Genomic DNA, 144179 nt, shown 5'->3' on the forward strand with positions numbered 1-144179 from the left:
ATCTGATAAGAGGTTAATATTCAAAAATACCAAAAAAACTGATACAAGAAAAAAAAAATCCAACTAAAAAGTAGGCAAAAGACCACATAGACATTCTTTTCAAGAAAATATACAAATGACCAACAGGCACATGAACAGGTGTTCAACATCGCTAATAATTAGGGGAATGGAAACTAAAACCACAGTGAGGCATTTTAATGCTATTAAAATGGCTACCATCAAAAAGACAAGAAATAACAAATGCTGACATGTAGAGAACAGGGAACCGTTGTGCACTACTGGTGAGACTATAAACTGATACAGCCACTAGAGAAAATATTGAGGTTCCTCAAAAAAAGTAAAAAATAGAATTACCATGTAATCTAGCAATCCCACTTCTGGGAATACATCCAAAGTAAAACAAAACAAAACAAAAAAAACACAACTATATGGAAGAGCTGTCTGCATCTCCATGGAAACAACCTAAGTTTCTATCAACAGAGAAGTGAATAAAAATTGTGGATGGAATGAAATAATATTAACGGAATACTATTCAGCCGTAATAAGGATGAAATCTGCCATTTGAAACATCGATGAACCTTGACAGCATTATGCTAAGTGAAGTATGACAGATAAACAAAGGCAAATTCTATGTGATCTCACTTATATGTGAAACCAAACGAATAAAATCTCAAAGGCAAAGAGATCAGACTTGTATCACAGGCAGGAGTCAGGCAGAGGAAATTGGATGGAGGTGGTCAAAAGGTACAAACTTCCAGTTTCAAGATAAGTAAGTATTGGGATGTAATATACTATAGTTAACACTGCTGTATGGTATATATGAAAGGTATATATGATATATATTAAGAGAGTAAATCTAAGAGTTCTCACCACAAGGAAAAATAATTTGTTTCTATTTTTTTGTATCTATATGAGATGGTGGATATTATCTCTTGTGGTTATTTCATAATATATGTAAGTCAAATCATTATACTGTACACCTTAAACTCATGCTTTATGTCAGTTACATCTCACTAAGACTGGAAAATAAAACAGGCTGATGTATATAGACCACAAAAAAGTAGGTATACTTGGAGATAAGCTTGCACCAGAATTTTCACAAGAAAACTAGTTTTGTGTCATAAGACATTTAATGTTTGAAAAGTTTCTCCTTACTGGCAAAACCACCCCCCCCCACCCCACCCTTCCCAAAAAAAAGAACTGAAACAAAGGCATGTTGAGTTTCCCATGTTCTAAATTACCGTGGGGAGGGGCACCTGGGTGGTTCAGTTGGGTAAGCGTCCAACTCTTGATTTCAGCTCAGGTCATGATCTCAGCGTCAGGCTCTGCGTTGACAGTGCAAAACCTGCTTGGGGTTCTCTCTCTCTCTCTCTCTCTCTCTCTCTCTCTCACCTTCTCCTGCGTGCTCTTTCTCTCTCAAAAATAAAAAAATAAGCTTTTAAATAAACAAGTAAATTACCATGGGGAGCCTTAGTTTTACATCTTCTGGGGCCACGTTTTGGGGCTGGCACGTAAGAAAGACGTAAGCAGTAAGAGGACTATGTAAATGGATGAGAAATAAATAGAAAGGATAAAAACTAAAACAGAAAAAAACCCCTCATCATCTGCACAGAGTACTTGCCACTCTGGGTTTGCCATCACACCTTTTTTGAGAGCACTGAACCTGATTTTTATAATCCACTGCAATTTCAATTTATGATATGCGGACTGTATGGATCAACCCTAAGGACTCCCACACCATGTAACAAGGAGAGGGAAGGAAACAGGTAGTCCGCCACTGAAGGCTGGAACAACCACGCAGACTTCCTATAAATTACCATAACTGTTACGAACCCACGGATTAGATAACGGCTCTCATGAGCTCGGCCAGTGACAGGGAGAGGAGATAGAGGGAGCCTCCCCCCGAAAAACATCACGGTCATATCCGATGAGGAGGATCGGGACAGGGTAAAGGTGATGTTCACGTTGGCCAGAAGACTGGATCCACCTTCGATGGAGATGGCATGAGCCCATGACTTGCAAAATCCAAGAAGCTAAATACTGACTTATGCCAGCTCCGCAATGACAGTGCGGGGCCTGCTTGCGATTCTCTGTCCTTCTCCCTCTGCGCCCCCCCCCCACTCTTACACACGCACGCGTGTTCTCTCTCAAAATAAACTTTAAAAAAAGCAAATAATACTGACTTATGCTCATAAAAGAAAACATTAAAAATCACATGCAGTGTATCTTTATTGTCACATTTGCTAACAAAGGGGACACGGTGTGTTCCAATTGTGAAATCCGTGTGTTCAGCACCACAGCACAGATGACAGCGTCCGACAAGGTCCCAAACAGGCATCCTGTGGGAGTGAAAGGCCGGAGCTGCCGTCTGCCACTGCCAAGAACAGAAAGAATACAAACTGAATCCACGAACATCTTCGAGTTCCTTCTACAGTGATTTTATTATAAATATGTCCTTTCGGAACAAACAAAATTGCATTCAAGACTATCTGCAAACTTTTTCTAAAGGAAGAAAGGAAGAAAGGAAGAAAAATGGAACCAGGAACCACTTAGAAAGAGAGATAAGTAGCAAAGACACTTGCATGCCATGCTAAGCGCCTTTCCCCGGAAGTAACAGAAGGTTAACAGGGAATATCACATTAGCCCATTCAATTAAAATACGCTTGGAGTTTGGTAATTTGCTCTTGTTCTGTAAACTGAACTGCTCCTCTCCTCAGTCCTAAGAAACAGAATGGGAAGACAGTCTTCAGAGCCCAGCATCAACAAGAAAGACCTTGACATGGTACTGAACTCTTTGCTCACAAATAAAACTGTTGGCTATTTGCTAGGAGCAATGTCCGAGTAGTCCTTCAGCACTCCAGCCAGATGTTCATTGTGGGTCTTAAACCGTCGCTTTTTCTGTGAAGCAGGTTTTTTCCTTCTCTGAATAGGGGCCTACAAGAAAAGTAAAAACAGATACAGATATTCAGAGCTGCAGAATGGTGAGGATTTACTAACGACACTCAAACCAGCAGCAAAGAAACCTTTTTCCTGCTCAGTGGCCCAGCCTCCCATACCAATCCCCAGCACAACGGAGCACGTGTTATGGTGCCGTGCACACCCCCATTGAGACTACCTTACCACAACTATTCTCCACACTAAGTGGATTAAAAAAGAGACAGTAAACCTCTTTGTTTTTCAGCTCTATCATTAGGTTTAAAAGTATATCCAATAAAAAAAGGATCTGAAATACGGCAAAACTGGGGAGTGGATGGGCACACAAAGAATTGTCAAATATTATTCTCCATTCTTTTCTGTACATTTGAAATTTAAAATCACATGATTAAAAAAAACCCACAAAGCAATGATAGGAAAAATACCTCATAAAGTGCTGCAACCACACAAATTCACGGAGATCACTGGGCAGTAAATCCTGCCTTTTAAGGAGTCTTAAAAACTCACTGCATAAAACATACACACACACAATCACAAAGAAGGCGAGCTACAAAGACTGACGGTACACCTGGGAAAGGGGAGGAGCAGAGCAGCTACAGTCTAGGGTGTTGGTGAATTATTCCCCCGACTGGGTTTGTCCTTGGACTACAGACAACTGGTTAGCTGGTACAAGGCAATTAGATCACAAGTCATCTTTCAATTACAAATCCCTCCTCTGATCAAGCTTTGAGACTAAGAGATAGTATCTGGTTCCTAAGGAATCTGAAAGTCAGCAAGGACAATTCAATGTGATCAGGGCTAAGGCAGAGCCAGGTGCCAAGACCACAGGGCTCATGGAGCAAGGGGAGGGGAGCACAATTAAGGTCTTAAAGGCCAAGATGATGAAGCAAGCTCCTTTTAGAAACTGGGGGGGCAACACGTGGGCACTAGAAAACATTCAGTATGACTTGACTTACGAGCAGTCACTGCTAGCACAAGGGCTGGAGGCGTAATGAGGAAAGCTCTCACATGCCTGGGTAGCAGCACCAGGGGGCAGATGTGGGGGCACCAGAGGGCAGAGAGCACCTGTGGCCCTCAATACACCAGACATAAATCGGGCTTGCATCTAAGATCACTGATTAGGACACCGAGAAAATACTGGAAGGGAGAACTGATTACCAGTTCTTCGGAGAGAACAGAAAGCAGGCTCACAGTTCAAAGAACAGAGGATTATGTTTTCGGGGTTTTTTTTTTTTTCCCAGGAGACTACTTACCACTTTCTTTGGTCCAGATTCCTGCATGGAAGAAATACCCTGTCGCTTCAGATATTCTTCAATTTTCTCCTCATCCATTGAATCCACGGTGACACTCCTCCAAAGTTTCTGAAACTCTGCCAACAAGATAGTAGTTGTTTTACAGCAGATATTTACAAGCTATAGCATCTGTGATAGAAAGCCAGGCCTAGATAGGATCTCCTCTGGTCTAAATTAGCACATCTAAGATTTCATTATAAAAACAAAGGAAGTGAGGGGGCCTGGGTGGCTCAGTCCGGTTAAGGACTTAATCTCAGGGTCCTGAGTTTGAGCCCCCAAGTCGGGCTCCATGCTGGGTGTGGAGCCTACTTAAAACAACAACAAAGGAAGTAAGACAAAAACACTCAAGTGCTGGACAGTGAGTAGCAGACTGGGAACACAGACTGGCCAGAATAGTAGTGTTCTATTCTTAGTCTAGTAAATGAAGGGCCATGTCATTGAGAATTCCCTGCTTTCCTGAGGAAGAGCAGTTGACACTTAGTCCAAAAATCAGTTCTCTCCAGTGAAATAATTCAAAATTCCTGATCATTCTCTGAGCTCCGTATACTCCATTTCCTTTCCCTCTCAGTAAAAACAAACAAGAAGGGAGATAGGGAACCAAAGTTTTATATGGGGATAAGGAGTTATGAAAGTTTATTAACAGAAGAAATTTTTGAAAGTAAATACCTAGAGATGGGTGACTAAGAGGTCATAAAGACTTAACCAGAGTTTGGGGCAGTTATTTTATAGAATGGCCCTCAATTGGGGGTTGTCTGATTTTTCTTCATGATTAAATTGAGGTAGTGCATTTTTGGCAAGAATATCACAGAAATGATGCTGTGCCCTTCTCAGTGCAAAGCGTCCATGATGTCAGTGTCTATTACTGAGGCTGAAACTGATCGCTGGTTAAGCTGGTATTGTCAGAGTTCTCCACCATGAAGCTATTATTTTTCCTTTTGTAATTAATAAGGACCTTATGGGGAAATCTACTGAGACTAAGCAAATACTCTGTTTCTCATCATAGTTTTTGCTAACTTTAGCATCCACGGACAGCTCCTGCCTACAATTATTACTTGTGGGTTTGCCTAATGGCAAATTATTTCCATCATTCCTTCCAGATGTGTAAATTAGGATTCTACTATAAGGAAGGACTATTTTTTCTCCATTTGTCCAGTTGTTTATTTGATGTAGTATGGACTCATGGATACTTATTTCATGGATTACAATTGATTACTATCATTATTTTGTTGTTCAAACATGCTGGCTTTGGTCATTGAGATCCCCTTCAAATTGTTCCTGTATCTTTTTTACTTCCCTTTTTATTCTTTGGTATTTTTGTTTGTTTTGTTGAGCACTTATTTTCAGGTACCAAAAGATGTTCCAAGCTCATCTTGTATTTCCCCAAACTTGAAATCAACCAATTCATCACGGAGTCCTGACTGCCTTTATTGGAGAATGCTGTTTAGAAAACAAAATCTGGGGGCGGGCCTAGGTGGCTCAGTTGGTTAGGCATCTGACTCTTGATTTTGGTTCAGGTCATGCTCTCACGGTCCATGGGATCAAGCCCCATATCACGCTCTGTACTCAAAGTGCAGAGCCTGGTTGGGATTCTCTGTCTCTTCCTCTCTCTCTGCCACTCCCCCACTCACGTGCACATATGCACTCTCTCTCAAAATAAACATTTTTTTTAAATCCTTAATAAAAAAAAAAAAAGAAAGAAACCAAAATCTGGGCATTGTTTTCTTTTTCGGTCAGGATTTTCTTCTCTTTTTTCCCTCAATAATAGCAAATGATTAGGGGATTCTGAATTTAAAGGCAGATGATGGGTTTCAGCAGAGGACCTCCAAGTATCATGAAAGTCAAGCATGCTCTAACTATAAAGGTAAATAAAACAGGAACAGATTTAGAAATCTTGTAACAAGGAAAAAAAACAGGCTAGAATTTATAAACTCAGATTGGAGCTTCTGAACTGAAAAAATCCCTGTCCCACTCGAACTAAGAATGAAAACTGAGTAACAGAGAGTACGCCAGGGAAGGAAAGGAAATAAGCAAACTCGTTTTACCAAATAATGCATTCACATTTGGGCTATACCCAGACCTTCCCTGTGAAATGCAAACTCAGCAGAATTGTACAGCACACAGCCTGGGAGCCAGACAGCCTGAATGTGAATCCAGTCATTCCATTTACTACGTAACACGGGGCAAGTCACTTAACCTCTCTGCCTCAGTTTCCTGATCTGCAAACAGGGATGATAATAATAGTTGTCTCACAGAGTTGTGCATATTAAATGAGCTAATGTATTGCCTGCAATGAAAAAAGCACTGTGTATACCTGTTACAGTTATCATCATCCAACATCTATCATCTCTTATTTCTAGGTGCTAACACCACTAAATGAAAGTGGTATAAAATACCTAAGAAAAGGACGGGCTAACAGATATAGGATGATCTCATTTACATAAAATAGAAAAAACTAAAATTCTAAAAATTTATTTAAAGACAGAAGTACACACATATGAAATGAATCATAAAGGTCTGGAAAAACACACACCAATGTATATCCCCAGGCAGGAACAAATAGTTTGCTTGGTGGACTTCCACTTTTGTGCTATACTATTCTTGAAAAAAAATTTTAATATGCTGAGGTACTTACATATTACTAGTAAATTTTCTTAAATACGTCACAACCTAAGAATAAGGAGGATTATGCTTACTATAATTAAAACACATTGCTTTTTCTTACATCCAAATTAGACCTCAGGCTCTAAGAGTACTTGAGTTAAGGTGTGCCACTGCCATTAAAAAAAGGAGCAGAGGGGCACCTGAGTAACTCAGTTGGTTGAGTGTCCGACTTCAGCTCAGGTCATGATCTCGTGGTCTGTGAGTTCGAGCCCCATGTCAGGCTCTGTGCTGACAGCCTAGAGCCTGGATCCTGCTTCAGATTCTGTGTCTCCTCCTCTCTCTCTCTCTGCCCCTCTCCTGCTCGCACTCTGTCTCCCTCTCTCTCTCAAAAATAAATACACATTAAAAAAAATAAAAATTAAAAAAAATTTTAAAAGGAACAGATTCTCATATAGCAATGTACTACATCTTCCTGCATTTTCCTTGTATATTAAGATGCTTCCTTTTTCCTCACAAGTATTATTATCCATTTTGCACCTCTAAATACAAGGACATTTCTTAATTCACCTCACCCTCTAAAGTACTAATCCTAAATTTTTGACATTATTAAATTATTTCTCTTGTGTGTGACAGAAAAATGCTTCCCCTCAAAATGTCTACATCTCAAACCCCAGAACCTGTGAATGTATTACCTTATATAGCAAAAGGGACTTTGAAGATAGGATTAAAAATCTGGACATGGGGAGATTACCCGGTATTATCTTGGTGGGCCCAAAGTAATCAAAGGATCCGTATCAGGGAAAGAGAGAAGTAGGAGAGTCAGTGGAGATGTGACAGTAGAAGGAGACACCAGAAGGACTAAGGGCCATGAACCAAGAAATCCAGGCTCCTCTACAAGTTGGAAAAGGGGATGAAACAAATTCTCCCTGAGAATCTCCAGAAGGAAGGCAGCCTTTGCTGACCCAGTTGAGACACCAAACTTCCAGAACAGAAAGTAAATGAATAACTTTGTGTTGTTTTAAGCCACCAAATTCATGGTAATTTGTCACAGCAGCAATAGAAAACTAATATACATGGCTTTAGATTCTTCTTCTTTAAAAAGTATGATTTAAAGGGCGCATGGGTGGCTCAGTCAGTCAGAATCCAACTCTTGATCTCGGCTCAGGTCATGATTTCAGGGTTCGTAAGATGGAGCCCCGAATCGGATGCTGCACTGACAGCGCACAGCCTGCTTGGGATCCTCTTTCTTTCTCTCTGCCTTCCTCCTGCTCTCACACGTGTGCATGCTATCTCTCTCAAAATAAGCATTTTTTAAAGTATAATTTAAGCAGATGAGGTTATACAAACAATTAATATTTCCTTCTCAGCACTCCAACAAATACTTGTTGAGAACTGTCACTAACATGGTGTTACATGCTGGACATTTGTAAAGAATACACACGGTTTGTGTGGCAGTGCGACCGGGCAGAAAAGGCAGACTGTGGTTGGGAAGGATGAAAAAAACTTGGCAGTATTTCATGTTCTTAGTGATCCTACACAAATGCAACCCTGAACCATGGCACTTTTTACTCAGGGTAAAGTGACACCAGCGCAAACAGCAAAGAAAAGAAGCCTTGAGGTAACTCTGAAAACTGCTTTGCGATGAGAGAAACACCACCCTCAAAAGGAAACATACTTTTGAGTAACTACTTTTTAATCTTCCTTTTATTAAGGTATAATTTATATAGAACAAAATTTACACGTTTTGGTGTACAGTTCCTGAAGTTTTAGCAAACATACAAGTCATGTGAACACCATAACAGAAACAATATAGAACAATTAATTCCATGAGTGCAAAAAACATCCCTGTGCTCCAAAGTCAACCCGTCTACCCACCCTAAGCCCCTGGCAACCACGATTATCTGTTCCTATAGTTTTATTTCCCAAGAATATCATAAACGTGTCATATAACTACAATAAGACAATATGTAGCCTTTTGAATTCTGACTTCCTTCCCTAAGCATGACACTGAGATTTATCCACACTACTGGGCATCTCAATACCTTTGTTCCTTTTTGCTGCTGAGCTGTATTCCACTGCAAGCATGTACCACACTTGGAGGCAATTAAGGGACAGTTGAAGGCCATCTGAGCTATTTCCAGGTTTGGGCACTTAAGAATAGAGTTGATATTTATAAATGCATATGGATTTTGAGTGAATGTGGGTAAAAATCTAAGAGTAGGATGGCTGAGTCCCACCATAATATATATTACAACGTAGTAATAAACATTTAACTTTCCAAAGAATATCTTTGGAACCACACTACACATTATGCAAAAATTAATTCAAATCATCCAAGACCTAAATGTAAGAATTAAAACTGTAACCCTTAGAAATAAAAACAGGAGCATACAACTTTGTGATTAGGCAGTGTTTTCTTAGGACGCCAAAAGCACAAGCAACAAAAGACAAACAGATAAACTATACTTCATCCAAATTAAAAACTTTTATACCTCAAAGGACACTATCAAGGAAGTGAAAAGACAACCCACAGAATGGACGAAAATATTCAGAAAGCATGTATCTTATTAGAGACTTGTATCCAGAATAAAGAGCTCTATAAAGAAAAAAATTTTTAAAAACCACCTAACCTTTAAAATGGACAAAGAATTTGAATAAACATTTCTCAAAAAGAAATAAATGACCACTAAGCACATGAAAAGATGCTCAACACCATTAGTCACTAGGGAAATGTAAATCAAAACCACAATAAGATACCACTCATTTCACACCAGAAAGATAGCTAAAATCAAAGTGTTGGCATGGATGTGGGGAAGCTGGAACCCCCAAACATTGGTGGTGTGAATATAAAGTGATGTGGCCAACTCTGCAAAAGCAGCCTGGCAATTCTTCAAAAAGTTAAAGAATTACCACATCCCACTCCTAGGTATAGATTTAAGAGAAATGAAAACAAGTCCACACAAAAACTTGGACACAAATGTTCATAGTAGCATTATTCATAAAAGCCAAAAAGTAGAAACAATTCAACGGTCCATCAGCAGAGGAAAGGATAAATGAATGTGGTATATCCATACAAAGTTGTTTTTTTTTTTTTTTTTTTTTTAGTTTACTTTTAAAGAGACAGAGTGCAAGTAGGGGAGGGACAGAGAGAGAATCCCAAGCAGCCTCTGCACTGCCAGCTGTGAAGACAGACATGGGGCTCAAACCCATGAAACACAAGATCATGACTTGAGCCAAAACCAAGAGTTGGATGCTCGACCGGCTGAGCTATCCAGGTGCCCCAAAGTAATATTCTTTTTTAGCATAAGCATTTAATGCTTTATATTTCCCTTTAACCACTGTGGTAGCTGCAGCCTAGAATTTTGATATTCTTTCATTTATTTCAACATTTTTTTCCGCTTTCCTTGTGATTTCCTCCTTGAACCATGAATTATTTCAACGTGTTATTTAATGTCCAAATAGTTTGGAGAATTTCCAAATATATCCCTAATTTCCAGTATAATTCCATAATGGTCCAAGCACATCCTTTGTATGTTTTCAGTTCTTTTAAGTTCATTGAGGTTTTGTGGCTCAGAATACCATCTGTTTTGGTGACTATCTCAAGTGCACTGGAAAGTGTATGTATTCTACTGTTTATTGGATAGTCTGTTCATAAATGTCAATTAGGTCAAGTTGGTTGATAGTGTTAAGACTTTCATATCCATACTAATTTGCCATTGTTTAATTACTGAGAAGTGTTGTGGACTTCAATCTTAACTGTGAATTTGTCTTTCTCCTTTCAGTTTTATCTATTTGTAGCTTTGGAAGCTCTGTTGTTAGGTATTTATTTAGGACTTATTCTTGGATAATTAAATCCTTAATCGTTACATAATATTCCTCTTTATCCTTGGTAATTCGCTCTCAAGTCTACTTTGATTCTAGCTTTCCTTTGATTAGTATTTGCATGGCCTATCATTTTATATCTTTTACTTTTTTCAAGGAAGAGAGAATTTTATGTGTACAAGTTTTTTGAGTTTTTTTAGTTTATTTTTGAGAGAGTGCGCACATGCGCAATTGGGGGAGAGGCAGAGAGAGAATCCCAAGCAGGCTCCACGCAGCATGGAGCCCAATGGAAGGCTCAATCTCACAACTGTAAGATTATGACCTGCACCAAAATCAAGAGATACTTAACAAGTGAGCCACTCAGGTGCTCCACAAGTTTATTTTTCTTAACATGCAGTGTTATATTAGTTTCAGGTGTACAATACAGTGATTCAACAATTCCATACATCACCTGGTAGTCATCATGACAAGTGCACCCCTTAAGCCCCATCACCTATTTAAGCCATCCCACCACCCTACCTCCCCTCTGGTAAACATCAGTTTGTTGTCAATAACTGTGTTTCTTGTCTCCGCCCCCCCCCCCCAACGCCCTTTGCTCATTTGTCTTGTTTCTTAAATTCCACAAGTGAAATCATACGGTACTTGTCTTCCTTTTACTTATTTAGCTTAGCATTATACTCTCCAGCTCCATCCATGTTGTTAAAAAGATTTCATTCTTTTTTATGGTTGAATAATATTGCATATTACATGTGTGACACACACAAGTATATTACATCTTTGGGGGGGGGGAGGGGGACAGTTCAAGGTTTTGTTTATTTGAGTAGTCTGTAGCCATTGTAGCCATCATCATGTTTGATCCTGAAAGCAGGGAGAGAAAATTTTTGGACACATTTTGGAGTCTGAGACACTAAGGCCAAAGTGGGCTCCTGGCAGGGTCATGGTCACAGCCAGTAGAGAATACAGCTCTGAAGCTCTGTGAGGCTGTGTCCCAGGCAACAGCAAGCCATAGCCTGCCCTAGAGAGTCATATGCACAGAAATGTGTACCGGCCTGGGTGGGGCCACGGCAGACCCCTCCCACCCCACCTGGCCTGCACCCTCTTAAGCTATGCCTTTCCCAGTCTCGAGAGCCCACCACCCAACAGCAGTCGAGATGGTGGCTCACTGTGCACATTCACACAAACACACCTACCCTCCATGCGTACAGCTCCAGGACAGGCAGCCCAGGCAGAGACACACAGCTTCCCTCATGAGCACACAATACACCCACACTCAAGCTCCATATGAAGCTCAGGTCCAAGCAGAAGCACCTGCAGCCTTGCCCATCACAGGCACAGTGGCAGGGGGTGATCCCTGGGTAGGCAAGTAGGGTGGCCATACCCAGTGTCACAGCCTCACCAGTTGGCCTTTGACTCCTTGATCTCATTCACAAGGTTCTGGGCCAGGAAGATACCAGAGATCTGGAGGAGGGCAATGCCCACAAAGACCCTAGCAACAATGATCAGGTTGTCCTGCAGCCACTTCTCAAACTGGCCCATGCAGCCTTTGGTGTGGATGGAGTCCTGCTGCTCCAGCCCTAGTTTGAGCCAGCAATCGTAGTCACACTGGGTGCTGAGGACATCTACTGGGTCCCTGACAAAGCAGAAGGGTACCCCACAGTGCTCCTGGCACAGGTTCAAGTTGGGGCAGTTGAAATAGATACTGAGGTACAACCATTAGGCCCTCAGGCTTCACAGCAAAACCAATATTCCTGAACAAAGTCAATGAGGTTCTGGAGGTCAATGTCATCCTGACAATCCTTGACATTATTGTTGATGGAAGAAATTGAACTGGTCTTAAATCCAGTCATTGAGTATGAAGGCTCGGATCCTTTCTGCAGCTCCAGGAAGAAGACAAGGCTGAGAAACAAGGAGAAAACCTTGAGGGGTTAAGTGTTCTCCCAGAGAGCCCCAATGCAGCCAGCAAAGTCCAGTGCCAACACGACACCTCCAACCACTACAAACAGCCACATGGGGTGGAGGACTCCCAGGTCTGTCAACATGGAGATTGTGGAAAGAACTCCCTTCTCACCCCAGGCCCATAAGCCAATGGCCAGGAACAGAGATCCCAGCGCCCAAAAGACAATGTTGAGCCAAATAGGACATATTTTCTGCAGTAATCAACTTTGGGTTCCTGGAAGTGCTGGTGCTTGCCCAGCATGGTCAGCTGGCCCAGAAACTGGAGCTGTGGCCAGGCTAGCCATCCATAGGCCACCCTGGGCTAGAGCAGCCCGGGTTACACCACATCTTCTTTATCCATTCATCAATCAACAGACACTTGGGATGCTTCCATATCTTGGCTGTTGTAAATAATGCTACTATAAACATAGGGGTGCAGGTTTCCCTTTGAGTTAGTGTTCTTGTACTCTTTGGGTAAACACCCACTAGTGCAACTGAATGGTAGGACAGTTCTAACTTTCTTTTATTTTTTAAAATTTACATCCAAATTAGCATATAGTGCAACAATGATTTCAGGAGTAGATTCCTTAGTGCCCCTTACCCATTTAGCTCATTCCCCCTCCCACAACCCCTTCAGTAACCCTCAGTTTGTTCTCCATATTTATGCATCTCTTCTGTTTTGTCCCCCTCCCTGTTTTTATATTATTTTTGTTTCCCTTCCCTTCTGTTCATCTGTTTTGTCTCTTAAAGTCCTCATATGAGTGAAGTCATATGATTTCCGTCTTTCTCTAATTTCACTGAGCAGAATACTCTCCAGTTCCATCCACATAGTTGCAAATGGCAAGATTTCATTCTGTTTGATTGCCAAGTAATACTCCATTGTATATATACACCACTTCTTCTTTATCCATTCATCCATCGATGGACATTTGGGCTCTTTCCATACTTTGGCTATTGTTGATAGTGCTGCTATAAACATGGGGGTGCTGGTGTCCCTTCGAAAGAGCACACCTGTATCCCTTGGATAAATACCTAGTACTGCAATTGCTGGGTCGTAGGGTAGTTCTATTTCTAGCTTTTTGAGGAACCTCCATACTGTTTTCCAGAGTGGCTGCACCAGCTTGCATTCCCACCAGCAGTGAAAAGATACCCTCTTTCTCTGCATCCTCACCAACATCTGTCCTTGCCTGAGTTGTTAATTTTAGCCATTCTGACAGGTGTGAGGTGGTATCTCATTGTGGTTTTGATTTGTATTTCCCTGATGATGAGTGCTGTGGAGCATTTTTTCATGTGTCTGTTTGCCATGTGGATGTCTTCTTTGGAGAAGTATCTATTTGTGTCTTTTGCCCACTTCTTCACTGGGTTGTTATTTGGCTGTTGAGTTTGATAAGTTCTTTATAGATTTTGGATAGTAACCCTTTATCTGATATGTCATTTGCAAATCTTCTCCCATTCTGTTGGTTGCCTTTTAGTTTTGATGATTGTTTCCTTCATTGTGCAGAAGCTTTTTATTTTGATGAGGTCCCAGTAGTTCATTTTTGCTTTTGCTTCCCTTGCCTCAGGAGACGTGCTGAGTAAGAAGTTGCTGCGGCCAAGATCAAAGAGGTTTTTGCCTGCTTTCTCCTCAAGAATTTTGATGGCTTCCTGTCTCACATTTAGGTCTTTCATCCGTTTTGAGTTTATTTTTGTGTATAGTGTAAGAAAGTGGCCCAGGTTCATTCTTCTGCATGTCGCTGTCCAGTTTTCCCAGCACCACTTACTGAAGAGACTGTCTTTATTCCATTGGATACTCTTTCCTGCTTTGTCAAAGATGAGTTGGCCATACGTTTGTGGGTCCATTTCTGGGTTCTCTATTCTGTTCCATTGATCTGAGTGTCTGTTCTTGTGCCAGTACCACTGTCTTGATGATTACAGCTTTGTAGTATAGCTTGAAGTCTGGGATTGTGATGCCTCCTGCTTTGGTTTTCTTTTTCAAGATTGCTTTGGCTATTTGGGGTCTTTTCTGATTTCTATTTTTAACTTTCTGAGGAACATCCATACTGTTTTCCACAGTGGCTGCACCAGTACATCTTTTTACTTTTAACCCATGTCTTTATATTTAAAGTGAGTTTCTTATAGACAGCATATACCAGGGTCTTGCTTTTGTATCTAATCTCAAAATCTGTCTTAATTATCATCTGTAGACAATTTACATCTGCCTTAATTATGTTTGAACAGTTTAACAGTGAAAAGTATGTTAGATGATTTTGGACGTTTAAACAGATGGAAATCTGTCTTAATTCGTATATTTACATGATTTACATTTAACATAATTATTAATATGGTTGGAATAAAATCTTATCACCTTACTGTTTCTATTTGTTCCGTGTACTCCTTGTTTTTTCCTTCTGTTTCTGTGTTCATGTAGATTAACTGAATGTATTTTTTCTGATTACATTTTATATCTGCTATTAGCACCTTATCCATGCATTTTTTTATTGAGTACTTAACTGACACTTAAAACTGTATTAAGCTTAGGTATAAAACACAATGATTTGTTATGTGCAAAATGACTGCCACAGTAATTAAACACCCATCACCACACAATTTTTTCCCTTGTGATGACAACTTTTAAGATCTACTCTCTTAACTTTCAAATGTACAATACAGTATTTTTAACTGCGGTTACTTATTTTTTGAAAACAATGGTTTTAGTGGTTGTCCTAAGATTTATAATACATGTCTAATTAATCCCAGTGTAGCTACAAGTAAATTATACCAGTTCACATGTAATGTAAAGATGTTATAATAGTCTTCCCTCTGACCTTTGAGCTGTCATAACCTTTACTTTTTTATTTGCTGTAAACATAAAATAGATTTCTATTACTTTTGCTTTATAGTCAGCTATCTTTCAAAGCAATTACTAAAATATTTTTAATTTTTTTTTAAATGTTTATTTTTGAGTGAAAGAGAGCACAAGCAGGGGACCGGCAGAGAGAGAGGGAGACACAGAATCCAAAGTAGGCTCTAGGCTCTGAGCTGTCCACACAGAGCCTAACGCAGGGCTTGAACTCATGAACTGTGAGATTGTGACCTGAGCTGCAGTTGAATGCTTAACTGACTGAGCCACCCAGGCACCCCAAGAATGAATTTTTATTAGACATTTTTAAATGTAATTTAAAAGTAATTTCCTTACCAGAAATCATTATTATATGTTAATGCAGGTCTAATGACAATGACTTATCTCAGTTTCTGTGATACTGACAGAACATTACTCTGAGAGACCAGTTCTCCTTCATTTTTTTTTTTTAAATTTTTTTTTTTTAACACTTTATTTTATTTTTGAGACAGGGAGAGACAGAGCATGAACAGGGGAGGGTCAGAGAGAGGGAGACACAGAATCTGAAACAGGCTCCAGGCTCTGAGCTGGCAGCACAGAGCCCGACGCGGGGCTCGAACTCATGGACCGTGAGATCATGACCTGAGCCGAAGTCGGCCGCTTAACCGACTGAGCCACCCAGGCGCCCCTCTCCTTCATTTTTAAAAGACTGTTTTTGGGTGCCTGGGGGGCTCAGTCGGTTAAGCGTCAGACTTTGGGTCAGGTCATGATCTCACAGCTTGTGAGTTCAAGCCCTGCGTCAGGCTCTGTGCTGACAGCTCAGAGCCTGGAGCTAGCTTCAGACTCTGTGTCTCCTTCTCTCTCTGCTCCCCCACCACCCCCCACACCCCCGCTCGCACTCTTGACACTCTCTCAAAAATAAAACATTTTTAAACAAACAAACAAACAAATACATGGACAGACTTTCTGCTGGGTACAGAATTCTAGGTTGAAATTTTTTTCCCTTTTGATTCTTTAGAGATGTGATTGCATTGTCTTCAGGTTTCCATAGATTCAAATGACAATTCTTTCCTCTGTAAAGAGCTTCCTCCTCTAACTCCCATCAGTATTTTGTCATCATCTTCAACTTTCAGCAGTTTGAATATAAATGTCTGGCTGTTTTTCTGTCATTTGTTTTGGGGGATTATCTTCCTTAAATTCTCTGAGCTTCTTCAATCTTTGGTGTCTATCATTAGTTTTTCAAAATCCTTGGCCATTATTTCTTTTGTCCTATTTTCCTTCTGAGATTTAAATTACATATTCAGACCACTTGATATTATCTCATAGCTAATGGGTGTTCTATTTTTTCAGTTTTCTGTTTGTATTTTAGTTTAGATAATTCATATGGGTCTATGTTCAAGTTTACAGATTCTTCCTTTGGTTATGCCAAATTTACTGATGAGTTCTTTTGTCTGTTACTGTGTTTTTCACTTCTAAACTTTTCATTTGATTTTCTTATCATGCCTCTTTGAAATATCCTACTTCATCTTTTTTTATTTTTTTTTAACGTTTATTCATTTTTGAGAGATGGAGAGAGAGAGATCATGAGTGGGGAAGGGGCAGAGAAAGGGGGAGACACAGAATCCAAAGCAGGCTCCAGGCTCTCAGCTGTCAGCACAGAGCCTGACACGGGGCTCAAACCCATGGACTGCGAGATCATGACCTGAGCCAAAGTCGGACACATAACCGACCCAGGCGCTCCAATATCCTACCTGACTGTACACATTGCCTGCCTTTTCAACACCAGAGGCCTTAACATATAAATCATAGTTATCTTAAATTCCATGTCTAACAATTTCCAGTACTTGTGTCCTAAGAAGTTTAATTCCCTGTCTCAATACTGTATTCCTCTCCTTCTTTTTATTTTATATGTGTGTGTGTGTGTGTGTGTGTGTGTGTGTGTGTGTGTGTGTGTGTGTGTAATGAAAACAGGGTATCTTCTGTAGGAAATCTGAGACTGAGACAACTAGTTTTTGTGTCTGGATAGGACCATGACCTTGCTTCTGCTAGGCCTTTAATGCGTCAAGGTAGAGTCATTCTATTGTCAGAACATGAGCTTGGTTTGGAATCTGTTGCTGCTATAAATACCCATAACGCACCACAGGCTTCAAACTGCTCTAGTCACACCTTGTGTTTAGGGTAGAGGCTTGTTTGCCAAAGTTTTTCTCAACGTCTACTCAATCTGCAGTTCTAGGTCTTCTGTTTAGGCTGTATCTCATTATGGTCTGTCTGCCTCCAAGCTCTTGCAACTCTCACAGAATTCCACTGTTATCCATTACTCTACAACTCTTAGCCTGGTACGGGGTGGTAGCTCTCTGAAATTCTGATTAAGCCTTGGTCGTAGCCAAGTACTATGTTCTAGGTAGCTGGCCTGTGGCCTTCTCGATGTTCCTGCCCATCCCTCTCTGCTAAAGTTCTGGGCCCAGGACATATTCCTGCCCCTTCCTTAGGGGTGGAAGGTTTTCTTTCTGCTCTATTCAAACCACAGTTTAAGGCTTTGGTCACACAGTAGAGAGGCAGGAAGAACTAAGACAGGGCTTCATGTCTTTTCTGAAGCATCTACGCCCCGCCCCCCACCAGGCTCGATCATTTGTTAGCATCCAGTGAAGTCTGTGGAAAAGAGCCTGCAAGTAGCTGTGAATTCCCATGCGTTCACGGCCCCCAAGGATTCTACATCTTCCCACCAGTCCAATTTAAGCCAGCAGCAATTCATTAAAATGTTTAACTGAATTCTTCTGATTGGTGTTCATTCTGTATCTGTCTCAGGTAAACAAGTGTTTGCATCCCTTCTTTTCTTGGAGGTACCCATCTTTCCTTAGATTTCAGGTTAAGTGGTTGCCCTGGAACCTCAGCTCTCTGATGGATTCGGGTATAAATCTGCAGTTGTCTAGGGCTTATTATTATTGCTATAGGGGTGGAACAGTGCTTTGACCAGCTTTCTCCATTTTAAGTAGAAACCAGAAGTCCCCAACTATCCACTTTTTCTGCAATGAACAATGTGATTAATGCAACTAGCTGTGCTCGCTACAGGATTATGTGAGAGAAAACAGCTTCAGGTCAGACTTCCAAGTCAGCAATAAAAACATCACTCTAATTCCAAGAAAGCACACAATACTGTTTTAAAATCTATACCAAACCAGAATTTTATATGTCTAATTTACCACAACTGCTGAAGGAAGTATGCCACCCACAAAGTAGTTCAGGCATTTTAACCCATAACTTGTTAAATTCTAGCTACCAATGTGTAAAAATTGTATTCATTTATTTAGAGTAAGTATTACAGAATATAAATGGATAACAATTAAACTGTATACTTTTCTCTTGTAGAAGAAAAAAAGATAAAGAGAATAAAAGTGTAGATGAGAAAAACCTCTTTTACTCAATGGTAAATTTCAGTCAATTCACTTTTTACCAAGCATCTATGTTACCAGCATCATAAAGGTTCAGTTCTTTGAAAGACAAACTACTGCGATGTTCTACCTTGATTTGTACAGAGCTCATATACTTCAGGCCTCTTCAGACACAATTACACAGGTAATAATACCTATTAAAAGGAACAGCAATGGTCTAGAAAGCTAATATATATATTAATGTACCACCAAAAAGAATATACAATATAAATTTTAATGGCACAATAGAATTGAAAGTACATTAAAACAAAATTTAACTACTTTCTTTTGCTAGAAAAGTGATGCTTGAGCTATTTTCAGAGGAAAATCCCTGAATAAAAAAACTCTTCAATGTCTTTGTTATTTTTCAATAAAACATTTCTACATTAATCCCTGCCTTTCCTTAGCTTAGTCCTGTTGCAGTATTTAAGTATTACATGTACTATATAAATGTATCACAGCTGCACAAATACTTAAGATGAACACTGGAAAGCAGGGCCAAATTTTAGAGGCAGGATTCCACAGGATCCGAAATTTAATTACATTTTAATGTATGGGGGGGGGGGGGGACAGAAAATGTATAGTTGACAGAGGTACAAAGAGAAATAATCTTGTTTTTCTTAATTTTATAAAGTCATTGCAAGAAAAATACATTCAAGATAATCTTTATTTTCTATGAGCCTGGCAAAGACAACTAAAAACATCTGGTACTGGTGAGGGTAAAGAAATGGATACTTTTCCATATACTGCTGTGAAGGGGTAATTTGGTCCCAAAATATTGGTGCAAACTTTACAAAAGGCATTAGGCAAAGTATTGAAAATTTTTTAGGGGTGTCTGGGTGGCTCAGTCAGTTGAGTGTCTGACTTTGGCTCAGGTCATGATCTCACAGTTGGTGGGTTAGAGTTCTGCATCAGGCTCTGTGCTGTCAGCCTGGAGCCTAGCGCCTGCTTTGGATTCTGCATGTGTGTGTGTCTCTCTCTCTCTCTCTCTCTTAAAAATAAACATTAAAAAAAATTTTTTTAAGGAAAAGAAAATTTTTTAAATATCGCTTACCTTCTGATCTCACAATTCTATTTCAAGAAAACTACAATATGGAAATAATGAGGCAAGTGCACATATATTTATGTGTAAGTATTAAGCATTATTTATAATAGCATATAGGAAAACAAAAATTAAATTTCCATCTGTGGAGCATCGGAAAAACTGTTTTAAAGCACATCCATAAAATGGAATACTATATAGCCATTAAAAAATAATGAACTAAATAAAACAGCACCAGAGCTCTAGGAAGAGAGTTTCTGAGAGAAGTCCTATATTGGAAGGATAAAGTTTAAATTGTTTAAGCTTCCAGGTAGAAAAGAAAATAGCAGCAATGAAAGAAAAATCAGCGTTGTCACTGGACTTGTCACCAGGAACACCAATTAACGTTATGTTTCCGCAAAAGATCAGCACAAATGTGGCTTCAGACTGCTAAACTGGCTCTGGCTCTCTGCTATGTAACAAAACACAAAACTACAGATCCACTTAGTCAATCAGCCAGAGAGCTAAGGAAATGTGAATAAATAATCAGGTAAGATTTAAACACCTAATATTTTGGTACTATTTGGAATTTCTAATTCTACTAATAATAGCTAATATTACTGTTACTACTATTCTTACTATGCGCCAGGCTCTGTTCCAAGCTCTAAGAACTTTCATATTAACTCATTTAATTATCATAAGGACAAGACAGATACCGTTACTCCTATTTTATAGATAAGGAATCTCAGAAGTATCTTGTCTAAGCAAACAAGGAGCAAAACTAAGATATAAACCACCAGTTAACTATTCAAACCATCCTCTTAACCACTGCATTTATACTGCCTCTAAATGAATACGATCCTGATATAAGGAAATGCTTTTGTGAAATAAGACATATACCTAAGTTCAGCTACGCTGCGTTCACTTACCTATTTGATTTTTTTAAATTACTACAAATAAACTCTCTCCTTACTTGTTTGCTACATCTCATTTTAGGACATTTGCTTCTATTTACAGATAAAATGAAGGGTAATCTTAAGCATGACTGAAAGCGTCATCATTCAAGATTTCATCTCTAGCTATGACTGCCACCTACTGGGCTAAAACAAAAATCTTCATCAATACAATCAGGACAAACCATTTTGAGTAAAATATGAAAAAAGAGCAAGGAAGATAAATATTACGATATGCATCAATTTTCAGGGGGCCTTCTGTTTATACCATTAGCAAAGACTCAGTTTTTTTTTAAATTAGTGATTTATGCCATACTGACAATTTCAACTAAAAGAACACTGTCTCACCTCTGAAGTTCCTAGGAAGTTCCCCCAGGGTCTCTACACCACTGTATGAACATCACAATGACAGTATGCAAGAGCTACTATATGAGTTCCTATGTCAATCTTCCCTCTGTCTTAGGTGAGCTCACGAACAGAAACCTTATTCACTTGGACATCCGTTGTATCAGTGAATGTGCTGAATCAAAAAATTCATGAAAAGAAGCTTGAAGACAACGTATCTTAATTAACTGTTGTCTATTTTATAAACATAAATCGTACCTTCAACAGAATTCTCAACCCAAGTAGTTTTGCCTCCTGGGGGAACATTTGGTAATATCTGGGTACATTTTTAGTCGTCGCGCTGTAAGGAAAGGTATGGCAGTGACATCTAAAGCAGCCAGGGATTCTACAAAACATCTACAATACAGAATAACAATCCTAACACCAAAAAAAAAAAAGATCACCCAGCTCCAAATATCAATACTGCCACTGTTGAAAAACCTTTCTTCCTCCAGCCATCCTTCTTTGAAAGTATAAAGATTAATGAAAAACATCAGTTTATGATAACAAACTGAGCCTACAACCAAATTCTATATACATATATAAAGTACTTTTTATAGTGGTTTAATATACACATGATTTCCTAGCAACATACAAGATATATTATACAGAGAATACAGTATGATTAACCTTTGCAAGTCACAGAAAAACTTCACTTTGTATTTTGCAGACCTTTGCCAAGAGTTCTTTACCACTTAAGGAAAACACTGATCATGGTATATAGGTTGCTATTGCATCATGACACTTGTACTGGTCCATCTGTAGCCATCGCATCCCATAGTGACTCTACACATAAAGGTCAACAACTATATTATTTATATTCTTTTTATATTCTAATATGTGCTTGAACAGATTCAATATTAAAAATATTGAAATAAATTTTTTGTAAAATATAAATCAATTCCTTTTATTTCTCCTTTCTGTTACAGTTAGGGTATTATAGTTTTTTGTTTTGTTTTGTTTTGTTTTTTAAAGAAGTTCTATGCCCAATGTGGGGCTCACAACCCTGAGGTTAAGAGTCACATGCTCTACCGACTGAGCCAGCCAGGCATCCCAGTATTATACTGACTTCTAAGAAATTATGTCTAAAAGTAGGTTGTATCATCTTGAAATTTCATTTTATAAGAGCAAAGAAGATGTTACAAAGTATTTGTTACTCAAGGCCCATTGAATCTGATGAATAAAGGATTAAAAACCACTAGTCTGGGAAAAAAATCAAAGTCTTTACTACAACCTTTGCCTTCACTATTCTCTGCTTGAACCCCACTTCCCCCACAACAGCACACACATGGGCACCATTCTGGTACTTTGCAAGGCTGGCTCCACCTCATTCCATGGCTCCTCCATCCATGGCGGTCTTCTCTGAGCTCTATCCCCCATGGCTTTACTGGCTTACACATACTACATTTGTCTCTTTCCTAGAATTTGATACAATCTGTAATCATTTTTATTTTTTGTATTGTCTACTTTATCCTTTAGAATATAAACCCCACAAAGGCAGAGAATGGTCTACCTTGTTCACTACTGTATCCCTATATTTAACAAAATGACTGGGGCATATAATAGGACATCAGTAAATATTTGTTGAATAAATGAATTCATGAATACACTATAATAGACCATTACCAAATCTCAAAAAGTGTCAATCAGAAAATAAAAACAAAAGAACGAAGTTGATAAAATGATACCAATAAGTTTAAGCAAATTACTTAGAGATATAAAGAGAATCACTTTATATACACAAAAGAGCCCCCCCCCAAATTATATAATTTCCAAACAAATAATGGGACGAATATATCACGTATTAAAGATAATAAATATAAAATGACATTTCAAAAGGTTAAAAACGACTGTATGTCAACTACAAAGGAAATATATAAACAAAAGACAGGGTACAAAAAAATGGGCAAAAATATATCAGTCAAAAAAAAGGGCAAGGGATTAAAAGAATAATGAGATAAAGTCAGACTTTAAAGTAAAAAAAAATATGAACTACAACCAAGAGGGGATGCTTTATAATGTTTATGGATACAGTCCTTAAACTAGGATTGTCAAGAATGTTTATAAGCTAAAAACTCTGCAGGAAAACATACAGGAAGTACTGGCAAAATTAACAACCAAAAGGCAATGGCAGATTTTAATGTTTGCTCAGTCACTGCTCATATGAAGTAATCAATCAAAATTTAGTATGTAAAAGGTGATCTGATTATATTTTCCCTTAAAACAAAAACACAACAACAAAAGTAAAATAGATAAACCAACAGCATAATACAGAAATAAGGGAGAATGCCCAAATACAAAAAGTTAGCAATAAAAAGGGAAAATTACACAAAAAAATTAAACACGTTCTAGGGCCACACTCTGCAAAAGCATATGCTATTAAATTTGAAAATTAAAAGTGATTTTAGGAAAGAACACATTGCCAAAAATTCACAAGGTAGGAAACTTTATGAAGGACATAACCAAAGAAGATATGAAGAATGCTATCAAAGCAGCCACAGCCAGACACATGCATGCATGAGTTTTCGTGTTCAAATCTTCAAGGAATTGAATATTCTCACAAGGAAAGAATGGGAAAGGGAAGGAAAAGGACAGGAATGATGGAAGGAAGGAAAAACAGTACTTCTGTTTGGATGTATCCAGCATCACACACAAAACAAATCCTGAGAAAGTAAACAAAAAAGAGAACACTGAATACTGAAGCAAAAATCCTTAATATACAGGAAAAGAATCCAGAAATATAGAACATAAAAAAAGGGTTATTCTAGGAGTGTAAGGACAGTTCACTATTAGGAAATCTAGTAATATATTTCAACATATATTAAGTAAGTCAGAAACAACAAAGATCTTAATAGATGCATAATCTGTCAATTTACCTTCCCAATATCTCCAGATATATACAGCTATTTCATAACATAAAAAATACATACACATATCCAGCATGTAAGGTGTGTAAGAATATTTGCTGCAGCATTATTAAATACTTAAAAATCCATTTATCAGGTACACTTATATAATGGAACACTAAATAACCATATGGCATTATAGAATATCTCCAACAGAGAAAAAGCAAATTAGAAAATTAGAAAAATAAACATCAAACAATTTACACAACTTACTTCTAAATGTGTATGATTTTACAAACAAGCATATAATGGTTACTTTTATAATCTGGGTAAAAAAAGTGAAAATCCTCATCTTGTCCTTATAAACCAAGTAATAAGGAGATGGGAAGAGTTTAAGCCAACAAAGGCCATATAAAACAGCAAATGAAAATAGGGATAATTTTAAAGAATAGAACTTTAGAAAAAGATAACGCAAACAGGAAAAGGCTGAGCAAAGTTAAAACAGTGATATCCACAGAAAAATCGCAACAGGGGACAGAAAATAATGGCTTGGTATAATGTTTAGTGTGAGGATTACAGCGGAAATTAAGTATACTCCTAAAATTTCTCCAATGAAATTTTACCAAGAAAACCTAGAGGTCCATGCTATTCTTAGCGAGCTACTGCAACCTCAACATTTGCCTCAAATTACACATCTACATAACAGAGCAGATATGCTACACCATGCTGCCATCTGCAGAGCAGAATACTAAAAATTCCCAGAGAACGTTCAATTATTTTGATTGATAAAGGTATCAAGAAAAATGGTAGGGGGAACTAAACTAGTGCTATACTATATTAGGAAGTGAAGAAGAGAGACAGCAGGTGGAATCAGCAACATGATAAGAAAACTTCAAGCTGAAAAATCAAGAAATAAAAATATAAGCATATTATAAGGGGAAAACCACACAAAGAATTAAAATAAATCCAGTTAGGGGCGCCTGGGTGGCTCAGTTGGTAAGCGTCCGACTTCAGCTCAGGTCACAATCTCACGGTTTGTGAGTTCGAGCCCCTCACTGGGCTCTGTGCTGATAGCTCAGAGCCTGAAACCTGCTTCAGATTCTGTATCTCCCTCTCTCTCTCTCTCTGCTCCTCCCCAACTCACACTCTGTCTCTCTCTCAAAATAAACAAACACTAAAAACAAAAAAATTTTAAGTAAATCCAGTTAAGTATGGCCACAAATGAAAGGGCCTCCACTTAGTGAAAGGAAAAATGTATCTGCTTTTCATTGTAAGATCTTCCTATTGGAACACGTGATACTTGTGATTTTTTTTAATACTGCAAATTGCTTTCAAATGGATTAGCTATGCCAAAGAATAAAGGAATCAGCTATTTTTTTTAACCTTGTAAATATCTTAAGGATCAAGTCCACCGCTATGTTTTTTCAAAGTGTCAAATCAGTATGACATTTATAAAAGTTTTCAAAAAGCAACTCAAGCAATATGAAAACTGCTAAGCCAAACTTTCTTAAATGAGTATCACTACAGTGTATAGAAGGTCAATACTACCTTATTGACACACAGAAAGCTTACTTTATTTATTAGAAAGTGCAATACAGAATAACTGGAATGCTTTGAAATTTTTTATTTACAGTAAAAAACATTTATTGAGAACCAACTATATATAAGGTACTCTCAATCACGATTTTCCAACAAAACACAACATTCTACTTCCTAAAACAAATCATGGTCATCTGCGTAACTTCAGGTTGACTGAACTCCTATCTACAAGCACCACAAGCCTAACATCTGCAGCCAGATAACAAATAAAAGAAAAACTTAAGAGCTATTGCAAAAATTACAAAATCATAAGACATGTATGGGCTACTAAAGGGACAAGAATTATATGTGCATTTTTATACAAAATTATTCCTTCAATAGAAACTCTTTTATTTAATACAATAAACGAAAGTCACTAGGACTACCAGGCATGCATAACAATAGTTTCACTATTTGGAATTTAATATTACTTTTTTATTTTATGTAATTCTATAATGTTAAGATATTCTGGTGTAAGTTTGTATTACTTTTCAAATTTTATAATTAAAATGGTGTTTAATTCTTTTCTTGCCTTTTTAGTTCAAAATTAATACAAATTTACAGTACAGAGTCACACTTGTTTAAATGAGAATTTTTATTTATTTATTTATTTTTGAGAGAGAAACAGAGCACAAGCAGGGGAGGGTCAAAGAGAGACAGGAGACACAGAATCCGAAGCAGGCTCCGGGTTCTGAGCTGTCAGCACAGAGCCCAACGTGGGGCTCCAAATCACAAACTGCGAGATTATGACCTGAGCTGAAGTTAGTCGCTTAACCGACTGAGACACCCAGTGTCCCTAAGTGAGAATTTCTACTTGTATAGGTATAGATTTCCCATGACTAAACCCTTGTTTAACTATTTTACCTGACAAGTATTAATGAAGTATTTTTAATTAAAATCCAAGCACAGGCACCCACACATTTAGTATAAGATTCACCATAAGCTTATTAGCACCTGACTCTACAAGAGTCAGAGAAAAAAGTCATCTTCCCTATCCAATCTGATAATCAGCTCATAAATTACTTAATATTAGTCACCAACAGAATTTTGTTCTTTTTCCCATCCTGCATCAAGCTTTCCTATCAAGGTATGTAGTATTTGTAAAATAATGGAAATAAAGAAATAAACTGGTACAGCTGACATATAAGCATAAAATATCTAACCTACTATATGATTACAAGTACAAATAACCTAAAATCTTTCAAATTCCATATTTCAAATTGCATTCTCAGAAACAATATGTTAGAAGATTAGTTGTGTTCTAAAAGATAAGACTAAAAAAGCACTACTACAAAATTTGTTAACATAGGATTATAATGTTGCTTTTGAGAAAGAGAGAGAGCAAGGAGCGGGGGAAGGGCAGAGAGAGGAGACACAGAATCACAGGCTCCAGGCTCTGAGCTCTCACAACAGAGACGGACATGGGGCTCGAACTCATGAACAATGAGATCATGACCTGAGCAGAAGTAGGACGCTTAACTGACTGAGCCACCCAGGCACACCTATAATAGGATTATAAATATAAATTTGTCACCCTGTATTTGTAATATTTGAAAACTAAACAGAAAGGCTCACCTTCATCCACAGAAAACTGACAGCTCTTATCATTGAAGAAAAGAATTTTCTTTTTATCAGGACGATTTACAAATAGTATCTGGTCCCCCAAAGCCTTAAAAGACAAAAAAACAAATTTTTTTCAGTTAACTTCCAAATTACCTCCCCCCAACAAAATATTTTTTTTAATAAAAAAAAAAAGTAGTAGTCCTTTTAAGTCTATTTGACAGAGAGAGAGCGCACGAGCACGTGTGCACCAGGGAGGGGCAAAGAGAGAGGAGAGAGAACCCTAAGCAGGCTCAGCGCTGTCAGCATGCACCCCAATGCAATGCTTGAAACCATGACCGTGAGATCATGACCTGAGCCAAAACCAAGAGTTGGACACTTAACTGACTGAGCCACCCAGGTGCCCCAGGACTCCTATTTCTTTTAACCTTCAGTATACCATTAGGGTCTACTACACCCAATTTTAATTCTCAAATTTCTTTCAATGAGCAATTCTCACTACTTTTATGTATTGATATTTCAAGAGTTTTATTCTTAGAGATTTCCAAAGTACAAAAAGAAACCTTATTTTTGAAAATATCCAACCTATGTTGCAATTTAATGTAGGTCCACTGGAGCCTTTTATTAATCTAAGAAAAACTGTGTGATCTTAGTGTTCTTACTTTCCCTCTACTTTAAAATATTTTGCCACTTATTTACCATTAGCAATTTCCAATTATGCTTTAAAAAGCTAAAATAGTGGGGCACCTGACTGGCTCAGTCAGTTTAAGTGTCTGACTCTTGATTTCAGCTCATCATCTCATGGTTCATGGTTTTGAGCCCCACATTGGGCTCTTTGCTGACAGCATGGAGCCTGCTTGGGTTTCTCTCTCCCCGCCCCCCCTCTGCCCTCCCCAGCTTTCTCTCCCCCTCTCAATAAATAAATAAATAAACATTCTAAATAAATAGTTAAAAGTTTTTTTTAAAAAAGGAAAGAAAGGTTATATCACCTACAAGTGTGATATAATAGTGAAACAGTGAAATTCTATCACTTAGAAGTGTGATTCAATTTGTGTTATTGCACTGCCAAACTATTGCATTATCTTTCAGAAGATATAAAGACTACAGAGTGGTCTTTGCTGTCTTTTAGCTTTCATTAAATATTTGACAGTTCAGAATTTTTTATTTTCTGCTCCTTAGAGCAATGACAAGAAAACTGACGGAAGATACTTCACCATTATTAATGAATGAGAACAAGAATACAGAAAGCCTGATAGTAGCACTCACTCTAGACTCTGATGATGGTGAAATTCATTATAGAAATAAAATCTAAACCTGTGAGTCTTTGGACGACAATACCACAGATGAACCACCTCAAGCTTAAGAATCAATGATTGACATATTGCTAAGGGCTTAAATATATAAGGTATTTTCCTTCAGTTAGTTTTTCAACAAGAAGGAATTCACTGTACAATACTATGTGATATGAACCTTTGCCATTTCACTTTCCTAAAAAGACGTATAATAGTATTCTTTCATCTTTCTGATGTGTTTGCCAAAATACACTTGATACAGAAGTTTGCTATGTTAAAATCTTATAAAAATTTCCAATAAAGTTGTTTTACACCATCCCTTCATTCTTATTTATATAAATTATTCATGACATAAAATACTTTGAAAAATAGTTCAGATAAAAAGTTCAAAGTAATGGTCATAAAAATGCTCACTAAACTCAGGAGAAAAACAGGTGAACATGGTGAGAACTTCAACAAAGAGAAAATTTAAAAAGAGAGCTGAAAAATCAGAGCTGAAGAATACAATAACTGAAATGAAAAATATAGTACAGGGAATCAACTGCAGATCAAATGACACAGAAAAAATGGATCAGTGATTTGTAAGACAGGGTAGTGGAAATCACCCAATCAGAACAGCAAAAAGAAAAAAGACAGTTTTTAAAAATGAGGATAGTTTAAGGGACCTCTGGGACAACATCAAGCATACTAATATTCAAATTATAGGGATCCCAGAAGGAGAAGAGAAAAAGGAAAGAAACCTACTTAAAAAAAAAAATGGCTGGAAACTCCTCCGACCTGGCAAAGGAAACAGACATCCAAGTCCAGGAAATACAGAAAGTCCCCAATAAGATGAACAAAAGAGACCTATACCAAAAAAGATCTATGCCAAGATACACTAGAATACAATTATCAACAATTTAAAAAGTTGATTTTTTTTTAGGTTTATTTATTTTGAGAGAGAGAATACAATTATCAACAATTTAAAAAGTTCATTTTTTTTTTTTTTTTTAGGTTTATTTATTTTGAGAGAGAGAGCATAAGCAGGGGAGGGGCAGAGAGAGAGAATCCCAAGCAGGTTCTGCACTGTCAGCATAAAACCCAAAGCGGGGCTCGATCTCACAAACCATGAGATCATGACCTGAGCTGAAATCAAGAGTCAGATGCTTAACCAACTAAGCCACCCAGGCACCCCAAGAGGAAGAGTGATTCTTAAAATCAAAAACAACTATTTACAACCTACAGAACCCCTCTAAGACTAGAAGTTGATTTGTCAGACAAAAATTCAAAGGCCAGAAGAGAATGGTACGACATATTCAAAGCAATGACAGTAAAAAACCTGAAACCAAGAACTTACTCTACCCAGCAAGATTATCACTCAGACGTGAAGGAAAGAGAAGAGTTTCCCGTACAAGCAAAAGTTAAAGGAGTTCAACAACCAACCAACCTTATAAGAAATGTTAAAGGGACTTCTATAAATAAAAAGGCCATAACTAGAAGAAAATTATGAAAGAAGGCATTTTAGTGGTAAAGGTAAACATATAGTGAAGGTAGTAGATCAACCACCTATATAGTGTGATGGCTAAAAGACAAAAGTAATAAAATCATCTACACCTACAATAATTGGTCGAAGAACACAAAAAAATAAGATATAAAATATGACATGAAAAACAAAACGTGGGGGGTGGGGCAGTAAAAATGTAGGGCTTTTAGAACATATCTGAATTTACACGACCATCAACATCGATAGACCACTATATACATAGGATGCTATGTATGAACCTCATGATAAACACAAGCCAAATACCTATAAGAGATACACTAAAAAATAAAGAGAAAGGAAAACAAAACACTAAGGAAAAGTATGATCACAAGGGAAGAAAGCCAAAAAAGAAGAAAAACAGAACAAAAACAAAAAAGAAAACAACAAATTAAATGGCAATGAGTACATACCTACCAATTACTACTTCAAATATAAATGGACTGAATGCTCCAATCAAAAGACATAGGGTGGCTGAAAGGATAAAACAAAACAAGATGAAAACAAGAGCCATGTATATGCTGTCTACAAGAGACTCACTTAAGATCTAAAGACACACAGAGACTCAAAGTGAGATGAAAAAGACATTCTCTGCAAATGGAAACCAAAAGGAAGCTGACTTGGCAATACTTATATCAGACAAAACAGACTACAAAAGTCTGTAACAGAGTCAAAGACAACATTACATCATGACAAAGGGATCAATCCAAAAACAGGATGTCTTTGTACCCAACATAGGGCCACCAAAATACATAAAACAAATATTAACAAAGTAATAAGTTGACAGTGATAAAGTAACAGTAGAGTTTATACCCCAGTTATATCAATGAATAGATCATCCAGACAGAAAATCAGTAAGGAAATACCAGCCTTAATACATCAGGACAGCAGAATTAACAGATACATACCAAACATATCATCCAAACACAGCAAAATACACATTATTTTCTTTTAAAAAAAAATTTTTTTAACATTTATGTATTATTGAGAGACAGAGTATGAGCATGAGAGGGGCAGAGAGAGGGGGAGGAGACACAGAATCTGAAGCAGGCTCCAGGCTCACAGAGCCCGACGCGGGGCTCGAACTCACAAACCGCGAGATCATGACCTGGGCCAAAGTCGGACACTTAACCGACTGAGCCACCCAGGCACCCCCAAAATACACATTCTTTTCAAGTGCACATGGAACATTCTCCAGAATAGATAGCACGTTAGACAGAAAACAAATCTCAATAAATTTAAGAATACCTAAAGCATATCATCTTTTTTTTTAAAGTTTACTTTTGAGAAAGAGAGACAGAGACAGAGTGCGAGCAGGGGAGGGGCAGAGAGGGAGGAAGACACAGAATCCGAAGCAGGCTCCAGGCTCTGTGCTGTCAGTACAGAGCCCAACATGGGGCTCAAACTCACAAACCACGAGATTATGACCTGAGCTGAAGCTGGACACTTAACCTACTGAACCACCCAGGTGCCCCTCAAGTATCTTTTCTGACCACAATAGTATGGAAACAGAAATCAGTTATAAGAAGAAAAATGCAAAAACACATTAAACATGTGGAGGCTAAACAATATACTACTATACAACTAATGGGTCAACAAAGAAATGAAAGGAGAAATTAAAAATACCTTGAGACAAAAGAAAATGGAAATACAGCACACCAAAACTTATGAGATAAAGCAAAAGCAGTTCTAAGATGGAAATTCAAAGCTATAAATGCCTACACCAAAAAATAAGAAAAATCTCGGGGCCCCTGGGTGGCTCAGTTGGCTGAGCACCCGACTTCAGCTCAGGCCATGACCTCGCGGTTTGTGAATTCGAGCCCTGCATTGGGCTCTGTGCTGACAGCTCAGAGCCTGGATGGAGCCTGCTTTGGATTCTGTGTCTCCCTCTCCTGCTCACACACACACTCTCTCTCTCTCAAAATAAATAAACATTGAAAAAAAAATCAGTAATCCAAAAAAAACCAAAAAATCTCCCAACAAAAAAAGTCCAAGACCAGGCAACTTAATTGATGAATTCTACCAAACATTCAAAAAAGAATTAATATCGATCCTTCTCAAACTCTTCCAAAATAGGGGAAGAGAATACTTCCAAACACGTTTTATGAGGCCAGCATTAGCCTGATATCAAAACCAGACACAGATGCCACAAGAAAAAAACTGATAGGCCAACATCTCTGATGAATACAGATACAAAAATCCTAACACAGTATTAGCACATAGAATTCAACAATACACTAAAAGGATTATATACCATGATCAAATGGGATTTATTCCAGGGACGCAAGGTTCAAATGCACAAATCAAACAATGTGATATACCACATTAACAACATGAAACTTGGAAAAATCATATGACCTCTCAATAAATGCAGAAAAAGCATTTGACAAAATTCAACATCCACTCACGATAAAAAAAAAAAAAACAAAAAACAACACCATCAACAAACTGGGTATACAGGGAATACACCTTACCATAATAAAGTCCACTTATGACAATTCCACAGTTAATATCACACTCACTGGTGAAAAACCAAAAACTTTTCCTCTAAAATCAGAAACAAGACAAGAATGCCTGTTCCTGTCACTTTTATTCAACACATTACTGGAGGTGCTAGCCAGAGCAATTAAATAAGAAAAAGAAATTAAGGGCATCCAAATTGGAAAGAACAAAAAGTGTCAGTAATTTCAGATAATACGACATATATAGAAAACCCTAAAGACTCCACCAAACTTTTAGAATAAACAAATACAGTACAGTTGCAGGATACAAAACCTATATACAGAAGTAAGTTACATTTCTCTACACTAATAACGAACTATCTGAAATTAAGAAAATAACCCCATTTGCAAGTGCATCAAAAAGAATAAAATATCTAGGAATAAAGTTAACCAAGGACGTAAGAAACCTCTACACTGCAAAGTGTGAGACATTCATGAGAGAAACTGAAGACAACACAAATAAATGGAAAGATACACCATGCTCATGGATTGGAAGAGGACCATTGTTAAAATGGCCATACTATCCAAAGCAAACTATGGATTCAATGCAATCCCCATCAAAATTCCAATGGCATTTTCCATACAAAAAGAATAAACTAATCCTAAAACTTACATGGAACCACAAAAGATCCTGAATAGCCAAAGTAATCTTGAGAAAGAACAATGCTAGAGGTATCACACTTCTTGATTTCACACTATATTACAAAGCCACAGTAATCAAAATAGTACTGACAAAAAAAAAGTGTTACACAGATCAATGAAACAGAATAGAGAGCCCATATATGGTCAACAGATTTATGACAAATGAGCCAAGAATAACAATGCACAAAGGGCAGTCTCTTTAATAAATGGTGCTGGAAAAACTGGGCAGCTACATGCAAAAGAATGAAATTGGACCACTATCTTACACCATTAACAAAAATTAACTTAAAATGAATTAACAACCTGAATATAAGACCTGAAACCATAAAAGACAAAGAAGAAAACACAGGTGGATAAGTTTCCTGATATCAGCTTTGGAGATGATTTGTCAGACTTGACATCAATCAAATCTGATTTGTCAGACTTGACATCAAAAGCAAAGACAACAAAAGCAAAAAAAAGTGGCACTGCAACAAACTAAAAAGCTTCTGCACAGCAAATGAAACCAATAAAATGGAAAGGCAACTTACTGAATGGGAGAAAATATTTGCAAATCATGTATCTGATTAGGGGTTAGGATCACAAAAATATGCAGGGGCACCTGGGTGGCTCAGTCGGTTGAGCGACTGACTTCTGTTCAGGTCATGATCTCATGGTCTGTGAGTTCGAGCCCCGTGTCGGGCTCTGTGCTGAGAGCCTAGAGCCTAGAGCCTAGAGCCTGGAGCCTGCTTCGGATTCTGTGTCTCCCTCTCTCTCTGCCCCTCCCCACTCATGCTCTGTCTCAGAAATAAATAAACATTAAAAAAAAAAAATTACAAATATGTAAAGAACTCATGGAACCTGACACCAAAAAAACAGTCTAATTTAAAAATTGGAAGAGGATCGAAATACATGTTTCCAAAGAAGATCTACAGATGACCACCAACACAATCAACATCATCATCAGGGAAACGCTAAACCACAATGAGGTATCATCTCACACCTGTTATTAACAGCCATTATTAAAAAGACAAGGTATCACTGTTGGAGAAGATGTGGAAAAAAGGGAACTCTCATGCACTGTTGGTGTGAATGTAAATTGGTGCAATTGAAAATAGAACAACCCTATACTTCAGCAATCCAGTTCTGGTACTTATCCAATGAAACCAAAAACGCTAACTGAAAAGGATATATGCACTCCCTTGCACACAGCACCATTATTCACAATAGCCAAGATACAGAAACAGCCTAAGTATCCATTGATGGATACGTGGATAAAGAAAATCTGATACACACATACACACACACACACACCTGAAATATTATCTAGCCATAAAAGAGTGAAATCTTGCCATATGCAATAAAATAGATGGACCTTGAGGCCATTATGCTAAGTGAAATAAGTCAGAAAAAGACAAATGTATGATCTCACCTTTATGTGGAATCTAAAAAAAAAAAAAAAAAAAGGCTCATCAATAGAAAACAGATTAGTGGTTGTCAGACACAGCAGATGGGAGATGGGAAAAATGCATGAAGGAGTCAAAAAGTATACACTATCAGTTATAAAATAAATAAGTAAATAAGTCATGGGGATGTAATATATAGCACACTAAGTACAGTTAATAAAACCGTATTGTTTATTTAAAAGCTACTAAGAAAGTAAATCTTACAAGTTCTCATCACCAGGGCACCTGGGTGGCTCAGTCCATTAAACATCTGACTCTTAACCCTGGCTCAGGTCATGATCTCATGGTTCGTGAGTTCAAGCCCTGCATCGGACTCTACACTGACAGTGCAGACCCTGCTTGGGATTCTCTCTCCCTCTTCCTCTCTCTCTGCCCCTCCCTGGCTCATGCACACACGTGTACTCTCTCACCCTCTCTCAAAAATAAACATTTAAAAATAAAAATTTTAAAACACTTGCTGTTTTTTAAAACAAGATATTATTAATTCAAATTATACTAAGGCACAAAAAGAAAAGAAATGTTACCTTGATAGCTTTCTGGGAATTGGGCAGTCCTTCCTCTATGTCTTCTAAAAGAATTCCTCCTAAGCCTCGCTGGTCATGCTTATCTAACAGCCTAAGTAGGGCTTTCTTATCTTTCAAGTTGTATTTGGGCTTGAAGGCATACTTCCCATCTATCACTTCAATTTTTGGATTATTGACTAATGCCTGTAACAATGACAGAATTTGGATATATTAACAAAAGGAAACCTCATATATACATTCTTAAATTCTATTAATTATTTTAAAAACATCAAACCCAATATAGTTGTATGTTAAAAGTATCTTGTGAATATCAACTAGCATATCTAAAATACTGGACATCCAGGATCCAAAAACAACAGGTAGAGATCAGCATGTTGCTCACTTTTTATAAAAGAAACTTATTATCTACATCAATTATTTAAATGAGAAAAACCATTTTATCACAACAGATTTGAAGAAACTATACCCAGATTCTCTTGGAAGATAAAAAAAAAAAAAAAAGAATAAACACCAGTTAACATTAATAGACAAAGTGAACTGGGTATTGCCCATCCCACCCTCAAAGTACAGTTTTTTTTGTTGTTTTTTTAATTTTTTTTTTCAACGTTTTTTATTTATTTTTGGGACAGAGAGAGACAGAGCATGAACGGGGGAGGGGCAGAGAGAGAGGGAGACACAGAATCGGAAACAGGCTCCAGGCTCCGAGCCATCAGCCCAGAGCCTGACGCGGGGCTCGAACTCACGGACCGCGAGATCGTGACCTGGCTGAAGTCGGACGCTTAACCGACTGCGCCACCCAGGCGCCCCAAAGTACAGTTTATCGCATACTGGCACTATGTAAGAAACATAACCCTGGGAGGACTTTATCAATAGTCTGCCCCACCTGGTATCAAATGGTACTTATAGGTGTGGAAGGAACTGAAAAGTACCAGACTTGTGCATATAAGAAATCTACCGATAACGGCAGCTTGAGAATGAAACTGAGTAGGAATGCAGGAATTACTGAATATGAATTATATTCCTAGTCAGTTCTGCTATACAGCTACTATCAGAAGGAAAGCTCCTCAAGGAAGAGCTATCCTATTTATTTTCTTCTGCAGCTGCCAGCCTGACCCTGGAAAGGAGAAAGAGAAGAAACAAAGAAGAAAGGAGGGGGAACAGAAAAGTAGTAATAATTTTAAACTAATGTTGGTAGTCCGTGAAATTTCAAGATTGGGTAAAGCAACAGAATTTAAATGTGGATTACAACTATTTGTGCATCACTGATACAATGAGCTATAATGTTACTGATTAACTGTTCGTTTTATAAAAATCAAGTACAGTATCTTGCTTAGTAAAATAAATTATTAAGTTATATTTTAGGAACTTTACATTTGATTTTTAGAATACAGCACTGGTCACACAAAGTATTCTTCCTAATTGTCATTTCATACTTAAGTAGAAATGAGGGAAATGTGTGAATTTTTAAAAAGCTATTAATTTCTAAATTAGCATGGTCACTGATTATTGTGGGGTTTCTTTTCTTCCAATGATGTGTGTACATACACAATGTTAAGGATTAGTTTTTGAAGTAATCTGTTAGAGGCAATAATATCACCATCACGTCATAATAGGAGTAACAGCATAACAAATATCTCATTATCCCTATACTACCTCATGGTATAAATGTCTAAAACATACATAAAAACAATACAATTTGACAAAATACATTCTAAATTTAGCAATTAAAAAAAAGCAATTATTCTGGAAAAACTTAAATGAAGTGGTACAATGACAGACTTCTTTATAATTTTTATGCTAAAGGCTTCGACATTTTGAAATAGATACATAAGATCTTAAGAAAACCAATAAATCAAACCACCTTAAAATGTGTATGTTTAAAAAACATAAACAAAGACCCTATGCCAATTCTTTTAAGTAAAAATTATTATCAGATTTCAGTATATTAAAAATCTTAGTTACAGCAAATATTTCATGGTAACCAACTTTCTTAATGCTATTTTAAGCCTAGTCTTACCTCAGTCATTAGCCATTGTTTCTGCTTGAGTCCTATATCTAAATGTTGTGTTTCATCCAAAATTTCTTCTAAAGTGAGAGGATGTGTATCTCCTCGCTGATGCCGTGTCTATTGAGGGAAAAAATTGTTATTAGGAGACAGTTTTAAAATGCTACATGTATTAAGTAATAGATACAAGTAAGGGAATCTTTCAGGAATGTAGAACATGTATCATTTGAGGCAACACGATTATAGTGATGAACAGAATGGACTATAAAAATCAAACAGAACTGAGTTCAAATTTGCAGCTCTATAAAATCAAATGATAAACTGAGGAAAAATATTTTCAGCTCATTATCACAGAGCTAATCTTCCTAATATTTTAACAGCTCCAAAAACCTAATAGGAAAATGACCCAAAGTCAGGAGCATATAAATCACAGAAAAGGAAATGTAAAAAACCTTAAATATATGAAAAGATACTCAACTTACACCAAAATATTTCATAACCATTACACTGGCAAAAATCCGTATTTTTTATGTTTTTTTTTTTAATGTTTATTTATTTTTGAAAGAGAGACCGAGTGTGAACAGGGGAGGGGCAGAAAGAGAGGGAGACAGAGAGTCTGAAGCAGGGTCCAGGCTCTGAGCTGTCAGCACAGAGCCTGATGTGAGGCTCGAACTCACAAACCACAACATCATGACCTGAGCCGAAGTCAGATGCTTAACCGAGTCACCCAGGTGCCTCATCAAAAATCCGTATTTGATGACTCTATTAATGAGGGTGTAAAGAAACAGGCCTTCCCACACACTGCTGGTAAAAATGCACACTGATACAACTCCTAGGGAACACAATTTGGCAATATAAATGCATTTAAACGCTTTGACACAGCAATCCATTTCTAGGAATTTACCTTACAGCACAACTTAAAATAAGCGACACAGTCACTGCAGCTCTGGTTGCAAAAGGAAAATATTATAAACAATATGTGGCCAGCAATTGATTAAATCACCCAGACTGATTAAACTATAGAACATCTATGCTACTATACAGATGTTTAAAAAGAAAATGCAGATGTTCTCTATGTGCTAATTTGGAAAGCCGTCCAGAATAAATTATTGAATAAAAACATGCAGGGTCACCTGGGTGGCTCAGTCAATTAAGCGTCCAACTTCGGCTCAGGCCATTATCTCACAGTTCATGAGTTTGAGCCCCATGTCAGTTTGTGCTGACAGCTCACAGCCTGGAACCTGCTTCAGATTCTGTGTCTCCCTCTCTGCCCCTCCTCTGCTCGTGCGTGCTCAAAAAAATATATCAACATTAAAAAATAAAAAAAACTTTTTTAAAGTCCTCCAAACAAAACCCTCCTGTGAGTTTAAAATCAGTTCATTACAGGGGCGCCTGAGAGTCTTAGTTAAGCATCTGACTCTTGATTGTGGCTCAGGTCATGATCTTCGCAGTTGTGACATCCCGCCCCATTATCAAGCTCTGTGCTAAGTGTAGAGCCTGCTTAAGATTCTCTCTCTCTCCCCCCTCAGCCCCTCTCCCCTGCTCACACACTCTCTCTCCCCCCACCCAAAAGATCAATTCATTGCAAAAATTAAAAACCCTGTTGATGTTTGCATGAACTGACTGGCATAAGGACAGATGGAAATTTACTAACCAAACTCATAACTGGTGTGATGGATTAAAAAAATTAAAACCATAATTTTGTAATTATGTACTGTTGTCAGTACATTTTGCATCCCCTCTCCCAAATACTGCAACCTCTCCAAAGACTTCCATGCCCAAACCCTGAAACCTGTGACTATGTTACCTTATGTGGCCCAAGGGACTTCACTGGTGTGACTAAATTAAGGATCCTGAAATGGAGAGATTATTGTGAATTATTCAGGTGGGCCCAATATAATCACAAGTGTTTCTAAGGGGAAAAGGGAGACCTCAGAGTCAGTGATGGGATAGTGGAAGAGGTCGGAGTGATGCAAGAAAGGACAGGTATCATCAAATGCAGACAAAATGCAGACAGGCTCTAGAAGCCAAAAAAGAAAACAGGGGCACTTGGATGGCTCAGTGGGTTGAGCATCCGACTTCGGCTCACGTCATGATCTCACAGTTCACGAGTCTGAGCCCAGAGCCTGCTTCATATTCTGTGTGTCTCCCTCTCTCTCTGTCCCTGCCCTGCTCACACCCTCTCAAAAAATAAATACATGTTAAAAAAAAAATTTTTTTTTTAAAGAAAAAAACAGGAAGTTCCCTCAGAGAGCCCCCTGAAAGAACCAGCCCTGCCTACACCCAGACTTCAGCCCAGTGAGATGGATTTTGGACTTCTGACTTCTAAAACTGTAAAATAATAAATTTGTGCTTTTTTAAGCCACTAAGTTTGTGGTCATTTGTTACAGCAGCAATAGAAAAATAATACCTGTACTTTCTTCCCTTTAAATCTATAAATCTTGAAGTATTTATAGCTATACATCAATTAAAACCAAGTATCCAGGGGCGCCTGGATGGCTCAGTTGGTTGAGCATCCTGCTCTTAATTTCAGCTCAGGTCATGATGTCACAGTTTGCAGGACTGAGTCCAGCCATCAGGCTCTGTGCTGACAGCACAAAGGCTGCTTAGGAATCTCTCTCTCCCTCTTTCTCTGCCCCTCCCTGCTCACACAAGAAGATGCTTGCACACGTGTATATAAATAAACTTTAGGGGGGAAAAGTAAAAAATAAACAAAATAGTTATTCTGTATCCTCCATTAACACTGATTAAATCTAACATATTTGCCTTAGTTTTCTTCACGTTAAAAACTTTCCCCCCATTAAGTTAAATATAAAATCAAAGGCCAAGTTAATCTTAAAATCTAAGCAGAAAAGAATGAATACATCTCAAGAAAAATAAAAAAGCACTAGCCCTATCTTTATTATTATATTTAAATTTAAATATGGGATTTTTACAATCAGAACAAGCTCAAAAACGAAAGTAATATTCATTGTATGAAAGCCTAACCATTTTCACTGAACTATGTAAACAGAGAAGCCAAACACAGCTGTCAAATTATCAAGTGAAAACCTGTTATAACAAAATGAGGGGGGAAAAAAAGAGCAAGAGAGATAAACCTGAGAAACTCAAAATTACTTCCTTATTTCTTGCTCTTCGATCAGAAGTTAAGAAAAATGAAAAAAAAAATGAAGGATGCATAGAGAGACTACATAACACTCTAAAGCTAGCTTTTTTTTTTTTTTTTTAATTTTTTTTTCCAACGTTTTTATTTATTTTTGGGACAGAGAGAGACAGAGCATGAACGGGGGAGGGACAGAGAGAGAGGGAGACACAGAATCGGAAACAGGCTCCAGGCTCTGAGCCATCAGCCCAGAGCCTGACGCGGGGCTCGAACTCACGGACCGTGAGATCGTGACCTGGCTGAAGTCGGACGCTCAACCGACTGCGCCACCCAGGCGCCCCTAAAGCTAGTTTTCAGTGAAGAACAATTACACACCTTTGTTAAATTCCTTCCTGATCACTAGATGATTTTTGGTGTATTGCATTTTGTATTTTATTTCGCTATTTTTTTTTTCTTGCAACTTCGTAGAAATTGGCTTTTTTTTATAGTGGCCTTATTTTTATCAACCTTAATTCTAATAGCTTGCACATTCTCTTGGCTTTCCTATGTACTTAATCATGTCATCTACAGTTCTACTTCTTCCTTTACAGTTTTTACATCTGTTACTTCTTTTTTCCTGCTTCACTGCACTAGGGGGGACTTCCAGTGTAATACCCAATAGATGTTGTGACAATCAGTACCTTTTATCTTTTTCTGACCTCAGGAGAAAACCATTCACTGTTTTACCCTAAGTATTTGGGTTTTCACAGATACCATCTCATCACAGGGTGCTTGACCAGTATTCCACAGAATCCTAGGGTTCCATAAGATGTCACTAGGGGAGCATGAGAAACTGTGATTCTAAAAAATAAACATCAATTCTGCAACCGCACATACCATGCAACCTGAGGGCTCACAGCAACAGGCAAACTACTGAGCAGCCATGCCAACGTTTTCATCAGGTCTTTTAACACCACGTGGCAAGTAGGGCTATGTTCACTTGGACAAGCCCGTTACCAGTTTCCAATGAAATAGAGAGAAGCCACTGATAATTGGTAAGCTCTATATTGCACAAACGGGAGCACAGTAGGCTGACAATGTCAGCAATTCCCTTCCAAATTACCTCCCCTAACCTCCCACCATACAGCGCCAACTCACTCACGGGAGTTCACAAGCTCTGCTGGCAAAAAGGAAATCTGAGGGAAATATTCATTCTGAACAAGGAATTTGTACATACCAGGACTCACCTGCCCCAGGCTGCTTTGCTGTTGTAAATGTTGTAAAACACAGATCACATAGTAAAAAGAAGTAAAATACATTGTGAAGTGTTTGTTTTTTGAAATATTCTCATTTAATAAATCCCTGTGGTTTGATAATTTGTTAGCATTTGTTTTATAAACATGTCTGACAGTCCAGTGCAATGATTTTTTAAGATGAGATTAAGTGACAGAGAGGATTCAAAGCCCAGGCCCACAAACAATTCTAATAAGGTTAGTAATCAAAAACTATAATCCCCTGTTGAATCACTTTATTGTACACCTGAAACAAATATAACATTGTATGTTAACTACACTAGGATTAAAATAAAAACTTAAAAATAACTAGGGTCACCCAGCTGACTCAGTCAGCGTGCGACTGGATCTCGGGGTTGTTAGGACCCCATATTAGGTACAGAGTGCTGAAAAATAAAATCTAAAAAAAAAAAAAAAAAAAAAAAAAAAAAAAAGAGGCCTACCATTCTAATGAAAAGCTACTTGCCAATTTTAGATGGGCTGGTAACCCAAGGTGTCTTATTCCATTGTACACTGTCTGTAGCAAACAATATGTAATGGCTCCAGCAAAACTGAAAAGATTCTTAACTATAAGTCGCAGACACTGGACACAGTTGATGTACTTAATATTTTAAATAGCTACTGGAATCTCAAAACGAAACAGAGTTAAGCTTTTGTTTAAAAAAAAAAAAAAAAAAAAGTCACATTCAGTGAAAAAGCTCAGGAAACAAGTTATTGGTAATAGAACTTACTGCCCAGAACAGAGGGGACTTAGAGGAGGGAAATCACAGTTGGTAGGAACCTAATAATGACAACATGTCAAATGATAGTAAAATGCACAGCATGAGAAATTGAAAAGTACCAAAAAGTATAAGGTAAGTCGACAAACTGAGGACACATCACATAATGCTGCACAAATTTAACAAACTAACAACAGCTTGTCTATCCAACTTGACAAATCAACAGGTTTCACTAATAAATGTAGTAATTTACTCACTATTCACTATTCATCATTATTCACTAATAAATGTAGTTTGTGCAGAATCTTTAAATGACAAATTTCAAGAAAAACTCCTCTGCCACAAAGAACTGCCACGACAAAGCAAAGAGCAGGATATACTTGATGTAGTGCCTTCACATCTGGAAACAAAGGTCTCTCTTAGGGTAACTGCTCTGTTATCTTCACTGATGTGCCCCATCAATGGTTGGCTCAATACAAGGTTTTAACTCTCGTGAAAAAACAAATATTCTGATGTCGTCACAAGACACTATTTCTTCAGAGAGGTACTGGAATCAAAAACCCTTGAAATGAAAAATGTCCCAAATGATGCTTTAAAAATGATCTGCTTTATTAAGCAGAGACTAGTGCACTTCAACACATAAATCTACATACAGAAATTCGGTGGCTTAGCAGAGGAGTCCTTGAAAGAATATTTAAGCTGAAAGGTGAATTTCAGCTGAAAGGTCGTACTTTACTGAATGCTTTGAAAATGAAGAATGACTGCAGAAGCCAGTTTTCATAGCAGACATTTTTTTAAACCTATGAACTAGCTGAACAAGTTTCTGCAAGCCTCAAAAACAATGCTTTAAGTGATAAGACTTCAAAGGTAAACAGAATCTCTGGAAAAGTCGTGTGACAAAAGAAAATTCTGTAATGCTGTTTGGTCTGGAGAGTGAGGAAGGATATTAGCAAGTCTCAAGCATTACTGAAAACCACCCAGAAGAAGAAAACAAAATTAAACAATGTTTTTCCTGCCTTTCAACACAAATCTACACCTTGAAGAAGGACCCTTTCTCTGACTCTTCTGTTCATCTGAGAACAAGTAAGTTGCCTACTTAGATAAGGTTTAAAAAAAAAAAAAAAAAAAAATCGTAGATGGGGCCCCTGGCTGGCTCAGTCTGTGGAGCATGCAAATCTTGATCTCAGGGTTGTGACTTCAAGCCCCTCATTGGGTGCAAAGATTACTTAAAACTAAAATCTTTAGGGGAACATGGGTGGTTCAGTTGGTTGAGTGTCTGACTCTTCATTTCAGCTCAGGTCATGATCCCAGGGTCATGGGACTGAGCCCTACGTCAGGACTGGAGCCTGCTTAAGATTCTCTCTCCCCCACTCTGTGCCTCACCCTCTCTCCCTGCTTGCTCACTCTCCCTAAAAATAAAATAAAATGAAATCTTTAAAAAATATCACAGAAAAAACTGAATTTTACCTATACTACTGACTCACATTAAAGGTGATACCCTATCTGGGAAGGAGGAACCACATAAAGGAAAAGAGTAGGCTAAAAAAATAGGACAAAATACAAAGACAGAAAACTGACATTCTCTACTCAACAGAAAACTGACAATTATTATTGGCTTATCATATCCACAATTTACTGATTAGATAATAAACATGAACTATAGATATAACAATTTTTACAAGATTCTCTGAGACCTAAAAATGATAAAATATTTCAAGGGTTCTTTCAGGGTACAATGACTGACAAAATGCTCTTCTACTGGTTTAAGGCAGTTTGCTTCTACTACTAATTTGTTATAAGTTTTCATCATGAATCAGTGTTAAATTTTGTCAGAGGCTTTGTTTTGTATGAGATGACCTGTTAATATGACTTCAACTGTTTTTTAAATATTAACTACCATATTCCTAAAATAAACTTCATCATAACATATTATCCTTCTTATATATATGAGTAGATTCCATTTGTATCTTCTTAAGGATTTTTACATCTGTATTTATGAGATAATGGTGTATAATTTAAATACTTTATTTAAAACTGTAAATAAATTTGCGTTCTTGACCCAACCCTGCTATCAACCAGAACTGTCCCTATAATAAGCTAGCCATTTAATTTCCCTGGACTTCAGAGTTTCTAAATTCAAATATAATTGTTAGAATTAATTCAGACAGGAGCTGAGCCAGTGTTTCTCAAACTTCAGCCTGTATCAATCACCTGAAGGGCTTATTAAACCACAGACTGTTGAACTGCTTTCCCAGAGTTTCAGACTAAACAGATTTAGGAAGTGGCCCCCAATTTTTCACTCCTGGCAAATTCCCAAGTTAAAAAAAAAAAAAACAAAAAAAACTACCTAAGTGATGATGATGATGCAGTGGTTGGAGAATGACACTTTGAGAACCACTGGGCTTGTAAACCAAAATAATCAAATTTTTCAACATGATGGGTTTCTTTTCATGTTTATTTACTTTGAAAGAGAGAGAGCAAGAACTGGGAAGGGGCAAAGAGACAGGGAGAAAGAATCCCAAGGAGGCTCCACACTGCCAGCACAGAGCCCAACACGGAGCTCGATCTCACAGAACCATGAGATCATGACCTGAGCCAAGACCTGAGCCAAAACCAAGAGTCAAACACTTAACCAAATGAGCCACTCAGGCACCCCTCAACATGATGTTTTAAATAACCAAGATATATCCACATAAAACCACAATAAAGGGTAATAGTGAGAACTGAGAGAAAATCATTCTAATAAAAACAAAGTGCACTATAGGGATATGTTGTCTCAGGACTAGTGTCACATTAGGAGAAAGTGGCATCCTTCATAAGGGAATTTTCAAGATAATTTGCTTTTTTTTAGACAACACTTTTAAGCAATGATATTTGTTTTACATTAACTTTTTCTATTAAAACCCTTCTGGGGCGCCAGGGTGACTCAGTTGGGCATCTAACTCTTCATTTCAGCTCAGGTCATGATCCCAGCGTCGTGGGATCAAGCCATGTCGAGCTCTGCACTGAGCATGGAGCCCTATTGAGATTCTTCCTTTCTCTTTCTTTCTCTTTCTCTCTCTCCCCTGCCCGCCCCCCCAACCCTGGCTCAATCTCTCTAAAGCAATTAATTAAGTCCTTCTAAAATGGACCATGAAATTCTTCTATCTTTTCAAACAAGTCCACTAAACATTTAAACATCTCAGGAGCTAGTGAGATGTGTTGGGCAGTTTGTCCGTGTGCCAAATGTTCTCAGTATTATGATTTTGAAGTTCTTGTATCTGCCTTCAATTTTTTTTCCTGTTTAGTACCCCTAAACCCAATTAGCAAATCCCACTGTGCCTATCTTAAACAGTTCTCTTACGGTGCCCCTTGAACTTTCTCCATATAATTTCTATGTAATTTTCACTAAGCAATTAAAAAGTTCCTCTTTAAATAAATAAGTTGTAAGGAGTTTTCTGTTATTAACTTTTTTGCTTCCTAAGCTCTTGGTTTTATCAGATCTTCAAAAATGGGACAGCTGAAAACCTTCAAAGAATCAATCTACAGATCACCTCCCATATGTATTCTTTTCCCTTTTCATAAATAGGCCCTCTCCTGTTTACAGCAACAAAAAAGGTAACACTCTCACTTCCACCTAGAATTTATGATACATTGCCTGGAGATGTAATAAACTCTGGGGACCCCCAAAAAAGGACAAGTCAAAAAATATTGTTTGGAAGAACAACTTATAAACAATGCAGTGTCATGAACTATCCACTATAGGGCTTCTTATCTTTTCTAGTCTTATATATTTTTCTAAGAGTTAAAAACAGGATATTTTAGCTCCTGCTAGGATATTCTGATGTGATATTGTCTGTGAGCAATTCAGAGCAGTTTCCTTTAAACAACTTTATCTCTTCCAACCCCACATACCCCACACTTCCATGCTGCACTGTCCAAAAATGCATTGCTCTTTTGGGAGAGGCTAATAACAGCAAAGTAAATAAAGGGAATATTGGTAAGAAATATCTAACAAGAAAACTAAATTTTTTGAGTACTTAAATATAAGTAATTCTCTTCAGCAATTCTCAAACCTCATTCCATGAACATCTATTAGCTTAAAGAAAAAGCACATTTAAAAAGCTTTAAATATCAATTAAGCAATATCAATTAAGAGGCTGACTTTATAACAAGTACTTTCCAGGAACACCAAATTATTCAACTTATGCTCCATAAAACCCACAAAAACTATATACAAACTATTTTAGATTAAGTGTGCATTATTCGACATAGTAGTTAAAACCTATTTTGTAAATCATATCATGAAACTTTTATTCTAAGTAAATTCTCATATCTTTTGAACACTTTAATATTCTACCTCTAGTAACAAAAAAAAAAAATCAGTCATAGCTCACTGTAAGAATGAATCATTTTTAGCAATAGGTATTCTTCTACTTTATCATTAATTACCCCAAAATAAAATTTATGGCATTATTTCTGAATCATTCCCTTTTATTTATATCTAAAAGCTGAATGCCAGAGATCAGAAGATGTAAGTCCACACATTTAGAAAAGCAGTAACACACTTTTCATATCCCTTCTTCATATTATTAATTTATAATGATACAAATAGGTAAACAGCCTATTTGTTTTTAAAATTATAAAAAGGATAAATTAATTCTATTGGGCTCATCATATAATTTTAACCTCAACTACCTTAATAGTATCTTTCAGTATGCAATTCTATAACTTCTCAGTGGTTTTAATATTACTTAAAATATGCTTAACCTATTTATTTTAACTTAAAAGGAAAAGATATTTTATGATTAAAAACAAGTTTGATGTAGCTGGTTGGTCTGACAATGGAGACGAGCTTTGTTAACTGGAAGATACTTTCTATAAATATAACAAGCTAAACTTTCAACCTACAGGTTTTGACTAAAATATATTTATATACATAATAAGATAAAAGCATCTTATGAAAAAACTCCATTGGCAAAGATGCATTGAAATTAATAATGTTTTTGGGAGGGGTGTTTGGGTGGCTCAGTCGAATGAAGGTCCAACTCTCGGTTTCAGCTTGGGTCATGATCTTGTGGTTTCGGGAGTTCAAGCCCTGCATTGGGCTCCGTACTTATGGTGCAGAGCCTGCTTGGGATTCTCTGTCTCCCTCTCCACCCCTCCTCAACTTACGCTGTCTCTCCAGCTCTCAAAATAAATAAATAAACTTAAAAAAATAATATTTTTATTTTCTCAATGACTTATGATTATATCAGATTAAAGAAAATGCCTATAAGGGGAAGAAGGAACTGATATAATTAGACATTTGTTAAGTCTTGGTAAAGTCTTTATGATATACTTCATAAAAAATTAGGACCAGGTAATAAATCCTTTGACAAATTAGGTGATTCTCATTCTTTTGCTTTCAACAAAACTGAAGGAGAACCTAATAAAACATTCAACTAATGGATGCTTGATGATAAATCTTTAAGTAATTTCTGATATAACTTGGAAGGTTTTACTATCACAAAACTTCCAGAAGAATGAGCTTATTTAAATGAACACTTATTTTTTAATAAATAAACAACCTACAAAATCTAAAAAGAACAGAAATTGGTGCCAAATCTGATTTCATTCTATCAATACATATTACATATCTCCAGATACAAAAACTTCTGGAAGAAGAGAGGAGACAATTCCATTCACTTCATTAAAAAATGAACCCCGAGGGCCGCCTGGATGGCTCAGTCAGTTGGGTGTCCGACTTTGGCTCAAGTCAATGATCTCACAGTTGATGTCTCTCTCTCAAAAATAAATAAAAACGTTAAAAATAAATAAATAATGCCAAGTGCGCCTGGGTGACTCAGCTGGTTAAGCGTTCAACTTCAGCTCAAGTCATGAGTTCGAGCCCCACGTCAGGCTCTGGGCTGACAGTTCAGAGCCGGGAGCCTGCTTCAGATTCTGTATGTTATCTCTCTCTCTCTCTCTCTCTCTCTCTCTCTGCCCCTACCCTACTCATGCCTGTCTCTCTCTCTCTCTCTCTCTCTCTCTCTCTCGAAAGTAAATGAACATTAAGAAAATTTTCTTGAGAAAATGAACCCCTGCTGAATAACTATTACACACAAAGCAAATTTTATCAAAATTTTAATATATGTAAGTTATTCTAATCAACTGTGTGCTAATAATTTTGACAGTAGTTAGAACCTTATGGTCACAAGTTTTTTGTTGTTGTTGTTTTGTTTTGTTTTTTTAATGTTTATTTTTGAGAGAGAGAGTGTGCGCACAAGCCAGGAAGGGGCAGAGAAAGAAGGAGACAGAGGGTCCGGAGTGGGCCCTGCGCTGACAGCAGAGAGCCTGATGTGGGGCTCAAGCTCATGAACCATGAGATCATGATCTGAGCTGAAGTTGGATGCTTAACTGACCAAGCCACCCAGGCACCTCAAGAAAAACATTTCCAATTTGAATTTATATATAGTATTGTAGCAAATAAGTTTGACAGATGATGATTAAAATATTTTCAAGAATAAAAATAGAGAACATTAGGATAAAATGCATTGGAAGTAACAGAACAGACATACAAGTTCAAAAGGAAAATAATTAAAATTTCCAAACATATGTTTGTGTTTATATTTTTAATAAATAATGGGACTTAGAACCCCTTAGAGGTATTTTGTTGAAATGTGACAATATGTCAGAAATTCCATCCTTTTGCTGAAAAACTGTTATTGTCAATTTCAATATGTGCAAAGGGACACACAATCTCTGGAAATTGTTTCAGGAAATAATTGAGCACAAATTTGAAGGTAACAGTCCTAAAGAAAGTGAGAAGTAAGGGTCATACAGATTAAGTGAAGACTGTTATCAACAGAGTAACAAAAATATGACATTTGAATGTCAATCTCCCTCAATAAACTAACAGCCATGAGGGCATATTTTTCTAGGTAGTCCCACCATTAATGCTATAAATAGCATACAGGTTTTAATAACTTGTTTACCACATAGGGGAATAAGTGGATGGAATGAATGAATAGTGAATATGTATCAAAGTGTGTTATTTGATAATGGGAAATTACAAACTAACTGATTTCTACTACAAGTCAAATATAAACTACAAATTTCAGTCAGAGTCAGACATTGACATTAAGTCTCTTAAATTACACAAGAAAAGGCCTAACAAAAAAAAATTTTAATTTCTATTTTAAGCAATACATAGCTGAAATTTCAAATAACAAAAACAGCATTTTGACTTTTTTGAAGAGATACAAATAGTAACTAAAAAGGAATGAGTTTGGCAGAAGGGGGCAAATTTGAAATCATTTAGCCATAAATGAAATTTCATTTTAATAAGTGAAGTTAGGATTCAAAGTCTTTGGTAAAGCCAAAATGTTATATCATCAGAAGTTCAAAACTTACCTCAAAAAAAAAAAAAAAAAACAGTATATCCTCCATCAAATCTTAAATTCTAAGTCTTTTGTGAGACAATGTTTTTCTAAGACCTTCAGTAATTTTCTAGTTTCCTCCTCCAAAGATGCAGAAATGCCATCATCACCATATGCCTGAACTGTAGTTTTTACTTTTCACATCGGTGGAAATAAGAGTATGCAAATAATTCACATCTTTCCACTGGTTTTGCCAGCAAGTATTGAGTAATTGGAAGGTGACTGTATCTACTGCCTGGGCTAATTTATAAGTGAAATGGTGGGCCTAAATTGTATAGTTGAATTAACGTAAATTAAATATGGGGCGCCTGGGTGGCCCAGCTGGTTAAGAATCCGACTTCAGCTCAGGTCATGACCTCATAGTTTCGTGAGTTGTAGCCCAGCGTCAGGCTCTGTGCTGACAGCTCAGAGCCTGGAGCCTGCTTCTGACTCTGTGTCTCCCTCTCTCTCTGCCCCTCCCCTGCTCATGCTGTCTCTCAAAAATAAACGTTTAAAAAAAATTTTTTTAAATATACTTAGGTAACTTGTAGCAGTACTAATCTGATATAATGTAAAAGGCTTAAAATATTTTTTAATTGGATTTTATTTTTTTATTTTATTTTTTATTTTTTTTTAATTACATCCAAATTAGTCATCATAGAGTGCAACAAGATTTCAGGAGTAGATTCCTTAGTGCCTCTTACCCATTTAGTCCATCCCCCCTCCCACAACCCCTCCAGTAACCCTCCATTTGTTCTCCATATTTATGAGTCTCTTATGTTTTGTCCCCCTCCCTGTTTTTATATTATTTTTGTTTCCCTTCCCTTCTGTTCATCTGTTTTGTCTCTTAAAGTCCTCATATGAGTGAAGTCATGATTTTTGTCTTTCTCTAATTTCACTTAGCATAATACCCTCCAGTTCCATCCACGTAGTTGCAAATGGCAAGATTTAATTCTTTTTGATTGAAAAGGCTTAAAATATTAAATATTTTTTAGTTTTACTGAGGTGTAGTAGGGATACAAAAGACCGCACATATTGAAACATGCAATTTGATAAATTTTGACATGTATATACAAATTTACTTATGAAAATCCCAATCCTCTTCCCCTGCCAAAAAGTTAAATAGGATTTGTGTCATTTGAGAAAAGTACTTACCTTCATGTAATTCACAATCTTAGCAAGAACGCCAAACTTATACCCAGAGCTTCCTGACAGAGCTTTCAAGTTAAATGATCCATTGCTATGATCTGGAAATTAAGTTCAAAAAACAATTATAACATGTTCCTATTAGATTTGATTATGACATTTAAGCAGCTAAGATTTTTAACTCTAGTAAAACATTTCTTGTTTCGAGTTTTTCCACCCAGTGTATTCTACCCTGTAAAATTTTGGTGAACAATTCAAATCCTTGACTGTATAATAAATTTATCAATTTTCGCACTAAGAATAGGAACAAAGTATAAATAATTCAAAAGCATTAAAATACATTTCTTCTGTAAGTACCTCTGCCTCACTCTTTCCTTAATTCTGATTAGATTTTCTCCCAAGATTAGAGGCATGGTGTTTTTGTTTGTTTTTATTTTTGTTTCTTTTTTTGAAAGAGAGAGAGAGAGAGAGAGTACCACCCAGGCACTCTAGAGGCATGGCTTTTTTTTCTTTTTTTAAAGTTTATTTAGTTTTAAATTTTTTTAATATTTATTTTTGAGAGAGAGCACACGCACACATGCATGTGCACAAGCGGGGGAGGGGAAAAGAGAGGGAGACACAGAATCCGAAGCAGGCTCCAGGCCCCGAGCTATCAGCATAGGGCCCAATGTGGGGCTCAAGCTCACAAACTGTGAGATCATGACCTGAGCCAAAGTCAGACGTTTAGCCAACTAAGCCACCCAGGCAACCCTATTTATTTATTTTGACAGAGAGAGAAGGTACAAGTGGGAGAGGGTCAGAGAGAGAGGGAGAGAGAATCCCAAGCAGGCTCCGCACTGTCAGTGCAGAGCCCGACATGGGGCTTGAACCCACCAACTGTGAGATGATGACCTGAGCTGAAGCTGGACACTTCGGCACCCCGAGAGGCATAGCTTTTTAAACAAGAGGATAATACAAATCTCAATCTGACACACAGAGCTTTTCTAATAAACTTAAAACCATGAGAAATGAGTAAATTACTTCTGAGGTATAAAAAGTTCCATTTATCACCTATTACATCAATTTCTATCAATGTAAAGCAAATGGGAATAAAAGAAATGATACAATAACTAAACTTGAGAGATAAACTAAGGAAAAATAAATTGTAGGCACTGCCACTGCAAAAACATGGATGCTTAAAAAGGGATGGCAGCATAAGGGGCGTCTGGGTGGCTTAGTTGGTGAAGCACCAGATTTCAGCTATCTGCCCCTTCCCTCCTCATGCTCTCTCTCTCTCAAAAATAAACATTAAAAAAAGAGGGGGGGGGGGATGACAGCAGGAAACAAGGAGCAAATCCTATAGAAGATAATTTGTTTCAGAACTTATCATTTTGTTACATTTTATAGGCAGACAACCTAATCCTACCATGAATCACAAATGCATTCCATTAGTCATAAGGAGGAATAGTTCAAAAAGTAAACTCATCATAAATACTAGAAAAACATTTCAGGGACACCAGTCGGTTGAGCATCCAACTCTTGCTCAGGTCATGATGCCAGGGTTGTGGGTTCAAGCCCCACAACAGGCTGCACACTGAGCATGGAGCCTACTTGAGACTCACTCCCTCTCTCTCCCCCCCTCCCTCTGCTCCTCTCCCGGGCTGGCACTGACTCTCTCTCAAAAAGAAAGAAAGACAGAAAGAAAGACAGAAAGACAGATGGAAAGAAAGAAAGAAAGAAAGAAAGAAAGAAAGAAAGAAAGAAAGAAAGAAAGAAAGAAAGAAAGAAAGACAAAAAAAGCAAAAAAACAACAACAACAACAACACCAGAAAAACATTTCAGAAGTACACATTCTATTAGCAAACCATAAACTGAGATATAAAGTTCTCATGTCGCTGATCCACAAAGGAAGAGGTTAAAAAAAAGCAGAGGTGGGGGGTGTAATCTCTGGCACCAGTTTTGTAACAATTTAAACAAATGAATGCATTAGAACAGTGCAAGTCAAATGTAACAAGTGTCAAAGATCCAAAAAGAATAGCTTTTTTTTTTTCCAGAGAATAGTTTTTAGATGGCAACATAATACTTCTTTGAGATTATTTCACAAGACTGCTTTATTAAACATGCTTTTTTTGAGACTAAAACAAGACTTGATATACAGTTTTCCTTTAAAAATCACTGTTATAATTTTAACAACTTAACTGACACATTAAAGTCTACTATGTTTCCAAAAATAATATTATAAATGCCTTACAGGCATGCTTTCACATTATTTCAATTATGAAATACTACCTACGTGGTTCATTTTCCCAAGGTGTTCGGGACACTTTAACAACAACAGCAATAACATTTACTGAACACTTACTATTTGCCAAATGCATGCTAAATATTTATTTTCTCATTTAATCCCTCCCAAATAACCTGTCTCCCTTTAAACATAAGAAAACAGAGAAGTAGAAGAATACAGATTCAAATGCAGTTGTAAACACTGTGATACTGCCTTGTATAAGAATCATTAATGGGGCACCTGGGTGGCTCAGTTGGCTAAGCATCTGACTCAGGTTTTGGCTCAGGTCATGATCTCACAGTTTCATGAGTTTGAGCCCCGTGTTGGGCTTTGCATGGATAGTGCAGAGTGCAGAGCCTGCTTGGGATTCTCTATCCTTCTCCCTCCCTGAATGCCCCTCCCCTGCTCACATGGTCTCTGTCTCTCTCAAAATAAATAAGCTTAAATTTAGAAAAAGGATCATTAACTAGCCCTTAACACAGACTATTTCATCCGAGATGGGCTATTATTCAGAGTATAAAAATTCATAAGTGCAGATTTAACGTTTTACCTTTAGTAAAATATTAAGTTTATCCTAGTGATGAATCATTACATTCTACTCCTGAAATCATTATTACAGTATATATTAACTTGGACTTAAATTTAAAAAAGAAAAAGAAAAGTTTATCCTATACTCCTCTATAAACAACTAAGTGGGAAAACTATGAAAAGCAGATGACACTATGTTAAGGATATGCATTACACAAATGTTCAATCATGAACTACATGCAGTTTTGTTTATCATGGAGTCTTAAACATTTAGCTAAGTGCCAGGCAGAGTAAACACTGAGTAAATATTAGCTGAATGAATGAATGAAGGTAGTAAGAGTATTTCTATGTACTCCTTTATAGTCCAAGAAAATAATTCACTAATTTATCTATTATTTTATTTATTTTTAAATGTTTGTTTTTGAGATGGTGGAAGGAGGGGCAGAGAGAGAGGGAGACAGGATCTGAAGCAGGCTCTGTGCTGACAGCAATGAGCCCAATGCAGGGCTAGAACTCATGAACCGTGAGATTATGACCTGAGCCAAAGTCGGACGCTTAACCAACTGGGCCACCCAGGTGCTCCTATCTCTTATTTTTTAAAAATAATGTGACCTATAAAATAAAGCCTGCATAGCAAGCATTTGTCTGCTATTGCTATAATAGCCTCTCCATAATGTATAACCTTGATACTGTTATGTTTGGACCCCACACAACTCTAAATAATAGGTCATAAATACAAATATTCTAGCTTCAAAGCACTGAAGTTGTGGATTGTTTTGCCAGTTTTTAAAAAAGTTTTGAGTATAGTTGACACACAATGTCAGTTTCAGGTGTACAACACAGTGATTCAACTTCTCTACAGGTCATACTATGCTCACAAGTATAGCTGCCATCTGTCAGCACATAACACTATTATAGTATCACTCACTATATGCTGTACCTTTTATTCCTTTCTTACCATTTAAATTTCACAGACTGATTTTTAATGTTTTATGTCTTTATTCTGAGAGAGAGAGAGAGAGAGAGAGAGCGCGCACGTGAGCAGGGGAGGGCAGAAAGGAGAGGGAATCCCAAGCAGGCTCTATGTTGTCAGTGCAGAGCCCAATGCAGGGCTCGAACTCGTGAACCGCGAGATCATTACCTGACCTGGGCCAAAATCAAGAGTCAGATGTTTAACTGACTTAGTCACCCAGGCGCCCCGTTTCACAGACTGCTTTTTTTTTTTTTTTTTTTTCAACGTTTTTTATTTATTTTTGGGACAGAGAGAGACAGAGCATGAAGGGGGGAGGGGCAGAGAGAGAGGGAGACACAGAATCGGAAACAGGCTCCAGGCTCCGAGCCATCAGCCCAGAGCCTGACGCGGGGCTCGAACTCACGGACCGCGAGATCGTGACCTGGCTGAAGTCGGACGCTTAACCGACTGCGCCACCCAGGCGCCCCTCACAGACTGCTTTTTAATGTAGGTGGTGTACCTACCAAAACTAACCCTATCCCAACGAGCAGAGCTGAAAACCTTATTTCTTTTCCCTTAGAATTTCTCCTAAATCAAACCACCACATGGAAATAATCATTTCCAGAGGGCAAGATTTATAGAGAACACAAGTACTGAAAGAAAATATCATTTATGAGATTTTATGCCCACTTCCGGGAGGAAATATTAAGCTGGTAAACCTGGACTGTTTGTTTCCTAGGTTACTACCTCTCTCAATAGTACCTTCTAGCCTAGCCGTGAAATACTCACTGAAGGATCCGAAATTTTATGGTTAAACACTAAGGAATCACCAGTTCATTACTAACTCAAATTCCTTTGCAGAAATTTACCTTAAGGACAAAAAATGAGGCAAGAAAAAGAGGGGACAGTTGATATCCCAGACAGCTCTATTCAAGTTTATGAATGATTTACACTTAAGGGTGGCAGGACTTAATGCAAATGAACGAGGAGGAAACTGTCAGCTGCATTGTGGTTCAACCAATAGCAGCACAGCTCCATCTTGGATGTGCACTGGACTGCATTACAAACAGACGATACCATCGCTTCAACAGCAGCCTTCAGACAAGAGGTAGGTTTATGCGATCTTTTGCATTTAGTAATACATGTCCTTATGATGTAATTTAAAAAATATTTTACCATAAAAACCAAGCAGAAAGCTTTGTTCCGACTAAAGACCAAAAAAGGCACTGTATTCATTTCGCTGCTTGGTAGGATTTTATTATGAAAATGTGAAGACTGCCTTGTGCTATTTGATAAGCACCCTCACCATCTGTGCCTTATGGAAAATTCATGAGATTTTCTATGAACCTGATCTATATCCAGACCTTAGAGTAAACCATAAGCATTTAATGTTAAGTGGTTACTTGCTAATTTATTTTCTCTGAGCTATTTCATTTCAGCAATTTGGTCTGCCTTAACAAAGGATTTTTCTTAAAGAAAAATCTAGACTAAAAGCAAATCCTGGACTAAAGCTTTCTGATTATATGTACAAATTATATTGCTGGTAAAAAGCAGTCACTTACAAGAAAGTTTGTTATATTTGTTATATTTTAACAAATATGAGAAAACAGTTCAAAACTGTTTATTTGACTTTGAGTGCAGATGCCGAAAATGCTGAGAAATTGTCATGATTGTGATTTTTACATAAAAATAAAAAGACCATAAAGGTTATCATCATATAGGCTGCATTATACTGTAACCAAAAAGATCAATTTGTGGAGCTTCAGACTTTCCTAACATTTTAATTAAAATGATTCCTTCCAGTTAAATTTTAAAATCTGTATTACTGTAATACACAAGTCATTCTATTATTAAACAACCTTCTTAAATAGCCTTTCATTTTTTATATGGCACAAAAATATCTATTTATAACCATATTTCAATATAATGTTAACATTATTCTTAAACTGATCCTCAAACACATAGCAAGTCTTTTTAATAAACTACATTTTAAAATAAAAAGATGTTTTAAGAAGAACTGGTTAAGGGAGGAATATAAGGTACCTTTCGAGGTAGGTATTAAGATTATTTTCATGGCTGAGAGTAACTATTCATGTCTACTAAAAAATCAGTATCAACTACTAGCCAAATTTCTAATTTTATAATAGTCAAGCATGAAAATATTGTTACTTAGTAAGGCTGGAGTTCCAGGATATTACCTACACATACTGATCTAGAGATTCAACTTCTGCCCTTTGCTGATAAATTTATTTCAATTTTAAGACTATTTTCCTAGTTTTTATTCATTCCATTTCTTACTCAGCATTCAGAAGCATGAGCAAAGCATCCCTTACAAAGCCCAAAGGTTGCTGTAAGAAGATATTATATCTCCCTAGGTTCAGCACAATGGGGTTAATTACCTAGAAAATATTCCTGCTTGCTGTACAAAGTATGGGACCCAAAAAAAGTCTCAAATAAAAAACCTTGTCAAATAAAACAGTTTACAATTTACATGGAATTTCAGTTACAAATACTCTCCCCTATTATTAGCACTATAATCAGCCTACATCTTCCTGGTGATCTAACTATAGTTAGCACAGATGTAGGTTCACTGCTCTTTCACCAAACTGACCAGACGTGTGGCCTGCCTCAGACCGGTCCAGAGCTGGGTGCACTGCTCTATATCTAAAGGCCAATATGATTAATTGATCATATCTCAAAGTGATATGCTTAAAGGCACTAGAGAATTCAACTCAAGGGTTTTAACATAATTAAAGCAAAAGCATAATTTTATTCTTATCTGACAATTCAAGGTTCCAGAACACTTCCAAGTCTTAGCCCCATAAATATTTCACTAGGGCCTTCTGAAACGGGAGGGAAAGAAAGGTGAAGAGAATAGATCAAAAATTAAAACAAAAACAACAAAACACTACTTAATACTCCCCATTCCTGTAATGAAATTTTAAAGGGGAGGAAGATTCAAAAAAGTACACAATTTTTTTTTTTTACCATTTACTCTTCTTTTTCATAAAGCATGTTTATAGCAGGTACTTGATATAAACTTACATTTTAATTTCAAAAGTACAGTCTCAGAGTACAAGAAAATCCTAATAATAATACTTTTCTGCATGTCTAATTATGTCTCCTCCCTCAAAGTAAGTTTCAGATTTTACCCTAAATTTAGCACAAAAAATTGCTAGAGCTCTACTGTACATAAAAATAAACCACATTAAATTTAAGGTAGAAAATGGCCCCATATTTCACAGTGTACTTTTCAGATATGCCCAAAAGCTAACTAAAGAGTGAATGTTTTGAGTTGCTCATCAGTTATCAATACACTCACAGGAGAGGCAAACTGTCATCATTTACAACATAAACTGTCATCATTTACAACATGTGTATACTCTTCCTTAAACTGCTTAGACACTTCTAATCAAAATACTGTTTACTGATTCTAGTTTTAATTTTTTAGAAGTAATCCAGAAAACTCAATAAATATATTAAACAGATAACACAACAGACGTTTAAAACCAAAGGAAAGGAATACTTTTAAAATATATTAGTTTGGGTTTGGATAAGTACTATATTCAAATGGTTCAAAAACTAAAATATAACAAGATATACCTTGAGAAATCTCACACACATCCCTGTTTCTCAGCTCTACCCTCCAACAAACCCACCAAGTAATCACTGTTATTTCTGGTCTATATCTTTCCAAATGTTTGCAGAGATTCAAGCAAATAAAAATATATACTATTTCCCCCTTTCTTACGCATACTGTCCTGCATCTTGCTCTTTTCACTTAACAGTGATTTCACCTAAAAATCTTTCCTTATCACTACAGTTACCTCATTCACACATAATATTGAATTGTATGGATATATTAATTTTAACCAGAATAGTTCATTGATTGGTACAAGCTAACTTCAAATAATTGAATTTAGTTTGTGTCTGCCTGCCTGCCCCTGCCTTCTCCCTTCTCTTCCCTCCCTCCGTTTTTTTTTGGGGGGGAGGGGTCAAGAGGGCTCGAAAAATTTTAAACAGTTCACTTGTACCTCAAAAACAAAATAGAATATAAAGTTCCTTAAACCAACTTTCAAATAATTCTTATTTATTTATTTTTTTCACATTTATTTATTTTTTGAGAGACATAGAGAGAGCACAAGTTGGGGAGGGGCAGAGAGAGAAGGAGACACAGAATCTGAAGCAGGCTCCAGGCTCTGAGCTGTCAGCACAGAGCCTGACACGGGGCTTGAATTCACAAACCGTGAGATCATGACCTGAGCCGAAGTTGGATGCTTAACTGACTGAGCCACCCAGGCACCCCAGAATTCTAACTTTTTTTTTTTTTTAAGTTTATTTGAGAGAGAGCGAGCACAAGCAGGGTAGGGGTAGAGAGAGGAGAAAGAGAGGAGAGAGAGAATCCCAAGCAGACTCCCCGCTGTCAGCACAGAGCCCAACATGGGGCTCGAACTCATGACCTACGAGATCAAGACCTGAGCTGATGGCAGCCGCTTAACCGATTGAGCCACCCAAGCACCCCTCCAATAATTCTAAAATTTCTATTTCATTTTGAAATAGAAACATACATTAGTCTTTACAACTTCTCCTCAGTTTTAAAATCAATACAAATGAGAAACCCCTATTCATAAAAAGTTAAAATACAAAGTAATAACTTCAGTACAATTTCAACCAGGTAGGAGTTATAGATTTATATTGCCAATTTCTAGAAGGAACAAATTAAAAGTTTGATATGTTAGCAAGACAGGATTATTAGCGAAGTTTTTAATTTTTTTAAAAATTAGTATAATGTAAAAATAAAAAAAACTACTATAACACTTCTGAAATCAATAATTAAATAGTATTTAAGTTAATTAATAAGGTACATTAGACTAATCTAAGGGACATAATGTGGGAAAAAATTCCCAGATTTTAAAAAGGTATCAATCTGGGGTACCTGGCTGGCTCAGTTGGTAGAGCATGCAGCTCTTGATCTTGGGATTGTTTGAGTCCCACAATGGATTTAGAGATTACTTAAAAATGTAAATCTTAAGAAATAAAAATAAAAAAGGAATCAACCTGAAAGGCCTTGACAGAAAATCTAAGGAATATTCTCATCAATGCTGGAGAGGTCCTAGGTTTACCCAGGTAAATTAGACAGACCCTCCTGTGTTTCTTCCTGCTTTTTATCTATCCATATAATAAATGGCCCTGTTCTCTATTTCCTCAAGGTCCTATTCTTCTTCTCCTTCTCTTATATTTGCTCTGCTTTTCAAAAAGGACCCAAAACTCATTCACAGTGAAGTAAATATAACAATGTGCACTATCCCTCCCAAAAGGATCTGCATTTTAGTAGTACTAAAAATTTTAAAGGACTTGCAAAGCTGAACATCTTCTAGGCATTTGTGTGTCTGCACACACGTCACTACTCTGTTAGGAAGGCTGGGTCAAAAAGGACTATTATTTGTCTCCAGTTGAGTCCGTTTCTATGGGTTACTTTACTTGGGTGCATGGTGATTAGAATCAGAGGCAGCACCAATGCAGAGGATGGAGGACTGGCCTATCAGGACATCCACATTAGACTCCCAGGGCACCACTTACCATGTATTCTACATGAATGGCACTCACAACACAATATGAATGGTGCCCCCTGGAGGTCTGCAATGTAGCAACCCCACTTTCTATAAGAATGTGCTAAGAAGTGGAGCATCTGAGTAGCTTAGTCAATTAAGCATCCAACTCTTGGTTTCGGCTCAGGTCATGATCTCACGGTTCATGACATTGAGCCTTGAGTCAGGCTCCATGCTGACAGCACAGACAGAATCTTGGGATTCTCCCCCTCCTTCTCTCTCTGCCCTGACCCTGCTCACATTCTCTGTCTCAAAATAAATAAACATTAAAAAAAAAAAAAAAGACAAAAAAAAAAAGGAATATGCTAAGAAGAGAAAAATTTAAGGGATAAAAGAGGGTAACTCTAAAAGGCTGGGTCTCCAAAGTTTGAAAATATTGTAATGTACTGGGAAGTTCATCACATACCTGTGTTCCAGACAATGTATTTTTGTATGTCCCAGAACTAATAAAAGCAACTGATTCAGTTACTGTCCATTAGTCTGCTGTCCCTTGTTTCAAGATGAAGGATCACCACAAACCATGAAACTGAAGGATTCTTATATCCAAAAAAAAAAAAGAAAAAATGAATTTAAGCCTTGACTTCTGGCCTCAGGGTTTTTTTTGTTTTGTTTTGTTTTGTTTTTTGAAAGAGAGAGCACACAGAGAGAACAAAAGCGTATGCATGAGCAAGTGGGATAGAGACAGAGGGAGAGGAATGGAGAGAATCTTTAAAAAAACTTTTTCTATGTTTTTATTTTATTTTTGAGAGGGAGAGACAGAGTGCAAGTGGGAGAGGGGCAGAGAAAGAGGGAGACACAGAATCTGAAGCAGGCTCCAGGCTCTGAGCTATCAGCACAGCCTGATGTAGGACTCGAACTCACAGACCATGAGATCATGACCTAAGTTGAAGTCAGGCGCTTAACTGACTGAGCCACCCAGGTGCCCCAGGAATGCAGAGAATCTTAAACAGAGTCCACACCCAGCACAGAGCCAGAGTCAGGGCTTCATCCAAGGACTGGTGAGATCATGACCTGAGATGAAATCAAGAGTCGGCCACTTAACCAACTGAACCACCAAGGTACCCCTCAGATCATTAATTTCACCTTCAAAATACACAAAGGAAGAACCAAGTCCATCCAGAGAGATGCAGTTACTTGCCAAGCAAATATGATTTAAAGGAAAAAACCTTTCGTGTGCCTGGCTGGCTCAGTCAGTAGAGCATGTGACTCATGACCTCGGGTTGTAAGTTCAAGCCCCATGTTGGGCACAGAGTTTACTTAAAAGTGATAAATTATAAAAAGAAAACAAAAACCTTGGAAAGTATTACTTTATTAAAGTTTTAAGATTACATGTATAAAGAAAAATTTAAGGAATTATACTGTTATGGATTTGTGCTTTAAGTCACTTTTTCATCTTTGTTGGTGTGACAATGCTATGGTGGCTATGTTTACAAACAGAACCCTCATCTTTTAAGAGATATATAACTGAAGATGTCTAGGAGAAGTGATGATGTCTGGGATTTGCTTCAAAATAATCTAGGGGCATGGGGCGCCTAGGTGGCACAGTCAGAAGAGCATGCAACTCTTGATCTCAGGGTTGTGAGTTCAAGCCCCACACTGGGTATAGAGATTACTTAAACAAACTTGAAAAATATAATCTATGAGGTAGAAACAAATGGGTAAAGACAAATTGGTAACTGAAGCTGTATTATGAGAATACAGGGGTTCATTATACTCTTACTCTTCAACTATCTTAAAGTTTTGTCTAATTGAAATATACTCTCACACACAAGTATCTTCAGCATTCAGAATACTATCTGGGACACAGTAGGTAAATATTTGTTTATAACAATGAATGAAAGTCTATTTACAACTATGTAGGAAAGAAAAATCACACAAATTAAGTCATTTCTTTAATAAAATAAAGCTTTCAAACTGACAGCAGTCATTGAATTAATAAAGTGGAACTATTTTTTCCCCTTATTTCCAAAATTTTCACAGTATATAAGCATTTTATAATTTTTTAAAATTAAGTTTCAAGAAGAGGTGCCTGGTGACACAGTCGGCTAAACATCTGGTTCTTGGTTTCGGTTCAGGTCATGATCTCACAGTTTGTACATCAGAGCCCCTTGCTGGGCTCCATACTGACAGTGCAGAGCCTGCTTGTCGTGCGGTCGCGCTCGTGCTCTCTCTTGCTCTCTCTCTCCCTCCCCCCCCCCGCCCCTCCCCCATGCACATGCATGCTCACTCTCTCAAAATAAAAATAAAAGTAAAATATTCATATCCATAGATCATTCAGGTATATGAACAGTTAATACTATCATATACTTAACAAAAAAAAAAAAAAAATCCTAAGATTAAGGTCTCTTCATAGGCAACATGAACCTAAAATTTTATCACCCTTATTCTGAAAACCGTCATTATTTAGCTTTCCTTTCTCTAGTATTTTCACTCAGCCACTATATCTTGATTCAGGTCACCTGTCTTCAAAGTTTAAAGGAGAGGAAATAGGAGACAGAAATACACTGAGCCCACAAGGTGAGAAGGATCCTCAAAGTTAATGAGAAAAGCTTTTCTGGGGGCAGTATGAAGAATACCACCTTAAAACACAAGGATTTTTTTGTATTTAACAGATCATTGACCACTGCTTTAGTTAAATTTTAAAACAATTCAGCTTCTTTTTCCCCCTTCTATTAGCAGTTAGTTTCTGTATATAAACCTTAAGCATATGTATTTGTCTAGCAAATGACACACATGAAAAAAATACATGGTATGGGGGCACCTGGGTGGCTCAGTTAAGTATCCAACTCTTGATTTTGCCTCAGCTCATGATTTCACAGTTCCTGAGTTCAAGCCCCGCATCAGGCTCTGCACTGACAGCATGGAGCCTGCTTCAGATTCTGTGTCTCCCTCTCTCTTTGCCCCTCCCCACCCCTTTCAAAAATAAATAAATAAGCATTTAAAAAATATACATACATATATAGTATGGTTTACAGAGTACACTGCCATAGGATAAAGAAAAAATTCAAAAATACCATTTGGGCATTAATTCTGGCAGAAAATAAAAGAACTCACGTTACCTACATAGATTTACTAACAAGTCTTAGTACTGAGATCAATTGACAGATCCACAGAATTTGATTACATGTATTCATTTTCTACCTTTTTACAGATTCAAAAGAACCAATACAAGAAGTATAATCCCTAAGAATGGCCTCTCTGAGCTCCAGCCTCTGGAATGAAACCACTACATCTGTTTATCAGTACCTTGGTTTTCAAGTTCAAAAAATTTACCCTTTTCATGATAACTGGAACACTGCCTGCTTTGTCATTCTGCTTTTATTCATATTTACAGTGGTATCTTTAGTGGTGTTGGCTTTTCTTTATGAAGTGCTTGACTGTTGCTGCTGTGTAAAAAACAAGACTGTGAAAGACTTGAAAAGTGAACCAAACCCTCTTAGAAGTATGATGGACAACATCAGAAAACGTGAAATTGAAGTCGTCTAGCACTCTACCTAAGATGAACAAAATCTCTGAAAATAGCCTTCAACTACTGAAGAAAAAAGGAAAATTTTCTGAGGCCAACTGTTATTATAAAACTGACTCTTGAGGGGCACCTGATGGCTCAGTCAGCTAAGAGTCTGACTTCAGCTCAGGTCATGATCTCGCGGTTCGTGAGTTTGAGCCCTGCGTTGGGCTCTGTGCTGACAGCACAGCTTTGGATTCTGTGTCTCCCCTTCTCTCTATCCCTCCCCCCGCTCACACTCTTTCTCTCTCTCACAAAAATAAATAAACATTAAAAAAAATTGTTTAACTGACTCCGATTCTGAATTAAAAGATTTCTAATAGAAGGGAAAAACAAGTTAAATATGCACTTTTTGTTTGTGTATCCCTTTCATTAAATACACACAAAATCTTCACGAATGTGAATAAGTTACCAATGTACTTAAAATGACACTTCAAAAACTGGATAAAAGATTCCTAGATTTCAATATTAAGCAGCAAAACGTAAGCTAGAAAACACGAGAAAGATCAAATAACTTTGACCTACACAAACCATGTAGACCAAAACAATAACTACCCTCTGTGTGTTTTGGTAATAAAAATGCTATTTAAAATGCTTACCTAAATCCAAAGTAAAATGATTCCACTTACACATAAAGTCTCTACTTATTAAAAAGCAGTATTTGCTAGTTTACAGAAGACAACTAATACACTTTTTAAAGACCAGTTTTATGTAAAGATTAGAGAGGAAAAAAGTCTCAAAATAGAAAGGTCACAAGTATACATGCATAAAATTTTCATAAAACTGACTTACTGTTTAATAATAAATACATGGTATAAGAAGGATCAGGCTGTTTTCAAACTAAAACTTTCTAGTACACCCCTAAATTGTATTTCTTGAGCTTTTTCTTTTGTTGCTCATATTCATTATTCTCAAGGGCTAAAGATACCTGATGTAGGAAAAGATTGCCAAAAAAAAAAAAAAAAAAAAAAAAGACAAAAGGTAGGACCATGTAACACCTATTAAAAAATACTTCAGTTTCTGGGTGTCTGGGTGCCTCACTCGGTTAAGTGTCCAACTTCAGATCAGGTCATGATCTCACAGTTCGTGAGTTCGAGCCCCAACGTCGGGCTCTGTGCTGACAGCTCAGAGCCTGGAGCCTGCTTCAGATTCTGTGTCTCCCTCTCTCTCTGCCTCTCCCTCGCTCACACTCTGTCTCTCAATAAATATTTAAAAAAAAAAAAAAAAAAAAAAAAAGGAAATACTTCAGTTTTATTTCTTGGAATTACAAGGGCTGTAAAGATATTATATTTTATAACCCTAATCCTTTGCTACCACCCATGAGCAAACCTAAGCATGCTCTTAACCACTACAACTGCCCTTAACCAGAAATATCGCTCCTAGAAATCTACTCTGAGAAATTAGTTCAAAAGAAACAAGCTCAAGATACAAAGATATTTGTAATAGCATTACTCAAAGTAACACCACCACCAACAAAATGGAAATAACAGCCTTTACATATGACACATCAACCTAGATTAAAAAGCTACTGAAAATTAAGGCAAAATAGAAAATATCTGATATATGAAGTGAAAAAATATATATCTAACTTCTCAATTTAGAGAGCCCTCTTGGTTTGAAATCCCTTTTATACAAAATTTTTTTTTCTAACATTAGAAATACACACAAATAATGTAACCAACTTTCAAAGGACTTGTGAAACCTGGTATACTCAATATTTAGGTAAGTAGGAGCTATTCTGAGCACTGTTAAAATCACATTTTCATAAATAGTAAACTCTGGAGTCCTTAACATGGATGGAAAGCATAAAGATCCGTTAATTACTAAATTTCTTGATAACAGACACTTAACTTTTCCCTACCTTATGCTGTAATTTATTTAGCCATTCAACAAACATGTATTTGACAAACATGTATTGAGTGTTTCTCTGTGTGAAAGATTAGGTTACAATGGCAAACAATCATGCAATTGCAATGACACACAATAGCTTTGTCAGAAATAGTGAGTGCTATGGGAATCAAAGGCTAAGCACCAAATTCAAATAGGAAAGTAGAGATAATAGGACTTTTAACCTGCAACCTAAAAGAGGAATAGGATTTACTCAGAAGAGGGAAGGAGCTAAGAAAGAATATTCCACAAAGAGGATACAATATGGGTAAAGGTCATGAGGCAAGAGAGTAAAGCATGTTAAAAGAGCTACATACAGGCCAATATCACTAAGAGAGTACAAGGAAAACAATGATTATGGGTATGAAAGGTAACGGGAGACTAGATCAGGTAAGGCATGGAGATGGCAGGAAAAGATAACCTTCCCCTGAAAAGCAATGATGATTGGCCTTAAACAGAGACTGATGTTATCAGATGATTAGAAAAATCACTGACTTCTGTACAGAGAGTGGACAATAAAGAAGTTAAGCCAGGAAACCTTGTAAGCACCTAATCAAGCAATCCACTCATAGTGACCCCAACTAGGGTGGTATGACAGTCTTCACCGTGTACACTCAGTACTTCCAGCTCTCCTCTGAGCACTTGGAACACCCCATGGCTGGTACAGCCCTGTGACTAGCTCTAGACAATGAGCTGTGAGAGAAAGTGATGTCTCACCTCCAGGCCAGAGGATTTTAACTGCCAAGCAAGATCTTCCAGAGTTCTTTCTCCCTCTGGCACTGAAATCAGTAACACTGGAAATATCAGCTACTCTACCAGCCTGGGTTCTTGAGTGACTGTAAGGAGGTAAGACCCCTGCCAACACATGTTAAACACGTGCTATGAAAGAGAAACAAACCTTTGTTGTCTTTAAGCCACTGAGATTTTGGCTAAAAAAAAAAAAAAAAAAAAAAAAAAAAAAAGAAAACAACAACAAAAACCCAAAAGCCCAAAATTATGTCACTGTGACCAAGTTCCAAACCTTGTGCTTAATACATAATCTAACTGCAGTTTCAAACTCCCTCAGAAATGTAGTCTTAAATCATCAGTCAGGAATTTTTCCATTAACAACAATAAGTATGCCAACATGGACCCTCTCCACCAAAGGAATATGAGGTTATCTGCATAAGACTCCTAGCTTTTCCTCCCTAGAAAGCAGCCTGGCCTAAAACAATCCTTTTCTTTTGCTAATAACTTTCTTGCCTCCACCTTCCTTCTATAAGAACTGTCCATTTGGTACAACTCCTCGGAATGCCTTGCTCAACGGGATGCTACCTGAATCATAAATCGTGTAATAAAGCCAATTAGATCTTCAAATTTACATGAATTTTTGTTATTTAGCAGGAGCAAAGTCATTCTTAAGCAGATCAAAGAGACTAGGTCTATGCTAGACCTAGACTAGATCTGTGCTAATGTTTATTTTTAAGTTTATTTGACAGAGAGCACATGAATGCAATCAGGGGAGGGGCAGAGAGGGGGAGAGGGAGAGGAGAGGGAGAGGAGAGGGAGAGAAGGGGGAGAGAAGGGGGAGAGGGGGGGAGAGGGGGGGGAGAGAGAGGGGGAGAGAGGGGGAGAGAGGGAGAATTCCAAGTAGGTTCAGCGCTCAATCCCATGAACCGTGAAATCATGACCTGCGCCAAAATCAAGAGTGTCGACTGAGGTACCCAGGCGCCCATGCTAATGTTTAATAAAACAGTGTACTGTGAATTAATTCAATGTACATTTCATTGGAATGAGACATAAACTTCATGTATGTTCTAATAACAGCCCTGCTCGATAAAAAGATGACCTCTGCTTTAACATCAGTTAGTAAAACAGCTTGAAAAACATCTAACAAAATGACATCCATAAAGATTACTTACTACATTTTATAAGTAGGTAAATAATTAGTTGTGAATTAAGCTGGACTGACCTTGTTTAAAAGGTAACAGTCTAAGACTAAACTAAACCCAAAATAAGCAGGAAAAAAATGGTGAAATAGAAATAAAATAAAAAACAGAAAAACACAAGAGAAAAATCAATTAAATCAAAAGTTGATTTTTTTGAAAAGATCAACAAAATAAAACATAAATTCCTAAAATCAGAAATGAAAGAGGGAAAGGCTGCCTGGGTAGCTCGGTTGGTTGAGCAGCTAACTCTTGATTCCAGCTGGGGTCATGATCCTAGGGTCCTGGGATCAAGCCCTGCTTTGGGCTCCTCGCTCAGTGTGGAGCTGCTGGGGACTGACTCTCACTCTCTCCCTCTCTCCCCCCGCTCCCCGCCCCCCCCCCCCCCCCCCGTCCTCCCTACCCCACTCCCACACTCTAAGAAAAAAAAAAAAAAAAAACAATGAAAGAGGGGAGGGATATCACTAATGACCTTACAAAAGTCAAAGGCTTGCAAGGAAATACTTCCGAAAAACTTTAGACAATGTAGATAATGAAATGGACAAACTCCTAAAAAGATGCAAGGCACCAAAATTAACTCAAGAAGGTAACAGATAATCTGAATAGATCTATAAGAAGAATTTCTACGAGAGCTTCTCACAAAGGAAAGCTCAGGCCCAAATGCCTTTGCTAGTGAATTCTATCCAACATTTAAAGGGAAAATTATATCAAACCTTCACAAACTCTTCCAGAAACAGTGGAAAAGAGAACACTTCACCAATCTTTTATGAGGCCACAAATACCCTCACAGGCATCCAAGAAAACTACAGACTATACCCTCATGAATATAAACATAAAACTCCAGTACAAAATATTAGCTATCTGAATTCCACAACAAAAAAGATTATATACATCATGACCAATAGGATTTATATATATACATATATATATACATACATATATATACACACACACACACACACACACACACACATATATAGTCAAGTTAACTAACATACAGTGTATACAGGGTACTCTTGGCTTCGGGAGTAGATTCCCATGATTCACTGCTTACATACAATACCCAGTGCTCATCCCAACAAGTGCCCTCCTCAATGCCCTCCACCCATTTTCCCCTCCCCCGTCCCCCATCAGCCTTCAACTTGTTCTCTGTATTTAAGAGAGACTTATGGTTTGCCTCCTTCTGTTTATAACTATTTTCCCCCTTCCCTTCCCCCATGGTTTTAAGTTTCTCAAATTCCACATGAGTGAAAACATGATTATCTGTCTTCTCTGACTGACTTACTTCACTTAGCATAATACCCTCCAGTTCTATCCACATTGTTGCAAATGGCAAGATTTTATTCTTTTTCTTTGCCAAGTAGTATTCTGTTGTATATATACGCCACATCTTCTTTATCCATTCATCAGTTGACAGACATTTGTGCTCTTTCCATAATTTGGCTATTGTTGGCAGCACTGCTATAATATTGGGGTACATGAGTCCCTATGAATCAGCACTCCTGTATCCTCTGGACAATTCCTAGTAGTACTATTGCTGGGTTGTAGGGTAACTCTATTTTTAATTTTTTGAGGAACCCCCACACTGCTTTCCAGAGTGGCTGTACCAGTTTGCATTCCTACCAACAGTAGGATTTTTTCTAAGAATGCCAGGTTGGTTTAACATCTGAAAATCAATTAATGTAATATTAATAAAGAAAAGCATGATCTTCTTAGCAGATGTAGAAAAAGCACTTGATAACATCCAAAACTCATTTAAGATTAAACACTCTCAACAAACTGGGGCACCTGGGTGGCTCAGTCAGTTGAGCGTCCAACTCTTGGTTTCAGCTCAGGTCATGATCTCACGGTTCATGAGATTGAGCCCTGCATCAGGCTCTGGGCTGACAGTGTGCAGTCTGTCTGGGATTCTCTCTCTGCCCTTCCCCCATTCATGCTATCTCTGTCTCTCAAATAAATAAACTTAAAAAATAATAATAATAAAATTAAAAAAAAACCTCTCAACAAGCTAGAAGTAGAGGGAAACTTCAACCTGATAATGGGCATCTACAAAATCCAGGCAGCTAAGATTATACATAATGATGGAAGATTGAATGCTTTTCCCCTAAGATCAGGAACAAGGCAAAGCTGTTCCCTCTCACTACCTGTATTCGACATCCTATTAGCCAGCTCAGAGGGGGTGAGAGGAAAGGAGGGAGGGGGTGAGAGGAAAGGAGGGAGGGGGTGAGAGGAAAGGAGGGAGGGGGTGAGAGGAAAGGAGGGAGGGGGTGAGAGGAAAGGAGGGAGGGGGTGAGAGGAAAGGAGGGAGGGGGTGAGAGGAAAGGAGGGAGGGGGTGAGAGGAAAGGAGGGAGGGGGTGAGAGGAAAGGAGGGAGGGGGAGAGAGGAAAGGAGGGAGGGGGAGAGAGGAAAGGAGGGAGGGGGAGAGAGGAAAGGAGGGAGGGGGAGAGAGGAAAGGAGGGAGGGGGAGAGAGGAAAGGAGGGAGGGGGAGAGAGGAAAGGAGGGAGGGGGAGAGAGGAAAGGAGGGAGGGGGAGAGAGGAAAGGAGGGAGGGGCGGAGAGAGGAAAGGAGGAAAGGAGGAAAGAAGGAAGAAAAGGCATTCACATTGGAAAGGACAAATAAACCTGTCCTTATTTACAGATGACATAATCTTTCAAGTAAAAAAACCTATGGAATTCACACAAAAAAACTATAAATAATGAACAAGTTCAGCAAGGTTGCAGAAGATCAAAGTGCAAAAATCTACTGTACTTCTATTTACTAGGAATGAACAATCTAAAAAATCAAATTAACAATTTCACTCACAGTAATATCAAAAAGAATAAAATACTTAGGAATAAATTTAACAAAATACATATAAGACTTATACATTAAAAGCTACAGGGGCGCCTGGGTGGCTCAGTCGGTTAAGTATCTGACTTTGGCTTAGGTCATGATCTCACGGTTCGTGAGTTTGAGGCCCGCATTAGAATCTGTGCTGACAGTCCAGAGGCTGGAGCCTGCTTAGGATTCTGTGTCTCCCCCTCTCTCTTTCTCTCTCTCTCTGCCCCTCCCCCACTTGCACTCTCTCTCTCAAAAATAAACATGAAAAAAAAATGAAAAAAAAAAAAACCCTACAAAACATAGCCACAAGACATAAAAAACCTATTATTGATGAAAAGATATCCATGTCCATTGACTGGAAGACTTAATATTGTTAAGATACCAATTCTCCCCAAATTGACTTCCAGATTCAATACAATCCCTATAAAAATCACAACTGGCTCTTTTACAGATAGGAATGGACAAGGTGTTCTTAAATTTTATTTGAATGCAAAGAATCCAGGAAAAAACAAAACAATCTTGGAAAAAGAAGAACAAAAGTGAAGACTTCCACTTTCCCTATTCTGATGCTACAGCAATCAAGAGAGTATGGAATTAAGGATAGACATAGAATCAATGGAACCAAACTGAGATTCTAGAAATAAATTCATTCATAGTCAACTGATAACCAACAAGCAGGCCAATGCAAATCAGTGGGAAAAGACAGTCTTTTCAAGAAATGGCATGGGGACAACTGAATAACCACACACAAAAAGATGAAGTTAGACCCTTATGTTAAACCATACACAAAAAAATCAACTCAAACATATCACAGACCTAAATATAAGAGCTAAAACTATAAAACTCTTACAAGAAAACATAAAAGTAAATTTTCACGACCTTGGGTTAGGCAAAGATTTCCTACATATGACACCAAGAATGCAAGTGATACTGGATCAAGAAACTGTATTCAGAATCTATAAGGAACTCTTACAAATCAATAGGAAGAAAACAATGAAAAATGGGCAAAAAAATATGAATAGACATTTGTCCCAAGATGACCCATGAACAGGCCAAAAAGCAAATGAAATGATGCTCAACATCATTAGTCATTAGGGAACTGCATATTAAAACCACAATGATACCATTTTACAACCACTAGAATGGCTATAATAAAAAAGACAAGAAATAAGTCTTAACAAGAATAAAAAAAATAGAACCCTCATGCATTGATGGCTAAGAATGGAAAATGGTACAGCCATTTTAGTAACTTCTTAAAAAGTTAAAGCATAAAATTGCCACATGACTCAGAAGTTCTGCTCTTAGGTCCTCTATCCAAGAAAAAAAACGAAACCAAAAACAAGTCCACACAAAAGCTTGTACATCAACGTTCACAGCAGAACTATTCATAATAGCCAATAAATGGAAATAATCCAAATGTCCATTAACTCATGAATGGATAAACAAACTGTAGTATACCCATACAGTGGATTACTCTTCAGCAATAAAACGGAATGAAGTACTGATACATGCTACAGATAGATGAATCCTGGACAAAATATCAGCAAATTGAATGCCACAACAAATAAAAAAGATTATACACCAACCAAGGATTTATTCCAAGAATGCAAGGCTGATTTTATCTGAAAAATAAATATAATATGCCATGTTAATAGCATAAACAAAAAGAACATGATCATCTCAATAAATGCTAAGTAGAAGAAGCCACACACTACAGGCCACTTACTGTACAATTCCATTTATGTGAAACATCCAGAAAAAGCAAATATATAGAGAAAGAAAGCTATTGGTTATCTGGGGCTAGGGTGGGAACAAGAAGAGAATGGGCACAAAGCATCTTTTCGGGGTGATGGAAATGTTCTAAAATTGAATTATATCAATAGTTGCACAATTCTCTAAATTTACTAAAAATATTTGAATTGTACATTTAAAATGAGTGAACTATATGGTATATAAACTTCAACAAAGTTATTCTCTGAAAAGATAATAACCTAAATTCTAACTACAACACAAGATGATTAACATCTTAAAAGCAATATACTCTCTTATCACTGTATAATGTTGAACTAAAAAATGAACTTGCTGGGGTGCCTGAGTGGCTCAGTCAGTTAAGTGTCCAACTCTTGATTTCGACCCAGGTCATGATCTCATGGTTCATGCTTGGGATTCCCTCTCTCTCTCTCTCTCTCTCTCTCTCCCTCTCCCTCTCTCTCTGCCTCATTGTCCCCAGCAAGCAAGTGCATGCACACACTCCCTCAAAAAAAAAAAAAAAAAAAAAACTTTATAAAAAATGAACTTGCCATGATTAAATAAATGGTTTCCTGAAAAATAAAAACAGTCCTAAACAGTCAATTTTTTACTGACCAGAATTTTGTTTAGAGCCTGATGATCCTCCATGTTCTAGCTTTGCTTTCTTCTTCTTTGATGATGATGATGATGACTCAGAAGATACTGAACGTTTTTCTACTACAGGAGTGGAAAGAGCTCGTTTTTTGAACAGCTCTCGTTCTCTCAACAGGCTTGGATCCATATTTCTGCAAAGATATAAGTAAATATCTTCAATACAGATTCTAATCACTCAAACCTATAGGCCAAATCCATAGGTCCCAAGAAGAATTACTTCCAAACAAAACTACCTTTTATTATAAGTTCTCCAGCACTTGTTTTAATTCACTTAGTGATTCACTTAACAATCTTCAGTTAGTGCCAGGAACTGTGCTAGGCACTAATAAAGAGAAATAGAATTAGTCTCTAAAGCTCTAGGAACTGCACTGTCCCATATGATACCCACTGGTCACATGTGCCTATGGAACACATGAAATGGGGCTACAGTTGAAACGTACACACTAGATCTAAAAGATTTAGCACAAAAGAACTTTTAAAACTACTGATGAGATTTTTAAGTTCATTTTTTTGAGAGAGAGAGCACGCAGGGGAAGGGCATAGAGATAGGGAGAGAGAGAATCTGTGCTGACAGCACAGAGCCTGACACAGGGCTCCATCTCATGAACCATGAGATCAGGACCTGAGCTGATATCAAGAGTTGGACACTTAGCCTACTAAGCCGAGACACCTCATGAGGAGATATTTTATCACATGTTGATGTGATAATATTTTGGATATCCTAGGTTAAAAAAAATATTAAAACTAATTTCCCCCAACCATATGATCATCTCAATAAATGCAGAAAAAGCATTTGACAAAATACAAAATCTGTTCAGGATAAAAACTCTCAACGAAGTGGGTTTAGAGGGAACATATCTCAACATAACATAATAAAGATCAAAATGAAAAACTCAAAGCTCACATCATACTCCATGGTAAAAAAAGTGAGAGCTTTTTCTCCAAGATCAGGAATAAGACAAGGATGTCCACTCTCACCAGTTTTATTCAATATAGCAGTGGAAGTTCTAGATACAGCAAACAGACAAGAAAAATAAAAAGCATCCAAACTTGTAATGAAAATGTGAAACTGTCATTATTTCCAGAAGACATGATACTATATACAGAAAACCCTAAAGACTCCACCAAAAAATTAGTAAATGAATTCAGTATAGTTGCAGGATACAAAATTAATGTACAGAAATCTGTTCTGTTCCTATACACTAATAACAAAGTAGGAGAAAGAGAAATTAAGAAAACAATCCCACTTACAATTGCACCAAAAAGAATTAAATACTCAGGAATAAATTTAACCAAGGAGATCAAAGACCTACATACACTCTGAAAACTAAAGGACACTGATGAAAGAAACTAAAGGTGAAACAAATAGATATTCCATGCTCATGGATTAGAAGAACATCATTAAAATGTCCTTACTACCCAAAGCAATTTTCAGATTCAATGAAATCCCAATCAAAATACCAATAGCATTTTTCACAAAACTAGAATAAGATAATCCTAAAATTTGTATGAAACCACAAAAGACCCTGAATAGCCAAAAGAATCTTGAAAAAGAAGCACAAAAAACTGGAGGTATCATGATCCCAGGTATCAGGATATACTACAAAGCTACAGTAATCAAACAGTATGGTGCTGACCCAAAAAGAGATACATAGATCAACAGAACAGAAGAGAGAGGCCAAAAATAAACCGACCCTTACTGGTCAATGAATTCATGACAAAGGAAGCAAGAACATACAATGGGAAAAAGAATCTTCAACAAATGGTGCTGGGAAAACTAGACAGCTACAGGCAAAAAAGAAACTGAACCACTTCTTACACCATACACAAAAATAAACTAAAATGGATTAAAGACCAAATGTGAGACCTGAAACCTTAAAACTCCTAAAAGAAAAATACAGACAGTAATCTGTTGGACACTGGCCTTAGCAACACTTTTCTAGATGTGTCGCCTCAGGCAAGGGAAACAAAAGCCAAAATAAACTATTGGGACTTCATCAAAACAAAAAGCTTGTGCACAGCAAAGGAAACCATCAACAAAACAAAAAGATAACCTACTGAATGGGAGAAGGTAATTGCAAATGATATATCTGATAAGGGGTTAATATCCAAAATAAAGAAGTTATATCACACACACACACACACACACACACACACACACACACACACACACCAAAAAAACCCCCACTAACAATTCAATTAAAAATGCGTAGAGGATGGGGCGCCTGGGTGGCGCAGTCGGTTAAGCGTCCGACTTCAGCCAGGTCACGATCTCGCGGTCCGTGAGTTCGAGCCCCGCGTCAGGCTCTGGGCTGATGGCTCAGAGCCTGGAGCCTGTTTCCGATTCTGTGTCTCCCTCTCTCTCTCCCCTCCCCCGTTCATGCTCTGTCTCTCTCTGTCCCAAAAATAAATAAACGTTGAAAAAAAAAAAATGCGTAGAGGACCTGAATAGACGTTTTTCAAAGATGACATACAAATGGCCAACAGACACATGAAGAGATACTTAATATTACTAATCATCAAGGAAATGCAAATCAAAACCACAATAAGATATCTCCTCACACCAGTCAGAATGGCTGTTATAAAAAAGAAATAACATGTGCAGACAAGGATGTGGAGAAAAAGCAACCCTCATGCACCACCAAGGGGAATGCAAACTGGTACAGCCACTGTGGAAAACAGTATAGAGGTTCCAAAAAATTAAAAATAGATATACTATATGATCCAATAATTTCCCTGGTATTTACCCAAAGAAAACAAAAGCACTATCAAAGAGATAAATGCAGCCCTGTTTATGGCAGCATTCTTTATAATCGCCAAGATATGGAAGCAACCCAACTGTATTAACAGATAAATGGACAAAGAAAATAAATGTGGCATGTGTAATGTGTAGACACATACATATATATGTATACATACGTGTGTATACACATATATATGTATACACACATATATGTATACACACATATGTGTATACATACACATATATGTGTGTACACACACATACTCACACAATGGACTATCAGCCACAAAAAGAATGAGATCTTGCCCTCTGAGACAAGGGTGGACCTAGAGGGTATTATACTAAGCAAAATAAGCAGAGAGGTAAATACTATATGATTTCATTTACACTTGTCATCTAAAAAACAAATGAACAGACTCTTAAATACAGAGAACAAGCTGGTGGTTGCCAGAGGAGAGGTTGGTGGGGGGATGGGCAAAATAGGTAAAGGGTATTAAAAAGTATAAACTTAAAAATAAATAAAAAGTATAAACTTCCAGTTATTTTTTTTTCAAACTTCCAGTTATAAAATAAATATGTCGTGGAGATGAAAAGTACAGCATTAGGGAATATACTCAATAATAATGCAATAATGTTGCATGGTGAAAAACGGTGGCTATACCTATCACAGAGAGCATTTAGTAATGTATGTAACTGTTGAATCAACATGTTGTACACCTAGGGGTGCCCAGGTGGTTCAGTCAATCATCCGACTCTTGATTTCGCCTCAGGTCATGATCTCACAGTTTTCACGGGTTTGAGCCCCCCACATCAGGCTCTGTGCTGGCAACACGGAGCCTGCTTGGGCCAGGGAATCTCTGCCTTCCCCTTTCCCACTTGTGTTGTCTCCCAAATAATAAAACAAAATAAAAACCTAAAAAAAAAATGCTGTATACCTAAAACTAATATAACATTGTATGTCAATTATACTTCAATAAAGACAAATTAAAACTGATTTTTTTTAATTAAAACATTTTACAGGCCACCTGCGTGGCTTAGTTGGTTAAGTGTCCAACTCTTGGTTTCGGCTCAAGTTGTGATGTTGGTGAGTTCAAGCTTGCATCCAGCTTTGCACTGACCACGTGGAGTCTGCTTGGGATTCTCTCCCTCTCTCTCTGCCCCTCCCCTGCACACATAGGCACGCTCTCTCCCTCTCTAACTAAATAAACATGTTTTAAAAACAAATTTTTAAACTACATGTGTGGCTCATGTTTGCAGCTCTCATTGTATTTCTATTGGACAACACTGCTCTAGAAACATCAGACTACTCGGCAGAAGTTAGGAAGCAGATATAGGTTCATTGGGGGAAAAAATCATCAGAATTACTTATAAATGAAAAGATGTCTTTCAAAACTGGTGAATTCTTGGGGCACCTGGGTGGCTCAATGGGTTGAACATCGGACTCTTGATTTCGGCTTAGGTCATGATCCCAGAGTTGTGGGATCAACCTGAGTCAGGCCCCGTGCTGACCGTGGAACCTGCTTAAAATTCTTTCTCTCTCTCTCTTTTTCTCTCCCCCCCTCCCCGCCCCCTCTGCCCCACTCCTCTGCTCCCTCTCACTCTCTCAAAAAACAAAACAAAACAAAACAAAAATTTGTTTTTTTAATTAAAAAAAGGGGCACTGGGTGGCTCAGTCGATTAAGCATCTGACTTGATTTCAGCTAAAATCATGATCTCACAGTTCATGAGTTCAATCCCCACATCAGGCTCTGTGGTGATAGCACAGAGCCTGCCTGGGATTCTCTGTCTCCCTCTCTCTTTTCCACACCCCACACTAGCTCTCATATAAACATTAAAAAAATAATATTAATAAAAAATAAATTTAAAAAATTAAATTAAAAAAGACCTGGTGAACTCTATGTCATTGTGTGATAAGAAGGCTTGATTACAATTTGTTAGAAATATCTACAGAAAATTCCTGATTTAGAGGGAGGTGGCACTAGATCTCTTCTTTTGTTTTTTTCCGCAGTTCTAAAACTTCAGAGTCCTAAGCAACTTTAGTACAGCCAGGGAAGCCACAGATCATTCAACAAGTTTTTGTTTTTTGTTGGTTTTTTTTTAATGTTTATTTTTGAGAGACAGCATGAGCAGGGGAGAGAGAGGGAGACACAGACCTGGAAGCAGGCTCCAGCTGTCAGCACAGAGCCCGACACAGGACTCAAACCCACAAACCTTGAGATCATGACTGAGCTGAAACCAAGAGTGGGCTGCTTAACTAACTGAACCACCCAGGTGCCCCACAAGTATTTTAAAATGTTCCTCTCTTCAGGCACCTGGGTGGCTCAGTCAGCTAAGCAGCCCACTCTTGGGTTTCAGCTCAGGTCATGATCTCACCATTCATGGGTTTGAGCCTCAAGTCGGGCTCTGTGGAGCCTGTTTGGGAGTCCCTCTCTCCCTGCCCTTCCCCTACTCTTGGTCTGTCTCTCAAAATAAATAAATAAACTTTAAAAAAAAAATTTTTAGGGGCACCTGGGTGGCTCAGTCGGTTAAGTGGCCAACTCTGGCTCAGATCATGATCTCATGGCTCCTAAGTTCGAGCCCAGCATGGGGCTCTCCGCTATCACTGCAAAGCCCTCTTCAGATCCTCTGTCACCCACTCTCTCTGCCCCTCCCCGGCTCGTGCTCGCCCTCTCTCAAAAATAAATATTAAAAAAATAATAAAAAGAATTAAAAAATAAAAATCTCAATCTGTCAAAAAAATTTTTTCTAAATAAATAAAAAATAAAATGTTCTTCTCTTATTTTACAATCCAGTAACTGCACTACTCGGTACTTACCCAAAGAATAGGAAAACTCTAATTTGAAAAGATATATCATCCCTATGTTTATTGCAGCATTATTTACAAGTCAAATTATGGAACCAGCCCAAGTGTCCATTAGAAGATGAATGGATAAAGAAGATGAGGTACACATAATATAGATATATAGATATATATATATAGATATATATATATATATATACACACACACACGTACACAATGGAATATTATTCAGCCATAATGAAATCTTGCCATTTGCAACAACACAGATCGATCTAGAGAGTATAATGCTAAGTAAAACAAGCCAGCCAAAGAAAGACAAATACCATATGACTTCACTCATGTGTGGAATTTAAGAAACAAAAAAAAAAAAGACAACCCAAAAAAGAGTCTTAACTATAGAGAACAAATTGATGGTTACCAGAGGGGAGGTGGGCAGGGGATGGGGAAAATAGAGAAGGGAATTAACAGTATACTTATTTTTTTTTTTAAGTTTATTTATTTTGTGAGACCGTGCAAGCAAGAGCAGGGGAGGGGCAGAGAGGGAGAGAATCCCCAGCAGGCTCTGCATGTTGTCAGCACGGAGCTCCATGAGAGGCTCAAAACCCCCAAACTGTGAGATCATGTCCTGAGCCAAAATCAAGAGCCGTATGCTCAACCACCTGAGCCACCCAGGTGCCCCAAAGGTACACTTATGTTGATGAGCATGGAGTAATATATGGAACTGGTGAATCATTATATTGTACACCTGAAACTAATGTAACATTGTACGTTAACTACACCGGAATTGAAATTTTAAAAAGTTCCTCTCTTCAGACCCATAAGCACAGGATAAACTGATGGTTGCCAAAGGAGGGATTGATGGGGGATATGAAAATGGGCAAAATGGGTGAAAGGGAGTAGGCTATCGAGGCCTCCAGTTAAGGAAAGAATAAATCACCAGGATGAAAAGTTTAGCACAGGGAATAGAGTCAATGGTACTATAACAGCACTGTATGGTGACAGATGGTAGCTACACTTCTGGTGAGCACAGCATAAGGCACAGAGTTGTACAAATCACTATTCTGTATATTCGAAGCTAATGTAACATTGTGTGTCAATTATACCTCTATAAAGAAAAAAAGTTCCTCTCTTGTTTGAACTCTCCTAGAACACCATGGAGTCTAGGAAGCACACAAACTGACACAAAATGATTTCTGCATTCTTCACAAGTAGGAAAGGAAGGTCTGGGAGGAAAAAGATTGTATCTTAATTTTGAAAGCCTTCATGCACAGAGCAGCTCAATAAATATTTGTTATATGAATAACGAACACAAAAACACCTTTAAATTGCTCTAGCCTCGTTACAGGTTTCACAGGCCTTTATTAAATGTCTTGTGTTTGTGACCTCAATCTTTGTGTACTCGTCTTGTGTTTGCATAACTCCCAAGCTTTGAAGGGTTCTGGAAGATAAACCCTTGCCTTCACGCAGCTTAAGCTGAAGAACATGAAAGGATTGAGCACCTCACTTAAAAAGCAATGGATAAAATGTGACTCAGAGTGGTAAAAGTTAAAAATGTAATAAGCACTGATAAGAAATAATCAGAGTAAACTTTATTTGAGTGAGAGTCACAGGCACTGGAATCCAAGGACCTGACTTCTCTCAGTACTACTCTCTAAACTGCAACATGACCCTAGGCCATCCACTAGACCTAAATCCAATTTTATCATAGGCAAAATGAAGACACTTACCAATACTGTCTACATCTAGCCCAACTTTAAAATGAGACATGAAAAGCATTTTTTTAAAAATAAAGCAATACAAGTATGTGTTATTTCAGTGTTACTATTCTGGGTTGGATCTGAAAAAAAATGATTATACCAGGGTGAGGAAGGTGGGAGACAGTCCTGAGGAGGGGAGGGAAAGTGTGGGAGAAAAAAGGAGAAATCGCAAGTGATAAAGTGGGGGCAACAAGCCTAAAACAGAAAATATGTGTAGATGTTTATTTCACCTTGTAAAGACAGGTAATTAAGCCAGGCTTTTAATCATGATTTCAACACACTTAAATGAAAGCCTTACAGTTCACAAAAACCCTAAATCTTTACAGCATTTGAGCCTCACAACTCTTTGAGACGAAACCTGTTAGTTTTACTCCTTATTTTAATGTGAAATCTGAAGTGAAGAGGTACAATTAAGGTCACACAGCTGTAAGTACCTAGGCCAGGACGTGAATGCCCTGCCTACTAAATCAAATGCGTCCTACTCCAGACCTGAAATGCTGGTAAAGGCCTCTAAGACAAAGGCGACCTGTGTGACACGGGTACCATTCAATGGCACCTAGAGCAAAAGACTTAATGTCCTCTTTCTCACCATCGCATGCTCCACCTAACTTTTCCTCCTTTTTTTCAGACTACTCAATTTGTCCTGTTTTACATACACTGACTTGGGTAGTAGACAGGATACATCACCATGCCCATTTTCCGTAAAACAACAACAAAAATCATCAGCACAACTCGGGGATCAAGTGTTCCTCCATGGATGGTCACTGAGAAGCCAAAACTTAAATCAGAACCTTCTGGCTCGAAATCACACGTTCTTTCCACGGTATCGTTCGATTTTTCTTCAACCTTTCTACTTTTCCTTCTTTCCCTGCGTAAGCCCCAGAGCGGCCCCTGGCACCTAAGAATACTGCTAAGAACAGTCAGCAAGGTATGAAATGAGACTGCCTACCTCTTAAATGACAGGAATGTAGGGTGGGACGAAAAGGTATCGTAGCGTTTTGATTTGGAACAGGTCTTTAGACTTTGCAGACAACAACTGTAATAACTGAAGTTTAGGAATCTTTACAAACCAAGTCTCCAACAGACAGCTTAAAAAAAAAAATCGTGAAGATGCATCTAAATCACAGCCTTTAGCTGGACACCGTGGTTCCCCAAACTCCACACACGTTTCGCTCGGCTACTGTTAAAGTCGGAGGCTAAGAAGAGACACAATCAGCTCTTCGACTGCCAATATCCTCTCTTTCCAACCCAAAAGTTTGCTCAATGGACCTCCGGCCTAAAAGACAATGCCCCCAAGAAGTTGTTACTGTGTTTGGTGTTTCGCGCAGAGAACCGCGGCCCCCAGCCTCCGGAGAGATGGAAGACTAGCTCGCCGCTCGGGAGGAGGCGGTCCTGAGGAACAACAGGCCGGGGCTCCGCTCCCTCACCCGGCGGCTGCAGCCCCTACCTGAGCGAGGAGGGCCACCCCACGCGACCGGCCGCCGCCTCCCAGCGCCTCCACCTCGACCAGCCGCCCACGCCCGCGTGGCCACCGCTTCCTGCTTCTCGTCAGCGCCCCCGCCTGCCCGTACGCACTCCCAGCGCAGCCCCGCCAGGCCGGGGTCTCGGCACTGGCGGCAGCGGCAGCGGCGGCTGCAGCTAAGGCGGCGCGACTCGGCCCCGGACTCCGCCCGCCACTTCCTGATCAGGCTACTAGGAGCTCAGTCCCGGCAGGCACCGCGGTGCCCCCGCCGCCGAGAACGCGCATGCGTCATCACGTGCGCCGACCGGGGTACCGCGGGCGGGCAATCAGCCGTCTGGGGCGTCCTGGATTTCTAAAACAACTAGGGGTTAGGGGGGCGGGGCGGAGAATGAGACAAGCGGCTTGAGAGTAGCCATTGCTAAAAAAAGAAAATCTTTCCTTTGCAGAAGTTTAAAGCTACCAGATCTTCCTCCAGCATGCTCTGGAATCTGTTTAACCCAAGTGGCAATGCGATCTTTCAAGTTATTGAGTATCTACCAGGTGTTTTGTACTTTTCATCGAACGCTAGTCACCAGCACCTAAGTCACCAGTTCCAGCTGTCTTACAAGTGAGGAAACTACAGGCCCAGTGAAGCTAAATGACTTGCTCAACACAGCATAGTTAGCTAGCAAAGGCAAATACGGACGTGGAGCCTGGCTTCTAAAATCCACACCTATGAAAACCCCTAGAAAAGGATTTCGAATTTGGAAGCAACTTAAAGAGGTAGGAATAAAGCCACGAAAAAGATAATTGACGTTACCCACAGCCATCACTGTATTAGAGTGTGTCAAATTTCTGTGGCCTTTCACTCTTCTTATGTATTAGAGTGTGTCGAAGTTCCTGTGGCTGTCATTCGACTCTTATAACCTAAAGCGGCATCAAAGCCAGTGCTCAACTATTCTGTATCTAGTGTTTAATTACTTAGTACTGGTTAGTCAAATACTTAACCTGTGCCTCAGTTTTCTCACCTGAGAAATGGGAATAATAATTGTACTACCATAATGGGGTACTTGCATTGGACTGTTGTGAGGATTAAATGAGATAATACATAAATTTGTATTCAAAATTTGGAAATAAAGCCAAAAGGTGATTTGTGTATGGCTTTTTGAAATTAGTTTCATCCTAGAGGATTTTCTAATAAACCCACTTGATGTTCATCTGACGCCCTCAGGAAATGTAACTTTGCTGGAATAGTACAACCCAGTAAAGTCAGAGATTGGTTAAAAAAAAAAAAACAAAACTAAACTAATGAGTAATAGGGAGAAGGAGCAGGCACCAAGTGAAAAATAGAGACATGGCTATTTGTAATATACTTGAAGCCTCCACCATTGATGTTTAAACTTTTTTTTTAATGTTTGTTTGTTTTTGAGAGAGAGGGACAGAACACAAGTGGGGGAGGGGCAGAGAGAGAGGGAGACACAGAATCCGAAGCAGGCTCCAGGCTCTGAGCTATCAGCACAGAGCCCAACAGGGGGCTCGAACCCACAAACCCATGACCTCAGCCAAAGTGGGACGCTCAACCAACTGAGCCACCCAGGTGCCCCACCACCACTGGTGTTTAAATAAATCTTTATAATAATTCAGACCACCTACATATTGGCAGCCTCAGTACTTCCAGGTTAGTGTCAGATTTTATGAAGAATGATCCAAGCCACTAATATAATAGCAATTCATGTCTTACCTCATGAATGAATATAATACCCTGCATACTCTTTGGTGGGAAGTATGGTGACTTATTTTTGTTTTGTTTTTTTTTTAATTTTTCAAATGTTTACTTTTGAGGGAGTGCAAGTGGGGTAGGGGCAGAGAAGAGGTAGAGAGAGAATCACAAGCAGACTCTGTGCTGTCAGCGCAAAGCCCAACATGGGACCTGAACTCATGAGCCCTGAGGTCATGACCTGAGCCAAAGTAAGACACTCAAACAATGGAGCCATCCAGGCACCCCATCAGAGAAATGTAATTTGCATATTTTATGAAACACTCTTCTGTCCTAACCTACTACCCCAACTCAGTATAATCACAGGATTCTAATATAGTGAATTAATGTTTTTACTATTTTATTTAATTGTGACATATAACAAAATTTGCCATTTCAACCATTTTATTTGCTTTTAATTATTATTTTCTTTTAGAGAGTGTGCAATTGGGGGAGGGGGCAGAGGGAGAGAAAGAGAGAATCTTAAACTGAGTGTGGAGCCCAATGCAGGGCTCAATCCCATGACCCTGGGATCATGACCTGAGCTGAAATCAAGAGTTGAGCACTCAACTGACTGAACCACCCAGGCGCTCCTCAACCATTTTAAAGTATATAATTTGGTGGCATTAACTACATTCATAATCTAGTACAACCATCATTACGGTTTCAAAAATTTTTCATCACCCCAAACAGAAACTTTGTACTCATGAAGCAATAACCTGCCATTCCTTCCTCCCTCCAGCTCCCAGTAATTCCTAATCTACATTCCATCTCTATGAATTTGCCCTAATTCTACATATTTTATACAAGTAGAATAATACAATATTTGTCTCTTACTGTCTGCCTTATTTCACTTAATATAATGTTTTCAAGGAACATCCATGTTGTAGCATGTATCAGAACTTTATTCTTTTTTATGTAGCAGTTTAATTTTACAACTTAATTTTTCACATTATGTAATTGCTTGGGAGAGGAAAACTGAAGACAAATAAGTTTCCTTCATTCTACCATCAAATAATAATTGCCTTTCAACTCCCCTCACCTGTTACTCTATCTCAACACATGAAATAGATACCTAAATTCTCAAAATAGCCAAATTAGCAAATTTAGCTTAGAAAAGCAAATTAGTTCACATCCACACAATCCAAAGCTAAAGTAAGTATTTTGCTTATCACCTGTCCTGGATTTCCGTAGCATTAACTCTTTCTGCTCCATTAGAGCCTTTTCCCCCAGCCTTCTTAGCCTACCCAACCCTGTAAATATCTTCCCAGGTCCCTGCTTCCTTCTCAAACATTCATCCCATAAAGGAGGAATAGTCTTTTTTCCCCTACCTCATTGTAAGTTTTCCAGCAGGGGCCCTGTAATTAGACTAATAAAAGATAAATTAACAAAAGAAAGACAAACAAGTTTATTAATGAGCATCACACATACACATGGGAATACCTGGAGATGAGTAACTCAAAGGGGTGGATAGAACTTGAGTTTATTTAGCATTCTGACAAAAGAACAATAACAAAAGAACTGACTGGCTCAGTCAGTAGAGCATGTATCTCTTGATCTCAGGGTTGTAGCTTCAGGCCCCATATTGGGTATAGAGATTACTTAAAAATGAAATCCTTGGGGCACCTGGGTGGCTCAGTTGGTTAAGTGCTCCAACTTCAGCTCAGGTTGCAGTCTCACGGTTCGTGAGTTCAAGCCCCACATCGGGCTCTGCTGGCAGCATAGAGCCCATTTCGGATTCTCTGTCCCTCCCCCACCCCCCCACTCCCCCACCCCCACCGTCTCTCTCAAAAATAAAGAGATATTTAAGAAATAAAGTCCTTAAAAAAATAAAGTTGTCTCCAGTGACTAAATTTGTCCTTCTTGGTAGAGAGAGTAGGGAGGATACTTTTTTTTTTTTTTTTTGAGAACACCTTTATAATTTATTTTCTACTTTTAGGCTAATAGAAGGGAGGGTATAAAGCTTTCTAATATCTGCTTCTCAATTATCTTAAGTTCAAAATAATCTTTATGCCTAAGGGGCATATTTTGTGGAGCATATTCTGCTACCCTACATTCCTCATGCTCACAAAATTTCTCCAAAAAGAAAACATATGCTATTGCCTCCATCTACTAACTTTTACTCTGCAGGGATTAAAATACTGGCCTTGGAGCCAGATAGAACTGGCCTGAATCTCTGCTCCATCATTTACTAGTCCTATGACCTTGAGCCAACACTTGATCTCTCTAATCCTCATTTGTGATGGAAGGATTGTCTTAGTCAGTTTGGGTGGCTATAACAAATTACCACAGAATGGGTGACTGGCTTAAACAACAAACATTTATTTCTCCAAGTTCTGGAGGAAAGTGCAAGCTCAAGGTATCAGCAGGTGTGGTATCTGGTGAGAACCTGCTTCCTGGTTTGCTGATGGCTGCCTTTTTGCTGTGTCCTCACAAGGTTGGGGGTGGAGGGTGGGTGTGTGAGAGAGAGAAAGAAAGGAAGGACACAAACAAGCTCTCTCCTGTCTCTTGTTATAAAGCACTAATCCTATCATGAGCGCTCCACCCTCTTAACCTAATTATCTCCCAAAGGCCCCACCTCCTAATACCAGCCCATTGGGGGTTAGGTTTCAACATACAAATTGAGGAGGAGTTCATAAGGAGAATTAAAATGAGATAATAAATATAAAGCCCTTGCCACAGTATGTGAACTATAGCAAGTAATCAGTAAATTATAGCTATTATTATTATTATTACTTATTAGAACCCAATTCTCCAATTAAACTCTTTTCAAAGGTCACCGATCTGGCTTTCCCAATTGCCAAACCCAATGGCATCTGTGGTAGATTGTGTAATTGTTCATAATTATTCACTTCCTCTTCCTGAACACAAGAGTGGCATGTGACTTGCTTTGGCTAATGGAATGTGAACAGTGTAAGGGTTAAATTGTATTGTAGGGCTAACCTGTAGCCTTAAGAAATAACAGCTTTGTGTTAACACTGTAGATTAAGAGATAATAGCCTTGTCCTATCAATCAAGGGAACAAAAGTTCAAGGAAAATCAACTGGATTAGTGTTTGGATTGGGGCAAGGGCATGTCTGAACGGTTTCCACCCCCATCTGGGAACTATTTCTTTGTTCTGTTCCCAGGTGATGATAAGACAATGTGGTCAGCTATAAAAACTCTGTACCCCGGCTGTTCGAGACTGCACTCTGGTCAAGAGTGTCTGTCCCGATCGGTTGGCCTTGCCTCTTATTGCAATAAACTTTGTTGTGACTGTCACTGGTGCCCGTAGCATTCTGTTTCAGAAGTCGTGTGGAAGCAACAAACAGAATGACATATGAGACATCCAAGGAGATTTAATTAAGAGCTAGCTTTAAAAAAACACTGTCTTGCTTTCCCTTTGCCACAAGACACTACCATATTCCAGATTGGGGCACTTTGTCAACCTGATCCTGGAATGAAGATGATATGAAGCATAAGTGTGGCCCATCTGTAATAAACACGTAGCATGAGTGAGGAATAAACTTGATGGTTGAAAGCCACTGAATTCCTTCCCAACCTGATACAGTGTGAGTTCACTCACACTTTTTAGCTTTTGCTCCTATAAAGCTATGAAGCTGAGTAGCACCCTGTGTCCTATTGACTTCAAGACTTCGTAAGTGGTCAACTGGTATTCTGACACCACATCTATAGTTAGTCTCTACTTTCAACACCATCCTTTTCTGACATAGTTAGCTATCCCAATAACCCCTTGCCTGGCAGTGTCTTCACTGTCTTCCTGATAAGGGCGTATACAGATAGTATATCCATCAGATCTATCTAATGCCACCCTTTACCTTATGCCTTTGACAAGGTGGACTCCCAGACTCATTCTCATCCTTTGAATTCACTCCTTCGTTAGGAGCAATTTGTTGGATCTAATCCCTTTTCAGTACTTTAACCTGATCTCTGAGTCCTGACTAACCCCTTTCACCTCTGCCTTTGGAAGGAGCTTCTTACCTACCAGGATGCTCAACTCTACCCCAAAGTCCCATCCTATCCACAGAAATCTATAGCCCCCTTTTCATCCAGTCCCTTCCTCTTCATCTGAGATTCAGGCTAGTCTCCTTTAAACACACCCACAAAGCTGGGTGTTGAACCACCACTCTCTCTAGGTAACTTTCTTAAAAATAATACTTTGCCCAGACATATATCTCTATTGTAAAGTCCTATCACCTCTGAAGGACCTACATCCCAACCTCAACTGCTTTCCAATATCATCTCCAGTCCCTTTGATGTAGTGCTCCAATCATCATGCCCATCACCTCATGCCATATTCTCCCCACTCAACAAATGCCATGATCTAGGTTCTACCCTAGTGCTATCTGGACACACAGATGAACAATACAAAGTTCCTACCCTAGTGGAGCTATTTTAGTGGGGAAGATGGACATACATACACACTCACAAATATATCTATATACCTGTATCTATATGTAGACATATAAAATGTGTATTTGTATATATAAATATATAAATTATGTATTTGTATAAATATACATTTGTGAGTTTATATATTCATATAAATGAAAAATATGACATAATGTTGGATAACAATATGAAGAATATGAAAGGACCAGAAGATAGGGATTGATAGAATCAGAGAAAGCACCTCTGATAAAGTGAGAATTGAGCACAGAACTGAAGAGGGAAGGTGAACCATGGGAGGAGAGGAGGTGGAGAGAGTTTTTTTAGGTAGAGCAAACTGATGCTTTTTTTGAGGAACTGAGAGAAAGCCAGTGTGGAACAGAGCAAATCTTATAAAGCCTTGCAAGCCATTATAAGGACTTTCACTTAAGGACTGAAGTCAAGGATGACTGAAAATCTTGGCTTTGAGTAATTGAATGAATGGTGATCCATTCAATGAGATGGGCTGCGCTGGAAAAGAAGCAAGTTTGGAGGAGGAAATTGTTTTGTTTGGCCACATTAAGCTGACAATACCTATCAGACATCTAGGTAGAGTTGTGGGGTAAGAAGTTGGCTGTAGGAGTCAGCCTAGAGATAGTATTTAAAGCCATGGAACTAGATCAGGTCATCTACCAAGAAAATGCAGAGAGATGAGAAAAGGCCAAGCAATGAGCTTTAGGACACTCCAAGTAAGACCACCAAGGGAGCTGAGAAGAAGGTGTCAGTGAAGGAGATAGAGAACCAAGAGGGAGTGGGTATACCAGAAGGCAAGTGAAGAAATTTCGAGAAAAGAAAGGGTTGACCAAATGTCAAATACTGGTGAGAGGTCATACATGATGAAGCTTGAGAATTACCAGTTAGCAGTATTAACCATTTTATACCATCATTTCATACCATGTAGTCATTAATGAACTTCACTAGAGCAGTTTCCATAATATGGATGAATGCCTGAGAACTGAGGGAGGAGACAGAATGTCCAGACAATTCTTTTAAGGTTTTTCTAGAAATAGATGCAAAATAATAAAGCAAGAGAGGATACAAGGTCAAGGAAGGATTTGGGTTCAATGGGAGTTAAGGTACCCGAATTGTGTATGTTAATGGTTCTTATCCAATAAAGAAAGAGAAACTTATGATGCAGAGACAAAAGGAAAGTTCTCAAGTCTAAAGCCTCCTTGGACCCCTCAGTGTGGGTTGCTCATGCCCGTGGTTTGCTCCATAGCTCCTAGTGCTTTCCCTATCACAGCTCTGACTACACTGTTCACTTGTCAGTTTTCCCTCCCCATAATAGGCAAACTTGGTGAATGGACAGGGCTACATTTAGGAAGAAAAGCCCATGTTTGTCTGAGGACAACAAAGAGGATGTGTACACGTTTAATGTACTTCTAATGTGTACACATTAGATGAGCCTCATTGGCAGCAGATGGCCATTCACAGAGCCAGAGACCAAAGGCCAAAGGCGCAGAACTTTTAGGCTTCAAAGCACTTTGTGCCTCCTCCCCTTCCTCCCTACTCCTCAACTGGAGCTTCTGGTTTTGAGCGGAAGGTGTCTGTTTCTTTTGTGACCCAAAGCTTCTATCTGCTTTGAGGCCTGGCTTATAGAAGGAGCATAACAAATATTTGTAGAATTTTAAACCTGTCTGTCCCATTGTTCCCTTAACTCTACTTCCCCTTTCTCTTCTCTATCATAATAGAGATCTATCTATCGATCGATCTATCATACCTATGATGTCTGAAAAAAAATCTGATGCTCTCATCTAAATCCTTCCCCTGTTGAACATAAAATTTCAAAGAACACTCACTTTAGTCAAGATGACTATGCAGCACGAAATACCACACATCCCCCTTTTGCTGAATTAGTTGTTGCTACTTCTTTACCAATTACTAGTAATTGGTGTGTTTGTATGTGTGGAGCTACCTCCCTAAAAACATGGATTGTAGTATCAAATCAGAAGATTGCCCCCTGCTTTCTGACGATACCAACCTAGAATCAACCTCTGCTTTCTGATACTTTCCCCAAAGTTACCCAATGGAAGTCCATATCCTATAATGGGTTCTCCGTTAGAACTCTTGCTGAGAGGCATCTGGGTGGCTCAGTTGGTTAAACAACCGACTTCAGCTCAGGTCATGATCTCATGGTTCATGAGTTTGAGCCCCACATCAGACTCTGTGCTGACAGCTCGGAGCCTGGAGCTTGTTTCAGATTCTGTGTCTCCCTCTCTCTCTCTGTCTCTATCCTGCTCACGCTCTCTCAAAAAATAAACATTAAAAAAATCTCTTGCTAAGGTGCTTGGGTGGCTTAGTCGGTTAAGTATCTGACTCTTGGTTTCAGCTCACATCATGACCTCACAGTTTCGTGAGTTCAAGCCCCATGTCCAGCTCTGCGCTGTCAGTGCAGAGCCTGCTTGTGATTTTGTCTCTGCCTGTCCCCTAGTCATGCTCTCTCTCAAATAAAAAAAAAAACAAAAACAAAAAACCTCTTGCTGAGGCATCCTATGACCCCATGTCACGCCTTCCTGCAATAAGTAACAAACCCAACTTGTCCAACAACAGGGGTTCCTTTGGTCCTTTGCTAAAAAACATTGACTCTCCTGTGTATTCCTGTAGCTTTCCGAAGTCTTTAGGCTCAAGTGGCCTCCTATGTACCATTCCTTTCTCCTTCAAGCTCTCTCTCTGTGGCTTTACTCCTGCTCCATCTCTTTCCTCTGAGGTGTTGGCCCCTTATCTCCCTCAGTGTGGGCAATATTGACACTCTGGCCTCCTCTCTCTCAACATGCCTTCTCGCCTTAAGGGTTATATGTGTGTGTGTGTGTGTGTGTGTGTGTGTGTGTGTGTGTGTACACATACAAATATGTATATGCATACTGGGAGCTTTAACTATGACCTCCAAGTGTGTAATTCACAAATTTGTCTCCCTAGTCCTGACTTTTCTCCTAAACTTCATCTTTTCCATATCCAGATACATACTGGGACCACAAGTCCAAAACTTAGCATCTGCCCTCTTAAACAACTTTCTCCACCTGTTGGGATTTTATGAATGATCCATTAATGGTGTCCTATTTCTCCCAGTCCCTTTATGCTGTAAACTTCAGGGCTAGTTTTGACTCTTCCCTATTCCTCAAGCCCTAAATTCAACCAGTTCACAAATCCTGTTGATTCTTCTGTTGCAAATTTTCTTGTATACAACCCTTCCCATTCCCAATGTCACCGCCCCAATCCAAACCTTTTGTTACCTTACACAGTCTCAGCCTCATTTCTGATCTCCCACCCTACTCTCCACTTTTTTCCTGTTTTCACTTTTTTTAAATGTTTATTTTTGAGGGGGGGGGCAAGGCAGAGAGAGGGAAACAGAGGATATGAAGTGGGCACCGCACTGATGGCAGAGAGCCTGATGTGGGGCTCAAACCATGAACTATGAGATCATGACCTGAGCCGAAGTCCGACGCTTAACCAACTGAGCCACCCAGGTGCCCTTCCCTATTTCTACTTTAATCTTCCAATCCCACTTTGATGGCATTTCCTTTCACCATTTTTAAATTATTATCACTTTTTGCAAGTAGGCTTCGTGCCTAGTGCAGAGCCCATCACGGGGCTTGAACTCACAACCCTGAAATCAAGACCTGAGCTGAGATCAAGAGTTGGATGCTTAACCGACTGAACCACCCAGGTACCCCATCACCATCTTTAATGATTCCTTATGGCTAATCTTTTCATCCATTTATCAAGGTCCTCTCCAAACAGCATGTTCTAATTCTCTACTGTCATCTTCCACCACTCTCATTCATTCAAAACTATGGGGCATTTTAGTAAACAGTGAAAATACACAGTGGAGCGTGCTCCCTGTCTTTGAAAGGAGCAAAGGAAGAGATACATGGGCAAATAATGGCAATGCAACAAGTTCTAGAATAGATAAGCTTTCTTGCAATTCAAGATTGTTTTAGGAAATAAAACTACTAGTCACAGTTCTTAAACATTGGAAATTCACATAGGCTAATTTAAGTAGAACGAAATGTATCCTATATAGGGTGGCTCACAGAAGGGCTGATGATCCAGGCTGAGGCTAAGCAGCTACAGCCATGGTGGCCAGAATGATTCAGAAATGGTCCAGTGAGTCCACCATTGCTGCCATGGGGTTCTAGCCACCATAGCTAGAAAGTGACATGGGAAGGACTGGTACTGCTGCCAGGCTGCCCCTTGATATTGTTGCCACAGCTACCATCACCTACTACTGGAATGGATTCTCCTATCCCTATTTCTTTGCATCACTGATTTGAGTAGTCAGGGGTAGGTGCATCTGATTGGTCAAGCCTATACCATGTGCCGTCTCCCCAGCTGCAAGGGAGCCTGGAAAAACATGCATCTGGCATTTTCAGGTTTATATGGGGGAAATGGGCTTTGTCTCCAAGGCTCATTAAAGTTGGGATTCCCCAAACTTAAGGAATCTAGATGCTGAACAGCCAAAAAGGACAAATGTCTGCTACTACAACTTACAGATGAAGAATTTAAAAGGGTAATTGTTTCTGTAAAACTCTACAAAGTCTAGAGGCACCTGGGTGGCTCCATCAGTTAAGCATTGGACTTCAGCTCAGGTCATGATCTCATGGTTTGTAAGTTTGAGCCCCAGGTTGGGCTTTGTACTATCAGCACAGAGTCAGCTTGGGACTCCCTCTCTCTGTCTCTCTCCCTGTCTGCATGCACACACACTCTCTCAAAATAAATATTACAAAACAAACAAAAACTTTTAAAGTCTAGGAACAAGCCAGCCCTAGCACCCAACACATTACCTTTTGACACTGCCCCAACAAATTAAATAGCATGTAAAATATATTACACAGAATACAGAAATGACTGTATATAATCATTCTTACTTTTTTAAAATTTTAAAATTTTTATTTTTTAAGTTTGGAAGAGAGAGAAAGTGAAGGAAGAAGGGAGAAGGAGCAGGGAGGGTTAAGAGAGGGGGAGAGAGAGAATCCCCAGCAGGCTCTGCACTGTTAGCATGGAGCCAGATGCAGGGCTTGAATTCACCAACCATGAGATCACGACTTGAGCGGAAATCAAGAGTCGGACGCTTAACTGAGTCACCCAGGCGCTCCTTATTTTTTACTTTTAGAGAATACAGCACATGAGGAGGGAAAGGAGCAGAGGGAAAGAGAATCCCAAGCAGGCTCCATGCTCAGCTCAGAGCCCAACATAGGGCTTGATCTCATGACTGTGGGATCATGACCTGAGATGAAATCAGGAGTAGGACACCCAACCGACTGAGCCACCCAAGTGCCCCAATCATTCTTACCTTTAAAAAACATGGACTCTGATCTTCATTTAAGAATCAACATGCTAAAATATTGTACCAAAGGTAATGGCAATAAGAGTATTTCGGAGTCGGGCACAATGGAAACCATCTTCCGTATGCACCTCTAATAGCTCTTCATCTATATCCAGGTCAGATTCATGGAAAGGGAAAAGTTTCTTGAACACCTGAACATCCTGCCTACTAATTTTACAAAAAAATAAAGGATTAAAATGTTGGTCTTTTCTACTACTTTAGTGTCAAAAATCACACAGTAAGACACCTTTGCCTTCTTGCAACCAAAGTTGCTACATGATAGATCAGGAATGGTGCTGTGAAACTGGACACTAAGAATATAAAACTGCTTGACGTTAAATGTAAAATGACACATACCAGGTGAATATGTAGTAGAAACCTACTATGTGACTATAAACCTATTATGAGACAAGGTGTTATGGGAACATGTAATACAAAACTATTAAAGAAGTCTTCACAAAGGTGGTTTAAGGCAAGCCTTGTAAACTGAGTAGGTTGACAAAGTCTTTACCACTCCTCCCACTGAGAGGTGAAGTCCAATTCGCTTCCTCATAAATCTGGGCTGGCCTTAATGATTTGCTTAACCAACAGCACATGGCAGGTGGTGTTCTAGAACCCCAATGATTAGATCATAAGGCTTGCAGCATCTGCCTGGGAATCTTGGAACAATCTCTGAGAGTCCTGAGCATCCATGTAAGTCCATTAACGCTTAGACTGCTAAGCTGGAAAGACTACATGTCGGCACTGAGGTTTACAGTCCCAGCTAAGGCCAGCATTCCAATTGGTCATCCTTGTCTAAGTGCCAGACATGAATGAATGATGGGTTTAGACTCTCTAGACCAGCGCATCTACCACTTGAGTACCAACAAATGATCTTTGTCAACACCAACAGCCATCCTTGCGAGCTCAGTCTTGCTCCAATTCCGGACCCACAAAATTGTGATACATTAGAAAAAAAAAAAAAGTTGCTATTTTAACCCACTAAGCTTTCAGGAAGTTTGTCATGCAACAATGCAGAACCAGGTCTTCAGGTATATAAGATATAAGTCGGTAAGAATATTCTACAAAAATTATTCTACACAAAACCAACATCCACTCTTATGCTCCAAATTGAACTCTATCATTTCTCATATGTACTTTGCCTGTCTGCCTCGCTGTACCTTCCACATGTTCTGATCTCCACAATCCCAAGTTCCAAACCCAAATAACTGCTTTTTTATAGACTTCAGTTTTCCCAGAAAAAGGGCACTTTCTCTTATGAACTTGTATACTGCCACCTCTCCAAAGATGCTTACTTAGTGCCAATTGTCCCAATTAACTGTGCCCCCTTTCACTCACAAAAGTGCCCCATTCTAGTCAATAGGTTATATGGTTACCCTGTGATTAACACACTGCTTTGAATTATTTTATAGAATTCTATCTCTTATTCCAAACTACATGATTACTTGAAAGCAAGTAGAGTTTATGCTTGAACAATGTGGAGTTAGGGGCACCAACCCCCCATGCAGTAAAAAAAAAAAAACCTGTATAACTTTTGACTCCCCCAAAATGTGGCCTGTGGTTGGCCAGAAGCCTTACTGATAACATAAATATTCAACTAACACAATATTCTGTATGTTATATGCATTATAAAAAAATAAGCTAGAGGGGCACCTGACTGGCTCCGTGGGTAGAGCATGTGACTCTGCAACTCTTGATCTTGGGGTCGTGAGTTCAAGCCCCACACTGGGCATAGAGCTCACTAAAAAAATAAGCTAGAGAAAAGGTTACTAAGAAAATCTGAAGGAAAATGCATTTACAGTACTGTAACTGTAAAAAACCCACATATAAGTGGACCCACACAATTCAAACCTGTGTTGTTCCAAGGGTCAATTGTACCCTGTCTTTCCTTCAATAAGTATCTACTGACTGCCTACAATGTGCCAGATACTATACAACGTGCTCTTGTGTATCTTCCACATTCCCCTGTGCTGTGTGTAATGGACGCTGTTGTGCCAGATCACTCACAGGCTGGACCCACTTGGGAACCGATGAGAATGAAGACTGCAACTTGGAAAAGGTTACCTCCAAACCTGCTATAGACCCAGGGGGGGAAAAACAGTGCAAAGAACCCCTGAGATAAAAAATACATGATAGGATTGGGATGCCTGGATGGCTCAGTTGGTTAAGTATCTGACTCGTGGTTTCAGCTCAGATCACGATCTCATGGTTCAGGAGTTCAAGCCCTGCATAGAGCTCCATGTTGACAGCATGGAGCCTGCTTGGGATCCTCTCTCTCTTTCTCCCTCTCTCTCTGCCTGTCTCTAGCTTATGTGCACGTGCTCTCTCTTTGAAATAAATATTTATTTTAAAAAAAGAAAAAAATTTTAAAAATACATGTATTTAGGGGCACCTGGGTGGCTCAGTCGATTCAGTGTCTGACTCTTGATTTCGGCTCAGGCTTAGGTCATGATCCCAGGGTCAAGGGATCAAATCCCACATCAGTCTCCACGCTTAGCATGGAGCTTAAGATTCTCTCTCTCTCTTTCTAAAATTAAAAAAAAAAAAAAAAAATACATGGTGTCAGAGTGGATGTAACTACTAGGGTCTCCCCTGTTTCTTACAAAGAAACACCCAAAGTCTGGGCCCTATGAAGAATAAGAAACAAACCAGGTCAGGAGAGCCCAGAACCTTGGCCCACTACCCAAGGTTTTTTCTCTGTTGGAAAAGAGATGGGGAGTGGTTATGTCAGTCCATGTCCGGGTCTTTTCACCTCATTTTCTTACCTCAACAGTTACATAACCTAGTTACTAATGTAGTATTTTTATTCTACTGACATTAGACCTACTTAATAATTCAAGGCAGCAACCTGGCCATGGCTAACCAGAAAGACGTTCAGTAAAAGCTTAATGAAAGAAGTCACTAGCACTATGTCACTAATGAAAGCCATGGAAAAATTTAACTAACTTACCTAGCTGGTAAAAGCTAATGGAAATAAAATGCTAAAAACCTAACTGATTTCTAGACTGTTCTTCCAACTCAACTATTACCTTTGCTAAATGTTTCTTTTATACCTCTGCTCTTAATCTATAAAAATCTTTTTCCCCCATAAGGCCTTAAACCTACTTAAGGTAACTCACTGTTAGCATGTAATGCTCCAATGTGAAATATTCTCAGAAAATGAATGGTTACCTATAAACTCTATAGTAACAGATTTCGTAAGAAGAAAAGGCTGTGATTTTATTTTCAGATTTTTGGAAATGGTTTTCAGAAAACAAATTACAAGGACACATAAAAAACTTGAAGTCATTCATTAACTATGAACTCTTAGCAGAAGAAGGGACTCTGAAGTATCTGAATTCCTCTCCTTCTGAAAGAAGAAATTACTTCTAAAATGTCCGTCCCTTATATAAATCTTTCCCAAGTTTGATGTACTTCACCTCATAAAAGGAACACAATTTTTAATCTTTTAAAACAAAAGAAATAAAACAGAGGAGGCAGGTCTCTCGTGTTACATGCTTTGACAGAAAGGTCACAATTTTGAAGCAGCTTTGCGATATGCAGAGCACAGTACTGGCTTCAAAAAAAAAGAAAGTTCAAGGGGCGCCTGGCTGCTTCAGTCAGTTAAGGGTCCACTGATCTCAGCTCAGATCTTGATCTCAGGGTCATGAGTTCAAGCCCCACGTTGGGCTCCATGCTGGGCGTGAAGCCTACTTACAAAAAAAAAAAGAAGTTAAAATGACCTGTGCACTTGCATTATCTAAATGTGAAGAGCTGCTGTCAGCTTCATCTATAAAAATTAGCAAGCTATGTTCATTCAAGTACCTTAATTAACTGTACTTCATATAATTTTATACCTGGGATGAGGCTGAGACAAAAACAAAACAAAACAAAAAACCCAGCTAGCACAGAGCTGTTAAAAAAAAAAAAAAAAAACTTTAAAATAATTGGTTATTGTGAGATGCAAATCAAATGGAAAGCCAGGATAACAAAACAAATTTCTAATTACATAAATAAGTTCTTACTATTCACTGAAAATTTCCACTATTGGAATATTCTGATAACAATAAAGAAACACATAAAAGGGGAACAGTGAGTAAACATGATTATTTGGTTCATTTCAGAAGGTCTGCTGGTCCAGCTGCCAGCCACTGGAGTCCCTGGGTTCTCAACGAAGTGTGACCAGTTCTTCTGACGAGGTAGGGTGAATGGCAACTGTGTTGTCAAAGTCAGCTTTTGTTGCTCCCATTTTCACTGCAACAGCAAAACCCTGCAGCATTTCATCACACCCGATTCCTTGCATATGGATCCCAACCACCTGGGGAAAAAAAATTTTCTTTAAAAAAAAAATGGAGGGAGGGGCACCTGGGTGGCTCAGTTGGTTAAGCATCCAACTTTGGCTCAGATCATGATCTCACGGTTCATGGGTTTAAGCCCCACATTGGGCTCTGTGCTGACAGCTCAGAGCCTGGAGCCTGCTTTGGTTTCTGTGTCTCCTTCTCTCCCTGACCCTCCCCCACTTGTGCTCTCTGTCTCTTGAAAAAATAAATAAATGTTAAAAAAATTTTTTTTTAATTTTTTAATGTTTATTTATCTTTGGGGGGCAGGTGGCCAGAGAGAGGAGACACAGAATCTGAAGCAGGCTCCAGGCTCTGCACTGTCAGCACAGAAACCTGACATGGGGCTTGAACCCACAAACCACGGGATCATGACCTGAACCAAAGACGGACACTTAACCAACTGAGCCGCCCAGGCGCCCCCCAAAAAGAAAAATTCTTAACGTAAGTTTTTATTAGGTATACCAATCAATTATTTACTAGTCATGAGAGATAAGTGACATTTTAAAACCTCTAAAAAACTTGTATCTCCTATCTGGGTATGGCATAAGAAAGCCTGCCTGGTGCTATGCAGTCCTGCCTCAACATCCCTCCCTTGCCCACCCCACACAGCCCTCCCTCAAGCTGTCCGCGCTCTGGCCCCACCAGCTTTCCTTCTGTTCTGAGTATTCACCATGCCCTCTCCATTGCACAAGTTGTTCCTTCTGTCTGGACGATTTTTCCTCCCCTTCTTTAAGAGTGAAAGCCCATTCATTCTTCAGATACCTACACTTGCCTCCCCAACCAAGTAAAATTACTTTCACGTGATCTCTCCATATATGTCCATCATGACTCTATCACAATTACAATGCTCTATGTATTTGGGGACTAGAAAAATTACAGTCCATCTTCCCCGCAGATTTTAATCTCTAGACAGAGGGGACCTGCCTACATTTGCTTCCCACTCTTTCTATACGACGAAGCACGAAGATGGCCCCCAGGAGGCACTCAATCCATACCTACTGGATGACTGCATGAAGGACCATTAAGAGACATTTGTTTCACATCCCATTTCCCAGTTTGGTTTCTCAATAATTTTAAACCTAGGTTAATGTTCACCTCCAGCAAATATTCTTAGCAAAGTTAGAATGTATAAAATTTAGGCACAAAAATATTTTGTTTAAAAGTAAATCAAGAATAGGGGCACCTGGGAGGCTCAGTCAGTTGAGTGTCCGACACTTGATTTCGGCTCAGGTCATGATCTCATGGTTTGTGGGTTTGAGCCCAATATCTGGCTCTGTGCTGACAGCTGGAGCCTGCTTGGAATTCTGTGTCCTTCTCTCTCTGCCCCTCCCCTGGCTTGCTCTCTGTATCTTTCTCAAAATAAATAAAAATAAACTGTGAAAAAATAAATTTATCTTACACTTACCAGTATTTCTGAGGTACCTATCTATTCTAGCCTATGGGTCAATGACAGTGGGCTATCTGTGGTGTTCAACCTTTCCCTCTTATGTTTTAAAAGCAGTGGATCCTGGGGCACCTGGGTGGCTCAGTTGAGTGCCTGACTTCAGCTCAGGTCATGATCTCGCAGTTCATGGGTTTAAGCCCCATGTTGGGCTTTGCGCTGATATCATAGAGCCTGCTTCGCATTCTCTGTCTCCCTCCCTCTCTCTCCCCTCCCCAGCCCCCACTCTCTCTCTCTCAGATAAAAGTGGGACTGCACCAGTTGAATCAGAGAAGGCTTACCTCTTTACTTGGTCTCCCCACTTCCCACCACACCAGAATACCCCCATCCCTGCCAGGCCTGAAGACATTCTTAAACTTACTGCATTTTTCCCATACCTTCTCCTCTTTGGTGGCACAAACCATTTTCATCACACATTTTGTTTTCCTTTTGGTAACTGCATGATACATTGGGGTAAAGGTGGTTGAATAGGTCTTCACATTTTCTTTTCCGTATTTATGAATGGCCTCATCTATAATGCACAGGGGGAAAAAAGCATCTGTCAAAAACTTAAGCAATTCCACCGAGTTACTGAAGAGAGAGATGGCCAGAAATATATAACCTGAATCAAATTACGAGGAGATACTGAACAAAACTACAACAAGGGATATTCTACAACATAAATGTTGATGTCATGAAAGACAAAAGAAAGGCTAAGGAATTTTGTCTCTTGATTAAAGGAGGCCAAAGAGGTATGAAAACTGAATGCAATGCATCATCCTGGTCTGAATCCTGGCCTTGGAGGGAAAAAAAAACGTTAAAAATGACATTATTTGAGGGGCACCTGGCTGGCTCAGTGGGTGAAGTATGGGACTTTTGACCTCAGGGTTGTGTGTTTGAGCCCCACCGTAGGTGTAGAGATTACTTTAAAAAAAAAAAAATCTAAAAAAGAAAAAAAAAATGACATTATTTGAGATAACTGGCAAAATGTGAATAAGATCTAATACTGCATCAATTTATTTCTTTTTTAATACCTTTTTTGTAAACTTAAGTATAGTTGAGGTATATAACATTATGTTAGTTTCAGGTGTGAGACATACTAATTCAACAATTACAAACATTAGGAAATGCCCACCGTGATTAAGTGTAGTCACCATCTGTCACCATACGAGGTTATTATAATATTAATAACTATATTCCCTATGCTGTGCTTTTCATTTCCATGACTTATTTATTTTATAACTGGAGGTCTGTACCTCTTAATCCTCTTTACCTATTTTGCCTATCCCTCTACCCAATATTGTCTCAATTTAAATGTTATTATTTGAAAACTGTACTGTGCTTATGTAAAGGAAAGACCTTGTTCTTAGGAAATAGATACTGAAGCGTGTGTGTGTGTGTGTGTGTGTGTGTGTGTGTGTGTGAGACCATGTGTGTCTGTGTGTATGTGTAGAGAGAGAAAATATGGTAAAGCAAAAATGTTATGGGTATACAGGAGTCCTTTGTACTACAGTGTGTCCTATTACAGAGAAAATGTTCCAAGATCCCCAGTGGATGCCTGAAACCATGGATAATACCAAAGCCTATGTACAGAATTTTTTCCTATTCATACATACCTATGATAAAGTTTAACTTATACATTATGCACAGATTAATAACTGATAATAAAAATAGAACTACATCACACTGTAATAAAAGTTATTTGAATGCGCTCTCTCTCAAAATACCTTATCACACTGCACTCACCCCTCCTGTGAAGATGTGAGATGATAAAACGCCTCCGTAAGGAGATGAGTGAAGTGAATGATGTAGGCGTTGAGACCTAGCGTTAGACGACTACTGACCTGACAAGAAGTCAGGAGGATCATCTCCTTCCAGACTGTAGTTGGCATGGGTAACTGAAACCACAGAAACTGAAGCCACGGATAAGGGGAACTATGATATTTTTGCAACTTTTCTTTAACTCTGAAGGTAGTTTGAAATAAAAAAGCTAAAAAAAGGCAAAGAGATCCACAGGGTGAGTTGTAGAAAAGGAATTATATTTTCCAAGTGTTAGTAGTTAAGGAGGAAATTGGAATTGTGATAAGAGGCAACCAAAAAGGAATGTAACTTAGGGGGGGAAGACAGATTTAGCCAGAAACTTCCCCCTGAAGTTAGGGGGAAGGAAAGAAACTATAAATCACCTTCATTTTTAAATACCTACCTTCTGTGAGTCCCACTGTTCCAATAGGGGGGTGGCTGAAGACAACGGTAGGGATGTTGTCATAGTCTAGTTTGGAATCTTTTTTGCATTCAAAAAGTCTATGGGCAAGTTTTCGGCCAGCAGCTATGGCAACTGTAAAGATATTTTTAAAACCGTGTTTCAGTTTATTGTTCATTTTAAAACAGCAGAATTGTTCTACTAACCATTTATTCATCTGGCTTAACATACTACTTCTGACAAAGTTTTATGCCAGTGTTCATGATAAGATCTAGCTCAATATGAAGGCCTATCAATGACTTAGTTAACAATTCAAAACTACCAGCTTATATGAATTCTGTACACTCTACTAAGGCAAAAAAAAAAGGGGGGGGACACACTAGTTCCCAATCTGGCAGTCACCTACTTTATTAGTATATTAGCTTTTTAATACAATATGAAGCAAACTACATCAGTTTTGAGCAACTGCAGTTTTACTTTATAATCATATTCATTTCACAGTAAGGTGTTTTTGTTTTCGTTTTTTTAATTCTCTAGAAGGCCCCGCAACCTCAGCCTCTCTATCAGGAACATTGTGGCTCCTCATCCCTGGCTGGTCCTGATGCATTAGGGGTGAGCTCTGGTTTGCAAGGATAAAGACCACATTTCTGGATGGTGAATGACCCCCCCTCTTTCCCACTCTCCCTTGCTGTCCAAGGGGAGTCCTGGGCTCATGTGAGTCTGATGTTCATGGTCTCAGACAATCACCCATTACATGCTCAGTCGTACTATTACCGACTTGACACAGTAAGATGTTTTTTAATTAAAAAAATTTTTGTTAATGTTTCTTTAATTTTGAGAGAGGAGACAGAGTGTGAGCAGGCAAGGGGCAGAGAGAGAGGAAGATAGAATCTGAAGCAGGTTCCAGGCTCTGAGCTGTCAGCACAGAGCCCGACGTGGGGCTCGACCTCACAAACCGTTAGATCATGATCTGAGTCGAAGTCAGATGCTCAACCGACTGAGCCACCCAGGCACCCCTTAAGTTTATTTTAAAAATTATTTTTACTTCTAGGGTGCCTGGGTGGCTCGGTCAGTTGAGCGTCCCAACTCTCTGTTTTGGCTCAGATCATGATCCCAGGGTCATGGGATCAAGCCCCGCACTGAGCGTGGAACCTGCTTAATAGTCTCTCTCTTTTTCCCTCTACCCCTCTCATGTTCTCTCTCTAAAAAAAATTTTTTTAAATTATTTTTGCTTCTGACTTAAGTTTATTCCCCTTAGCCTGTTTTTATCTCTATATTTAGAAAAAAATGCCTGCATTCAGTAAAAGCATCAGTTATTAATATTGCTGATTTCAAATTGAGTTTTTTTTCCAAAATAAGATATCAGTCGGATACATAAGAAATTCTCTTCACTTTGACATAATTTTTGACTATTAGATTATGTTATCAAGTTTTTGAAACTTTGCTTGTTATTTTGCTTTTGTTAAGAGAACTTCCTAAAAGGGCTAAAAGGCTTTGGGTATTAGATTGGGATAAATCTCTATTCTGAGGAAAGAGCCCGGGCCATTTTGGAAAGGCTGGTAAGGTACCACAGGGGCACAAGGGGTACAGAGTGAAAGCAGGCGCTTATAAAGGTGGGACAAAGAGCTTGAAATGGTGCCAGTTAACTCAGAAAGTAAACTGAGGTATGGGATTGGGGGAGGTGAGTCAATCTTGGTCACATCAAGACTAAACAATTCGGGTTCCTGGCTGGCTCAGTCAGTAGAGCACATGACTCTTACTCAATCTCAGGGTCAAGAATTCAAGCTCCATGTTGGGCATGGAAGCTACTTAAAAAAATAAATAAAAACCTTTAAAAAGAAAGACTAAGTAATCATATAAGAATGTCACTCTAAATTACTTATTCCCAAAGCCACTTTCTTCCACTGTCACCACATGTAACTCAGATCCTAACTTAAGCACTCTTCAGAGGGTGGTCACATCATCTCTGTAACAATTTCAGACTTCACTAAGCACTTTTAAAGTCTTTTAAGGAAAAATGAATATTATTCAGAAAACATAAGGTACCAGACTATTTCAGTACATTCTTATTATTTTGACAACATTAAGACACTCACCATCTTGGGGTGCCTGGGTGGCTCAGTCAGTTAATCATCTGACTCTGGCTTTCAGCTCAGGTCACGATCTCACAGTTTGTGAGTTTGAGCCCCATGTCGGGCTTGTGCTGAGAGTGTGGAGCCTGCTTGGGCTTCTCTTTCTGCCCTTCCCCTGCTCACTCACTCTCTCTCAAAAATAAAAAACAAACTTAAAAAAAAAGACACTTTGGGGCGCCTAGATGGCTCAGTTGGTTGAGCATCCAACTTCGGTTCAGGTCATGATCTCACTGTTCGTGAGTTCGAGTCCTGCATTGGGCTCTGTGCTCACAGCTTGGAGCCTGCAGCCTGCTTTGGATTCTGTGTCTCCCTCTCTCTCTGCTCCTCCCCTGCTTGCACTCTGTCTCTCCAAAAATAAATAAAACGTTAAAAAAAAATTTTTTTTTTAAAAAAAGACACTTTGCTTAAGCTGATTTGACTGTTATATAAACAGTTTTACATTGACACACAGAGCCTCTCTTACCCAAGAAAAGAGGAAACAATACCTGGAGTGAGAAGAGCTTTTCCACACACATCTCCAACTGCATAGACACCTTTTACGCTGGTATTCTGGAATTCATCTACTATGATGTGCCCTTTATCATCAGTTTGAATCCCCTAAAACATTGAAAGGATATCATGTAAATATTTGGCCTCTCCACAAAAAATGGAAGATCAAACCTCTGGATCTACTTCATCTCAAACACCTCTTCAGCCCGAATCTCTAAAACCCACAACCCTCGACCACAAGATGAAAAACATCTCAACAAGTAGGCAAGTTCAGATCTTTTGCTTAATTTAAAAATGTAAATACTTTATCCAATTTGGGGGTGTTTAACAGAACCTGCCTTTGCAATACAATTCAACTAACCAGGTAAGCGTGAAAAGGAAACACTCAGCTAACAGATGCGCTACCTCCTATAGCTGCTAAGTCCATCGAAGACTGCTTTTAAAACTCTTTCCACTGAAGTGCTCCTCTTGAAGCATACTAACTCATAACTTAGAGGGGACAGCCTGAAGCAGTCATCAAAAGCAGGTTTCTTGGAGGCTTACCATTTTAACTTAATTTAATTAACTTATTTTTTAAACAAATTCTTTTTTAAGCTTATTCGTTTTGAGAGAGAGAGAGAGACACACACAGACAGACAGACAGACACAGCATGAGCGGAGAAAGAGAGAGACAGAGACAGAGACAGAAACAGAGAGCAGGCTCTGTCAGCATGGCTCCAACTCCGAAACCATGAGATCATGACCTGAGCTGAAATTAAGAGTCAGATGCTTACCGCAGGCACCCTGTGGCTTACCATTTTAATTTTAAAAATCCGAGTAAGTTTGGCATTCTAAAACATACTGACATTTTCTTTACCAAATTTTTTCCCCTGTATCTTGAGTTAAATTTTTGCTCCAAGCAGATGGCTTTGCAGATCCCAGGTGTATAAACTCCCAGGTGGGAAAAGAGACAGTGGACGTAGGTAGCACAGTAATTAAGAGTATAAACATTAGAAGGAGAGAGACCTGGATTCAAATCCCAGTTCTGCCACTTACTAGCTATGGGACCTTGTATAGCCACCCATTTAGCAACAAATACTTGAGTTTCTGGTACAAATAAGGCATTAACCTAGTCACTGTGAATAGTAATAAGAAGTACAGATATGCTCTCTGCCCCGTGGAGTTTACAGCCTGGTGGACCGATTATTATCTCTGTGTTATTCCTGGTTGCCTCGTCCTTACCTCTCAAAGAGTTAGCAAGATTAAAGTAGGTTAGTAACATGTTGAAAAGACCTACACATAGTAATAATTCCATTTGCATTATACAACTGTATCTTAACATTGAGTGAGGCTGAAAACTTTTATCTCATTTTTTAAAGATTCAGCAAATAGTTGAAAACTGGACCTACCACTGCCTGTATCTGTACAATGACAAAATATCTCTTGAAAGGTAAAAACCTGGAAGACTTGTTGTCTGTTTTCATATTAATAAAACCAGTTTTACTAAATTTCATCAAATAGTAAGATTAAAAAGAAGGAAAACATCTTTCTGGATAGTTTACTTTTGAAAATGCTAAGGGGTGCCTGGGTGGCTCAGTCGGTTGGGTGGCCGACTTCAGCTCAGGTCATGATCTCGCAGTCTGTGAGTTTGAGCCCCACGTCTGGCTCTGTGCTAACAGCGCAGAGCCTGGAGCCTGCTTCTGATTCTGTGTCTCCCTCTCTGTCTTCCTCTTCCCTGCTTGCTCTCTGTCTCTCTCCCCCTCTCTTTCTTTCTCAAAAATAATAAACATTAAAAAAAAAAAAAAGAAAATGCTAAAAAATACCTTATAGGAAATGAAAAAGGAATCTACATGATACAGGATATTAATATTAGAACACAAATCAAAATGTTACATACCATTCAAGAGGTTCCATCAAATACATAAACCTCAAACATAAAGCAATCCTATTATTACTTGTAGAGTGGCACAGAGTATCTGGAGAATCGTCATCAATAACAAAAGCAGCTGATTAACATGGACTGAGTTCATACTGTATACCAGCATCTAAACTATTTACTCTGCATGCACTTTCTCATCATATACCCTTCTCTATAAACCAGTAAGACAAGTACTATTTTTATTTCTATACTTATATGAAGCAATTGAAACTTAAGAGCAATTAAGCTGTTTGCCTAAGAACATGTAACTCGTGAGTAGCAGAACTAAGATTCAATGGGGTGCCTGGGTGGCTCAGTCGGTTAAGCGGCCAACTTCGGCTCAGGTCATGATCGGCGGTCCATGAGTTCGAGCCCCGCGTCGGGCTCTGTGCTGACAGCTCAGAGCCTGGAGCCTGTTTCAGATTCTGTGTCTCCCTCTCTCTGACCCTCCCCCGTTCATGCTCTGTCTCTGTCTCAAAAATAAATAAACGTTAAAAAAAAAAATTAAAAAAAAAAAAAAAGAACTAAGATTCAAAATTGGGTCCAACTCTGGGACCTAGACCCCAAGCAACTGCAGTAAGCTTCCCTTGAGAATTTAAAAGAACAGGGACGCCTGGGTGGCTCAGTTAGTTAAGCATCTGACTCTTGATTTCGGCTCAGGTCATGGTCTCCCAGTTTGTGGGATAGAGCCCCACATTAGGTTCTGTGCTGACAGTGCTGTGCCTGCTTCGTATATTCTCTCTCTCTCTCTCTCTCTCTGCGCCTCCCTGGCTCTTTCTTTCTCAAAACAAACAAACAAACATTAAAAAAAAATTTAAAACAACAACTAAGAAAGGGGCACCTGGGTGGCTGAGTTGGTTAAGTGACCAACTCTTGGTTTCAGGTCAGGTCATGATCTCACGGTTTGCGATCTGAACCCCGAGTCAAGCTCTATGCTGGCAGTGCAGAGTCTGCTTGGTATTCTCTCTCTCTACCCCCTCCACCATTCACACTGTGTCTGTCTCTCTCAAACAAATAAATAAGCTTAAAAAAAAAAAGTAAGAATGTTAAGTATAACCCTGTTAGATCAGCTTCACATCCACATCCGTTCCCAAACGCCTACAATGTCCAGGATGACTGACATACTCAGCATTGAGATTAGAGCCGCAGATAATAAGGAATAATTACAGGGCTTTAAAGAGATAAGTATCATAGTAAAAAGGAAATCTGTAAGGAAGAGGCTAGTCAGGGCACTGCTGGACAATCTAAATTTGAGGTGGCAGAGACCTGATGTAGGGTGACAATACTAAAAAGGGAAAAAAATTTTTTTCAATTATGGGAAGCAATGGGATTTGATGACAAACTGGATGCATGAAATAAAGAGAAACAAACCTAATAGAACCCACCAAAGTTTAGGCGGCCATGTTTTGGAGAACACAGAACTGCTAACAGATTCAAGAATGCTTTGGTTAGAGGTGCCTGGGTGGCTCAGTCGGTTAAGCGTCCGGTTTTGGCTCAGATGGTTCGTAGGTTCAAACCCCACATTGGGCTCTGTGCTGACAGCTCAGAGCCTGGGGCCTGCTTCAGATTCTGTGTCTCCCTCTCTCCTCTGCTCCTCTCCTGCTCCCATTCTCTCTCTCTCAAAAATAAATAAACATTAAAAAAAAAAAAAAAAAAAGAATGCTTTGGCTAGACTAAGTCAACTTACCACTTTGTTCAAATTCAGGCCACTGGAATTTGGGTCCCGCCCAATGGCCCAAAGCAGGCAGTCAACATCTGGAATCGTGGTCAAGGTGGGATTCCTACCAGGAATTGAAGTAACCATGCAGAGTTCCAAGCCTGAGGAAGTCTTTTTAACTTCCTTGACCTATTGGCAAATAAAATTGTGTTAATTGAGGATAGGGAGAGAAGAAGGAAAGCAAAGAGGAAACTAGAATCCTTAACATTTAAAAGATCCCCACTGAATCCTACATGTGGATCCTCCATGCTGACACATTCACTTTTGCCCAAAGGCCACCAACATGGCAACTCCCAGGGGCCAAGACGGTTTCCTAAGGTGGCCCAAATCACCCAGCCAACGGCCAGAAATGTCAGCTGGAAGCTCGTGTCAACACCCTAACACTTCAGCCTAAAAACAAGGTATTTTAGGAGTGCCTAGGTGGCTGAGTCGGTTAAGTATCCAACTTCAGCCCAGGTCATGATCTCAAAGGTCATGAGTTCAAACCCCACATCCAGCTCTTACTGTCAGTACAGAGCTTGCTTGGAATCCTCTGTCCCCTGTGCTCTCTGCCCCTCCCCTGTTCACGTCCTCACTCTCTCTCTCTCTCTCTCAAAAATAAATCCTTAAAAAAATTTAAAAACAAGGTATTTTAAACTGTGCCTCTTAAAAATGGTGATAAAAATTTAAGACACAAATATAAGCACAGTGACTCGCAACTACAGCGTGGGGAGGAAATGGGCTGTAGTAGCATCACTAAGACACTTCCTCACACCCCACAAGTGATATTCTCCTAGATGTTCTTAATCAGAATGAGGAGAAGGTGACAGTCGAGTCAGAGAAGCTGGTGCATGTGGTTTAGTAAAGATCCTAAAGGGTGCTGACCCCACTACCAGTTTAGTACTTTTACAAATTCATAAAGCAAGTTCACATTTATTATTTTACTCGATAGGACCATCGCCGAGAGGGGGCAGCCATGGGAGAAAAATGCTTTTATAAGCCTAATGCTCCAGGAAAATTCTGAAATTTAGTGATTCCCTAAGAAGTAAAGTACTTTATAATTTGATCCATCTGCAAAATTCAAAAGGGTCTGCTTTAAAAATAGATTCCATAATATTATTTCCTCAAAATATAAACTCGGAAATTAAGGATGTTCAATAAGGCATTTGAGCACAAAAAAAATGAAGTTTTAGTTCTAACTAAATTCAACTACCAGATTTTTAATCTTTTATACCTTGGCTTCACTAATATATTGAGAAATACAGCTGTGTAGGATAAAGAAAAGAATTGGTAGTAGTCTAGAAAGGGAACCACTGGTGGGGGTAGACACAGAGTTTGTGTTTATAAAACACTCAGGTGAAGCCGAAAGCAGAAAGTGTGATTCACAACATACAGAGGACCAAGGGCTATCAGCGTGACCTGGGCTTGGGCATACCTGTGAGTACTTCAGGACCTCTATGCCAGAATTCTCCAGCTCTTCAGTGCAGTTTGAACTGATAATTGAATCAAAATTTCTAAGTACCTGTATACAAACAGAGCCACCAGAGGGATGGGTGGTGGGAAAGGAATAAAATTTGATTAAAGATACGTTACATGATTCAAAGGGGCACCTGCACTCCAATGTTTATAGCAGCACTATAGATAATAGCCAAAGTATGGAAAGAGCCCAAATGTCCATCAACAGATGAATGGATAAAGATGTGGTGTGTATACACACACACACACACACACACACACACACACACACACACACACACAATGGAGTAGTGCTTGGCGATCAAAAAGAATGCAATCTTGCCATTTGCAGCAACATGGATGGAAGTAGAATATATTATGCTAAGCAAAATAAGTCAGGCAAAGAAAGACAAATATCATATGATCTCACTCCTATGTGGAATTTAAGAAACAAAACAGATGAACATAAGGGAAGGGAAGCAAAAATAATACAAAAACAGAGAAGGAGACAAACCATTAAGAGACTCTTAAATACAGAGAACAAACTGAGGGCTGCTGGAGTGGAGGTGGGTGGGAGGATGGGCTAAAGGAGTGATGGGCATTAAGGAGGACACTTGTTGGGATGAGCACTAGGGTCTTATATATAAGTGATGAATCACTAAATTCTATTCCTGAAATCATTATTACACTGTATATTAACTAACTTGGCTTTAAATTTAAAAAAAAAAAGATATGTTACAAACTTGGGAGCCAAGTATCAGTATCCTCCCTCCTATCTCTTTCTTCATTCACAGCCGTATTGTAAGTAGAGTTTTAATCTATTTTCCTACGTCACCACCAATGTCTGTATTACGTCTGACTTCACCAACTCCAGTTTTAGAGTTAAACAGGCAACCTTCAGGCTTCTACTATCTTTGCCATGTCCTTCTCCTCACAAACTTGCTCCTCTTTTCCATAATTATATCTTGGGACCAAAAATTCTCCTTCCTGTTTCAGTATTCCAGGGCAGCTTCCACTCTGATATGATTTAAGGGAGGATCTCTCTAGCAAAATCTCCTATCTAAGCAGAAGAGTCAAGAGCATGGCCTTGGAGATTTCTTTGTGACAAACCCCAGACAGGGTAAAAATGGGAGGTTTTGGGGCACCTGGGTGGCTCAGTCGATTAAGCGTCTGACTTTGGCTCAGGTCCTGATCTCACGGCTCTTGAGTTCGAGCCCCGTGTTGGGCTCTGTGCTGACAGTGCAGAGCCTGCTTAAGATTCTCTCTCTCCCTATCTTCCTCTCACTCGTGCACATGCACATGCACTGTCTGTCTGTCTCTCTCAAAATAAATAAACTTAAAAAAAAAAAAAAAGGTGGGAGGTCTTGAGTCATTCGTAGGATAGTTCTAAAACGGAGTTATACCAGGACAGGGAAAAGAGGGAGAATAAGCCTGATGCATTGGGGTTTAGGGAGGGCAGGAAGGCCAAGTACAGATGCAAATGAGCCTATTTTCCAAGTGCAGGAATTATGCACTCTATTGGCAAACTGCTGCAGCTTGTTTCCTTATTCTCCCGGGGGTTAATTATATGACAAGTCTCAAAGGCAAAGAGAAAGTTCCTTCGAGTATATGTTGACCTGGGTTATCAGTTTCCCTTGTCTCCTTCTATTTGCTCAAATAATCAAGAATTAGAACCATAGCATCTGAGTGGTTAGGGATCTGATAAATCCTGTCCTCGAAGCATTAAATGACTTACCCAAGTCACATGCTTGTTAAGGTCAGTTAGATTCTTAGGCCAACACTCTTGCTATTGCCTCAAACAGGTCTCTGAAAGCTCTAGTACTGTACCAAAATCCAGTGGTATTTCCATGATTAATTTAAAAATATAAAGTAACACTTCACCAGGTAAGACACAGAGGCTGCATTTTAGCAGAAAAAAACTGTTGACCCTTGAGCACACGTTTGGACTACATAGGTTCACTTATATGCAGATTCTTTACAGTACAATTCTGTAAATGTATTTTCTCTTAGGATTTTCTTTTTCTTTTCAAGTAAGCTCTACGCCCAATGTGGGGCTTGAACTCATAACCCCAAGATCATGAGTCACATGTACTCTACCCACTGAGCCAGCCAGGTGACCTTCTCTTAGGATTTTGTTAGTAACACTTTCTTTTCTCCAGCATACTTTATTCTAAGGATTTGATATATAATACACATACAGGAAGCGCCCAGGTGATTCAGTCAGTTGAGCGTCTGACTTTGGCTCAGGTCATGATCTCACAGTCCGTGAGTTCAAGTCCCACATTGGGCTTGCTGCTATCAGCACAGAGCCTGCTTTGGATCCTCTGTTCACCCCCCCTCTCTGTCCCTCCCCTGCTTACACTGTCTCTCAAAAATAAAACATTAAAAAATATATACATAACACATTTATGAAATATGGTAATTGACTATTTATGTTATTGGTAAGGCTTCATGTCAAGGTTAACAGGAGGCTATTAGTTTTTAGGGAGTCAAAAGTTACACTCAGATTTTCCACTGCACAAAGTGTCTGTACCCCTAACCCCCAAGTTGTCCAAGGGTCAATTGTACTGGCCTGGGCTTTCTAAGATCTTAGCTGACTCTCAGTTATGATGCTAATTAATAGTCACAAAACCTTGCTTGGTCTTAATTTCATCTATCAATGGCATTTCAATAAGATGATCTATAAGCTGCCTCTAGTATTATTATCTTTATATTGTGGTAAAAAATACATGACATTAAATTTACCAACTCAACCATTTCTACAGATACAGTTCCGTAGTGTTATGTATTTTCACTTTGTGGTACCACCCATCTCCCAAACTTTTCTCCTGTCCTTAGACAATTCCCCATTTCTTTCTGCACCTAACCCCTGGCAACCACCATTCTACTTTTTGTTTTTCTGAGCTTGACTACTCTAGATACCTCATGTAAGTGGAAATCACATCAGATACATCTTTTTGTGACTGGTTTATTTTACTTGGCATGATGTCCTCAAAGTTCATCCATGCTAGAGCATGTGTCAGAATGTCCTTCCTTTTAAGGCTGAAAAATATTTCATTGCACAGATATACACATTTTGTGTATTCATCTGTCTGTCAATGGACACTTGGGTTGCTTCTACCTCTGGGCTATTGTGAATAATGCTGCCATGAACACAATTGTGCATGTAGGTTTGGTAGGTTTTCTTTTAATACAAAGAATTTAGCAAATTTTTTTGACTGAGTGTTAATAATCTAACACTACCTCCTGACCATGTGAAACTGATTTCCAGGATAAGAAATTAACCCGACAGTCTGTTCAATTTAACTAATATTTATATTTAAGCCTGCATGTTTCCTTACTAAGGCACCTGATATTATCTAGCACTTCATGAAAAAAATACCAACCAGTTTGATGAAATGAAAATCATTATCATCTACTGGCAGCTGGTAAGGACATGAGGCCCAATTCAACAGCTCCTTTGTGGTTTCACACAGAACAAACCAACCAACCTCCACATGCTTTGGACCCTAATATTTAATGACAACATAGAATATTTTAAGTGTGGACTTTTAAAAGATTAACATCAAGCAAAGGGAAGGGAAAAGGACAGAATTTACCTTATCATGGCGTATCATCAGCGATGTCTTTGAACCCAGAGCAGAAAGAATCCCAGCTATTTCTACAGCAATGTAACCCGCACCGACAATGACGCTGCGACTAAAATGAGATAGAGGGTTAATATTTTTGTAAATAAACTTATTTTGGAACAGTTTTAGATTTACAGAAAACTTGAAAAGATAGCACAGAGACATCCTGTATACACTTCGCCCAGTTTTTCTACAAGTTAACATCTTGCATAACCATGTATCAATCACCCAAACTAAGAAATTGGCATTGGTACACTGCTATTGACTAAACTCCAAGCTTTACTCAGACTTCACCAGTGTTTCCATTCATTTCCTTTTGCTGCTCCAAGATTCAATCCTGGATACTACACGGCAATTTTACATGGAAAATATCCCTTTGTAGAAGGGAAATAGATTGTTAGTTGTTAAAAGTTCTTTAGCCTCATTTCTTCAGAGAGAAAACAAACAAAAAAAAAAAACCTGACACTAGAGATGATACCTCATGAGGGACCTTTGCACCTAAAACTAAAACTGGCAACATGCTCACCACAATTCTTCCCTGCTCAGAACTTCTCCTTGATCATTATTCAATTCTACCAATCTTTGCAATAGGTTAAAGGCCAATTAAAGCAAGCCATTTAAGTTGTCAGGTCTGAATTAAAACTAGACTCCCTGCATAAATTTTGGTCTAAGAAGGCATCTTAAACACTAGATAAATGCTGACAGAGGTCAGAATCAGTGGTGGAGAAGGTGATCCTGGGCCTAGAGCAACGAAGGGTACTTCCAAGCTGCAGCCTACAAGGTAAGTGCAGAGCCATCCCATTCAAGGCTGGAGTTCTTGAACACTTTAAGCACAGTCCTCGAACATCTTTATAACGCTTGGATAAGAAGTAAACCATCTGGGGGCACCTGGGTGGCTCAGTCGGTTAAGGGTCTGACTTTGGCTCAAGTCATGATCTCATGGTTGGTGAGTTCAAGCCCAGTGTTGGGCTCTGGGCTGACAGCTCAGAGCCTGGAGCCTGCTTTGGATTCTGTGTCTCCTTCTCTCTCTGCCCCTCTCCTGCTTACACACACACACACACACACACACACACACACACACACTCTCTCTCTCTCTCTCTCTCTCTAAAAAATAAACATTAAAAAAAATTTTTAAAGACATAGGCCATCTGGGAAGAACAAAGGAAACTCTTCTTTACCACCTTCTAATGGTAAGGTATCCATGTGGTGAGTCTGTGCCATCAGAAGGCTCTGATCTAGATAGAGGATGAAGTGTGAACCCAAATGGTTGCAAGTCAGCTTATCTCACAACCCAGGATTTGACAAGAGAAATGTCTACATAGCCTGGAAACCGATGAACAGTTCTTCTTCCAGTGCTACCTCCCTCTTTTCTACTATACTTGATCTCTTCTCCTTTCTTTGGGTCTTCCCTCCCCTTCTTCTTCCCCTTACCCATTTTTCTTCCCCAAACACTTATCATTACTACTTTGGTTAAGCATTGTACTAGGCGGGGTGGGTAGCAGCTCCCACCCTAGAGGAATTCCTGAGGGGAGACACGTGCCGGCATGTGCCAAAGCACAGAGTCACCAGTTAGTGTGTGCAGGGTCGAGGACTCAGAAAACACTCTGGATTCCTGAAAGATGAGCAGCTCCTACAGGAGTTGAGGATATTTCTAAGCAGAGGGGACATATAAGAAACAGGTGTAAACAAGCTAGCTTCTTCAGAGAACTGTGACCTCAGTGTTTTGCTCTCAGCTCCCAGAGGCACCTCTCTTCTACCTCTTACCACTTTAGTATCCCCCAGAAATGATCTTATATCCTCCAAGTTCCCAGAGCATGTCTCATCATTTATGGCCCTTGGAACGACTTGGACCACAACATTCCACAGGTCAATGCCCCGGCCTCCATCCAACCATAAGTGCAATGAGGGAGTGCCTGGGTGGTTTAGTTGGTTAAGCATCTGGCTCTTGATTTCAGCTCAGATTATGATCTCACAGTTCATGGGTTCAAGCCACGTGTCGGGTTCTGACAGTGCAGAGCCTGCTTGAGATTCTCTCTCTCTCCCTCTGTCAGAATAAATAAACTTTAAAAAAAAAAGCCCAATGAGGGCAAAAACTGAATCATACAGCCCATAGCACAGGGTACCTTACCTACAGAATCTGTTCTTTCTTTAATTACTTACTTACCAAATTAACAATGATAAAGGACTCTTACAAAAAGAAGAAAAAAAATTGTTCATTCAGTTCCTATGTTCCCAGAGTCTTTTGTTTCTAAAATGCATACATTCATTTATTAAATTTGTATTGGTAGTATTAAAAATTTTTTTTTAATGTTTATTTTTGAGAGAGAGACAGAGTGTGAGGAGCGGAGGGGCAGAGAGAGAGGGAGACACAGAATTTGAAACAGCCTCCAGGCCTGAGCTGTCAGTGCAGAGCCCAACACAAGGCTTGAACTCATGAACCACAAGATCGTGACCTGAGCCAAAGTCGTACGCTCAACTGACTGAGCCACCCAGGCACCCCGCTAGAATTTTTTTAAATGTTTATTTATTTTTGAGAGGGAGAACATGAGCAGAGGAGGGACAGAGAAAGAATCCCAAGCAGGCTCCACACTGTCAGGGCAGCACCCAGCATGGGGCTCGATCTCGTGTACCATGAGATTATGACCTGAGCTGAAATCAAGAGTCCAACGCTTAACCAACTGAGCCACCCAGGCACCCCTAAATCATTTATTTAAAAATTTTTAATGGACAAGTATCTATAAAGAAGCTTCTCTGAGGGTGAGTCTAGATTGACTTACATCATCCAAACATGACAAGTCATGACCACATTTATGGGAACATTCTCACATGTGTCATCATTCAATCCTAAAACCAAACAGTACAGGGTGGATCGTGAGGGAAGAAAAGCTGTTCTCTAACATAGTTGTATGCCCTGCAGACAGCAAATCTAAAAAGACTGTGCTTTTCTCAAAGCCAGAAGATGGCCTGATCCAAATATCTCAATGGGAGGTTTTCATTGCAGCTATGGAACTGCAGAGAAGCCCTCCTGCCCCTTATTAACTGTGGCTCCAGATCATTAAAGGTAAAGGCATAGACATGGATCATTAGTCACCCTCCACGAAGGCCTTTAGAAAAACACAGGATTAAGACCTCAACTGGACTGGCAGCACCACTGAGGGAGCAGCAGAATTGAGCAATACTGATTCCAGCGTGAGTGCTACTCAGAAGGGGACAAAGGCCAGTCCCTGGGCCAAAAGGGTCCCTCCTCCAGCCCCTACATGTCCTTGCTTATCAGGAGTGAAAGGAAGCTCCCTCCATCTAGAAAACCCGCAACTGGCAGCTTCTTCAAATTAGAGAAACAATCTTCCTCAGTATATTTTTTTCTCTATGTATCTAAATCCATGACAAATTTATACTAAGGTTTTGGACAAACACACATAAAGGACAAATTCAGAAAACCTATTTTTTTGTGACAGTGACAAAGCCTTCATTCATGGAGATTCCCTTTGCACTAGCTGCTTTGGAAACCAGAATCAGTTACTTGAGACACATTATCACTTGATGCTGTATCCAGGTGAAGAAAGAAGATCATTTTAGGACTTTACTATTTATTCTCCAAAACCACCCTATATTTGATTCTGGTCCAAAAAAGTGCAATGAAAGATCCAAGTCGTTCACTGGGGTATTAGTGGATGAGATACCCAAAGTTGAAAAAAGAGAAGTAGGAGAAGACAATTCAAGGAATGCCTGCATTTAATGGTTGGGAAGGGGAGGAAGAAGAAATGTTAGCTAGAGAGACTGAGGAAGAAGGAACACTGAGGTTGGGAAGGAAACCAACTTACCCAGGCAATTCTTCCAGTTGGAAAAATCCATCACTGGTAATTCCTAGGCTGGCACCTATATAGGAAAATGCAATACAGATCACATAGACTGAGCTTCCTCTTGTAAAACGACATCAACGTTTTGTACAGGACCCGGACATTTTCTCAGCCATCACATTCTGTTTCAACAAGTTTTATCCAAGTTTCCACTTGGGAACCTCCCAACCCAGTCTTCCCTGAGTGCACATTTTTGTTCTGTCTAGGAATAAAAAAAGAGCAGTAATAACCACCTTTAACATTTCTCTGAGGAACTAGGATCTTCTTGGCCGTCATGAATAGACTGTCTGTCAGCTCTGCTTCGCTCTCCTGCCCCTTGGCTCAGCCTCAACCCTCTTCTCCATTTTTCTTCAAAAGTTTCAACCAACTCTTCCCTCACTGCAGATGACTTCCAAATATCCTAGTTGTGACCTTCTCCCTAAGTTCCAGTCCCATATTTCTAACTGCCCTGCCACATAATTCTACTTTGCCTCAAACTCAGTACGTTTAGAACTAAACCTTATGTTCCAACCGTATCCCTCTCTCAAGTTCACCAGTTCAGTTAAATGGACCACCTTCCACCAATAATCCAAATGAAGTCCTAAGTTGTCAATCTGTGATTCCTTCTCTCAAGGGTCCGCCACAATATCTAATCAGCCTGGGTAGCTCAGTCGGTTAAGTGTCCAATTTTGGCTCAGGTCACGATCTCACGGTTCGTGGGTTTGAGCCCCACGTCAGGCTTGCTGCTGTCAGCACAAGAGCCTGCTTCAGATCCTCTGTCTCTCTCTGTCTCTCTGCTTTCTGAGAGCTTTCTGAGCTTTCTCTCTCTCAAAATAAAAAAGCTCTCTCCCCTGAGCTTTCTCTCTCTCAAAAATAAATATTTAAGAAAAAAAAATTTGCACTTTGCTAAATTCAAGGCACCATGATGAAAAGACACATCCTGATTTCAGGTGTGATGAATACACTTTTTGTAATGTGTCCTGAAATACAGTACCTGACTCTCCCTTCTCAGAGTCTGTTATGCCCGTTCTCTTCTCTGATGCTGGCATGGAGCAGTGGCTCAGTTAACTGTCTGCAGAACTGAGCTTTTCCCGTATAGGTCAGATGCTAATGCTGGGCTTCGTAACCATGTCTTCACCCCCTGTACATTCTACTGTGACAGCTTCCTAAACTGATCTCCCTCCGCTGTAAGTCACTGTCAGATTAGTTTTCTAAAATTATCACTTAGATCTTGTCACTACCCTATTTATAAGCTAACCATTATTTGACCCAGTTGTCATGAATTATAGATTCCTTCACTTAACTCTGTAAGTCTCCACAATTTGGCCCTGACCCTCTTCCAGTCTCAGCTTAATGAATTTGCCCCCAGAACTTCAGTGCTGGAAAAACTGGTTGAATTGGCTGAATGTCCTTCGAAGACATCTTTATTACCCACTGGTTCTTTCGGTCTTCCTCTTCCTCAGCATATACCGCTCAGTGTGTGAGCCCCTTTCCTGGTAAGTTGTTTTGCTTTATGCCATCCCTTAGTAATCTGTCCCACCTGTGAACAACCCAAGGCTCACTGCCTAGAAAACACCATCTAGGGGAGCATCTGGGGGGCTCAGTCAGTTAAGTGTCCAACTTGAGCCAGGTCATGATCTCATGGTTCATGAGTTCGAGCCCCCGCATCAGGCTCTGTGCTAACAGCTTGGAATGTGGACCTTGCTTCAGATTCTGTGTCTCTCTCTCTTTCAGCCCCTCCCCTGCTCTCTCTCTCTCTCAAAAATAAAACTTAGAAAGAAAGAGAACAAAACTTGGAACACTTACCTTTTATTTCTTTGCATTTGTTTTTATTACAGGTTTTAAATTAATAAATGTATGTATCTTAAAAATCCAAAAAGCACAACAGAGCATCTAGTGAAAAGCAGAAGTCCTTCCCACCCTCAACCTCTAGGACCCTCAGAGAGTCAGCATGACAGGGCTTAGAGTATCCTTCCACACATATTCCAGTGTGTGTATAGTCTCCCTGCCTTTTCAGAAATTTCAGAAAGACACAAATTGGAGCATACTACACACGCTGTTCCACACCTTGCTTTTTTGACTTATCAATCCTGGAGACTGTTTCATATTAGGATGCTTATGTCCAATCTTCCCAACTAAATTTTAAGGTACTTGAGAACAGCATCTTACTATCTTTTATGGTAGTTGTTCTTGACCTTTTGGGAGTCATGAACCCCCTTTAAAAACCGGTGGCAAGTTTTGGATCCTCTCCTCAGAGAGAATAAAACACATAAATGCACATACGCTCAAAATTTCCCATATAAATTCAGATTGGTCACGAGTCTTCTGAAGCCAATCCAGGGAGAATACAGAATATGTATAAGCTATGATCACCACCCAGAAAGACCTTATAATCTAGTTGGGGAGAAAGACATGAACAATGTTTCTTACGTCAGAATAAGGCAGTATGTTCATGGCTCATCCCTGTGTGCACAAAATGCAAGAGCAAATATGACTACCTGAAAATACTTACTACTTTAATTCTAGAATTCTCTATGTAAGAAAACTGCACACAGAGGCTTAACAGGTAATTAAGTTTCATCCCTACAAGATTTCACTCCCTTGAGCAAAAGAGTAACTCAAGACCTGTCTTGTAAATAACAATCCACGTGACAAATTCAGGCAGATGACAATCTCTGCCATGCTGAGAAGGAAAGGAAGAGACTCTTTGCTGATTTTTCTTCCTGTGTTACTTGTAGTATGTATGCGTTTGGAGCTAGAAGAAATATCTTTCTTCACCCCATCACGAGCTACCACTTACCCCAATTACATCTAGGTTCTGCAGAGACTTTCTCTCATGGCTGTGTGGCCTTGTCCAAGAGAAAGAACTGATATAGGCAGATCCCCTGGCATGGCTTGTAAGGTTGAAGACAACAGTAAACTCCTCTTGACTCTTACCAACAAGCATTTGCCTTCAGAAGACTCACCAGGGATCTCGCTCTCCTGAGGACGAGAGGGCACGCCACCAGTGGCAATCAGGATGTGAGGAGCAGTGTATTTGTTCCCACTGACTTCTACTGTGGGCTTGGGATCACTTGTGAATGCTGCATGGCCATGGATGATTTCTATATGGGACTGGAAAAGGAACCGTGACATCGACATTAGCCTGTTCTCAACATAAAAACACCTGTGGCAACTTATCAGCTCTTTCCATTTCTCTACAGAGGATTTGGATTTTACATTTACCAATGCCAAGACAGCTCTCTAATGTTTTAAGTTTCTGCAGAACTTCTGTTAATTGATACTTAGGTAAGGGGGTTGCCAGTTGATTGCTGGAAGTGTACCTTAAGAAGATGCTATCTTGGGCCAAAATCCAGAGACTGAAAAATAAAAACATGTGCAAATCACCTCCACAAGGAAAAACGCTACATCCTTGTCCCCGGGAATTGAGGGAGAAGGTCTTCCTCACTTGCAATGAAATCACACTGAAGAATGGCGTGTCTGGAGGAGGGACAGAAGGCCGAGAAAGACAAAGGATAAAGGTGAAGGGAGTAGAGGCAAAAGAGGGATATTTTGGCCAAGGAAGGAAAATGCAGTGCTTCTGTTTTCCTAAACAAAATGGAAGAACCAGAAACATGACAATGAAGTTCGATGCTAGAGATGTTGAGAATGCAGACTCTGGCATCCTCTGAGCCAGGGCCTCCATCTAGGGACTGCTGGCAAGCTTCTGAAGCCATGATACATGCATTGGCAAGCAAATGTGGGCGACTTACCAGGATAATGGAATCGTGGAAGCCTGATCACAAAATAGCATGTTTTAACATTTTGGAACATGCTTGGTTCTGAATTAAGTTATTTCCTCCTTTCCAAACAGCCCTTCAGGTCTGTTTTATAGATGCCCTGCTTTAGCCAAGCTGACTTGAGATCAATGCCAGAAGCCACAAGAGAAACCTTCCTTCAGAAGACAAAAAGGGTATGGGTCAACCCGCAATAACAATCATCTGGGGGAGGAACTGATACAATGTTTATTTTCATTTCCTAAGATATTTGACAGAAGGTTTCCTTTCCTCTTCAGAATTTGTGCATCAACTGTAATTCCTTTCCCATAAGGTCACACATAGTTAAGTTCTACGACACCAAGATTTGTTGTGTTTTGTTTTTTGCTGTTTTCTGAGTGATTTTCCTGTCTCTTCTGCAAAAGTATTTTAGCTTGCTCCATTTAAAAAAAAAAAATTGGGGGCGCCTGGGTGGCTCAGTTGGTTGAGCGGCCGATTTCGGCTCAGGTCATGATCTTGCTGTCCGTGGGTTCGAGCCCCGCGTCGGGCTCTGTGCTGACAGCTCAGAGCCTGGAGCCTGTTTCGGATTCTGTGTCTCCCTCTCTCTGACCCTCCCCCGTTCATGCTCTGTCTCTCTCTGTCTCAAAAATAAATAAACATTAAAAAAAATTAAAAAAAAAATTGATGTGGATGTTTTAGTATAGTGAGTGGTACCTCTACCATGTCTAACAGCCTTAAAATCTCTTGTCACCAGTGTAGAGGGCACTGAAGGCCCCAAATATTTCTCCCTTGAATTGGGGAGTAAGGTCAGAAAATATCACCCTCCAAAAAATAAACCTAATGAAGAAGAATTGACCTAAAAATATATGAGGTTAGCCATCTATAGAAGTAACTCATCCTAAAAATTGATTTATAAACATGCTGCCATGGGACTATGGTGGCCCAAGTATCACTAAGAATCTACAGATTGAAATATAATCCAAGCTGTGCAGAAATCTTAGAAACTGCAAAGTGAAACCACAAAGGCAAACAAAGGGTGGTGGGAAATATGCTGTCAAGAAAAAGCACAGCTGGAAGGTGCACCATTTATCAATGCCACCAGCAGTCCCGAGTTGAAGAAGTACGACACCTAAGCACTAAAGCAGAAAAAGCCTCAGACTAACAAAGGACCATATAGATTTGCTAAAGGCAGACACACCCTTGCCCAGTGTTCTTAGGCAAAGTAATCAGACTTCGTTCACAGAAGCAACTGTCTGAGCCATAATTTGGTCTGTTGAGCAGATCTAGTCACCAAGGACGAGGTTGCTGTGAACAAATGAACGACAACTTTCCAGCCAGACGGTACTTCTGATTTTAATGAATTAACTAGCATATTGTTGTGTACATCAATCTCTTGTGTTTTTGGTTTCTGGAACTAACTGGAGGGCCAGACCTACTCAAGGTACAGCCATGCTGTGACACCTGGTCCACCAATCATAGCATGCACTGCCCACTCTGTAGAAAAAAGACTGGCCAGGGGTGCCTGGGTGGCTCAGTCGGTTAAGTGTCTGACTCTTGATTTCAGTTCAGGTCACGATTTCACAGTTTTGTGGGTTCAAGCCCCGCGTTGCTTGACATGTTGATTACACGGAGCCTGCCTAGGATTCTCTGTCTCTTTCTCTGCCCCTTCCCCACTTGCACTCAGTCTCTCTCAAAATAAATAAATTTAAAAAAAAAGAAAAAAGAAAAAAGAAAAAAGACTGGCTTACTGAGACATACACTTCTGTTCTGGCAGGTCAACCTAAAATCATTAATTGCAAAAGAAAGAAAAGAAACGAGATATGTGCGAAGGTTGTGTTTTTGTCTGGTCAGATTAGTAGCATACTCCAACAAAGAATAGCTCCTTCTTCAGAGTTCCCAGCACACTCACCTTGGTTAGGTTATTTTGATAGATGGTATTCAGGCGGCTCACATAGGCATCACGCTTTTCCTTTATAACACTGTAATGAAACTTAAGTCAGTACTGAGAAACAAAATTCTCTTCTTTCAGTTAGCGAGTAGGGCACCTGTCCCTGAACGCCCCTATCAGCAGAGAATGACACACACACAGAAGAGTCAATAAGAACCCCATGAGTGAGTATCTCTGAAGGCAGTCACCCCTTTCCCTGCCAAATGCAGAGAACCCTCATTCTACTCCAAGGAAAATGTTCGGTAGACACCCACAATATGTAAATGTTTTTCTGTAAAGAAGATAAGGACAGCTGCTTTGGCACAGTGCGTAAGTACTTGGTGGCCACTCAATAAATATTTGTTGAATAAATGAATGATTTTGCTAAAATTCTGAAAATTTGATGGCTTCTACATGTTTATGGCAGTTCCTTAAAAAGTTAAACACAGAATTGCCATTTGACCCAGCAATTTCATTTCTAGGTACAGACCTAGAAGAAATGAAACCAGGGATTTGTAGGTCAAGCATTATTCACAGTAGATAAAAGGTGAAAACAACCTAGAAGTCCCCTGAAGGATGAATGAATAGACAAAATGTGGTATGCACACAAGGGACTAGTATGCAGCCTTAAAAAGGAATGAAACTCTGAAACATGTCACAACATGCATGAATTCTGAAAACATTATGCTAAGTGAGATAAGCAGGGGGTAAAAGAACAAATATCATACAAAGTACCTAAAACAGGCAAATTCATAGAGACAGAAAGTAAAGGAGTGATACCAGGGGCTGGGGGGAGGAGCTGAGGAGGTATTGTTCAATGAACACATTGTTTCTGTTCTGGATGGTGGAAAAGTTCTCAAAATGGATGGTGGTGATAGCTGTACAGCACTATGAATATAACTTAATGGCCCTGTACTGACAACTTAAAAATAGCTAAAATGGACTTTGTGTATTTGAAAACCATTTTATTGAGGTACAACTGACATACAAAAAACAGTACATATTTCCTGTATATAACTTGGTGAGTTTAGAGATAAGTATATATCTCTAAAACCATCATCACAATTAAGGCCACAAATATAGCCATCACCTCCAAAAGCTTATGTTATATATACTTTACCACAGGAACATCCTCCCAAAAAAGTTTATGGCTCATTAAATTATGAAAGAAAAATATTAATATTGGTAAACAGAACCTCTAAGCATTAACACTTACCGCCAATTGAATTTACTCTCACAACTTTGAAAGCCATAATCAACATGATCGTGCATGAATTCAGAATGGACAGCCGTGTTCCACATTACCTGTAAAAAAAAAAAAAAAATCCCGCAACAACAGTAGTGCATGAGTCCTGAGGAAAAAAAGAAATCATGCACAAAAGGTAACCACATAAAAGCAGATAAAAATACTGAATTTTAAAATAAAAACAAAAGTAAACATTTTTTTTATGTCTATTAAAATTTAATAGTGAAATTATCTTCCAAGGTGTTTATAAAAATTAACGTCCCTACCAAGTCTGTGTAAGAGGATTCTTTTTCCACATTTTCACAAACACATAATACTGTTCTTTTTTTTTTTTTTTGGATTGTTAAATAGTGTCCTACTTTTATTTTTTTTTTATCCAATATATGAAATTTATTAAAAGTAAACATTTTAAAAGAGAAAGTTCAGAAATATGACCAGACAGGTTTTATAGGGAGGCTACTGAAATGTTGGGGGATATTACTTCTATTAACTCCCTATTTTATAAACTCTATAAAAGCAGGATGTTATAAGACTCATAGTCCTTCCAGTAAAATTTATTACTGCTTACACCCTCTTTTTAACTTTCAGACTTCCTGAAGCCCTGTCTTTTGTGATTGGTGCTGGGAAACTGAATTGCATCTGTAGCTTTAAAGTAATTTAGAAGATGCTCTGAGATAAAGATGAGGACTGAAAACCTTAAGAGAATAAATCCCTATCACATACTCAGTACCTATGAACATGTCCTTGTAACGATGTGTGTAATTAGACATCTGGAACTCAAAGATTTGTTGCACATTTCTGTGGAATGCAGCCTGAAATCTGTAAAGGCCTTTTATGCCAACTCATCATCAAGGTAACAGAATACAAGATAGCATCCAGAACTCTATATGACAAACTATCAGTTTTCTTTGTCAGACAATCCTGAGACTCCATTTTTGACAAGTCTTTGATTCCTTCTTTGTACCGTTCTCTCTTTATGCCTAAAAATGAAGAACTGATGGCCTTGCTGGATTCTGTTGTTGTTTTTTAATTTTTTTTTTTTTTTAAAACATTTATTTACTTTTGAGACAGAGAGAGACAGAGCATGGACGGGGGAGGGTCAGAGAGAGAGGGAGGCACAGAATCCGAAACAGGCTCCAGGCTCTGAGCTGTCAGCACAGAGCCCGACGTGGGGCTCGAACTCACAGACCGTGAGATCATGACCTGAGCCAAAGTCAGACGCTTGACCGACTGAGCCACCCAGGTGCCCCCGTTTTTTTTTTTTTAAGTTTATTTTTATTTATCCTGAGAGAGAGATAAAGAGCAAATGGGGGAGTGGCAGAGAGAGATGGAGACAGAATCCCAAGCAGGCTCCGGCTGTCAGCCCAGAGCCCAATGCAGAGCTCAAACTCACGAACTGTGAGATCATGAACTGAGCCGAAGAAAGAATTAGATGCTTAACCCACCAAACCACCCAGGCGCCCTGTTTATTTTTTAATTGAGGTGAAACTCATTTAATATAGCATTAACCATTTTATCTGCTAGATGGTCTATCTTAATGCACATGAAAGGTTTCTTAGTACTACAAAATAAAATAGGTTATTTTAAGAAACATTACTATAGGGGCGCCTGGGTGGCTCAGTCAGTTGGGCGTACAACTTCAGCTCATGTCATGATCTCACAGTTCATGAGTTCAAGCTCTGCATCAGGCTCTCTGCTGTAAGCTCGGAGCCTGCTTTGGATCCTTTGTCTCCTTCATTCTCTGCCCCTTCCCTGCTCTCGCTCTCTCTCTCAAAATAAATAAACAAACAAACAAACAAACAAACATTAAACAAAAAATTTTTAAAAGAAAAGAAACATCACTATACCTCATCTCCTCATGAGGGGCAATATTTATTTACTTCCAACTTGTATTATGTATGATGCTATAGCCTCAGACACTCTCTGGAGAAGGTGCTGTATATGAACCACATTGGGCTTCTAGGCTCATCCTAATGAGGGTAGTAGCAGGCCTACCCATCTGATTCCTTCTGTGCTGCTACCCCACTCTACCCTCCTGGAGGGAAGTTACTCTAGGCTTCAACCTGTTCTAGAAAACAAGAGGCAATTACCAACTGATCTTTAAGAATGCAAAAGCACTTTGGGGCGCCTGGGTGGCGCAGTCGGTTAAGCGTCCGACTTCAGCCAGGTCACGATCTCGCGGTCCGTGAGTTCGAGCCCCGCGTCAGGCTCTGGGCTGATGGCTCGGAGCCCGGAGCCTGTTTCCGATTCTGTGTCTCCCTCTCTCTCTGCCCCTCCCCCGTTCATGCTCTGTCTCTCTCTGTCCCAAAAATAAATAAAAAATGTTAATAAAAAAAAAAAAAAAAAAAAAAAAAGAATGCAAAAGCACTTTGAAGTCAGTAGAGCCCTATGAAAATATAAGGTAAATGTCCTGCACATGTGATCATAATAGAAGGAATAAATGAAACATAATATATGGCAACAGGGGCGCCTGGGTGACTCCATCAGTTATGTGTCCAACTTCAGCTCATGTCATGACCTCATGGTTTGTGAGTTCAAGCCCTGCATCGGGCTCTGTGCTGACAGCTTGGAGCCTGGAGCCTGCTTCGGATTCTGTGTCTCCCTCTCTGCTTCTCCCCTGTCTCTCTCTCTCTTTCTCTCAAAAATAAATACTTAAATAAATGTTTTTAATATATCGGAACAAAATATTACAAATTCAGGCCACTATGCCCAGGTAATATTTTTAAATAATGAGGTAGTGCCTATTAATGGATTAACTACCATAACTGGTTTAAACTACATAAAACCACCTTATAACTGATATACATAATTCATATATAACTGCATGACTTCAATTAGAACAGATTCCAAAATCTAAGACTAAGAAAAAAAAATAACTGAGGAACTGTCCCACAGCAAAAGGGAAACTTTCCTATGATTAAAAAACACCTACCCACACTAGGGAACAGATTACAAAAAACCCTCCTGGAATTACTCTCTGTTATGTGTCACTGATGAGATTAGGAATATTTGCTTACCTGTTACCAAAAAAACACCAATTTAGAATGTAATCTCAGTAACAAAAGGTTGTCATCTGGGATTATAACATGTTTTGAAAGTACATTCAAATATGGAGTAAAATTATTTGCAAGTATAAGCAAGATGCAGCTTTGGAAATAAGAACTGCCATTTCTTCCTCTTCGTCACAGGTAAAGGACAAGTTCATTCAATGTAATCTGTACCACAGATACTAGGAGCAAATATCACCACAGGTAAGCGAATCCATGAGGCTACAGAATTGAATAAGAATACTTTAGAAGATTCCATTCAGTAATTTAGATTGAGAAAAAACAATTCTGTGCAGATGACCAGTCCTAACTACTAGACCTAGATATAATCTCATTCACTCACTCAAAAGAAATAAATCAATGCATTGCTTTATCAAATATGTGAAAGGACTGTGGAAGAAGAAATAAAAATTCTACCTTTTTGGGTACACATCCAACATTCACCTAAAAAAAAAAAAAAAAAAAAAAGGACAAATTTTAAGAATATTAAACCATCAAACAAACCTGAAAGAAATGAACCCCAAGCATCAACCCAGGAGGCTTCCTTAAGTTCTAAGTCAAATTTACAGTACTTCCTTTTTTCTACTATGGAGTTAGAAAAGATATGAATATTCTTTTTCATATCTTGATGAGGCAGAGAATTTTAGTCATTAACATTTTTTCAAGAAAAGCAGTCACTGAGAAAGAGGGGGAAATAATTCCATGTCCAGGGGCTATGCAGTGCAGGGACCGTATCAGTAGGGAGGCGGCCAAAGCCTAAGCTTGCACAGAACCCAGAAGGAGAAAGCAGAAGAGAAATAGCAGAGGAGGTAAGAAAACCCACCAGCTGAATAAGGGCAACTGAAACATCTGAGCAGCTATTCTAGGGGATTTCTGGGAGACTTATCATGGCATATGCTGGGTAAAACATTCAGAATGCCCCTCTGAAAAAAATCTCTAGCTGAAATCTACATAACTTTTCAGGACCAAAGGATAATGAAGAATCAAACAATAAGGTTCATCCATGCTATTGTATGTATATGTGTGTGTATGTGTCCATGTATATATGCTTGCAGAGACAGACCACAAATTTGATTCTTTTTTTTTTAAAGAAATTATTTTTTTAACATTTATTTATTTTTGAGAGAGCGAACAGGGAAGGGGCAGAAAGAAAGGGAGAGAGAGAGTCCTAAGCAGGCTCTGCAATCATAGCGTGGAGCCAGACACAGGGCTCCAATCTCATGAACTGAGAGATTATGACCTGCGCCGAAATCAAGAGTAGGATGCTTAACCAACTGAGCCATCCAGGCACCCCCACACATTTGATTCTTAGTCTTCTAACAGCCAAAACACAAAGGAAAACACAGATAGTTCTAAGATTTCACATAAAAACTAAGCAGCTGTTTTCAGAAAACAACTATTCGTACCCTTTATAGAGAAATTCTTCCCAGCAGTCCATGTAAACAAGCTGTGATATATGTTTACATATAAATTTTTGTTTAGATCTGTTTATTTCCTTTGATCACATGCTAAAATTTATAATATGGGGGGAAAAGCTAGGTTAAGAGTAAGACTAATTAGAATATAGACCGCAATTAGAGACCCCTCAGCTCTGGAAATCTGCCATGTAATGTATATTCTAGATACCCTTTAACCTTATAAATACTGACTGGGAAGTGTTGGTGACGTGTTGGCCACTACAACAAAGTTAGGAGATTTAAGTGAGGTCTCAACTGCAGATCCTTTAAAAAAAAATCAGCATGCTCACTCCTGTCTATTGACAGAGTAAAGACTGAATATTTAAATACTGGTGCCTTCCAGACACAATTTACATCAGGTGCTTACAGCTCTGCTGATCATGACCATAAGGAACTAGACTCGTTCCCTGTAAGCCCAAAGAATATAAGCCTACATCTTACAGAATATTTTCCGGGCACCCTGGGGTGAAATCTGAACTACATATGCACTTGCCAAGGGACTTTATTTGAAATGCTAGAGTAAAAGAAGCCCGTCCAAATCTCACTGAGACGTGGAATACTTGAAAAACAAGGTCTTAAGAACAGTCACCTTCTATTCCTCTAGCTGTGCTACTTGCTAGCAGCATACCTCCTGCATTTTCATTTTAACATTCTTATTTCCTATTATTCTGCACTCAGGAATTATAAAAGAGTGAGTTATGTTTTGTTTCTATGCAGTTTCAAGTTATCAGTCATCTGGAGGGTTTTTTCCTAGAAAGAGACAAGTCATATACTATCTAGTGGTAGACTTGGATTTTTTTTTTTTTAATTTTTTAATGTTTATTTATTTTTGAGACAGGGAGAGACAGAGCATGAACAGGGGAGGGGCAGAGAGAGAGGGAGACACAGAATCTGAAACAGGCTCCAGGCTCTGAGCTGTCAGCCCAGAGCCCGACGCTGGGCTGGAACTCACGGACCGCGAGATCATGACCTGAGCCGAAGTCGGACGCTTAACTGACTGAGCCACCCAGGCGCCCCTGGACTTGGATTTTTTTATGAGATTATGCTACAATAAGGAGTCAGAAGGCAACAGAAGTAGGAACTCACAGGATTGAGAGAAGGGTGCAGAATTCAAGCCCAGCAAAATGAAGGACTCACACCTACAGCAGCGTTACAAGCAGGCTATTCAGGAAGCACTTTCTACTAGCAATCAGAATAATGTATGACTTTCTCTCTCACTGTTTCCTATGTGGTAGAGGAAAGGAAGATAGCTGAATCCCAGCTCCATGGTGGCAATGATTTTAGCATTAGACCTGCCTTTTCCAGCTCATTTGGCAGGCGAGGTGCTTCCCAGTCTTTTTTTTTTTTTTTTTTTTAAAAGGCCTGTCTGTCTACGTATTTTTTTTATTTTTAATTGAAGTGTATTTATTTTTGAGACAGAGAGAGAGAGAGAGTAGGGGAGGGGCAGAGAGAAAGGGAGAGTAAAGCCTGACTGGAGGCTCAAATTCACTAACTGTGAGATCATGCCCTGAGCTGAAATCAAGAGTTGAGTGCTTAACCTATTTATTTTTTTAATGTTTATTTATTTATGGGAGAGACAAAGCTCACGAGCAGGGGAGGGGCAGAGAGGGGGGGGAGAGAGAGAGAATCCCAAGCAGGCTCTGTGCTAAACAGATCCTGATGTAGGGACTTGATCCCACGAACTGTAAGATCATGACCTGAGCCGAAATCAAGAGTCAGTTAACCAACTGAGCCACCCAGGCACTCCCTCCCAGTCCCTCTATCCACAACTCTATACCCTGCAGTTCACTCACTAAGAGGCTTCAACAAGGACAGACTACAAAATCGATGTCTCTAAAAAGAGAGATGATCTCAATATACTAAATAAATACACTCCATTTGTCCTATAGTCAACTCTCTCCAACTTCCCAGGAACCTTTAAAAGCAATTTAAAAAATTTTTTTTTTCAACGTTTTTTATTTATTTTTTTTTTGGGGACAGAGAGAGACAGACAGAGCATGAACGGGGGAGGGGCAGAGAGAGGGAGACACAGAATCGGAAACAGGCTCCAGGCTCTGAGCCATCAGCCCAGAGCCTGACGCGGGGCTCGAACTCACGGACCGCGAGATCGTGACCTGGCTGAAGTCGGACGCTTAACCGACTGCGCCACCCAGGCGCCCCTAAAAGCAATTTAAATCATCATAAAGCATTAAATGTTCTGAACCACTCTCACACATCATCAATTTACTCATGTACATTTGACACTATTTAAAAAGTTTGGAACATGTTTCTTCTAAGGCCCAAGATGGCCCGACTCACTGGTTTCAAGTGTTATGAATTTGATTTACTTTTTAGAAGTTTCTGCCTTTTTGACTTCTAAAATGTTTTAACTTGCAACTATTCATTCATTTGAAGTACTGATTAAGCATTCACTCGTGCCAGGCATTATGCAAAAAAGAAAGCGCTAAATGGATATAGTTAGTCCCTGCTCTCATGGAGCCTACTACGTCAACCACAGTCTCTCAGCCTATCAGAGCTGCTGGCTCAAGGGGCAGCAGCAGAATCACAACATTTCCTAAAAGCCTTGGGCTAGAAATCAGAGGAAGAAAAAGGTGGAAAATGGTGACCTTTTTGGGTCAAAGAGTTTATATTCTAGCACAGTACACTTTGGATCTGTGGTTGGGGCTATGATTTTTTTTTTTTTTTTTTTTTTTTTTTTTTTTTAGAGACAGCCCTCACACATGCAACCAGGAGAGAAGTAGAGAAAGAAAGAGGGAGAGAGAGAAACCCAAGCAGGTTCCACACTGTCAGCCTGAGCCTGAGGTGGGGCTGGATCTCATGAACCTAACTGTGAGATCATGACCTGAGCTGAAATCAAGGGTCGATGCTTAACCTACTGAACCACCCAGGCAGCCCAGGGCTATGATTGAAGAGCCCGTGACCTTGAAATACCACTCGCCCTATTTTGGCAGCTCCTAGTAATACGCCTCCAGGACTTTCCAATGGTTTTGGAAACCTAGTTACACTTCAGCACAACACCACAACAACTAGATGCCTCTTTGACTTAGAAGAAAACAGCAATTAGTTACCAACAGAGCTGTGGAAGCCAGGGGTGGAGAGCTATATATAGTCATGCTTCTTATTCTCTAGCTGATGAGTACATGAGTACATTCGGTTGGCAGAAAGAACACAAGTCTAGAGGCAGACAGACATGAGTTTGAATCCCAACCTTCCCTCCCACTTACTGCTGTTGGTGGGTAGGTTTCTAAATCTCTTAAGCTCAGTTTCTTATTCAATAAAATGGGAATGGTAATACATGATAGAGGTTTTGAGAAGATTCGAGAGGTAATGCATTAAAAAAAGCACCTCTTTTCTAATTTATGATAGATCTGATGATGACACTGATGCTTCTGAATTATTTCTGCAGACTGCTGGATCCCCAACTTCACAAAAGGCTTACTGGAAAGAGAGGAGATAAATTCCCCGGGTGGCTTGCTCCCTTTCAGGAACAAATAAACTGGTGGCAGAAAGCTTGCCTCCCAGACTGAGACACCAGGGTGATGGGTTCTCAGGGTTTTGACTGCCCAGGGGTACCCACAGCTGGTAAGACCTGAAACATACAATACTTTTCACCTGGCAAATTCCCCTGCAGAGCCCTCATTCCCCAGGGGGGCATTAACCAATGATAAGCCTCAGAGCACTCCTGACTACACTCAACACCAGAGACACTCCAGTAGCCTTGCCTCCTTCGCAGTCTTACAAGAACTCCCTATCCCCACCTCGTGTTCAGAAGCCCATTCAGTTGGTCGGCCAGCACTGGCTCACAGTGAAGACAGGGGCCTCTCCTGACAGGGACAGAACATGTGAAGAATCTGATGATACATGTGGAAAAACTCAGGAGCTTCACCATTTTTCTAGGCCAGCCCCTCTCACCTTCAATTCTGCTTAGATAGGTAAAAAAAACTTCACATTGCCCATGTCGATGGATTCAATCCATTAACAGTTGCACCTGTCAAAAAATGTCACCTGCACTCGATAGTAAATTTCCTTCTTCTGGTTCCCCGCTTCTGTCTTTTACCCCAGAGTTGCCTAAAGTTTCCTGTTTTTGTCTTTTGCATCCCACAATCTAGTTCAAGACTGGTCTGAGGAAGGAGCATGTAGAATATGACGGACAAATCATCATCCACTAAGCAAAACCCTATCACTTCATCAACTCATTCTTTCAGCAACTCCATACTGAATACCTACTTAGTGCATGACTGACTGTTCTAGGGGTTGGAATATGTAGGCGACCAGAACAAAGATCTCTGTTGAGTTTCATCAGCTTTACACCTGCAGTGACTAAATAAGACCACTTGGCCCTGTGCCTATACAACTCTGACACCAATTCTGAAGTGTGTGCTTTTTCCACACCATCAGGCAATTAACTCAATTCTGACACTATCTACCTGGAGACAGCATCAGCTCCCACAGGTTGAGGGCTCAGTCTTCCTGCCTCCTGCCCCTACTTCAGAGGCCAATCTCAAGTCCAGCAGTCACCTGTGCTTTCGACCAGCTCTTGGAGGTTCTGACAACCCTCTTCTTGGGCTGGATTAATTGCGAGAGTGCCTCATGGAAATCAGAGGAACATTTTATTTACTAGATTACCAGCTTATTATAAAAGGATATAACCTTGGAACAGGCAGGTGGAAGAGATGCATAGGGCAAGGTATGTGGGAAGGCGTGGAGCTCCCACGGATACACCACCTCCCCTAGTCTCCATGTGTTTGCCAACCCAGAAGCTTTCTGAACCCCATCCTTTCGGTTTTTACTGAAGCTCCTTTTTTTTTTTTTTTTAAATGTTTAGAGAGAGAGAGAGAGCACACATGAGCAGAGGAGGGGCAGAGTGAGAGAGAGAATCCTAACCAGGCTCCCCACAGAGCCCAACGTGAGGCTCAAACTCATGACCTGGGAGATCATGACCTGAGCCAAAACCAAGGGTCGGATGCTCAACCGAATGAGCCACCCCTGAGGAAGCTTCTCTTACACAGGAATGATTGATTAAGTCATTGACCACTAGTGATTGATTCAACCTCCAGGTCCTCTTCCTCCTCCCCTCCCAAGAGGCCAGGGGGATGGGCATGAAATCCTAAGCCTCAAATCATAAGGTTGGTTCTCCAGACAACCAGCCCTCATCCTTAGTTCTTTCCAAAAGTCACCTCATTAACACCATTATCTCCTGCCCCCTCACCAAAAGAAATTGATCTATGATCCTACAGCCTAATTTAATATCAAATGTTGCAACACCCAGTGAATAATAAATGGTTATCAATTATGACTGACTGGAATCCACTTACAAATGCCCAAGGTCTTTATATAAAATTCCTTTAATCCCACTCTACAAGAAACACTCTCTGTTATAACTTGTTCAAAGTACCTTTTATGAAGGGTAAAACCCTGTGAGGGATTCAGAGCCAGGCTTTCTTTTCTGGCCTGGCAGATTCAGGCAGATTTAGGCAGACAGTATTATACTAAACCTGGTACAAAAAAATTAAACAATCGACAGGGTAAATCAAAAGACCAATTTCAACATTAGGATTTGCCTACTTCAACTAACCCCACCCTTTCCGATCATTCCTTTATTTAGCACTTGTGAACATAGGTGTGCCACACTTTATGAAACTCTAAACCCACAAAACAAACTAGGGTAATTTTCTGTTTTTGAGGACTGTCAGTACTGAAGGTATGATCTCCTTTTTGTAAATATCCATTTAAAAATGCATGCTCAGGGGCCCCTGAGTGGCTCAGTTAGTTAAGCATCCAACTCTTGATTTTGGCTCGTGGTTTATGAGAATGAACCCTGCATCGGGCTTTGTGCTAACAGCACACAGCTTGCTTGGTATTTTCTCTCTCTCTCTCTCTCTCTCTCCCCTGCTCATGCTTTTTCTCTCAAATAAACACTAAGAAAAATAAAAATGCATGCTCAACCTTGGGACATTATACTAAAATAAGGGAAATAAGCCAAATACTGCATGATTCCGCTTATATGATATCTATTTTAAGTAATGTCTACATCCAACATGAGGCTTAAACTTACAACCCCAAGATCAAGAGTCACATGCTCCACCAACTAAACTAGCCAGGTGCCCCTGAGATATCTAAAATAGTCACATTCATAGAACCAAAGAACGGAATAGTGGTTGCCAGGATCTAGGCAGGGGTGGGAGAGGAATGGGAAGTTACTAATCAACAGGCACAAATTTTCAGTCAAGCAGGATGAGTAAGTTCTAGAGATCCCGATGTACCACATTGTACCTATAGTCAATAATACCGTACTGTATGCTTAAAAATCTGTTAAGAGAGATTTCGTGTCAAGTGAAAGCTTTAAAAAAGCATGTTTTAGCCTTATGGAGATAGACATCATAATATCAAAGTGCACACTATCACCTTCAAGTTAGGTTGACTTACATGTTCCTAAGTAATGGTTTTCAGCCTAGATAAATACAGTCTTCTGAGCAGCCTGTTTCTCAGGCATCTTAAAACCTCCACTTCTGCTGGCATCTCCAATTGGCACCATACAGCACAGTTCACAGCGACATTAATAATCAAGAACTTTACTAGGTACAATCTTCCAGTTATAAAATAAGTAAGTCATGGAGATGTAATGTATAGCATGGTACCTATAGTTGATATTACTATATTGCATTTTTGGAAGTTGCTAAGAGAGTAGATCTTAAAAGTTCTTATCACTGGGGCACCTAGGTGGCTCTCAGTTGGTTAAGTGTCTGACTCTTGATTTCAGCTCAGGTCATGATCTCACAGTTCATGACTTAAAGCCCCACATCGGGCTCTTCACAGACAGCACAGAGCCTGCTTGGGATTCTCTCTCTCCCCCTCTCTCTGCCCCTCTACCGCTCATGTGCATGTGCTCTCTCTCTCTCTCAAAATAAATAAACATTTTTTAAAAAGTTCTTATCACAAGAAAAAAAGATTTGCTACTATGTATGGTGACAAGGTTAACTAGGCTTCTGGTGGTGATCATTTCAGTTACACAAATACGGAATCATTATGCTGTACACCTAAACTAATGCAATGTTCTATGTCAACTATACCTCAATTTAAATAAAAAAGAAAAGAAGGGGTTTGTCCTGGTAATCAACCCTTACTACCTACCCAACTCTGATTGGTGAGAACCACATGCCTATACCACAAGAACCCAGTTACTTTATCACAGAATCCATACACTCAGCAAGAACACTGGAACATGTGCTCCCACAGGCCCTGGGGCAAAGGGAATAGTAAGCTAGAAAGAATTTTTCCTCAAGTGAACTCTTCCCACGTCTGCGTAGGCAGAGAACTGAACCGCAGATACAAAGCTCCCAGAAGGTTCTCTTTCACCTTGGCTTTCATCAATCTTTGCATTTCTCCTCGGTCTACATTTGATCATGAGAGAAGTACTACATTTTAACTTTTCGGAGATGCCAAAAGCTGAATTCAAAGATCATCTACTTTTCTGCCCTGAGAAATGACTTAATTGCAGTAGGCAATAAGAGATTACTATCTTTAATTGAATTCTAGGAAAAAAATAGAGGATTTCTTTCAGCTTCCCACTTTTAGCATCTAATCTAATACCTTAGTACTACAGTTTTGTTTTTTGTTTTTTTTTGTCTGATGGAGAAAAATAAAGATGAATTTAAAGATGGAATCATATTATTAGAGCTACACATGCCTCTTGACCTGGTTTAGCCATTAGAAGTTTAGTAGCAACCCTGGTCCCTCTTGCTTCTTTCACTATGAACTAAAGGAGATCAGAACATGCCACCCCAAAATATGCTATTTTGGCATACAGATTTTGAGCTGAAGATAATTAAGAAAGAGCAAAGGAGGACCTCTCTGCCACCTCCCTTTCCGCTTAAAAGCAAGGCAGAAATCTCCCTTTGTGAAGGTGTCCCCGACCCCTCTCCTGTACCAGGAGGAGAACCCTTATCACTAAAAATGGAAAGACAGCAAAGCAGAATCTGCACCAAAAAAACCTTATTAAAGTAACCTTTATCTTCTATTAGTTTCCCTCACATATTTACCTTCCCACAATTTACTGTTCCTAGAAGCCCAAACCCCCTTTCCTTTGTCTAGTCACTTCTCCACAATTTATCACGCTTTCTTATATTGATATCAAGCTCCCAGGCCTAAGTGCTCCTTTTCCCCCACTACTTCTCTGTGACAGTCCCACGTGCATGAGAAATAAACCCCTATTAATCTGCTTCTTGTTGGTCTGATTTGCAGATTCCAGCTATTGAACCTCAGAGGATAGAAGAAAAGTTTTTCCTCCCCTAGACAACACAATATGGGGCAAAGTCATCTCATACCTGAACTTAACAGCTTAAAAAATTCTGTCAAAGAAAAGATGAATTCTTAAGTACATGAACACACATCACTCATCTTGAAAATAGAAGTCTCCTTGGAAGGGGCCTACTCTATCAGATCACAGAATTAAAAAGGGGGAAAAAAAAGCCTCCTAGAAAAGAAAGAAAGACTGGGCACCTGGGTGGCTCAGTCGGTTGGCTGTCTGACTTCAGCTCAGGTCATGATCTCACGGTTCGTGGGATCGAGCCCCATGTCGGAATCTGCTCTGACAGCAGGGAGCCTGCTTGAGATTCTCTCTCTCTCCCTCTCTCTGCCCTCCCATGCTCTCTCTCTCTCAAAAATAAACATAAAAAAGATTTATAATAGAAAAGGAAGACTGAAGAAGAGTCAGAAAATCAAGATAAATAGTCATACTGTATAGACAACCTTGGAGGCATAAAATTATGAAACCAGGAAATGACTCCAGGACCAAATTAATTGTCATCTAACCCACACAATTATCAGGATTCACCAGATTCATCCTAATGCTTCATACAGTCCCTTCTTTGTATGAAGGCCTTACCATTGTGTCTGGCTCATGTTACGCCAAAATCACAAAATCAGAATGTAGCTCTTTAGGGGCGCCTGGGTGGCTCAGTTGGTTAGCGTCTCACTCTTGATTTTAGCTCAGGTCATGATCCCAGGGTCATGGGATCTAGCCTGCATTGGGCTCCACTCTGAGCATGGAGCCTGCTTGAGAGTCTCTCTCTCCCTCTGCCCCTCTCCCTGCTTGTGTTTTCTCTCTCTCTCAAACAAACAAACAAACAAACAAACAAACAAAAAATAGAGTACTTTAAAAATACATCTTTGAGGCTTCACCCTACATCTACTAAATCAGGAGCTATGAAGTGAAGACCTATGTGGTAGACTATTTAACTAAGTGTTTTTGGAGTAAATGATGTTTGGTTCCTAAGCAGGAAGGGTCATAAGTTTCCTCCCCTGTAGTAAAGAACAATGCCTAAACAGGTTCAACAAGTCACAGTTTACTCCACATAAATACACCAAAGCTATAGTTTCTGATGGCTAGGCCACCAATTCCAGAGGTTATACTATGCTTGGTTTGTTTTCAACCACATTTTAGCTGGCACTCAGCTTCTCAGTAAAGTGAGGTTGCTGAACCAGAACAATGTTTCCCAAATTCCTACAAGGATCTGTGTAAGTCTAATCCTTTTTTTTTTCTTTTTAGTTTATTTTTTATTTTGAGAGAGAGAGAGTGTGTGCAAGTTGGGAAGGGGCAGAGAGGGAGAGAGAGAGAATCCCAAGCAGGCGCCACACTCAGTGTGGAGCCCGACGTGGGGCTTGAACTCACAAACCATGATATCATGACCTGAGTCGAAGTTGGACACTTACCCAGCTCAGCCACCAGGTACCCGTGTGAGTCTAATCCTTAAAAAAATGAAAATAATAGGGTCCATGTAGGGTTTCATAAAGCTAAAAGTATTCAATTTAAAGCACTGTCCTTTACTTGAAATTATAAGCTTCCTACTTGTTATGAAAACGTCATTCTTGATTAAAAAAAAAAAAAAAAGATAGTGATAGAATTTTTTTAAAGGCCATTACCCTAAAAAAATTAAGTCAGCAAGCTTATGTTTGTGCTATTTTTTTTAAAACAACGATAGTCTGGGGAGCCTGGGTGGTTCAGTCGGTTAAGTGTCCTGACTTCAGGTCAGGTCACGACCTCACAGTTTGTGAGTTTGAGCCTCAACATCGACATCAGGCTCTCCACTGACAGTGCAGAGCCTGCTTTGGATCCTCCCTCTCATCCTCTCTCTGCCCCTCCCCCCTGGCTCGTGCTCTTTCTCAAAAACAAACATACATTTAAAAAAATAAACTAAACTACAGTCTGACTGGATTAGTGGATCTCCAAAATCACTTCTAGCTTTATCACACCAAGTCTAAACTTCAGTGCAGGAAGGTTTCAAACAGACCAAAACAAAACAAAACAACAAAAAAGCCCTAAAAACAAAAACTTGTTTTTTTAAAAAATTATTACAAAAATATTGCATGGAACTACAATGTAAGCTCCATGAGGACAGGGATTTTTAACTGCTTTGTTTGCTGCTGTGACCCCAGCGTTTAAAAAGGTACCTGTATACCTGGAATATGAATTAATAAATGAACAAACAAAAATAAAACAATTAAAAACAAAACACAATCCCACTATCTACAAGAAGACTAATTTGAAACTTCAGTGTGAATTCATCTACCGCAACTTAAAAAATTCACCAAGCTCCAGAATAAAAATATTTTATTTAGGAAAAAAATGGTTAAGGACACTTCTACTTGACTTCTCCAAGGGACATCTCTCAACAGTACCACTACCATAAACGCACTTTTATTACTGAGTCACTCTCATGCTCAAAAACCCCTCCACACAGTTCACTGTGCTTCCAGAAACTTCATTTTTTAGAAGTAAGCTCTATACCCAACGTGGGGATTGAACTCACCACCCCAAGATCAAAAGTTACATGCTCTAGAGGCACCCAGGTGGCTCAGTCAGTTGTGTCCAACTTCAGCTCGGGTCATGATCTCATAGTTTGTGAGTCTGAGCCCCAAACCGGGCTCTGTGCTGACAGTGCAGAGCCCACTTCAGATCCTCTCCCTCTCCCTCTCTCTCAAAAATAAACGTTAAAAAAAAAAAAAAAAAAAAAGTCACATGTTCTACCAACTGAGCCAACCAAGCCATCCCAGAAACTTCTTTTTTTACTACAATGTACTCATCAGCTTCCTATGTCTTACTTCTATTCTATTAGATACCCTGTGTGCCAATCAAATTCAATTACACAATATATCCTGCCTCTCTGCCTTTGCCTCTGACCCTACCCTGTCAAACAATGGTATTTATCCGTTCAAGTTCAGAAAGACACTCTCTCCTTCACAAAATCACTCATCCCATGGTGCCCAGGCAGAAGTGATGATTCCAATTCTTCTCTCAACTACTGTAACTTTTTACCATCAGGAGCAATTAACACTGACCACCTCACTTTGGAGTTGACTGTCTACATTTTGCTCCCCCACCATTTTGCAAATTTCCTGTGGGAGGGGACCTTTATCATACAAATGTTTGTATCTAGGGGTGCCTGGGTGGCTCAGTCGGTTAAGTGTCCAACTTTGGCTCAGGTCATGATCTCATAGCTCATGAGCTCGAGCCCCACATCGGGCTCTGTGCTGACAGCTTAGAGCCTGGAGCCTGCTTCGGATTCTGTGTCTCCGTCTCTCCCTGTTCCTCCCCTGCTCACGCTCTCTCTCTCTTTCAAAAATAAATAAACATTAAAACAAACAAATGTTTGTATCTACCCTATTCTCTTGCCAGCCTCAATCCAAGTACTTAGAACTCAGAACACAGGAAATGAAGACATGAACAAATGAAATGATGTGCTTCAGAGGGCCTCCATTTCCCCTACGCCCACTTGGAAATCACTGGACATCAGAAGTTTCTTATTGCAACTATGGATAGCCCAGATAACTGGAATTCTTAAATCTAAACTCACATCTTGTCGTTATATCTTCTCTGATATTCATCACATACCTACACCCTTCCTTGTAATTCAAAACCGAAAGCCAGTTTGAGAAGAACCCAAATGGAATGTCATGAAAATGTGAAATGAGATTGCCCCCAAGATACCAATGTTTACAGGAAAATAAAACTTGCTGCAGCTGAATGACAGAAGCAAGGCCAGACACGCTATAAGGAGGAAGTAAATGGCCCATTGTCCAGAGCTGTCCTTCGCCTTGCTCTTGGAAGTAGTTCACCTCTTACTGTATTCATATTCCTAACCAGAACCTAGAAATGGGGCGAGCCCCTTTTTGACTAATACCAGTGGAACCAGGCAATGATGATGGATGCCACAAGCTGATCATGACATAATACAGAAGGAAAACTTAGAAAAGAGATACGAAGATGAGAAGTTGTCAAGTGCTCGCACCACCTGTCCAGGGGGTCTCACAGTGGCACCCCTCAATCTTTCTGCAGAGACAGACTTCTAAGGGAGTCTGGACTAAGATGTCAAGGTCCAAGTTGACAATCCTTTCCTCCATTCCCACTTTCATTTTGAACATGAATGTTTATTTTTTTATTTAGTTTGGGAGAGAATGAGAGAGGGAGCACACATATGTGCGCACAAGTGAGGGAGGGGGAAACAGTGAGAGAATTTTTTTTTTTTTAACATTTATTTATTTTTGAGAGACAGAGAGAGACAGTGTGAGCAGGGGAGGGGCAGAGAAAGAGGGAGACAAAGAATTTGAAGCAGGTTCCAAGGCTCTGAGCTGTCAGCACAGACCCAGGGCTCCAACTCACAAACCGCGAGATCAGGACCTGAGCCAAAGTCGGAAGCTTAACGGACTAAGACACCCAGGTGCCCCAAGAGAGAGAGAATCTTAAGCTGGCTCCATGCTCAGGGGAGAGCTGGATGCTGGGCTCCATCTCACAACCATGACATCATGACCTGAGCCAAAATCTAGAGTCCGATGCTTAACCTACTGAGCCACCCACGCGCCCCTTGAACTTGAAAACTGCTTACAGGACAATGGAGTCAGCCCTTTCACAAACTGTCAATTTTGAGTTTCATTTATCACACATATGATTATTGAGCAAGATATTTCGTTAAGGTGATATGAGGTACACAAACACGTGAACCCATCCCTGCCCTTAAGGAGTTCCCAGTATGGTATAATTTAAACATCAGTCTCCAAAAGAATGTGGAGAACCCATCCCCAACCCCAGGTTACTCGTGGATGCAGAATTTTAAATATTAACAGCAAGTTCCTCCCCCAAGTTTTGTAATAGAAAAAGCCACACCAATAGCATGGGGGGAAAAACAACAACAACTATTTTTAATGATAAAGCTTCTCAGTCATAAGATTTACAACCTTCTTTTTGGGGAGCAGTTTTAAAATCCCTCCCTGGCCCAACAAGACAAAATTCTGAGAATTTTTGTAAATCCTACATTAAGGTAACCTGTAGGCAGTGGTTGTCAACCTTGGCTGCAACCAGAATCACCTGTGGAACTTCTAAAAATCCCAAAGCCCAGGCTGCACTTCAGACCAGTGAAATGAGAAGCCAGGGGCGTGTAACCTAGGCAGAATTCTTCCAACTCCTTAGGTGATTCGAAAGTGCGGTAAATCATTTTGCCCCTGAAGCTGAAAGGAGAGGATCAGGATCTGCATTCCTCAAGGGATGCAGTCCCAGTCCCCAGCCAGCTGCAAGAATACAATACTCTTCCACCTTGAGGAGTAACCACCTACGGTTAACACTGCACCTGGGCAGAAACAGACCTAGGCTCAGCTGTGGGAGGTGCAAGGGAGCCCTATTACACTTTTCTCCTTTAAACCTGCTGGGACCCTGACCTCAGATGCGGGTGGGAAAGCGGAGAGCGCGGCGCTGGGGACCCATCTCCGGACGGACGGACAGCACCAGGAAAAAGGACAGGCTGCCCCAGCACAGCGACGAGAAAGCCGGGCTGCGGGACGCGGCGCTGCGGACGCAGAGGCGCCAGGAGACGCGCGGGCAGGGACCCCGTACTCACGCAAGTGCCGCCCAGCTTGTGGCTCTCCACCACGGCGGCCCTGGCGCCCAGCTCGGCCGCCCTGCGCGCGCTGGCCAGCCCGCCCGAGCCGCCCCCGATCACCAGGTAGTCGTACGAGGCCGCGACGTCTGCGGCGGGCGGCGGGTGTTGCGGCTGCGGCTCCTGCCTGCACGCCATGGCGCGGGAGAGGGCGCGGGCGGGCCGCGGCTGAGGCAGCGGAAAGCGGGGGAGGAAGGCGCGCGCCGCCCGCCGCCAGCTCGGCCCCGCGCTCGCGCTCAGGGACCGGGGCAGCAGGGCCATGCACGCGGAAGTGCACGACGGGGGTGCCCCGCGGGCGGTCCCGAGTAAGGGGGGTTGCCGCGCCCCGGGCAAGCGCAGCCTCACGGTGACTAAGCACCCGGTCCGGTCGCTGGGGGGAGGGGGTTTAGGGGAGGGGTGGGGCTCCCTGGCCACGGCCCGGCGGGCACCGAGGGGGACCCGCCCCCTCCCGCCCCCCTGCGCGCCAGCCGGCAGGCCCTGCCCACAGAGAGCGGGTTAGGGAGATCTCCGCCTTCACCGCAGCACCTAGGATCCCCGCACACGAAGGGCATCAACCGAATGTACGTTTCTGAAGGCCGGTGGGGCGAGGAAGGATGAACGCCTTGTTTCACTCGGCTTTTCCTGAGCGGGCACCTTAGAAGTTGCCAGTGGCGGCAACTTTTCAAGGAAGGGAGGTTTGCCCTTCACTATTTTGGAGATAGTGTTCTCAAAGTTCGAGTGTTGATTCCTGGGCCTTAATCCAGAACTACTAAATCTCTGGGGGCCAGACCCCAGCAATCTACACTTTAAGCTTTCAGGTGATTCTAAAGCACATTTAGTTTGGGAAACATTGGAATAAATATTTTTGTGAGTCACAGGTTAAGCATAAAGGTAGCACTTCACTCCCTAGCAATAGAGACTGGAGTGTCATTTTAGAATAGCTTGAACCACCAGCAACACCACAGAGGAGTAAGTGGGCTTTAAATTTGAGTGGTGGTAGTCCACCGTCTGCAAGGCTGTGGCCCAGACCACCACCCGCAAGGCTGAGAGAGCTCGTTGTAGGTCCAGGAGTGAAGGTCCATGTCACAGAGAAGTGAGCCCAGCACACGGAAGGCGAATGGGAGCTAAACTGCATTCCAGTTAAAATGGTATCCAGTTCTTTTTTTTTTTTTTTTTAAGCTTTTTTTCCCCCGATTAAAAAAGTAATATTGGGGAAGAAAGGAAAATTCTTCAGTACAATGCCACACAATGTAGAAGGAGCAACAGAGTTAGAAAAATCAACATTTTACAACTATTCATAATGATAATTGTGTGATTAAACATAAGTGAATGTTAAAACCACCTGGGTGAAAACTTGATTGGGGGACAGGGAGGAGCTTATTTACACAGTCTTAGAATATGTCCCCACAGATTCCTATTGATCACAAAGGGGAAAAAAAGTAACATTACAGGGACCCAGACACCACCATACCCAAGTGATCAAAGTTGAATATTGTCAGTAATGAGACAGTTGTGGTGTGCCCTGTGATGTGATGCAGTAAGAAGTACACAACTTCATTTATGTAGTATCCTTGCTGGAAATCCATAATCTGAATCTAATCATGAGGTAACACTCAGAATAACCCACACTGAGGGGAATTTTACAACAACTAGCCTGTACTCTTTAAAAACTATCAATGTCTTGAAAATAAAGCAAGGCAAAGGAACTATTCCAGGTTAAGGAATATTGAAGAAATATGAGAAACAAAGACAAGGTTTGATTCGGGATGGGATTCTGGACTGGGGAAAATTCACTATGAAGGATAGTTGGTAAAATTTGAACTGTGGCCTGTATAATATATGATGGCACTACATCAATGCAAAATTTCCTGAGTTTGATCGTTGTACTGTGCTCAAGTAAGAGAATATCCTTGTTCTTAAGAGATACACACTGAAGTGTTTAGGAATAAAGAGTCCACCCTTGATCTTAGCCAAAAGGCCAAAAAACGATAGGAGTAAAGAATCGGAGTCTGAGAAACTTGGATTCATTTTCCACAACAGACATTGTCATAGTCCCTTCACCTCTCTAGATGTCAGTTTCTTCATCTGTGAAATGGGAAAGCTGACAAAAAGGAGATAGGCATGTCAAATAAAGAGTGGAGGAAATGAGTTGGTAAGAATTGTAGATACAGAAGTAGAGGAGCACAGGTTGGCCGGACTATAAGCATTTTGAAGTGGGTAATGGAAGATGGGTGGAGTCCTGGAAAGCCTTGCTTGGTGTATAGACTTCACTCCAGAGGCGATAAGGAGTCCCTGAAGATTTCTCAGAAGCATCTTTCCCTGGAAATATATGAAATGAACTGGAGATGGTGAAATTGACTGTATCAGGAGGCGAAGGTGGCAGTATTGAGAACAGATAGGAAGAACAGATTGGACAGGCATAAGGAAGTGAAGTTGACAGATTGGGGGGGAGGGTACAATACTCAATGATGACAAGTCTTGAACCAGGAAATATGGGAGGAAAAGGATGCCATAAAACAACATAAAGACGATGAAAGGAGGTACAGTTTTATGTCCCTGCTAGTTTTAAAGGAGGAAAGAATTTTTGGCCACCTAATTACATAATTCCATGCAATATGTTGAAACTAAAGATTTATAAGGTATTGTTTGGGACTAAAATATTTTCATTTAAGTGTTTTTACCTTTTGCTTCTGACTTCCATGGGAAGGGGAACAGGTAGCCATATCCCAAGCACGAAGAGTTTAGACTGTTTCTAAGTTTTCTCTTCAAACAAATATATGTATATATATTTATATAAATATATATATATATATCAACTAAAGTAAAAATTTAGTTAATGTAGTTAATAAAAGGTAGTTTCAGGATGATAATAAATGCTGAAAATCGGCGTGCCTGGCTGGCTCAGTCAG

General features: G+C 39.4%; 3 protein-coding genes and 1 pseudogene across 5 annotated transcripts; 1 reads left to right on the forward strand and 3 right to left on the reverse strand.

Moving 5' to 3' along the window:
- Positions 1–2512: 2512 nt before the first annotated feature.
- Positions 2513–81582, reverse strand: GTF2E2 (general transcription factor IIE subunit 2). 3 transcript variants are annotated; one of them, XM_042934452.1, is made up of 8 exons: positions 81361–81582; positions 72574–72743; positions 50728–50819; positions 37113–37220; positions 35096–35278; positions 27188–27281; positions 4188–4303; positions 2513–2934 (listed from the first exon to the last, which is right to left on the reverse strand). In XM_042934452.1, exons 2-8 carry the CDS (start codon positions 72737–72739, stop codon positions 2818–2820), a joined length of 876 nt encoding a protein of 291 aa, XP_042790386.1. In that variant the 5' UTR covers positions 72740–72743; positions 81361–81582; the 3' UTR covers positions 2513–2817. The 3 variants fall into 3 exon arrangements, with proteins under 3 accessions (XP_042790386.1, XP_042790384.1, XP_042790387.1); XM_042934450.1 differs by lacking the exon at positions 81361–81582 and adding an exon at positions 72846–72953; XM_042934453.1 differs by lacking the exons at positions 2513–2934; positions 81361–81582 and adding exons at positions 21408–21489; positions 72846–72954 and having other exon boundaries at positions 4227–4303.
- LOC122217470 lies at positions 11335–12971 on the reverse strand (annotated as a pseudogene).
- On the forward strand, positions 55329–63728 carry SMIM18 (small integral membrane protein 18). Its single transcript, XM_042934454.1, has 2 exons — positions 55329–55569; positions 63222–63728. The coding sequence occupies exon 2, from the start codon at positions 63260–63262 to the stop codon at positions 63554–63556; it is 297 nt and encodes a 98-aa protein (XP_042790388.1). The 5' UTR covers positions 55329–55569; positions 63222–63259; the 3' UTR covers positions 63557–63728.
- A 14925-nt stretch (positions 81583–96507) lies between the features above and the next one.
- GSR (glutathione-disulfide reductase) lies at positions 96508–141660 on the reverse strand. The gene is made up of 13 exons (XM_042934455.1): positions 141253–141660; positions 126327–126353; positions 122833–122921; positions 121599–121668; positions 118901–119048; positions 115920–115974; positions 112069–112168; positions 108450–108536; positions 107006–107164; positions 103418–103529; positions 100804–100935; positions 98999–99132; positions 96508–97158 (listed from the first exon to the last, which is right to left on the reverse strand). The coding sequence occupies exons 1-13, from the start codon at positions 141550–141552 to the stop codon at positions 97009–97011; spliced, it is 1563 nt and encodes a 520-aa protein (XP_042790389.1). The 5' UTR covers positions 141553–141660; the 3' UTR covers positions 96508–97008.
- Positions 141661–144179: the final 2519 nt, after the last annotated feature.

Source organism: Panthera leo, chromosome B1 (genome assembly GCF_018350215.1).
Source record: "Panthera leo isolate Ple1 chromosome B1, P.leo_Ple1_pat1.1, whole genome shotgun sequence".
NCBI lineage: Eukaryota > Metazoa > Chordata > Mammalia > Carnivora > Felidae > Panthera > Panthera leo.

Coding starts and splice junctions, on each gene's coding strand:
- SMIM18 (XM_042934454.1), top strand. CDS start 63,260: ATGGCCTCTCTGAGCTCCAGCCTCTGGAATGAAACCACTACATCTGTT.
- GTF2E2 (XM_042934452.1), bottom strand. CDS start 72,739: ATGGATCCAAGCCTGTTGAGAGAACGAGAGCTGTTCAAAAAACGAGCT. Junction 50,820..72,573: donor AGGCTCTAAACAAAATTCTG/GTCAGTAAAAAA, acceptor CTTAATTTCCAG/ATCATAGCAATGGATCATTT. Junction 4,304..27,187: donor TCAGTTTTCTGTGGATGAAG/GTGAGCCTTTCT, acceptor TCTTGTTGGCAG/AGTTTCAGAAACTTTGGAGG.
- GSR (XM_042934455.1), bottom strand. CDS start 141,552: ATGGCCCTGCTGCCCCGGTCCCTGAGCGCGAGCGCGGGGCCGAGCTGG. Junction 108,537..112,068: donor TGATGATACGCCATGATAAG/GTAAATTCTGTC, acceptor GTTTGTATACAG/GTACTTAGAAATTTTGATTC. Junction 99,133..100,803: donor AACAGTGGGACTCACAGAAG/GTAGGTATTTAA, acceptor TGTGCATTATAG/ATGAGGCCATTCATAAATAC.